The sequence below is a fragment of the Neodiprion pinetum genome, chromosome 4 (genome assembly GCF_021155775.2).
Source record: "Neodiprion pinetum isolate iyNeoPine1 chromosome 4, iyNeoPine1.2, whole genome shotgun sequence".
In the NCBI taxonomy this organism is placed as follows: domain Eukaryota; kingdom Metazoa; phylum Arthropoda; class Insecta; order Hymenoptera; family Diprionidae; genus Neodiprion; species Neodiprion pinetum.
In genome coordinates, this window is record NC_060235.2 from 17,457,989 (window position 1) to 17,579,884 (window position 121,896).

Below are 121,896 nucleotides of genomic sequence, written 5' to 3' on the forward strand. Positions count from 1 at the left end.
GTGCCGGAAAAAGAAAAGGGCGTTACTCGACAAAAAGGGAACACAACTAATAGGGTCTTCCCACCGTAACAATCCTTCCTTCCAACCCACCCCTGTAATAAATCCCAAGACTCGGTAGGTATATAACCGTGATAACGAGATTGTGCGTCCGGCGTTAGCTGTTCAAATGCGCATACCTTACTCCTATCCAAGTTTTCTTCTTCTTTTTTTTTTTGTTTTTTTTTGTTTTTTTTTTTTTTTGCCAAAATTTCGTTGGCCGCAAATCTTCAATTTCGAAAGCAAAAGCGTTATTTTTATATACACAAGCAACCTGTGCACCCTTGATTCGAAAATTGCCGTTGCATTATACCTACTCGTATCCATCTACGTTACGCAATACACGTAGGTACATAGATATATTTTTCGCAGCTTTGACCGGATTACATATTATATACATATGTAGCTATGTATATAAGTATACCTGTATAATACTTGTTGTATATTTATATTAACAATCCTAATTCATACAAAGTATACACGATACGTTATCCACACACACGTGCGTACAGCATATAGGTATACATAGATACACGTGTGATGCGGATTGACACTTTACTCCGTGGCACCACCTCCTCCTCTCGCTCACTCTCTCTCTCTTTCTCCTTCGCATCCCTCGCTCATATTTAATCCAAGTTTACCCTTGTTTGTCGAGTTTTGGGTTACAGGTCGCCTAATGGATTATCCTTATATCTCATGGTGGGCCGTTCGTCCGCGCCGGCGCGTTATTTATACACATTATATATAAATATACCATCTGTATGTATACATGCAGTAATACCGATGCATGTATACAACGCAGTATTGCACAATGTATTAATATATATATATAACTGTAGTTATGTAACGTTATTAATATTGTACATGCACGGAAGACGACCGATTTGAATCAAATCGTGGTGTTCACCACCACCTTACATAATATTATATATCCTGAAGTTACATGACAATATGTAATCGCAGAATGCAGCAATTTCACTTATTGTTAGTTTCCTGCATGCATCCTTTACTGTACGTACGATATACATATGCATATAGTTATTGCATATAGGCATAATATATGTGCCAAAGTGCACGTTTCGCTTCTTCGCATTTCTTATATGTAAGAAGGCGTATATGATACACATGCATACATACATATATACATATATATATATACCGAGTTTAGATGTATTGTAAGAATAGCGGACGCATTGCGTCCGGGGGTTCATATTTACTCAACTTATTAGAAGATTTCCACCCCTGCAGCTAGTATTATGTTATACACATGTGTGCGCGTATATATACCATCATAACGTATACTATCTACACGTATACATAGTTATGTATACCTAAGAGATTTTTATCCACAGACTGACTCACTAACTGCCTATGCACTTTCATGCTCTTGTTACCTCAATGTGTAGTCTTCTTTTGTCCCATATATACGTATACTCCTATGTATTATTATCATTATTTTGCTTCTGAATTTTCTCTTACACCAGCATTCGCAGATCGTTTCATCTACAGCGACGCGAAAAATTGACATTAACCCTTCGAGTCATGGTGGTAAGTATTTTTACCACCTATTTTATATCCATTATTTGCATATTCAGAAGACTTTTCATCATATTTCATTGCAGTTTTTTTCTATTTCTGATGGAATACCAATAGGTTTTCAATACGTGAAGAGTAATTATTGCGACGCAATGGAACCTGTGATTGTTAGAAACAAATCGATTGATTAAAATCGTTAAAATTGAAGGAATAATTCATTTCTCTCTCTTTTTGCATAGACTGTAAGTTTTTGGAGTCGCTGATTACGAATCTGAAATCGGATTTTGAAAATTGAGCATGGCAAATTTAATTAGCGACTTCGAAAACCCTTACGTCGAATTTTTTTAACCGGATTTTATCAAGTTCGAAATTTTCGTCCACCACATTGGATCCTACATGTTGAATCTATAAAATTTGATTTCAGATTCAAAAACCATGACATACTATCTTGTTATAAAACTTGACTCAGCACAATAATGTACGACTCAAAGGGTTAACGTTATTATATTAATTTTGGACACGGAAACGAGAAAAAAAATAAATACACATGTCAGGAATATTAGAGACTGCACTAAGGGAAATTTTTAGTTTCGGTTACCGCTCAGTCTTTAATTATTTTAATTTTTTACCAAAATAGAAAAATATAGTTCTAGGTAGAAAATGAAAATTAGATTTCTAGCTGTTACCAGAAAGTCCAGTATCCGTTACTACTCTTTCTCATTGCGGTCACTGTTACTATATTTTCTTGCAACTGTTGCGAAAATTTAATGCTTGTGCAACAATAAATTGATTTTAAAGCCTTATTTAACTAAAAAAGTAGAGTAAACCGAAAAAACTGATATTGCGTTGAAATAACCAAAAAAAGATCGACAATTGCGCAAAATGGTTAGGCGGAGCTCGTTTTTCGTAGTTCCAACAATATTCAAATAGTTTTTTTAACGATACCTGTTTTACTGAATTTTTCTAGTTACTGTAACAAATGAAATTTTTCTCAGTGTAGGTAAACACGGTATAGGTGGGTATACCTTATCAATACATCGTGTCTGGAAACGGAGCCATAGATTAAGTATATATAATACCATCTACATATAAATATAACATGTTATGAAAATGATGATGGCTTTTACCGTGATAAGCATTACGAGCACAATTTTCCTATCCCATACGTATTTCATTTCATATATATTTAATCACTATTCTTCATTTATCTACACATAAGTACCTGTACGTGCACTGATTTGGCCGTATATAAAATGGTATCGCACACTTATTGTTAGTTGTTAGGCTTATAACTTGATATATTTATAATATTAATGGGATAACGAGGAAGACTCCTACTGTAATCGCTGTATGTAACGAGTTTGCTTGTTTGTCCCTCGTCTATAACTAAATACGAGAAATATCCCGCCTGCATTCATAATACAACCGCCGCCGTGAAAATTGCCGAATAATTTCAAATTAGATCGTGCTCGTCATGCTTGCCCCATAATTTTTGCATGGTAACGAACCTTTCCGTTACGCTTATTTATACGTGTAGAATTATATGTAATCGTATGTATCGAAATATACAATACCGCACAAAGAAGAAAGGACTTGAAAAAAAATTTTTAAAAATTTGTAGGGGACGTTGTAGAAATAAAAATAATAATAATAACAACAACAAGACAACGTCGCTGTGTATTATTCTATACTTCGTTGAACGCGTCGTCGCGAATTATTTTCTTTCCTTCCTTTTTTCATTTTCTTTGAACGCGTTTCTCCAACAACTACTCGTGTGTCATAATTTGTATAAAAACCATATAATCGTATTTTCGTTTTTCAAATTCAACATCACGCGTTAACCCTTTGAGTCACGCGTTATTGTGCTGAGTCAACTTTTGTAAAGAGATAGTATTATATGGGTTTTGGGTTCGCTGATTACGAATCTGAAATCAGATTTTGAAAATTCAACACGGTGAACCCAATCAACGATACAACAATTTACATTATGCTGCAATGATTACTCTCGAGTACCTATTGAAAATCTGTTAGGATATTATGAGAAATAGTAAAAAACCGCTAAGTAATATGTTGAAAAATTCTCTAAATATATATAAAAAAAAAAAATGGATGTACGATAGGTGTTAAAAAAACGATCCTTACCGTAATATTCTCAATAAATACAGAACGACAGAGAAAGTGACAAGGGAAGTGGGAAAAAAAAACCGCACAAAAACGACAAGGACAACGGAAAATAAATAAATCAGGGCAAAAAAGAGGAGAAGCAAAAAAAAGCCTGCAGGACTGATGTCTCCCATAATTGCTAATTTTTACCGTACATAAGTGAATGATTTCTGATTTCGAGCACGAACCGCATAGTGAAAATATTGAAGGTAGTGTGCTTATGATGTTTTGGGTATACGAATTGCCTCAGTCGTCTCATCTCATCTCATCTCATCTCATCTCATTTCATTTAATTTCATCTCGTTTCATCTCGTCTGATTGTCAGGGCGGCTGGACAATTAGCATCGCGCGTGCAGAAACAATTAGGTCTAATGCATCGGACTGCAAAGCCACAACAAGACGACGCCTGCTGCATTTCTCCACCGCCATGGCGGTCATGCTTGATACAAATCGCTCTGAACGCCCTTTCGTTACATTAGAAAGAGTCGAAACTACTCGATTCTGGGTGCTGCTGCTCTGCTGGTGCAATGGGATAATTCGATTGACGCGCAGGAGACTTAATGTTGTACCTTACATGTATACGTACGAATATCCTTTTTTCGTGATTGATTTATAGATTAATGATTACAGCCGCGTATGCATACAACTCATAGTTACAGCGATTAAAATTGTATTTTTTCTCATAATACCTAAATAGTCTTTTAATTATATAACGTGTTGATTTTAATTTCTCTCGCACTATATTTTCGTCTTTCGTATCGATAAAAAATAAAACAACAACTACGGACAATTATGTAACGTGTTAACACACTTATTCAGTAATTGAACGGCGGTAATTTATTTCTGCAGTTATTTTGCTGAATCGACGGTACATTGTGATGCGTATGACATTACACATAACTATAATGTATGTTTTGAATATCTCGTTAATTGTTCCGACATCTCTTCTCTCTCCCTCCTTTTCTTTTCTTGGTTTTCGAATACGTGTGTCTTTTATTTTCTTCTCTCATTGTCAGTTCTTGAACAAGCCACCGCAGCGTCAGCTAGATCTCTGAATTTACATTACGACGAAAAACCTTTTTTACGATACGCACATATATATATATATATATACATACATGCATATACACATTCATATGTTACACCTTGAACTAAATGCCTGCCTAATGACGAATCCATGATGCATGTCCGTGACGAACGAATTGCGTCATAATTATGACCGATCAATTCATTGAATGAAAGTGTAAAAAAATGTTCAACGTGAAGTTACATTCTATAGTATGTATCGGTTATGGATTGAACGATGGTAATCAATTACGTTATTATTATAGAGAAACAAAATATGACCATTTAGCAAATTTGTTTTTATTTTAGAATCGGAATTATAGACTGGAAGTGATAAAAATCATCGAAAAAATGTAATCGGAAATGGCGGTGTATAATTTCTAGAACAAGCGCAGAAAAATTATGTAGTCGTAAATTACAATTCTCCGTGACAAATTATACATATACGTGTAATATGTTATAAAAATAATTTCATCGAGGATTCCCAGACTTATATAAAAATATAAACTTTATTATTATTATTATACGTAACGTGAGGTTTCGTTTCCGCTGCAAGTAAATAATTATAAACCGCTCACGAGATAATTTTTTTTTTTTTTTCAAACAAATTGTCGTTCACAACGAGGGCGGATCAATTTCTTGAATATTTTCGATCCTAATATAATTTACATCCACACAAATTGGCGAGGAATAAAGACGAAGAAGAAGAAGTGGGGGTGGTTAAAGTGTGATTAAAACGCTGAATATAGACCTTCCTTCCTTCCTAATTTTACTACATACGTCTTCTTCCCTGCTCATCAGCAGTTCTTCTTCTTCTTCTTCTTTCTCCCACCTGGACCCGGCAGTTTCTTCAGAATATGATTTTCCCAGCCTATTTCCGAGCCTCAACGACGACGACGACGACGCTTCGCAACCTCTCTATTTATAAAAACTTGTGCCGGAACTTACTAATACTAATTTCTGTCCCCTCCCATGTTGTAATACATATATACATGTGTCAAATGTTGGGAGATTTGACTTCGGTACAACGAGTGAAACATATGACAAGTAACAACGAAAAAAAAAAAAATCCGAGTATATAAAAATCAGCGAAGGAGTAAAAGTTTATTCACAAATCGGTGATTATGTTTTCTCTATACATTCTGCTGTCGAGTTACTTTCCCGCTAGTCCATTGATCCGTAACGTTACAATCGACACGTGGGACAGCCGTAAAGTATGTATACGTAGAAGAATTTGATCAATCAATTAGTCGATTTATAGACGTGTGACCAGAAATAAGGCAGGCAAAGAGAAGCTTGCAAGGCGAAGGCAAAAGGCAGCTGTGTTTATGCGTGAACCTCAAACGCAGCCCACGTCCAGCAACCAAGGCAAGGCAAGAGGATAGAAGAACGCGTTATGTGTGCGCTTGTGGATAGACGTAAAATACACACAAGCAGCTCGAGAATATCGATGATAACATTCTGTACAAGACTAGAACACTGCCTGCTGATCTCTGGGGAACAAAACGTATCGAGTTATTTGAAGCGAAAGAATCAGACGTTCCCAGTTCCCTATCATAGTTAGACTGGTATTGTTGCTATCTTGCAATTAGTATTATCGGCTATGCGTAAAATATTCATGCACACGTTATCGTCGATATGAAAACGAATGAATCGAAATTTGTCAGACGAGAGGAAAGAAATTGATCTTAGACGTGTGTGTAAACAAACGGTCGGCCTAATTGCGTTGATACAAGTAAAAGAGAGACGGGATGGAATAATTGGCGTTATTCCTAACCTGTCAATTGTTTCTCAACCTCCTCTTTGACTCTAATTCTGAATCACGTCTATTTCGAGTGATGAATATATATGTACCTTGTACGCTACTACAGAGAGAAGCGAATGAATGATACACGCGTGAGAGTCGCGGTGTTTATCCGTACGGTCAAAATAGGCGAACGTCAGTCACAATAATATCATCGAGCTTCGCGATTCGCCGGGGGTGTAGAATTTCTCCCCTTTTTAGTGCCACTCGTCAGGGAGCTGAGCGAGAGGGATGAGAATCGCAGCAGCAAAAGTAAAAGTAACGCGATTGTGTAAATACGAAAACCCAAGTTGAGTAGCGAGCAGGGAACGCGGCAACATCGCTTTCCAGGTACTAACACGGTCAGCGGGACCGCAAGACTGAGTGTGTGAGAAAGAGAGAGACAGAGTGAGAGAACGTGAGTAGAGACGGAAAAACGCCCATCGTAGTAGGACATCTCCATAAATCGCATGGTTTAGGGAAATGACAATAATGAGAGAAGTGTGGAATGGATACAAAAGGAGTGAGGTAGAGAGACAGAGAGAGAGAGAGAGAGAGAGAAATGTAGATACTACAATAGGCAAAAATAAAATCAATAAACTTTCGAAGTTTCTTTAGATCGTCGGAAGTATTCATCGCGTTGTAAAAATTGTCTGGCTACGTACCGTGCGTAGATTATCCTGCACATAGGTGGTCAAAACAACAACCCCCGATCCTCGTTGGCAATACTAGTCTCTCCGCCCCGTGTCTTAAATAAATCAATTGTCACACCGCCACTCTTAGCCTCTCTTCGGCGGATCGAGAACCAACCACCCGAACTACACCAGCGCCAAATCAGAGTCAGCGACTCAAGTCCGCATTCCGCGTTCCGGTTGTCGAAACGACGGAATTTCGTCAAGGATTTGATTTCCGAATTCTTGAATAAGTGACGATCGTCGGTTCGTTCCTGTTACTGTAGTTGCTTTCTCACACAATCTTTGGACAGATTTTTTCGTCCTGTCGAACGGTTTGTAATTCAGTCGGATTTTTTCGGAGTCACCGCAACACTGTCAAGTTGTCGATAATTTCCAGCACCTCGTAACTCGCGGTTCAATTCCGACGGACCGCTGTTCGAATCTTAACAAAACAACACACGATCGCACCGACTCGATCGACTTTCGTATGTTTAACGACGAGGTGGATTATTTCAGGTTGTTTTTCACACGGTTAATACGATCGTCGATCTTTTGACCCCGTTCTCTCTCTTGTTCCAGATTCTTCTTCGATCTGTAAACTTGTTGATTCGGTATCGAAAACGGTGTTTGAATCGTCGGAACGATTAGATCGCGCGCTCGTGTACAACAAGAGATGAAACAAAACGAACGAAAGAGAGAGAGAAAGGGAAGGTCGAGAACTCGACGTATGTACGTTTCGTCGAGTTTCGGAATCTTTACCGTATAAGGAAGCGCGCGCGTTAAATGATCGCCAAAAATGCGAACGGCGTTTACCTTGCGTCTCGTGTAAAAAAATCGCTCGCTCTTCAACGGTTTATCCGTTATTTACTTCTGTTTTCAAGATTCGATGGCCAATCGTCACGCGTCGAACTTTGAATTTAAACACACTTGGCTTCACTCTCGCCGCGGTTTTTCATTTGCACGTTCTAGCGGGACGGGGATAAATAGAAGAGAAGACTGAATAATGTACGAAGATTTGATATTGTAAGCGGAAGGCACGCTTTGCGCGTGACTCGTACGTCGTACACAATAATGCACGATACAAATTAACCAACCAACTAAAGAAATTATAAGTATACGAGTTCGGTCAGTCGTCGTTTTGCGGTCGATGGCTGATTCAGCCTCCTGACATTGATATCGCATCGTTTCATGCGATACAATATACCCTTATATGGCGAACGGGAGGAAAAGCCATAGAAAGGAGAAACGAACTGCGCAGAATGTGCATATACATAGAGATGTACACAAACATTTCCAACATACAGCTTCCTCCCTGACTAGATAATGTTCATCCGTATCCTGTTATGACTCTGAATATTCAGTTAGAATATGAGACATAGAGAGAGAGAGAGAGAGAGAGAGAAAGAGAGACGGAGAGAGAGATGTTGACGTGTAAAAACTTGGCAATTAAATATGCGTGTAAATTTTTACGTCATTCTTTTGTTTTGATATTACATCAACGGAGAATTTTTCCCCGTATAAGCCGTTGTGCGAAGAAATGCATATAATAACATCGTAATAACAACGTCGCAAGGAATTTGCAATGGAAATAAATAATTTCAAACTATAAAGAAAAATAATAAGTTATTAAGTAACGGGAAGCCCGTAGCTGCTGAAATCTCTGATCGGCTTGCGAAACAGTTTCACTCACATATTATACCGTAAGGCATGTGATACATGCGTTGGGCTGCAAGCCGAGATACGAAATGCGGAGAGACTGGGTTTGTTTGTTTGCATAACGTACAACCAGATTCTGTGGGCGCAGTTGATCGGTTTACTAAAAAGGGGCATGCGAAGCCCACACTCGATGTTATACCTGCATGGTGTGGAAACCGACGAATTAACACGCTATTAAACGATGCTGCTGCCGCTGCTTTCGCATCGTCGAAATTAGAGGAAAAAAGTCAAGATTCGTGATGGAAAACAGATGAAAATAGATTTTAAAGTTACCTATAGAAAAATCTGAAATTTGAAACCAATTGTGAGTTATTTACCCCCAAGGAGAGTCAAAAACAAACAACAACCTTGACCGTATTTGCTTGTATCTTTTTTTTCTGTGGAGAACTGAATCTAAAATTAATTCTCTGATCCGAAAAAAATGGATTTTCAAACTTTCGATCAGGTCGAAGCGATTGGGGTTAAGTAAAAAAAAAATAGAAAAAAAACAGATCGCAATGAATTGAGGGGATAAAAACTACACATGGGAAGTTGAATTGAAAAACGAAACAAGTTTGAAGATTTCAGATGAATTTTCTCATCCACGCCTGCAGCGTGCAGGTACATACATTACCGACGATTCGTTTCCAACCTAATCCTGAAGGCGGACACACCCATGATATGCGTGCGTATAATAATAACTAACGGGATGTATTAAATATAAATACGAGCAATGTAACGTTAAATTATCATGCAAATGCGGAAAAAAGACGTGACAGCTGCGCAATTTCCTTTAATATTCTTTTATCTTCGATAATCGTTTCAAACCCACCACGGAAGTGGTGAAAATAATACGTGAAATGTGTGATTACATTTATATACACACACATGCATATAACACATATCACGTCACAGACCGCAAGTTCTCAATTTATCACGCGAAGAACTTCGACGCTTATCTATTATATGATATATGTACGATAGAGGAACGTTTTTCCATCGAAGATTGAAGGAAAAAATAATCGAATTTTCTGGATATTCCATACTCTGTTTTAATTTTAATTCTCCAAACTGATGCCGCTTATTTTGTTTCCATCTTCAAAATGAACAACTCTCGCATAGTTTCACATCGAACGATTGCAGGCCGCGACAGTTTTCCCGAGTCCTTTTCACAACCAACATGTGCTGCCACCCATCGACGATACGGCGAATGACGAAAAAGCCCGGGTGGCGAAAGATTCGAACTAATGATATAAATTGAGATATTCAATAATCAAATATATTATACGCGACTTTTCTTACAGGGTAATGGAAGATTTTTTAAACGTGCAAGAAGAAGAGAAAATCGTCGTAGAGATTCAATTTTGCTGTATCGATTAACTTTTCAATGAAAATTTGATCATTTTCTCTCGTCTGTAATAATTGTGCATACCGTTGGAATGGCAAACATTGTCACTTTACACTCAAGCTTATTGGCGCCAAAGAGAAGAAGGTATAACTCCATATTGTATCACCGGTATTATTACTCCCGCCTTCTCTTCTATCCGCTCAATTATCTGTACACGTCAAACAATAAACAGCATTCATAACGAGAATTAATCCATTGATTTCTAATTGTTAATAAGCGATCCACCTGAATCCAACTGCGTAATACCCTTCCATTCCAGCTAACTTATTCTTGGTCCGAAACAAAATGCGAATTCGATTCTATACGAATTATGTGACAGTGACTGGCGATGAAGCCGACGTGAGAGATTGAGAGTCATTGTCATATCATTCTTATAGAATCGAACTCGCATTTTGTTTCGCACCGATAGCCGGAGAGGGAAGGCATTAATGAATATTAGTGTACGATGTGTTTCCATATAAATAGACAAAAAAGCTGAAGGGTTCCTCTGATATATCACTTCCGATTCGTTCGCCTACGAAATCGGTTTGGACTTTCGGGGCATTGACAAGGGGAAGGTTCTAAGAAGAGTGTAAGAGTCTGGAATAGCGGGAGGCTTTTTGAACCACGTCTCCACTCGGAGTGCACCAGAGAATGAGTTGCGCGATTTTCCAGATAACCAAACAATAGATTGTCCGTAAAATTGGGAGACACATGCCCATGATCGCAAGACGGATAAGTCCCATGCATAAACGATTGTTACCGATTATAATTAAACGATTCAATGTAAAAATCATTCTTTGGTAAAGGTTCAAAGTTTCTCTGTTCCTTTTAGGGTTCCGTACCTCAAAAAAAACAAACGGAACCCTAATAAGATCACTTTTTTGCTGTCCATCCATCTGTCAAGACCTTCTTCCTCAGGAACTGGTAGAGGTATCAAGATGAAATTAATATCAAATACTAAGATCTACGGTCCCTTGGAGGTGTAAAAAATTCAAGCTTCTAAGTCAATGCAATCGAAAGATACGGCCATTTGTGTCACATATTTTGATACTCGCAAATTTACTCATCAGAACCTATAGGGTACACTTCCCGTTCACCTGGAATCATGTTTGGAGAAAAGAAAAGGATTCAAAGCACAAGTAAAAGAAGAAGTACAAAAATAGTTAATTTATACTTATATCAAATTAAAAAAATAATGAAGTTTGTACGAAACCCTCAGGGTGCGAGTTCTACTCGCACTTGTCCAGTTTTTTCTTGTGCTTCTTTTGCCTAACGAACAAAGAGGATAGCTGAGAAACATATCGGAATGAAGCGATTCAAATGCATAGGTAACGTATAAAAAAAAGCAGGAGCTGAGTTAATGAAGCGAGAACTATCTACATAAGGCCAATCCATCGCATGCGAATCAAAAGGACGAGGCATCGACGTGCTGGAAATTGGCAAAGTATTGCCGGTTCACGATCAGTGTCTGCAGACTTGTATAACTGGTTGTTTTATGTGTCGCCAGTTAGGTGTTAGCAATTTGGTCACCATTGTTCCGCAACTACAATTTATTCCCATAGAGATATTTATATACAATCTCTATGTTTATTCCCGGCCGCGGCAAGGACACGGCAGTTACTTGGCATCTGGTAAAGATTGCAGTATCTTAATAAAACGCGTTACATTACATATTATGCGAGAGAATAAGCAGAAGAAGAAGAAGAAGATCGAGCAGAAAAGCCAAAGATCCGCTGTTCCTCGAATAAAAGTGGAGCCGAGGAGTCGCGAAAAAGAAACGAGAGATAAAACTATATGACAAGGGAAATCGGGAAGGAGGAGTGAGAGAGATCAGAGAAGTTTGGCCGGGAAACGTAGACGAGCTGGCGCATCGCCACTCATCCTCTCCTCTCCTCTCCTCTTATTACTTCTTTTTGCCGAGCTACTGCCACTGCTGCTAGTTTATATTTATTACCAAACTAGGGAGAAACGGAGATACATACATATATAAACACACACACACTATATATATAATGTACAAAAGCGATGCGACCCAATGCTCTCATCTTGCTCTGCGATTCCATCTTCCGATGGTGTGTCCTTTTGGTATGTATTATATGTGTATGTGTGCACTTGTATGTATATATGGGTATTATACATGTCCGTCGCAATTTACTGAGCGCTCTGGCAATCGATCTCTATCTTTATTGCCGAGATCCGGTACTGCAGATATAGACGAATAGATGGACGGACGAATATGGATGGACTGCACACTGCACGGTATGGTTCTCCCTCCAACCATGAAAGTAGAATTTTAACCACACGTAGCCTGCATAACGCGAATCTAACCAACCTGAGGCTTGCATGACCTGAAAAAACTGATGATTTGCCTTGCGTATATGACAATAAATTGTAAATGTAGACGATTAACCGAGGAATAATATAATAATGTGTAGACAAAACGGGGATTCGCTTCGAAAACAAGGGTGGAGAATTTAACGGGTACGTGAAGTTGTTTTCTCTTTTATATATTTTTTTAGCTCTGTCGCATTGCGAAGAGAAAAAATTCGCGACCAGAAAGCGCAAATGCGGAATGGCTGGCGCATCGCATAAAAACAATAGTAGTGGTAGTAGTAGTAGTAGCAGTAGTGGTAACTCCGCGGAGGATTCGTCGTCGTGTAAGGGTGGTACAAAAGAGGAAACGGGAGGAGGGTTGGGTGGGAATATGTTTTGCCAAAACCCGGTGGCGTCTGGCTGGCGCCAAGAGGGCTGCGCCTTCTCCTCCACCTCCTCGAACTCGGTATACAACCCCCGGTTTACACGCCGCCAACACAGATATAACTTTTCTTTGCAGAACCGCGATCGCAGCTCCCGCGTTCCGCACCCTAGATTCTAGATTCTTGTAGAGTTTCCGTCAAGATTGATTGTATATATAAGGGAAGGAGAGAGAAGGAGGGAAATCACTGCTCGACGTCCCGCGGATATAATGTTTTGCAAACATGAAGAGGAACGGAAAAGAAACAGGCATGTTGTGTGTAATGGTCGTTCTGGAAGAAAAGTTACGCAACTATACGGGTACGAAAACTTTGCAGTTTTCTCAAGATGTGATCAATTTCATATTGATAATCTTTAGTTCTGCACAGATCAGATCCGGTGCATGGAGAAAGATTGGACGTTGAAATCCCCTGTCTTCAATTTTTTATACAGCCATACAAAGAGAAATAAAATACTAGAAGAAGAAGAAGAAGACGAGAAAAAAAGTAGAGTTCCTGACGTAAGAAACGACAAGGAATTAAACTGAATTTTTCACATTATTGCCAGGAGTAAACACGGCGTGTATTAAATTTTCAATAAAGAAACGCGAGTCGTGTATAATAATATTTCGATGCTGTGGTACCTTGCACACAATTGCGAGTCTACGGTTAATAAAAGAGACCCGAATGCTGAATATTACGGCCTGTCGTAAAAATAAGATTTCTTCAATTCGTCGTGCCGAGCGCCAATATAGCGCATGTATAATTAATAACCTGCAGATTAATGTACGCGAGATGTAGTCACGGGTAGTGTGATATACATATATTATAAAAGGATGCGCGCGATGGAGAGAAGAGAAGATCCTCCTGGGGTGTATTTAGGTCCGCATCATCATCGCGGTCTAAAACGATCGTTGCGGAATCTGAATAAGAATTAGCCTGAAATGGGCTGTGAGCTGGGTCGAGTGGTTCGTTGGAAGGCTCACGCCAGCCTCGGATATTAGGCACGGGACTAGAGGGGCATGTCGTGTATATTGCCGCTCTTTCATATGTTAAAAGCATTGTCTGCTCCTGCACAGTGTATGAAATATCGCGCGTTGTTAGAGAACGAGTGTGCAGATCAGAGAGTGAAAAACACCGTGTTGCAAATATGTAGAGGAAAAGCCTGCGAGCTGGTGTCCGTTTCGAATAACACATGTCAAAAAAGAATCATTTTTGTTTGGGTTTCTATTGAGATGAGTAAATTTCGATTCTATACATCGAGTAATAAGCAAGAACTTTATTTATTACTTGTAAAGTTTGTTTTTGTCTTTTTTACCTTGCTAATTATAAGTCTTGATGTTTTTCGTTGATAGCTGTTATAGGTGCCTGTTCCGAAGAGAAAGGAAAACGTTTTCACCAAAATGTGATGGGCTTTAACGTTATCAACGTTATCAGGGGCAGTGTAACGAGAGCATTATGGGTGATTACGTTTGGGGTTTGATACGAGAAAGTTCATACGAAAATAAAAGAAGTGCGAAAAATATTTATTTAAAAATTTTTTTTATCTATTCTTTTACATTTGTAGTCTATTGTTGATTATTAGTTTTTAATAAAAGCGATTTGAATGCAAAACTGAAGTTTGTTTAATTGTTATTTACAACGGTGCTTGAGAAAATAGCTAATTTTTCCATAAAATACGAAAAATATCGTTCTGGTTTCTACAAAAACAAACTTTATCTTGTAAAACTGTTCTTTCATTTATTAGCCACGTAGACGGAATGAAGATTTGACATCTGAAACTCAGACTCACAAGTTGTGTTGACCGGTATAATCGATCCTCAACCGGATGCTCATTCGTGATTACAGACCTATTGTTTAATCACACTTCTGTGTATACACGGCCCAGTCCACCAATTATCAACAAATGAACGGGACGTCAAAAAATCGATTTGACTGAAATTTTTGCGTCTTGTAGTGTGTACTAAGGTATAAAAGTTCACTAAGTTCGAACCTTCCAGTACTCACCGTTCGCGAGAAATGCCACATCAAAGTTTATCGTTTCGACCTAATTGAGGTTTAAACGCGAGTTGTTTTCGTATCGTTATCATAAAAAAAAAAAAATGTATGAAAAAATAGTCATCTTGTGAGAAAAATTCTCATCTTTCCGAATATGCTATTCATTTCTGGACAATTTTTCGTAATCAATCTCAAAAAGACGTTTTTTCGAATTTTTCATATAACATGCCTATTTTTTCATAATTTATTTTATGCCGATAACGATACAAAAACAATTCGCGCTTAAACTTCAATTAGGTCGAAATGATAAACTTTGATGTGGCATTTCTCGTGAACAGCAAGTCCGAGAAGGTTCAAACTAGGTGAACTTTTCAATATTATTAAACACTACAAGAGGTAAAAATTTCAGAAAAATCGATTTTTTGACGTTCCGTTTGTTTGTTGATAATTGGTGGACTGGCCCCTACATAGCGTCTTTTCTACCATCGATGTGCCGAAGCAAAGATAAAATAACAAATTCTTGCATGTCTCCCCGAAAGTAAAACGTATGAAAGAGAAAACTACCGCTTCCCTCAATAACCAAGTTCTGTTCGATGACCGTTGGCTTTTATTGATTTTCTCTATCTTATTCCGTACCGACCGAGTCTTGTTTTCCCAATGAAGAAAGAGAAGCCAGGCGAATTCTAACCCCAAACAAATGACGTTCGGAGATTTTTTTGTCACGTTTGCGGAAGTGACGTTGTTAGCTGCCATGGAGCAGTAGTGGTTCTGGGTTCTATACATGGAAGAGCGTATAGTCGCGGTGATTCCGGAGTGCAGGAATCATCCCCAGTCAAGTCCAAGTTCGCGCTTGACTGGCTTTTCAGATTCTGAAGAATCACCCAACCCGCCATCGCACCCCAACTGCAGAACGTCGTAGAAATCGCTAACGGAAACGGATGCACCGGAAGCCGGGAGCTACCGGGGAATTTCTATTCTCGCTTACGTGGCTTGGTGGTGGCTTTTCGACTCAGTATCATAGATGACGTGTACATGCACCATGGGTACACATACATGTACTAAGTCAGTAGAGTCCCGGTGCCGATCGGGAAGAAGGAGTTTTGCATCGATGACACGAGGATCGCTGCGGCACGTGTCGGTATAAAAGACTATTTGTACCGTTCATCAATCATCCCCATGCGTCTCCTCGATCACGCTTCACGGGACAATAACGCACCCGGGAAAATAAGAATTAATAGATATAACGATATCTCGCCAGTGTTTTTACACATACGTATCTCTTACTGCACGAGAATGAAGGAGTCAACAAGGTTTCTTTGAGTAAATGCAGAATTAGCTGGATGAGTTGACTTGTCTTCGATTAACGGGAATTTTGAAGGGGAACCTATACCCAGATAGCGCACTTATCCAAAGGCTGACTATCGTTCGAATACAAAAAGTTGACGGTTTGTCAAATTAAAAAAATGCCGACGCGTTGTTGACAAAAAATAGACGAAGGGTCGGTTATTCTTGAATGGCTATAGATCGTCAAAAAACTAAACTCAAACTTGACATGCAGTATACTTCGTGTTTGGGAACGTCATTTGAAATGCCAAGTATAAGGCAATACGACTGGACAGCCCGTTGTCAAATATGGAAACTCGAGGCAAAAGTTTTTCACGTTTTTCAGACAAATAATTGTTAAATATTGTCAATATCTGGTGGCGGTTAGACTGACTAATCGATATCTCATACTTGACGTCAGCTGACTATTAGTTCATGTAATTAGCCTACTTGCAAATTATTGCCTTTTTGTCTTAACTGCTCAAAGTCAACTGAGAACCTAATAATAGTTGACGTCGTGTCTTGCCTTTACCGTGACATTTCAGAGGACATTCGAGCACTCCTGGTCGGTGTACGGTCAACAATAGACTCGTAATATGCTTATTCCCAGTTGACTTGGAATAGTTGACTGAGAATTTCAGTCGATGTTCAGTCAACTAACAGCCAACAGTGTGCTACCTGGGATAAACTCTGAAAACTTTGCAAACCGATGACGGATTGCGTAACTAAGAAAAAATTGGATGAATAGATGAACAATCTGTCTAATCGCGAAGTTGAACTTGGTAATCTTAGTGTAACGAAACGCTGGAAGAGAAAAATCACTATTATGCAAGTCTGAAGCAGTTCAGCTTGAAAATAATGAGCATGTTCGGTTGCTGGAAATTCGGAGACAATCCCAAAGTTACGAAATAGCCAGTTCGCCTAAAAATCCACAGTTATAACGTTACGGCCTTCTCCAACTTTACGTCCAATAACCAACTCCGGCAGTCTAGCGCTATAAACTCATTGAGAAGTTTCTGCAATTGCAGAGAAACAAAGAAAACGAGATTCGTACAAAAAATGGGGCGTTATAAGTCTCCCCGACGTGCCGTAGCCCCTACGATACATTTGGTAAAAAATGAAGAGGCCGTCGTACAGAAGGGTTTGAATACAATTATCAGCGGTACATCCTATCAATTATATTATACAATCTACACGCGTACTATACGCAATTATACCGTTATTGTGATAACGGTCTAGTATTCGGCGAGTGTGTCCCCGAGGCAGGAGGACTATTTAACGAGCAAGCAAGCAAGCCCAACCCCCGGCATTGGAGGCAGCAGCCGTGGAGGATCGAAGTGGCGGGAGGGCCGTTGACGCATCCGTTCTAAATCGTCGTGTGTTAATGGGATAACACTTAAATCGAAAGCTGTACGCGAAGGAACATTTGGCGACGACGGGGAAACGGAGATAGATAGAGAGAGAAGGGCATTAGTTTTGTTAGGATGACTGCAGCGAATGAATGCCAACAACTCACTCGTGTACAATTATAAAATACACACGTCAGGAGTTGGATAAGATAATGTCTCACTGCTTCATCCCACTTGCAACGATATACATGTATATATACAGCTATCTATGAGCAATTTTCTAACGACTCGATCAAATCCGCTGAAGTATGTGTACTGTGGGTACACTGTAATAATTATTCTCGCGGAGTGCAACTGCCTGCAGATCAAGGCCTAATGGCCTAATGGCCAAATCGCATCCCCCTCGATAAAGCACAATCAACGGGGCTTCGCCGTCTTCATCTGTCTTCTGACCCCGCATGCTCCATGCACTCCGATAATTAAAAGTTAAAACCCTCCTGATTCCTCTGACTAGTTACAATGTATATTAGGATGGTCCCCATTTAGAATGTTAACAAATTTATTCCGGATTCACCCCACCAAATCAACTATAAATAATTGAAAAACAATTCACAATTTTTTTCACATTTTTATATCAACTGTAACCCGTGCCTGTGAGAGGAAGGATTTCCCAATTTAAAATACACGTGTTTCGGACACGTTCCTAGTATATATTTTACTGTAAGAGTAATAATGTTCGAAAAAATCCATGAATGCGAGGTTCTAGGGAGCATGAGTGCTACTGTCTGAGAAAAAATTCACATCATCATACCAGGTAATACAGACAATTGCATTTCTTATAAATAAAAAGAAAAAGTCAAATTTCTAGGGTGAGCAACTCGTCGAGATTGGTTGGTACGATGATATGAATTTTTTCTCAGATAGTACCACTAATACTCACTTAATCTTCGCAATTGCAGATTGATTCGAACATCGTCACTCTTACAGTAAATTATATGCTGAGAATGTATCTGAAACAGGTGTATTTTAAACGGTGATATCCATCCATTTACAGGCACGGGTTAGAATTGATATAAAAATCTGAAAGAATTAGGAAATTGTTTTTGAATTATTTATAGTTGATTTGGGGGGTGGTCTGAAAAAAAAATCATCAACACCCTAAAGTAAGGATCACCCTAATGTATATGTATACGATTTGCACGGTGTGACTGAATGGTTCGTTTCTTAATTACCGTTCAAAGTTAAAGGCTAGCTAGCTGCACACGTCAATTTTCCAAGTAAAAAGATTTTTACTTGCAATACATGTACACGGGTAACCGGACTTCGTGTTACAGATATGATTCTAAAATTCCATACGTCGAAGCCGCTCGAACTGAATGACGTAACACAGCGAGCATGGTGCGGAACATGCACCCTGGCCAATACCAGAGATTGTAGAAAAAATATAGCAATCCGAAGGAATGGGAGATAAAATCGTTGAGGAGAAAGAAAATCCAATCAACGCTTACGAATCGCACGCGTATTGGCTACCGTGCGGCTGATGCAGCCGGATAAACGAACGGAGAAAACGTGCAGCAGAAGCAGCAGCCTAGCATCGATATCGTACCTATATCGGCGGAATTGAGTGAGAGCCATTTAATCAGAGTGAGTTCGATAAATATAAACGACTGGTGGTGGTGCGATGTTGAGCCCCTCTTATAACCTACTGTAATATAGTACAAAAGGAAAGCGGAGAAGCAAAACCGCCATAAATTTATCTCAATCTCTCCCGTAACACACAAACATACAAACGCACACACGCGCACACATGTGTGTGTATATACGATGATATAAATCTATTACTACCGGGTACGTGCGATGATGCATCTACATTGCACACCGAACGGTGAATCTGAGTGCAGCAGGAGAAGCAACCCTCTTTGCGACCGCCGTTACATACGTATACTATTCGAATGCGATGAAATATAGTTTTTGATTTGTCACAGTAGGCGATATCCCATTCTCGATGATACTTCGGTCATGTAATACACTTTGCCTTGAACCGTAACTACACGCCGCTTTCCAATCTAATCCTATACGCGTCGTTCGTGTATTTTCGATAAAAACTAAACCGTACCGAGTCTAATTTTTTTTTGTTCTATCTTTCTTTCTTTCGACACTACCCTAGTGTGCCTCTATAAGACTCTCAATTTTACGTTAGTATTACATGCATTAGGGACTAGGCCAAGAAACTGCAAACAACATATCTTGTACGTATTTCTAATTGAGATTTTATGGTGTATATAAGCGTATGCAAAAGGCAAAACATTTGTATGGAAGTACACTGATATCGCAGTAACGAAAATACAATATTTTTCAACCGCGCGGCGAAAATTGAACTGTTATAAATTAATTTCGAGGGATTCGAATGTACGTACATAGCTTCTAGTGAAACCGTTTGCAAAATATTAATGGCATATATATTTGTACGGTTTATGATGAATGTAATATATATGGCCCGAAGAGCACTATCGCCGATTGGATATTTTCTTATTGGACGGATTCAATTCAATTTGTGTAATGCATCCTTCGCGCGTACTATATTATAACGTTATACTGCATATGACGTTATATGCATGTATTTATCATATCAGGTCCTGAAAATATCGTCGCCGAATCTGTAATCATACGTACAATTTCTACGGGTTGTACGTTCAGCATACGAGTATATTACTAATTTCCTTGATCACGATTTTTGGAACTCCAGAAACGAAGAAGAAACAGCTGCTCAGAAACGTTGTAGGACATTTTCGTCGATGTTACAGCAAGGATAATTAAATGGCAAAAGAAAAAGAAAACACCCCGTCACTACATTGTATAAGAAATGATAATTTTTACAGATATAATAACAATGCCAATGTTTTTATTAATTCCTTGTCACCATATTCCGAGGAGATCGAGCAGCAGGCTTTTCGGAGCAATCAAATAATTAAGGAGACTCGAGGGGATTGGGGTAACGATTAATAATAAGTCAGGCATGACGACGCAGAGCAGCGGCAGCTAAGGATAATGATGGTACAAGGATTAAGAATCACGAGTTACACCCTGCAGGACTGCAATAACGGCTGGGTTCCTACAACCATTCTTGGGAAATTTATTATAATATTTTCCTGCGCACCCCGTGTGTCAAGTTTTGCCATATTATAAATTATACATCAGGGATGTTTTTGCTTCGCTGGAAGGGGTTCAACATCCCCGGCCCTTGACGATGTTAGATGTCTCGAGATTACGACCGCAACGGTATAATGTAACAATGCACGATAACTAAACCGGCACTTAATTTTATTTTAATTATTATTAATTGCCGCGACTCGCCCGATAATACGAAGATCATCGTGTATTCGTGAAGATCGACGTTCGTATTTATGCATATGTACATTTATACAGCTTCTCGAGGCGAACTGATGTTTCATCATTTATTGTTAAATTGACGCAAGTATTTTTTATCTTGTAATAATAATAATGGCAATGAAAAATATACGGGAATGTTTCGCACAAGAATCAAAATAATTCTGTTAATTTTTGTACTTGAAGGATAATTTTTCGCTTCCTCGAAAAAAAATTCATCATGCGTGAAACGACACGAAAAAAAAAATTCAGCTCGTGGAACTAAATATTAGATAGTTACTTGTAAACAGTTCGTCGAACTAAACGTTCTGTTATTGGAAGAGCACTGCATGGTTCGTATAACTGACTGTTAGTCAGCTGTCATAGCTGTACGTTGTTCAGCTCTCTCAGCTAAACAGCTTCGTTCGAAGAGCTAGACCAGAATTTTTCGGCTCCGCTCACAGCGCTTATTATTAAATAGTACAATTATATTGCTATTAGTATTATTTTTCATCATTATTATCATTATTTATTCAGTGTCATTTACATATTTGAATGGACTATTTAAACAATTATCTATCAACTGTATTTAAATCATACTCATGAAATTTGAAGGTTATGAAATATGTCAACGCACCAGAGCACAGCGCAACTTACAGCTCTTAGAGCAAAACCATTCAGCTGTGAGAGCTGAACAACTTGCAGCTATCAGAGCTGACTAATATATAGTTGCTGTAACTACAAGATAGACCGTAGAGTGCGTATAGTTACTGGAGCTGTAGAATACAGCTCGCCGAACAGAATTTTTTTTTCCGTGGACGTTTCTCGACGATTGAATTGTTGAAGGAAATGAAATATTTTCTTCTCTTCCTTGCTGATTTCTGCATTCAAACATTGTAATGTTCGGAAAAAAAAAGAAAATGAGAATCAGAAGCCTAATGGATGGTTATTGAATTGATATTCCATGTCAACATTTTCGTTAAAATAACAAGGTCCGCATCCCTTCTATGCTTACATAGCTGAGTGCCGGTAATTTTTCTATAAACTGTTATTTCAATTCCTCCCGCGATGTCTATGTATTACTACATGTATAGAAATGTACATTATATACGTAATTATAAATTACGCATATATACTGTACAACTAATAAGTATAAATGAAAATGGCGTTCCGTTGAAAACAATAGTCTGTATTATTATCGGTAGATTTAACATGCCATATAGGTATAATATGAATATCTGCGGTATGTATAGGTATTAGAGTGTTTAAAAAAAAAAATTTTTGGATTTTTCTTAACGCTACCCGATAAAATACCTGTTTGGGACCTAAAAAATAATCTCTTAAAATTTGAGCCACTTAGCTTATGCGTAAGAACTGGCGCAATTGATTTTTCGTTTTTTTTTTTCACTTTTTCCTAAAAATCTCCCCAAATATAACATATACGACAAAAAGTCTGAGAAGATTTTTTTTATGAAATTCAATTTACCGTGAAAAAAGTATCTCGTGATTTTTTCATATATTGCGTATTTATCAAGATATTTACAAAATGCAAAATTACAATTTCAAATATTGACTTTTCTTTTCCAAAACAATTTCTTTTTTTTTTTGTTAATTCAGAGTCGATCAACAAAACTTAGGATTCGATATGAAATTTCTTTTTTTATTGAGAATTGAAAATTAATATATGAGATCTGAAGATTTAAAAAAAAAAATTGTTTTGGAAAAGGAAAGTCAATATTTGAAGTTGTAATTTTGCATTTTGTAAATATCTTGATAAATACGCAATATATGAAAAAATCACAAGAGATTTTTTTCACGGTAAATTGAATTTCATGATAAAGATCTCAGACTTTTCGTCATACATGTTATATTTTTAGGAAAAAGTTTAAAAAAAAACGTAAAATCAATCGCGCCAGTTCTTACGCATAAGCTACGTGGCTCAAATTTTAAGAGATTATTTTTTAGGTCCCAAACAGGCATTTTATCGGGTAGCGTTGAGAAAAATCCCAAATTCTTTTTTTTAAACACTCTAATGTACATGTATAAGATTATCCGTCCATCAAATCAGAAACTGTTATTAATTTATTATAAATAATTTCCAAAGTGTGCGTGAGAAAATAATACGTGTATATGACGACAAGTTTTTACACACCGCAAAGTTTATCTCAAAGCGAGTGTTCCTGGAGAGTGAAAAAAAGCAAGAAGAAGGGAAAAAAGTAAAATTTCGGCAATTTGAATAATTCATCGAAGTTTCTGGTGTAATGGCTATATATATACGGCTGTTGGAATCGTTGCCGGGACGTAGAATCATAATAGTGGCTGCTAGCAGGTCGTAAAACATTTCAGGCACCAAGGTTGTGTGGGACGTGCATTTCGCGTACATACGTATATTGAATGTATACGCCCGTACACACACAAGCATTTACATAGGATATGCCCATCTATAAAATGAACGAAGATAAAAAAAAGTGTATAATAAAAAAGGGGAGGAAAAAGTGACAAAGTTTGAACAATTTTCAAACTCGGTAGGATCAATAATCGTGGCAGGTTGATTGGCCGTTGTTCGGCCAATGGAATTCACCGTGGATTTTCCACCCCCGGCGTAGGCGTGATTTTCAGGGATTCTGCGCACGGAACGTAAACACGATTGGCCAGGAGTGAGCCAATCCTCGTTGGTATCGTGGGTCAAAAGAAGGCAGGGAAGAAAAAAAAAATTAAGTAAATTGCGATAAGTCACGGACTGATATCTATGCTGCAGTATATTTGATGTGAATTCTTACTGCAGTCGGAACAAGTGAAAAAGAGAATGGAAAAAATGATTTGACGGGGGAACGGAACTCAAATAAGAAAAAATCTGAAAAAAAACAACAACAACGACAAGAAAAGAAAAATATATTCGAGGAATAGGAAAAGTAGAAAAAAAGGAAATTTTTAAAGCTCCGAGTGTTGAGAATAAGCGAAACCTACAATTTTTACGAGAAGGATGTAAGTTTTTTCTAAAATCGCGGAATCGAAATGTTGACTATATTCGACGCTTCTCTCCTGCCGCTTTCAAATTATTTCATTGCAACTTTACTCGTGGAGAAAATGATAATGTTACCATGGTTTTTTGATAATTGGATAACGAAAAACTGAAACCCGTTGGAATAATTCACTGTACATTTGCGGCGATATTGATATTGTACCTATTAGAAAACTTAAGGTACCATGCTTAGTGCAATGGATCGAAAAATAACTGATTTTCGCGATTTTTTTTTTTTGTTCGTTGGTTAAAATACGCTAATGAGCCTCATTTTTTTCATGTCAAATCAAAGCACTCACGAAGAACAGAAAATAAATTTTTAAGCGTTCATCTTTATTTTTTAACTTCTCTTTTTTAACGATTTTCCCGAAACGAGGTTTTTCAAAACGGTTTACACTCTCAAAGTGTGAGTTTTCAAGCTATCCGTCTCAAATTTGAACACAACATTCTTCACGCCATTCTTCATCTGGCAATGGAAGCTTTTTTTTTCGATATATTCATATTTTTTTTTAAAGAAATATTGTCAAAAAAATAGACTAAACTCGATACTTTTTGTTCAAACCGCCGCCACTTTGTCGAATTTTTATTTTAAAAAACATCACCGTAGCAAGATAGCGGCTTTCAGACTGATTAATAATCTTTTTTAAAAATTTTATTTTAGATAATGTTTACGGCGACAATCGTGTACACTGTGAGGACTCCTTTTTTCGAAGTTATTTTCAACCTTGTAAAATAAGTGTAAAGAAAATACAAAGCGACGTTTAAAAATTTATTTTCTGTTCTTCACGGGTGCTTTGATTTGACATAAAAAAAAATGAAACTGATCAGCGTATTTTACCCATCGAAAGAAAATCGCGAAAATCTGCCACTTTTCGACCCGTGACACACACATGGTCCCCTTAACGTCTGGGTTTTACATAAATATAATAACTTTGAAAGATTAATTTTCGCGCATATATAACTTACTATGTTATAAACGCTGGGAAATATGTCGCTAAATTCATGCACATACCCTTACCCCAAATCCAGATAACATGTTCAATAATTAAGATCGTGCAAGTCGACACCTGCACCAATTACGAGATGCGATTTAGATACAAGTATAAATTGTGCATGCATATAATAGTGTTTAAATATACGCGTATAGAATAACGCGTCAGAGCCATCAGGCGTCAAAGATACCGTCATTGTAGCCTAAACGAGAATTTACAGATAAGAACAGTAAATTATACGCACTCTCGAGGGCAGGAACAAAATAGACAATAGGAAACGAAGTTTGCAGGATGCATCGCGGTGTGACAGAGGGTGAGAGAAATACGACACCGAAAACTTAAACGCAACGAAGTGAATCAGATATTGTATAGCAAAAATGAAACTATGAATATTTACATCGAAGATAACAATTCGTCGCATGGAGTTTGGATCGTATTTTGAGGATGTACGTACGTACTGCAAAAACCCAAAAGAAATTAAGTCAAATTAGAAAATTTTAAAGCGACTCCGGAGATGATATAATACAAGCATAATTATATTAAAAGAAGCTTTATTACATGGGTAGTTCCAAGATATTGGCTCTTTTAATGTCTTTTGGAAAAAAAATAGTAAAGAATGAAGAATAAATTTTTTTAGAGTGACTGTGTTCTGTGTGGCGCACTAAATTTCTAGCATCAAATATTTTCAGAATTTCCAAAAATTAAGTTCAAACACTAAAACTGTGTCTACCCTGCCGTATCCCGCCAAAAAAATTGTTGATTCCAGTGCAAATATCTGGTAACCTATCCAATAAGTTGCGATAAAAAATGTATTTTCTTATACCTGTATAAACGTACAATGGTATTTCAGTAACGAATTTGATTCCACATTACTATTTTTCAAAATATTCCATATTCCGTTTTGTCCCACTCTTTCGACGCCTCCTACCCGGGTATTTTTATAGCCGTTATTTCTGAACTAATACAATGAACTTGCTCGTTAATACTATGTCAGCGTGTTAAGAGTTCGGCACAAAGTTGGCAAGACGTGACGGATCAACGCCGTTGCACTTTGTTTTCAGTTAGCGCGGTGCAATTGCCGTTTTCTATCTACCCTGGTAAGTCGCATGTCGCAATTAGTTGTCTATTTATTCTAGTTTTAGGCAACGTCTATTGTAATATGTGCGGTAGTCACTCTGTCCAAATTGGAAACCAAAAACATGATTTGCCTCTGTACTATCAACGATTTTCTGCAAAAACATCTCTCCCCTGCCATATCTCGCATGGAATATGGCAAGGGAAATACAAAATAACCAAGAGAGATAAGTATTTAATGAAAAAAATATTTATGTACAATACGAGAAAGGCGATGATTTTATGTTGCGTTATATTGAGGAATCTTTTGAGTTCATAGATTTTTAATCGGTTTTATATATTTCATCTCGGGTAATATGTGAAACGACAAGTCTAATCATTGTATGTAATCATACAAAATATATGAAGACGAATTAAAAATATCGTACAAATTAACTATAGATATTTTTATTTTGCAGTATTTTATTTTATTCATTCATGAGAAAGTCTATATCCTGCACACCATATCGCTCCCCTGGTCAGTGTCTATCTCCTGGCACCTTCGAAAAGGTATTAAAAATAATTAAATTGTCTCACCCTTTAGTAGGTATCATAAGGAGACTGATAATATTCCATTAAATATGAAATTGACCGTAATCATTACTTTTTTACTCTGCCACGAATGTCAGGTTTTGAGACGCAATATCTTGGAACTACCCGTATAGGCATGAAGAAAGAATTGCCAATGTGATAATTATATTCAAATGAAACATGTATAAAAAGCTTGAATTTTATTTTACTGTTTTCGTGTACCGTTTGTTCAAAATAAATTTGTCGTTCAAAAATCACTTGAAACAAATATTCAATGACGTTAATGATATGTGTTTGAATGAAATTAGATTTTTAAAAACTACGGATAGGGTATATTGTCTGAATTACACGAATCCATTCTAATCAACGATTCCAGTCTCTGATGCAGAGTAATTTTGTTCGTCTCGGCTGTAGGCTGGTCAATAAACCAAAAAAGGGTGCGCGAATCGAAGATCGGGATGTACAAGGTAAGATCCGACGATGCATGATAACTCTCCCGCTCCACTGCAGCGGAATAATATAAATGTACAATAACTGTCGCGGCCTGGAAACTTTACAGCTATCTACTCGAACAGTTTTGAACGGCTACGGTAGCAGGGGTGTAGGTCGGGCTTGAGTTCGCCAACAGGAATGACACGCGATGCATCGAAAGGGGCCGACGAGTAAGTTATGTCCTTCGATTTTACTCGGTGGCGGTTAAGCGAGGCGGCAAGGGACGACACTGATAGTTTCGAGGCTGTTGACTCATGTTAAGTGCTCCTCGTGGGCTGCGAGGGAAGGAAAATACATCGGCATCGAGGCTGCGAATCGCATCTCTGACCCTCGCGTAAAGAAAAATCTTGGCCATTCATCCTCGGCGGGGTTTCAATACGAATTTAATAACCACGATTCTCAGTTTACGCGCTCTTTATCGGAATTCTCGTTATATTTGAATCGGATAGATGGTATGAGCTTAGTATGAGCGCATCACTATGTTTCAATGATAAATCAAACTTACTCGATCCTGAATTGTACCGGACGAATTTGACTTGCAACTGTAACCGTCGACTGAACAATTGACGATCGCCGTTTGTTCGAATTTCACTCCAAACATTTGTCAAAGTCCTCGTAGAACGCCGTAGTCGTGGAAATGGGCCCCGTGACGCCATTCTTCATGCGAAATAAGAACCGTTTTTTCGACATTTTTGGCTCTTTTTTTAACCATGCCTATTTTTCGCAACATTTAAATAATCAATTTAGGATAGGAAAACTGAGAGAGTTTTTCTGCGATGCTTGAACAATACCTAGATCATTTTTGCTTAGATTTTGAGAACTCACCGTTGAATCACAATATCACGTTTGTGAGTGTGACAGTTCTGCGATTCTACCGAGGTGCGATCTTTTAGGGTTAAGCAAGGACACGCGTCGTACGAGGAAGTCAAAAACACCTTACAGATCATCGCAAAGCTTCAATTACGCGCATTACACGGTATCGTTTCGTTTGGGGTTGATTGGAACACTTACCGAGCCACAGACGGTACCGACCGCGCTGTGACTCCGAATCACCTCGGCGGCGGGTACATGCACTAACCGTTGTGAAGTTACCGACGCAGATTTATCTTACCGACACAGCTCTGTGGACATATACAAATTTCTTTTTACCGACGAAATGACTGTCATTGAAAAGTTGCAATCGTTGCAGGTACGTTGAATTGTGCTGATTTATTTATAAATAAGCTAGTATCGTAGTCTCTCAATATTTTACGTTAGACGACGTATTTTATAAGTATTTTCAAATATTTGACACAATCAAACTGACGCGTGAAATATTACTCGAAATAACCGCGTTGCAACCTGAATTTGGTTCAGCAAGTTCGTTGACTGACGCTTCAGTCAACGGCAAATTCAAGTTGCGGAGTCGATCGTGTGCCCAGTACGCAGGCAACCAAATTTTCACTAGTGAAATTTGTGCAGCTGATCAGGGTGCTTAATATTCATTTAATTTGTCTCAGAATTGGACAATTTCAGGAATTACATTACTAATACAAATAACTGTCAAATTAAGTGATATCTGCAAAGAACAATTTTGAATGCATAATAATACTATATATTGTTATTATACATATGATTATGCAGAATATAAGATTATTATGATATGGATAATACGCAACAGCACAAATATAATTTACAGTCTCTTGGAGTAATGGGTAGGAATAGTGTAATAATAGTGATAAGATAGCTTCGGTAGCACCAAAATAGTAAAAATAGAATATTACATCGTATGATATACTTTACACACAGTATGTAAGTGCGCGTTTGCATAAAATTGTGACGGTATTCAAGTACATGTATATTCACAGCAATGCTAATGATTTCAATACCAGGTCCCACTGAGTTGATTACAAGTATTAATATAAATTTACGTGTATCTGAAGCGGCAACATTTGATACACGTATAGCTGTCTCCTTCCGTTCTTTCCAAATATTTTATCACATCAATACAATATACCGTAGGTACATAAAGATAATGTGTCGCTCGTAATAGAGATTAGTTCTCCTTTGCAAGTCTGAAGATTTAGGCTTGACGAGATTCGGGTACTTGCGTACACAAGGAAGAGCGACCCTTGATAAGTAAACTCATTTCTTTTCTTCCCAACATAAACATTAGTGATTTTGTGTGCGTATAATGTATATTGTTTAAATAATATCTGTAATAATAGTAAATAAAATATCTGTATATGTACACTTATACATCTGTACACTATCTCAACGTTTATCCAAAGAACCGGAGCCGTTAAATACTACTCACAGTAATCGTCAGTACCTGCAGTAAAAAAAAAAAAAAGAAAAATGAAGAAAATAAAATTTTTATAAGATATTTGGATCAGGAATACATACATCGCGGATACACTTTTCGCACCGATACGTAAGAATTCATATATTTTTGGCAAATATAATCCAGCCCATACCTTTCAGAGCACTTTGATTAATTACTTCGCTCAGCCAATAAAACTTCGTCTTCGGGTCTTGGCAAACGTTTATAACGATTCTGCGATACCATATAAACCGACAAACCACCAAAAATGATAAAAACCAAGCCGATAATATTGATCAGGATCCCTTCGTCGATAAATTCAGAGTATGATGATTGTCTGAAATATTGAATTCAAGGATAACGGTTAAACATTTCCAATATTTTCATTATGTATATACCCAATATTTTTCCAAAAAAAAAGTCAATTTATAGATATATTTTGACTTTTTCCATTTTTTTCCACCTCATTGTTGTTACTTAATACTTACAATACCCAAATAGCCTTCTCATTGAGTCCTATAAGACAGGCTGCAATAACACCAACGAAACCGGCAGTACCGAAGTAAACGTGCAGCGGCATGTAGGCCTCTCGTAAATGCGGTTGTATTGTGGGATAGAGAAACGAGATCATTCCAGCAACCCACTGAAATAGTCAATATTTTCTCAATGTCGATTCAGGAATACAGTGTGAACAAAAAAATGTCCCGATTGAAACGGAATGTGACATCAAAGAGAAAAATTCACCTGACAACAGAATAAAAGAACGCTGGTCAAGCCAACCCAGCTATGCAGTGTGTACATATTCGGCTTAGGCGGGTTGGCCAGATTATGACTATCGAAAGCAGCGATAAGACCAATGATGGTGCATAACAGGCAAAAAATCATGATTCCAGCGTGAACAAGCTTCAATCGACGCTTTCTAACGGTGCGCTGGGTCCTGTAGATGAGCATTCCTATATGTAGATAAGCACAGAGTACATTGAAGTATTAATTAGTGGACTTAGATGTGTTACTATTATACGCCGATACTCTTGAATAACGAGACGTTAAACGCGACTAATGAACATTGTGTTAAAGGTGGCGACAATTCTACTAAAATAAAATTCCCGGACTTTTCCCGTTGAAAAATTCAGAATACCCAGATCTTTTTCCACAAAAGTTAGGTAATGTTGAGTGGCGGCATTTATGACCAAAAAATCCAGAAATTGTGCACCTTCGATACATAAATTTCGATTCACGACACATAGTATTACTTCGTTTCACACAAATAATTAGAAATTGAACAATGCCAGTTCCGAACGTTAGTTTAGCCGAATTTTTGAAGCATAGTGGAAGTTTGAAAACAATTTATAAAAAAGTATATTTTTCTCTGGAGTTCATCACAATTCGCGGAGTTTTACCGATAGACGAAATTCCCTGAATAAACCCGGTTTTTTCAGACTGTCGTCATCTTGAAGTTGTACATATTTACCATTTGAGTACAAAAATACGAGTCCAATGGTCATCAAGAGCGGATGCCAATTAAATTCATGTCCCGGATCAGAGGTCCAAGCAAAACCGCCTCTAAAATGGGTAACCCATACCGTCACGAGAATAATGAGAAAAATGCCGACAAGTTCGGTGATTCCGAACAGTACATTAAATCCCTCCAACAGTTGGGCCTGAGTTGGCTGATTAGGTTGCTGATCCATGTCTAAAAAATTAAATCGCACATAGGTGTAATGAGTTGATAATAAGAATTTTCAAACGATATGAAAAATTAATAAATAAAAATTTAATTAACAATCAAAAGAATCAAACCAACTCGTTTTCTCATGCATACCTGCGTATACCAAGAGAATATCTTGAAAGTTAACACTCGGTCACCGCCGACTCGGCAACACTCACGTTCTTCGTCTGTTTTTCGCAGGCTGGCCATCCGATATTTAATTTCAAACTGCGAAAGGTCGAAAATCGAAAAAAGTCCTTAAAGCTTATCACATTAGGTGTGATCACCCATAAAAATTCGAATCATTATTCATGGACGATTTGACAGGGAATGCCCCATACATTAAATGAAAACATAATCGTCGTCGTCGTCGATGCAATCATTTTTCGGCCTATCGCAGATTAAAATTAAATATGGGATGGCCAGCCTGCGAAAAACAGACGAAGAACGTGAGTGGTGCCGAGTCGGCGGTGACCGAGTGTTAACTTTAAAGATATTCTCTTGGTATATAATATTTTTCAGCAAATTAAAATAACAATGTGAATATGACGAATCGTTGCGTTAAGATGCACGATCGATATCCGACGTCAAGGACGTTAATTATTAAAGTACAATGAAGTATCGCTACGCAAAGCGTAACTTTGTGTACCTACGTACATACCATTCGATCGAAGTGTTTCATACTCGTAAGGATAATCCGACGGCATTTTGTACGGATATAAGGATATACCTGTAGGTAAGAACTCGATTTTGCGTCAAAGAGAATATAACACAGGAACCGACGCAGCTAATGCATCAATGTTATCGAAAATAAAACGTCTTAGCCACAGCTGCTACACGATTAATGCGAAAAACAGCCGACAAATTACAACAACAAACGCGAAAATACATACATATATATGTAGGTAAAGTTAAAAGAAGGTTAGACGCAATATAATGAGAACCGTTCAGCCGTCATTGGTAAATACAAGAGCGAGAGACTCGAACTGGAACATTCCGATGGAAAGTAGGTACAATAAAACCGTCCAACGTGAAATGCTGAAGATAAAACAAATATCACGTAATCAGTGTGAACGATATGTTGTTATATTCAAACGGCACACGTGTTATATATCGTACTGCTTATCGTGCGTGCAGCTTACTCTGAGCAGAGATTGTCAATTCCAAAAAAGAATTGCAGCTCGATGAATCGTTCGGGTAGTAACAGCCGTGAAACTTGGCAATCAACAGTTGTCACCGCTTCAGGTGATTCTATGCAACTGGTGTGGATTACAAAGCTGTTGCGTTTAACCGCGGACATACACCCGGCTTGTGCGCACAGCGACGCGGTGTCTATCGATTATACAGACGCTTGTGGGTGGGTTAATTTTGCGCCGTACTAACCGCTGCTCGACGCAGACAACTGCGGTTTTCGCAAACGCATAATCGCAGCGTTCCCCGTTTCGGCAGACACTCTTCCACGGGACGAAAATCGTCTATTGTTTCTCTAGCCTCGAACGTCTCGTGGGAGAAAGGAAACGCAATGGTATCCCCGTTTTCAACGAGGTTACCGATCCGACCACGCGACGTGTGGCAGCGAATTCCGTTCAGTCACCGTTCGCTGGGTTTGGAAAGTGGAACGTTGACGCAGTTCCTCGGCCACGTCATTCGCCGCTTCGCCTCAACCCGCGACCTCATTGGCTGAATAAGTTTAGTTCACGTTTTTAATCCGCTTCTCTTTAACATGCACCGACCAGCTAATACTTGTTACGAATTCAAGGTTCTCTTTCTTGTTATTTCATTGACGATTGTCATCTTTTTTTCTTTTCTTACAGATCTCGGTACTCACGTTCTAAATTTTCAACGTTGCGTTCTATTTACATTTTGTTTTTATTAACACAGTTCTACCTAGTTCTTTTTCGAGGTACGTAAAATATTTATCTTACAATTTATTCTTCTTGGTTTAAATATCGATAGAAATTAATATGTATGAATAATCACTTATTTGCTAAACAGGATGGTTATAAATGGTATTTTCCAACATTAAAAAACCGATACACAGATTCTTCAGAGATCTTGACAACTGTTGTTGCCTGACAAAATTTTATCCAATTTTGATGGACACCCTGAGCTAAGCAGAAGTTGATTTGGAAGTGCTTCATAAGCGCGATGCTAATTCCATCGCGTTCAGATGGATAGAGAAGATTACTAAGAAGCGAGAAAAAAGAAGAAACAAGGATACCTACAAATCTCGAAATGCTACAGATACTTATATATGCGTATATTCATTTTGCACATTACCGTAATAAGAGATCTTTACCATCTGTGTCATATCTTGTCACTTGTCGACTATTCCATGAAATGAGTGTCACTGGACCCAGATCCTTTCACCTAAGTGCACTCACGTCTAATCGTAAGACGCGGATATTTACACAGAGAGTGCGAAAAAATCATTGGTGAGTTCCGTGCCATGGCGACGCTGCCTTAAAAATTAGGTATAAATATATGTTGTACTCCGATTCGGCGACGCCAATGCGTAGGAACGCGTCTCTTGATCCAATGGCAGACAGTCAGTTAGACATTGGAGTGACAATCAATAAGCCACTGCAACTGGAAAACAATGTTTTTTTTTATCTTTATCATCAAAAAGAAATACATATTATTCTCGACGAAGTAATCTAATCAAGAATAAAAGAATTGCTGATATCTTATTTTTCCTCTCTATTTGCATTCTTCACCTTTGTTAGTAGCTATAGCTTTGCCAAGTCGATAGCGGATTTCCTTTTAACTCCTCCAGCAATGATTATCATTTCAATTTTCCACCATACACGTACAGATTGTAGGGGAAAATGATAATCGATGTCCTAGGTTCTTTTCCATGAATAATACATTTCCAGTGGTCGATTAACTCGCCAAAATTTGTCATTGACTTGTCGCAACGTTTGAGAACCACTGAGAACAACCAGCTGGCCGGGAGATGGAGCTATGTATATGCAAAAATTCAAGTGTCTGTGGGATTCTGACAGTTCCGTGTCCAAATCAAGCGTCAATCGAGTGGCAAGGTATTTACTCAGATGGTCAACTGGGAAAACACGAAAGAAAATATCAGTCAATCAGGAACTTTTTTTCATACCGAAAATAGGTAATTTCTCACCTGTTGCATTGGCTGTCGTTTTGATATATCGAATGCTGTTCTCCTTCAATGCTTTGATCAATGAATTATCCTCAGCCATTTCCGTTGGATGCGGTTTAAAAACAAGTTCAATTTCGTTCAGCATAAGTGGTTCCCCGGGTCCTTCCCCCTCCGTATCAACCATAGATTCTCCCCCGCCAGTCTCAACTTCAACACTGGACCCTGCAGAGTCATTTTCAGAATTTTGCTGACTTTTCTGTCGCTTTGCAGGCTTCGGAGAAGGCGTGGTTGAATTTCGGGATGTTGTGCCTGTAAACATACGAGAAAACCTCTGCAATACAGATCTGTGATTTGGTAACGAGCATTCAGGTTCAAGGCAACAAAGAAGGTAATAAAAACTTAGCTACCCGACACTGCAGGGCTGCTCGCAGGCTGGGAGACGCTGTTAGTAGAATTCTGGTGATTCTGACTGTTGCTAATTACATTAACCATCAGCGCACTGTTGTTTGGGATTCCTGTTGGTCCTTGCGAGGAGTCGCTTTGATTAGCCATGTTGGCAGTTGGATTGGGAGTCGTCCGTCCACTGGTGTTGCCAGCAGTGTAAGAAGCCGTACCATTGGCATTTTCAGGTTCGTTGGCATTCTTCCGAGACCTTTGCGGCCTATTCTGACTTTGAAGCTTAATTCCCTCTGTTATGGAATTGACCAGAGCTGCCTGAGAATGAGATTTGTTCAGTTTAGCTAAAACACGCTCCTGGTGAGCCTCATACTCATCACGACTCGGGTATATCTTTGATATGAGGAGGTCGAAGTTGGGATCTGGCCTCAGCGACCTTTTGGAAACCAGCTTTTTGCGGCAGGTCGGACATTCCTGAAAATCGAGAGCATCGATAGCAGGATTGCATACGTGAAAATCGATGGGTGTTGAATACCATAAAAAAAGTACTCGCCTTATTTCCGCTCCTGAGCGCGGTGATGATGCAGTCAGAGCAAAAACGGTGAAGACACTCCTTGGTAGTCATCGTCTTCTTCAGCATGTCCAGGCATATCGGACACATAAGCTCACTGTGCAAGCTCCTCGGGCTGACGGCGATCTCGGTATTGTCCGTAATCGCGTCCTGCGGCGTTCTATGCAACTCGTAAAGGGACAATTCCCACGTTTTGTTTAGACCCACTTGCTCAGCGGCCGCCATTTCTGCGTGGTGTTTACAGATTCAGAAGTCAGGTAAGCAAACTAGATTTTCTTTGCAGTAAACGTTTTCTTCTTCAACTATGATGCTTCTTTCTGGGGAAAATCGAACACGTAGAATTAAACGCAAACCTTTGTTGCGCTGGAATACTGATGTTTATTCCCTAACGTCACTTGATTGTGGCTATGTCAGACCAATTATATCTCAGTGGTTCGATGCAGATCTATGTCTATGGTGGAGATAAACAGAAAGCAAACCACAACAAATGAACAAAGAGACAAGGAAGAGACGCGGACTCTTGGCTTACCGGGCTTACCCTTTCGCTCTGCCGATAGGGAAGAACGCCTAGCGGGGTTTCAAACCAAAAGTAATGACACTCTAGCTCAGCTGTCAAAACATGTAAACAAACAATCAGATCTGTCAGATTAAAATCGAGGATAAGAATTTCGAACAATAATCAATATTTTCATCATAGATATAACAATGTCCGACGAACTGTTGACCAGGGAGAATAAATTTTACGAATTAAACGGCGAGTTGGAAAGAAAAACTAGGGAGCTTATGAGGGAAGTCAATTCCGTCGTTAGCACGACGCGGTTATTCGACGGCGAGGCGGCTTACGAACGTCTAGTTAATAATTCAAAGTCGAAAAATGGGGAGCGGGATAAATCCTTAAAACAGGTCGTTGATTCTGTGTCACGAGACTCAGAGTCTGACGCAGGTTTGCCGCGCTTCTTGAGCAGATCGAAAAAGATTAAGTAAGTCGTATTGTTGTACGCACGATAGAACCATTAAAGTGGTCGAATCAATTCTATTACTAAATTTCACAGAGATACCCCTGACAATGGAAGTTACGAGGAAAGTTTTGAGAAGCGCAACGACGCTGTGGTTAGATTTTTCAAATCAAAGGCAAAAATCCTAGAGAGCGAACTCGAGGCCATCAAGCTAGAATATAAGAAAAAGGTGGGCTTTGCTGTTTGTCTTTGCCTGTAATGATTCTCTGTTTCATTCGAAACTGGTCAATGTTATCTAAAAATTATTTTATTCAAGTGTGATTACAGCAGCGAGCTTCAAGCGGAGAATAAAAAACTAGACGAGGAAAGGGTCAAGTTTTGTGGTCAAGTTACATCGCTGCGAGAAAATCTTGGGAAAATTGAAGCCACCAACAGCACACAACTTGCAAATCTGCAAAAAAGTGAGAATGAGAATGTTTCGTTAAAAAAGGTGGGTTTGTCTCTTATGTAAATTGCTCGGAACATCAGTTTCTCTCAATTTTTTAGGAGCTCGATGCATTGAAAAAAGAATTGAAAGCAACCAGTCAAAGTTTGAGTAGCTACACCATAAGACTGAATCGATCTACAGAGGAGAATGAAAGACTTTCCAAAGCATTGAAGAGCAGTAGACTGAAGGAAAAGGTTCTTAAAATATTGATCAATCTGTGCCTGTAATTCCGCATGATCAGTCTCTTGGCTGATTTTTATATGACAGAATTTAGTATCTGTACCTAAATTTGATGTAAATTCAGAAACCCAATGAACGTGACAGTAAACAAATTTGCTTTACAGGAATTGAGAGAAGATAATCGAAAATTGGAGGAGGAAAAGAAAGCAGCAATAGTAAATCTAGAAAAACAACGATCAGAGCTGCTGCATGCTTTCAAAAAGCAAATGTTGTTAGTGGATAATCTCAAGAAGCAAAAGGTAGATTATATCACTTTTCAATCATATTGCTTGAGAAGAGAAAGGGAAAAAAAACTTAATCATTTTTTGCATTACAAATATCCAAAGGCACACCTGGAAGCAAACATACTGATTAAATACACAGAGGAAGAATTACTGAAGTTATTAGATTGGAAATTGGACGACGTTTGAAATAAACTTAAAATCTATGTAACAATAAACAAAAATCGCATTACATATATCCTCAATTCAAAGGCTGAGTGTTTCATTCCATGAATTTTCCATCAAGTGAGAGAAATGACAAGACTTTGTAAAATGTACAATTAAGTTCAAAGGCAAAAATGATTGCAAATAATTGCAAATTACCGACTAGGTGGAAGTACTTTTCATTGGAAAACAGTATATATGTATTCTTGTTCACGTTATACAGCCCATAAAATGGATTACACATAATTAATAGTATTACTGAATAGAAAAAATTATCATTATAAATGACATATCCAAATATAATTAGTCGCAATATACATTTTTTTCAACTTTTTCAATTTTTACTCATATGTCTGGCTGATCGTTCATTTTTACGATTTACCCCATTCTCATTTTGTTTATTTCTCTGAGTTTTGTATTATTGATTCATTTTTTTTTTAACCCTTTAACATCATTATTGTTATTATATAGTATATCACTTAAGAATTGTCTGGTGAACGTGTCGATATGATTACTTTTTATCATTTTAATTTTTTTTAATATGTCTATATGTATATGTATAATATCATTAATATTTACACTGCGTGGTCGACACGTTCCAATTATTCACCAAAAGATTTTTTTTTACTGTTAATACACCAATCTTCTCAACCAAATTTTCTCTCAATAATTTTACGTGACAAGAAGTGCAAATTGAGAATAATAAAAGATACCCTCCTAATGCAATAATACCTAGCACAGAGAAAATTCAATGGATTTAGGGGAAAAAATTGAGCGTAAAAAATTATTCCAATATACTTTTCACTTGTAATTGTTTCTCTTCATTATCCTTTTGACTGGTTATAAAAATGTAGAATAGAAACAAAAAATATATAATCACAATGATAAAAGCAGAGAAAAGTAAAGACAGTGAATGAGAGGTGAAAACAATTCAACAGTTTCTTATTGTGGTAATAATCTGATTGTTTTGTGAGATAATCTGAGCAGCCTGAGAAATGGATGAACAAATGAATGAAGGAATCAATGAATGACGAATATTATTATCTTAATAAAAAATTCCGAGGATCTATTAATAGCGGCTTAATTAATATTATGGTAGTTTCATAGTAGGCTAATAAATACCGAAAGCATAAAATACACATTGTTGTGAGCTTATAGTATATTTATGAATAGATTTTGCGGTGATGTTGATGTATCATTCGATTATTATTGCAAAAAAAAAAAACGAAAAGGAAAAACCCATTTTAACATCTACTTCATGTTTTCATCGCAAATGAAATCACGCATACTTCTATAATTTTACCTTCTAAATTGCTGTCATCGATTATTAAAATATTCAATGCTTTTTTTATACTTCTTACCCTCGTTTTTCATCTTACATCTTATGCCTCCCGACTTTTAGCGACATATTCCAAATATAATTTTTCAGCTTTTCAATAAAATAAAATATATTTTGTACGTAGAATTCTATTCTTTTCTTTACCCCTGTGTTTTGTCAGTTTAAATAATACGGCGCATCGCAGTATTAACAAATCCCATGGACTTAGTGCTGTGTACACACCATTCATTTTTACATTCCTCAATTTTCAGTTATCTCACGTTCAAGTATGGTTAAACAATTGAGAATATCCTTACTAATTCAACTAGATCAAATCAAATATTATTTCATTGACGACCCAAATTGTACCTGCTATGTTACCTACTTACATATCATCCTAAAAATTGAATCTAACTACCGCGTATCGTTTAATTATGGTTGCAAATTACGATAAAACATCAGTGCTTACTTATTTATTTATTTGCTAAGGACATTTCTTTCTTTCTTCTCTCTTTCTGTTTCATCGCCGTCTTGTTTAGAATCTGATAAAACGTCTCTAAATCGTATCTCGCATGACTTCCATTTGGATTTTGCAATACTTTCCATTTCCCCAGAACAGGCGAAATTCGATTACAATCCAACAACTTCCTCACAAAAATCTTATCACGGTCCTTAAGCATTACACGATGATCATAATGAAACGAAAGAAAAACCATCGCAAAATAAAGATAAATTTCTTTGCGCAACCCTAGAAGATTAGAAAAAAAAAAATCACAATAACAACAGGAGGATTTGTGGCTATTAAAATTCGAATACACTACAATAAAATATTTTATTAACATTACGTAATTATCGATCAATCAAGAACAAACTAGAATAAAAATCAGAAAAAAAAATAATTACAATTATGCCAAGAAAATATCTCTAATCCTTCATCTTGAATATGATCCATGAAGTTTTCTCAAACCAAAGAAGTTCACATGTTTACCTTTTGGTGGGAAAAAAAAAAAAAAAAAAAAAAAAAGAAAACCGGTAACGCACAGCGAGCTTACAATCAATTTACAACAACAGTGATAAAAAACGTTGTTCGTAAATTACCAAGGATTGTTTGATAACAAAACGAGAAAAAAAACAGGTGCCCGATATGATGCAAGTATTTATCAAAATTATCTATAGATAGAAGATGCGTTTCGAGTCTGTTCAGCTAGTTAATTTAACAGGTGTACGCATCTAATAAAATATAAAAAAATACTGAATACATAGGAAAAAAAATCACGCGTGTCTCGAAGATTACGACACGAGCAAACAATCATAAAATTTAACGTAGAAGCAAAATTGCATTTGCTCCTTCTTCCATAAACAATACAAATCGATAATTGGTATTTAAATTGTTCATTTAATTTTAAACCACAAGGTTTGTTCTCCGGCTGTCATTAGTTGCAAATTACGTTTATAACCGAATAAATTTGAACTATGAAAGAAATTTATTAATAATATTTTATAAAATCCATGTTTCTTTCTTTTTTTTCGCTCTTCCTTCTTTTTCTTCATTTTTGCTAAATGCGATCGGTCGGACAATTATTTCATACAGGGCCGAAAGGAGGGGAGGGGGCTTATGTTGTATACAAGAACTTTGTGTGCGACGTAAATAATAAATATTGTAACGTAGATACAACAGCAGCAGCAACAATGACAGATGCGTACGGCAGAAGTTGTTTCTCCTGTTTTAAACAGCTGCTACTTTGTTGTCTCACTTAGGCAGATCATGCCAGGTAACTGTACGTATCCTTTTGTCCTTCCGTACGTTCTAGATATTCCTTTTCTATTAAAATGTCTATACATTTCTGCGAATAAGAGAAATCAAAGAAATGAGCGAGAAGATGATAAGCTGTGTACATCCGTCAAAGAAGATTGTATATTGAAAATTTACAAATCCTTGAAATCAACTTAACCCTCACCTTAATAACGTGCACCCTCGGTTTGAATCTCGCACTGAGCTGGTTTAGTACTTCGGCGACGAGTTGCTGGTGCTTTAGGATCTTACGCATTTTCATAATTCTTACAATCGCGGCTTGAATTAACAGCTTGCGATCTTCTTCTATGTGCTTGTGGGTCGTTTCCTGTTCAACCTTCAATTCCGTCTTCATTGGTATGTTGATATTTACCCTTAATTTTTTGCTGCAATTAAAATTATTCGATAGTTGGTCAATAATGAGTTCTAAGCCTTCAAGTTTTACATGTGAAAAAGTACGAGATTTACGAATTCTGGACAATAAGGTGAAGGAGAAATGTATTCACTCACTTTTTATATGCTGCAAATAGTTCGATGGTTGACGATGGAGTTAAATTAGTTTCATCTTCGTGTGCAGGGACAGTTAAAAGCTTCGCTTTCAACAAAATCTGTATAACCTGTGTTACAAATAAGAAATAAAGCAATTAAAAAGATGGAGCAAAGCACGATAAGTCAGGAAATTTATTTAAAAAAATCTATGACGTTAAGGACCTGCACAAGAAAATCCATTTTGATTTGCGTTGCGTCATGAAGTTGTTGCATGGTCCAAAGTGTAGCCACATTATACTGCAATAGAACCGCCATTTGGAAGGTCGAAGCTTGCAGAGTATACCTGTAAATAAAAAACGAAATTAGCAGAGATTGAGAATTATTATAAAAAAGAAAAAGAAAAAACAAAGCCAGCGATGCAAGAGATTAACAATAAATTTTCACCTGTTCTTAAAACAGTTTGTGTGCAATTCCCCTTTGGACATGTTGTACAACCAATTCAATTTTCTCCCACTGTGCTGAGAACTATAGAAAGTGGTAAACCTGTGCACAGATCTTTCCAGCTGCGAAACAAAACCAAATGCGTTGCATAGATTGTTCGGGACACGTACATTATTACCTAAGTATGCAAAAAGAACTAGTACCTCTGTGGGTAGAGAAAATGTAAAAGATTGCTGGAACGGCCAGGAACCGGACGACAGCACCTGTATACTAAAATCGATGTCCAGAAGTTCCGTAGAATTTATCAAATGCCTTCGAAATTGTTCGTTCAAGTCTTTCGACACTCCGATATCCTACAGGACGATAAATTTTCAATAAAACAAGGTAAAATAGTAAAAAGTGGAATATAATCTGTCAACGTGATTACGTATAGATACCTGGAACATGCGCTGTAGTTTAGAAGTGTATTCGAATCCGCAAGCTTGTTTCAGCTTTGAAATCATTGACGCTTCAGCGTCGTCGCTGGCAGACATGTGCTGCACGAGCCGTTTGGCAAGCATTTTACTGTAGAATTTTTGGAATACATCTTTGTCTTCGATATATTTGAAAACTACCATCTACACGAAGAAAGAACATTATTTTAACCTCGCTGTTTCATTTGATGATAAGATCGCGAGATAGATGATGTTACACTTTGCTATTAGTTAGATAAAACTTACAACTTGATTAAGTGTATCTTCGAGCTCTGCCTCTTCCGGATTCTTACTGCTCTTCTTGAGTAAAAGGTCGCAGTACTTGGCCAAGAGTTCTGGCGATTTGCTACTGCTATTAGCAGCTCGTGTAATAGAGTTGCTGTTAATGAACCGTCCGCAAGCTTTGTCCAGAGCAGCGACAAATCCACTATCATTATTAAACGCAACCAATACCAGCGCATTATACTTCTTGTGAACTTCCAAGATAGTGCTCACATATATTTTAGGATCCTGCACTAACAACATGGTAAGTATAAAGTTCTGAAAAATAATTTCCATAACCGTACATAGTAATGATTAATAAGCTCAGTTTCATGATTCTCTCAATATTTTTTTTCTTTTTCTTTCTTGCAATATAAATCCAGGTAATCGTAAGTCGCTTCTAAGAAAGAGACGAATAGCAACACTCGTTCATCAAACATTTTCCTATCGAAAGACCCGAAACTTGATGGCTAATTGCGTGCAGTTATTAAAGTTTGATCGGTAAATTTACATACGTTAACCGCAAAGTCGCCGCACTTGTCGATAGCAGCTAATCCCTGACTAGCTATGTGACTTTCGAGAAGATTGCGAAGCTCCCCAAGACCATTCGGTATCCTAGCGACAAGCATGTACATTCGACCCAAATCGACATTTTTATCAGCGTCCAAAAGATTTTGGAATTCTGCATGAAATATGTCCAAATGTTTCTCGATGAGGACCTTTTCGCAGGTTTTTGCTAGACGCTCATGTGTCGTCTGGTGCAAATACACCCTGACTCTTTTCTCTTCCTCCAGGAGCCTCTGCTCAGCCTGTGAAAAACGAAAATATTTGTATGAACATCCCACTCCTTCTTCTTGGCGTTAGTTTCGCTATATGTTCGTCAAACACCTTCTTCATATACTCTGTGACAGGATTATGTCGTAGGAATTCAGTGCTTTCGCGTGTATAAAAGCGTTCAGTGTCATCAAGAAAAACATTCTCAAACGAGTCCTTGTAGACGGACAAATTCTGCCCTTTGGCGCCCGGATCCTCCTCATTTAGACCCAGCTCAACATAGCAATTAATCACTCCGCTGACAAGACTTGTGTTTATAGTCTCACCGTTTCTCTCTCGTTCTATAAGTTTGAGCACCGCGTTGGTCACCTGATAAGTAGTGGAGAAAAGTGGGTAATTTGACATCAAAAATACGCTGATTCACCTCATTTGTTTTACCTGCTTGTTCAAATGTTTGAATAAATTATCCCTCCATGTGACCAACGCCAGCTGATAGATCTCACAAATTCCTTTTCGACCTTCCTCGCACTCTCGCCTCACCCAGTGACGGTTTAAATACGCACAGACCCCGTTCAGGACTTTGCTGCTGAATTGATACTCGTCCCATTGTCGAGTGTAAAACTTCAGCACATCCTCATCCATCAGGTCGACTCCATGCTAAACGAGGATTGAAATCAGGCATTGAATATCGCAAGAATAGAGCAAGAGAAAACTGGATAAGGATAACTAATCGGCGTCTCGCACCTTCAGTAAACTGATGAGATAATTCCGCAGAAAGTCTCGCAAACGTTTGTACAATTCCAGCCCAACTAACTGAGCGCCGCCCGATATTTGACCCTTCTTACTTTTCATCGACGTCCTGTTGTTCAACTGCTGATGTACACTCGTGCAATAGTTATACACGTGTCTGTGTTTTTTCACATCAGTTTTACAGTTAAGCATAAAATACATTATGTAAAATTTTTGATAGATTCTTTTTTTAGGTATCACAAGCTGAGTGTCAAAAACATTTTGAAATATGTCTTTCAAGTCAATTGTTGATATCTAAGGATACGTATAGAGCTCCATGTATCTTGGCTTGGGCATGCATTGCCGGTTGTAAACCTGCTCGATGCCTTCTCTCAGGTCGCCCCAAATCTGGTCGAGATCTATTTGCTTGAGACCCTGAGGACCAGTAGGATGGCTTCCGGTGCCACCGGTACTTCTGTGTCCAGACATTTTATTCCCAAATTAATGTCTGACCAGCCTCACTCTAATTACCTGCTACTTGAATAACTCTGGAAATGAAATAAGAAATGCCACACGTTCTTTTGTAATACTCAACTGTGACTGGCGATACTAATAATTTGATGGAGATAAAAATCGCACGGCAATACAAAGAAAGATGTTATGTTGGTGCTATTATTTGTGGTAAAATTATGTATTCCAGCCGCAGAGGGCTTATCTAGATTTCTGAACACGCTGTTTCAAATAAATACAATAGATTCCAGATGAACGAGGGACTGGTTATCCGCAGATAAGATGCGCATACATAGATACGATTGACGTGTGAAATGTGGGAGAAGAGTTTTGTTGTGCCAATCTTAATATCTCAAACAATCTTCTTTGTTTGAGGGTTCTTTCTTGTCGTGTAATTCATTCGTTAATATTTTTGTTGAAATATACGTCTTAGAGGTTTGAGAATCGTTTTTAAAAATGTTACAGCTCCAAATCGGCTGTGTGTAGCAAATAAAAGCCTAGTTATATGTTTAGATTGGAATCCAAAATTCGAAGACTATCAGACCAATCAACGGTTCTGCTAATATTTACCAGAAGATACTGTAGTGTGACCGAAACGCGGATTAACTCGTTAACGGAAATGTGAATCCGAACATAAAATGCAGCGCAATGGTGACAGAAGGGGGTTAATTCCGTTAGCGAGCAAATGGTAACTGGGGTAACCCGATTATGCGATAGAAAGAAACGGTGAAGGAATAATGCGAGAAGTGAAGAAGAAAACAAAAAGAACTAAGAAATTGATACTACGCTTGGTAAAATTTTTGCGAAAAATACAAAGCAAGAAGTGGATTCGGTCGATAGAACGAAACGTAAGAACCTACGCGAAAGGTCCCATTGTCTCTCCTCAATGCCATTTGAAACGAAGGAAACAACATTTTTTTTTCTTCCTCTCTTTCTCAAACTAGAAATCTTATCTCGGAGACAAGGAAGGTTTACTCACCTGGCGCTAAGTCACCACCGCATAACAATATGTGAGCCTTGCGTTGAAAAGCGAAATATCGTGGATTTGGTGCGTCTGGTTGGAAAGCACGGACGAGAATTTGAACCACTATATATGTATACACGAAAGAGGATTGAATATCTGTCTGAACGAATACGCAGTACGTGTGGGTTAACAAGTCGGTTATGATACTGAGTGTGCTCCGTGCTTTTCTCCGTTTTCTGACAGGTTAAGTCACACTGCAGCCAACTTCAAGACTCTCGGCTCGCTACAGAGAATCTGAGATCACTAGATTATCCTTGGGACAGAGAGCTTGGGATACCCTCGGCTGGCGTTGAGCTGGCCGTTCGTTGTTTTCGATCGAGGGTGACTGCGGTCATCGGACTATTCGACGCGCGTTCGACTTCCAGTTATTCACTTTTACCCACTAATTATGATGTGTTCTGTATTCAGTATTTATCGTTCAAGACGCCGAACTTGCGCGACTCTGGTGGCTACCCAATTATAATGACGATAATGATGGCGCAAAATTTTCAATCGATCTTATATAATTACTCAATTTTCTTTGTATCGGCTGCGAACTGCATACCGTCATTATAAATAAACGCAAAACCTCAGGATAAAAACGCAAACGGACAATTTGTAGCACAGCGGTTTCGACCTGTTCTCAACTACGTTAACTCGGAAGAATATTCGCCTAAATGTTCATTTGCATTCACCTACGTCATCGCGTGATCCGTTCCACCATGTTGTCTAACAAGGTCGAACGCAGCGCATGCGGAAAGTTCTCGAATTATGAGTCACTCTTCTTGGCCGACTGAGCTGAGCTCTCTCGATAACTTCAGCCTGGTCGTAGATAATCAAAAGTCGTAACTCGGTGTTCGATACTTGTGCATGCGCTGAACCTCTGCTTGTGTGTTATGCATGCATAGGCTAACACACTTCTCTAAACTTAAACGCACCATATGCACCATATATGCACTCACAGACCCTGTATCAGTAATTGCCGTCGGCAATTTCTCCCCTCATTGCATTCATGCTGAATAATCCGCTTCTCAATGTCCAGTGACCAAGTAACGAATCATTTATTATGCACATACAAGGGCAAATAAACATCCACACAAACTGATCATTCACGGTCGCGTTGGTGCGGGGCGGGAGGCAGGAGAAAGAAAAATAAACTACTGGTAAAAAAACTGAGCAAACTTAATCTCTCGCCGAGAATTGGGGAGGAAAAAATCGAATAAGTATTTTGGATAGCTTCGAGCTTGTCAGTGAGGCTAATGAAGTCAAAGCGAAGAGGAGAGAGCAATCATAGCATCGAATGACAACATGCTGTAATGACAGAACCTGACATTCCGCTAAGCAAAGCTGCAGCCTGCCGTCGTCGACACGCGTTACGTACTTCACCAGTCGTGTCTGAACAAAAACGGGATAAATAATGTGAAGATTAATCGTTATTAGGATAATTATTACTGGCTTATATTGTGACAGTATTAAATGCCGATTAATGTCAGCTGAATACAGAAATACGGTAAATATATCTTGACTTAATTCCAGTCTATGTATTGGTTAGTTTACCTAGCACTTGTACAAATAATAATCATTTGTCGAGAAGATAAACGTGGCACTAAGCCGTCAAAGAGCTGTTCTCGGATAACGTATCTGTAGACGTGGTTTCGCTATTACGAATTTTCCTCAAAGTTTTGGAAAGTCACTCGTCCCTTAATTTCTGCTACTCCGATAGAAAAATTTGAAAAGAAAAAACATCTGAAACGTAAACACCAAAGGTAATAAGCAATAACAATTGTCCGGACACAGTTAAAAAATTCTTTTTGACAGAGAGCATTTTTTACCTGATATTGTGTGCAAATTTGCTAAACGTGAAATCGATCGTAACAAAATTTTAATCGAGCCTAACAATTTCCGGAGGAATGATATTTTATGTCATAATTTCACAAGCTTGAGATGAGTATCTGCATTGGATAAGTTCTTATCACTGAATGGGAATAAACATCACAAACCGAATGTAGTCTGATAATGAATGATAATGCTCTATGAACACGGAAATATTTAACATTCACATTATCCTCCATTCGATTTTTTGTCACAGTTAATCACAGAATTGATAACCTTTTGATATCTCGACAGTGATACATCCATCATCACAAATTATACATATACATATATAATGTGTTAATGAAATACATTCGCAGATGAGGTGACGTTCGGTGGTGCCATGCGGAAAAAATCAATCAGCTTCATATTCGCATCTCTCTGCGTATGGGGTGTCATAACTTACTTTCTATTTCTTGATCGTCCAATCGGCAAAGAACAAGATAAGGTGAATATCAAGTGTTGATTCCGTGCACGAATTGATAATGAAACTCTGGAAATACACCCCTGATATTGATGACTAAAAATTATTCCCAACTCCAAAATTACAGGGCAACATCGCAGCGAAAATTCGTGATATCGAAGAAAGAGTGAAAGAGCAATTTGCGGAGAATAAAAAACTCATTCAACATCTTCGTGGTAAATTACAGGATCAGAGTAAGCCTCATTTTGAATTGGAATTATTACGGTCAATTGAAGCTCCATCGATTTATTGACGTTCGTGATTTTCAGACGAAGCAGAAAACGCGGAGTCTACTGTCGTGAAGAATGCAGAAGAGGCGCAAAACGCCGAACGAGACAAACTAGAAGCCGCCGAAGAGGATTTGAAAATAGTGAGTTTTTTGTCGTAAGACATTTGAAGGGTCCAGGGGAAAAACCGCTATAGTCCACTCATTCTGATATCAAGAAAAATGGAAATGAATGTTTCCTTTTCCGTAAGAGTACATTCGGTATCGATTCTACTGGCAGGTTTTTCGAGGTGTAATACTGAATTTCTCATCCAACAGTGGTATTTTCGGAAAGTACTCTTTAATGCAATAATAATGGTATCGCTATATCATTTTCAACGAGAGATGAAATATAGCTGTTTCCCCTCTTCACCCTTCATTTCCTAGTTTTCAAACGACTTTATATTCACTATTCAGCAGGTAGACGAAGCTCAGCATGTTGCACCAGAAAAATCACTGAGAAATGAGGAACCCGTGATTGCAGTTCTAGTATTTTCATGCAACAGAGTTACTGTGAAGAGATGTCTCGATCAGCTGATCAGACTGAGGCCAAGCGCCGAACAATTTCCGATCATTGTCAGCCAGGACTGCGAACACGAACCGACTACGAATGTGATTCAAAGCTATGGAGAACAACTGACGCACATAAGAGTAAGCTGGTTTATTACCCATCTCAAACTTCAGCCATCCCGAATTTTCGATAATGTACTTGAATCAAACTCCTTCGTCTTTTAAGCAACCAGACCAATCGGACATAGACATTCCTCCAAAAGAGAAAAAATTCAAAGGCTATTTCAAGATAGCTCGACACTACGGCTGGGCATTAAATCAAGTCTTCTTAGAGTTCGGATTTGAGACCGCGATCATCGTTGAAGGTAAGGAGAAGAATCTGGATGCAGCGAAATTTCGTTTCTATGAAAACAAGTTTACTCTGAATCTCATGGATGCGGGTTTTCCACTTTTATTTCAGACGATCTAGATGTAGCTCCAGACTTTTTCGAGTACTTTCTGGGCACTTACCCTCTGCTCGTCAAAGACAATTCTCTTTGGTGCATTTCTGCCTGGAACGACAATGGAAAATCTGAACTGGTTGACGATAGTGGTCATCACTTATTGTATCGGACAGATTTCTTTCCCGGCCTTGGTTGGATGCTCACTAAAGACATTTGGATGGAGTTAGGACCAAAATGGCCAAAATCGTGAGTTTAATTACAGTCTTATATACGATGAATTTGGAATAACGAAACTGCCTCATTCTTTTTCCAACACATAAAATCTTAATACTCTTCCATCCACTGTTATTTTCAATAAATTAATTCCAGATACTGGGATGACTGGATTCGAAAACCAGAGCAAAGAAAAGACAGGGCTTGTATTCGACCCGAACTATCCAGGACGCGAACGTTCGGAAAAATCGGAGTTAGCAAGTGGGTAGAGTTAATATTTTCCAGCAAATAGATCTGGAGGAAATTTATAACTCCAGCAACGAGTTTTGAATCTTGCGATTTATTTTTCAGCGGGCTGTTCTACGAAAAGCATCTGAAATTCATTAAGTTAAACGACGTATTTGTGCCTTTCACCAAGATGAATTTAACCTATTTATTAAAAGTGAGTAATCCCTTTCCCTCATATCAACTCATTGCTAAACCTCTTTAACCAAACAACAATTTTCGTCTCCGAAGGATAATTATGACATGGCCTTTGTGAACGAAGTGTATCAGTCGAGAGTGGTAAACTATTCGGAACTGAAAAGTGACACGTTACCAAAATCTAGCCCGGTGAGGATCCCGTACCACACTCGTCAGGCGTATAAAAATACAGCAAAAATGCTCGGCCTGATGGACGATTTTCGGGTGAGTGTCTTCTCTCGAATTCGCAAAAACTACTGGTCCACTCTTGTTTCTGTTCCTCAAAATTTCATCCTAATATTCTTTCAGAGCGGTGTACCTCGCACGAGCTATCGCGGTGTTGTCACGTTCTTCTACCGTGGCAGAAGAGTGCATTTGGCACCGAACGCCAACTGGGCTGGCTACGACATAACGTGGAGCTAACACAGAGCTCTCTACAGAAACGAAAACGATCTTTAGAGCGTTCAACGAGTGAGCCAGCTGGGGTATCTACTCTCTTTTCTTTCCCTTTTTCATTCGCACTTGTCGTCTTGCCTATAATTCATTATTGCGAAAGTTTCCAGCCTCCGAAGGATCTTATATCAAATTGAATGTCAATTTTTAAATACGCAAATACCTATGTACCTACAAGGTGCGCGTGATTTTATATTGCCTCAACTTCCTACAACGTTTACGCATCGCTGAACTCATCGATCAATATCATATATATATACCGATTAAGCATTATTGACAAACGCGCTATTTGCAGATCGCTCAAACGCGTGGATATTGTGCGCAAAACTTATTAGGTATTCATATTTATGTCTGTTTTCATTCTTTCATTCTCTGTCTCTCTCTCTCTCTTTCTCTATGTCTGTTTAACGTTATCTGCTTTCTACCGATTTAAATACCCTTTGTGAATTATAATTTCAATTCAACTAATTGAATTATAATGTACATTTATTTATTTTATTAGTATATTCAGAGTCAATGATAAAGAATATTATTTGCACTTTGCGTGACTTGGTTACAGTGAAAAAATAAGTTGTTTCAAGTTCCTTATAAGTTACGTATAGGTATATATATATATATATATATATATAAATTATAAATATAAACAATTACAATAAGCTATATACCTCTATATATATGAAACAAAACTATTAGAAATAAAGAAATTAAAATTGTAATTATTATTATTATTTTATCCTCAAATAATAATGTAATTATTCTGTACAAGAAACAATAGCATAACATCGATAAGTGATATACTATACATATAGGTCTATATATTATACATAACTATATTATATTGTAATTAGAATATCTTTTACAAAAGACAAAAAATAGATTGATACCAATTATAAGATTATCTATAAATCATAATCAGAATGTGTTTTTATTAATTTTCATCTCGATTCGTAAAAAAAGAATGTAATTAAACGGAAAACACGCAACAATAAAAAAAATAATAATAACGAGTCAGAAAGCAAAAATCGCTGTTCTCGTTTGACGCAGTGAAAACAAACGTGTCAGTTTTTACACCCTTTTCTTTTATTCGATCATTGTACTCTGCTCACCATATTGAAGTTAGTAACGTTATCGTAACGATTCATGCTGATGAAAAACCGTTACTTTGCGATTTTTGAATTGCTTGAAATTCTGTAAAACCGTAATAAAACAAAACATAGGCATATTTTGAAATCTTCGTTCCTTAAACGTCATTGTAAAAAATTAAAAAATAATTATTATTTTCCCAATGTTTCGTTACGATAACGTTACTAACTTCAATCTCGTCTCCGCACGGGGTCTGTAATTATTTACGAATGTCTTCCAGCAGACAGGCTTCTTTTGCAAACTCCCTATTTCACGCGAAGTCTAGTCAGCGAAGCGATGCTCGTGCAGGTTTACCAGGCGCCAGACCATACGCATGGTATCGATCCCGAGGTGTCAGCTTGCAGTTATGAGTTTGAAACAGTACGGCAGAGGCTGCAGGCTCGAATAATTAAACGGACTTTTCCATTCCTGGAACTAGTCTTGGTTCGCTGGTTCGTTGATTTAGAACTCCGCAATCAACGGACAATATTCAAATCCGCGAAACCGAAATTTCAGTTTGGCGTCCGCAGTAGGTGTATAATGAAAGGGATAATTTTGGAAATGGGGAGAAAATCTCGGACTTATCTGAAATCGTAAATCGCCGCGAACACGTGCGCTGCGATTGAGTTTATCCCCGTCTAATAACTCCCGCCGAAATTAGGTGGATAATATGGAAGGATGAAACGAACAATGAGGGGATTCCCCGAGTGGAAGGGGCGCAATTAGCTTCGCTCTAATCCCCCTGCAGCCAACACTTGGTTACGGAAATTCGCAAACACCCTTCGTGTCATAATGCAAGCGGTTATTTCACGCCCTCATCTCTGATCCCATTCTTCTCGCAAACGCGATCATCATTTTTATGGAAAACGTTCGAGTCACGAAATTTAAATATAAGTACGAAAAATTGTATCACGCAAAAATCACGAACAGAGTGTGGAAATGTGCAGATAACGTATATTTAGAGATAGAAATAATAAATTGGTTCAACCCACCTACATGCATGATGCAACCAAAATACAAATTCTTTTATCTTCCTTTACTTAAAATCATTTCCACGAATTTCTAGAAACTCTGCGAATCTGCAAGAAACAAATTTTCGACACACTTGTTCTGGGCATCCCTAAAAAATGTCAAATTTCTTTTACCTCTCGAGTATTATTCTCCTGATAATTAGTATGCCCAATTTTTTCTTTTCTCTTCATAGAAGTTGAAAAAAAGGGGAAAATGTTTTTCTCAGTTGACGACGTTGTTAATTTGACGTGACACGTAAAATAATTTTCCCGTATAAATGACAGATGACTTTTTGGACAGGAAACATATATTTTGACGGCACAGGGTTCTACTGCAGTTAGGTACAAACATATTAGAAGATATTACGAAATATATGCACCCTAAACTGCAGAGTCTGATCCGATTTTACACGGACATATACATATATAGATACGTCATGTACGTATAAGATACAGCAATATTTACGGACTCAACTCCGCGACTCCCCTTCTATTCAGGCTTCGCCGCCAAGTGGAGTGAATAAGCCAAAACTAATATCTATTTAATTAATTCTAGATTTATTAAAATCTGTCACACGTCTCCAACCCCTGTTATGTAATAACTGATCGCTTACACTGCTTGCATTCAGGCATTGATAACAATATACTTTGCAGAAGAATATCTATGCACAAATCATCGCCGTAAGGGGATGACGTAAAAATATTTTATAAAATTATCTTCGTTATCAGTATCGTTTTGTTTTAAGTTCAAAACACATTAGAAAAATTTGTTTTCTAATGCGAAAGGCTTACAGTGTTGTCAAAAAATTTTAAACGTTCTTCGGGCGATTTTTAACGACTTCTTCAATGAAATGAGCTGTTGTCAAAAAAATCTTTAATATAATAACGAGGAGAAAAACATTCAAGCTTCAGGGGTTTCTTTGAAACTGATTAAAAATAAAATAATTCCGTCCATTATTCCTCGTTTGAAAATTGTTTTTAACGTCTGAGTTATCTCTTCAATATACATTCTCTGTGTCACCGTTGAAAAGAAATACACACACACACACACACAAATACAAAGTAAAAAGTATTCCATTGACTTGTCTATTACTGCCATTGTATATAAATATCCTGCATGAACACCCCTGAAAACTTGGTCTGTATAGTCGCAGGCATCGCGAAAATTATATTAATTCAACGAATTCGCGAGGACGCGAATAGTCCTAAAATTAAAAGATAATAAGTATAAAACAATACAATTCACGAAGGACAAGTCGGATCGTCCAGTGCGCATGAATTGCGAAATTTTCCATGGCGGTGAAAATTTGCTTCACGCAGATTCTGGGCAAGAATTGCGGCATGTGGCGAAGGGGAGGAGTCGGCACAGCCCAAGGGGCGATCATCACCCGAGTCCGCGAATAGTGGCTCCAATTTTCCCGACCCTCGACGAATCGCAGGTCCGGGAATTCCGGGGAAAATAAAGGGGTGGAAATCATCCCTCCTCGAAGAGCCCGGACAGACCGATGGTATCCAGTCAGAAAGGGCGGTTCAATCTGTGCTATAAGAGGCGATTTCTGATCTTGGGTCCAAAAATCATCGGTCATTTTCGAACTCGCCAAAATTGCGGATCAAAAATTAAACAACGACGCGACGGGTTTTTTGCAAATTTTACTCGGTGTGTATTTACCCAGTTCCATTGAAATTCAGTGAGAAGCGGTGACATTTTATTTACAATTTTTTTAAACAACGCAGTGAAATTCACGAATATTGACGGGTAAACGCTTTATACAGCTGGCTGAACTTCGGGTTTTCGTCTCGCGAATCGTTTTGTGCAAAAAACTTGGCAGCTCATCCAAATATGAGCTATCCCGATTCTTTGTGGGAAATTAACGGGAATCAACCACCAGTGAGTATATTTTATTATCGATATAGGATGATAGTTGGTACACTGAGCGAGTATTTCCGTTATTTTTTGCCATTTTTTCGCCAAAGCTGCGGGAACCGATATATACAACGATTTTCTTGTAATATCTTGTCAATTTAACACGGAGAAACCACGGAAATCGAATTAGAGGTAATTTAATACTATGGAAAGCTGAAATCGATCAATTTATGAAATTGAAACCAAATACCTATTCAGTGAGTGAAATAAGGTGGGAAATTATATGACAACCAGTTTTCGAGTTTCAATTTTTTCCGACGAACGTGCGAATTCTGTCATTGATCGGCGCCGCGACGCAAGGCGTCGACTTGCCACGGCTTGATCCATGTGTAAATCGAATTAAGCGGACTGCAGGCACCTGATCGCCTTAAATTTCATCGCAGGTTATTACACCTGAAATGCCTCAGTACCCGGGAACCGATTTGGGAAGCTACCCTGTCTGGGAAAGCACGATGCTTTATCCGCCGCCGCCTCCGCAACACCCTCACATAAATGAGCACAGTCTCTACAGGCAGCCATGTGCCCTACTTCACCAGAGGTATTATAAATTAGGGGAGACGAGTCCTAGTTGTCATAATGTTACTCTCTGATTTATAGAATTATTTAGAATAAAATTTTATTTAATTCAGGTATGAGGCAATGTAGATGCATCCTTTGCGCACCTAGAGAAAATTCGTGAATGTTCCGAAGCAAGTTCGAATTAGGTTGTTCGAATGATCAAAAAAAAAAATCGTCCCAAGTATTTTAAAAGACGAAAATTGGTAAAAAATTATGAACAATTGTTTTTTTTGCACCTTTGTTGTTCGGATTTTATTTAGATGCAAGAAACTCGGGGTATCGATATATATTTTTCAGCAAAAATTCTTTTCTTTATTGCATTTTTTCCTGGAAACCACGAAACGGTCGACCTACTCTCCGAAAACGCGGAAAATCCCGAAAAACTTGACCCGGACTCAGAAAACCACGGAAAAGACAAAATGGGGCAAGTTGTGTGAAATTATTGTCAACATGTGACAACTTACCGCAATGAGCGATTTTGTTTAAAAATGTGCATATTTTGCTGACCCGTTATTCGAATAACAAAAACATATACCAAATCAAATGAAAGCGACAAGAAGCACTTTTCCGATTATCTTATTGCGAAATATCCGACTGCAGCCAAGAAGATAAGAAAAGACATAGTTTGAAGATATGTATTTCTTATTATATTAATTACTTACCAGGACCAATTAAAATTTTTTAATCACTGCAAAGCAGTATATAATGCGATATTTTACTTAACAACATTTATTTATTTCAAACATTGAATCTACAGTGCCGCTCGTTCCGATATCTAGCGGCGGAGATATGGACGTTGTGACAACTAGGACCCGTCTATAGTCTCCCCTACCCTGATACTTGTGAATATTTGCCACTACTATATAAAAATAAATTTTTAACGAACTAGTCATTTTTATAACTCCTCCTCAACCCTTTCAGTCACAGTGGGATGCGCAGCGACCCACCTAAAAAAATTCCATATCCTAGCCTCATCCCAGTTTATTTACAACTTCGAACGATCTTTATTACTTCGTATGACACGTAAACCCCTGAGTAACAAGTTTCTGCTAGAATCGGCGACTTTTGATAGTTTTTTCGATTTCACATCCGCCATCTTGGATTTAGAAATGATCAAATTCTGACTTCAGATTGGTGATCAGCGACCTCAAAAACCCTCGAGTAACAAAATTCAGGCGAAAATATTGAGTGGAAAACTATGTGACTGAAAGGGTTAAATGATCGAAATCTAATCACTATCGAAAAATTGTTACAACGAATTTTAGCCGATACACTCCAAACGGCCGCTCCCCAAATCTTCCATCCTCAACGACGAAGAAGCCGCGGCGCAGAGTGGCGACGGTTTCTCAGAGAAGGGCTGCGAACATCCGCGAAAGGCGTAGAATGTTCAATTTGAACGAGGCATTCGACAAGCTGCGGAGGAAGGTGCGTACGGGAGTATTTTATTCTTCGTTTTGCGAAGCAGCAAAGCGGCAAACAAATAACAAGAAGTGGTAAAGATACGGTAAAATTTTTTACAATTTTTGGTCTGAATTTTTACACCTATTTCAGGTGCCAACATTCGCCTACGAAAAACGACTGTCCAGAATTGAAACGCTGAGATTGGCGATAACTTACATCGCCTTCATGGGCGAGCTGCTCGGGCTAGATTCGAACAGTTCGAAACAAGATTATATCCCGAGGGAATATTACCTTCCGAATTGAGCCGCATTTTCGGATACGCAAGTGCGTTATTCGATTCGTTTCATTCACGTATAGTGCGCGTTATTAATAAGTACGTGAGTAATACACGCAATCATGATTCTGATACAAATCGCAACCCATGTCTTCCATTTTAAACTTTAGACAAATGATATACAAGTATTATACACTAATTATATCGTTTTAATATACACAATATGAATAATTTGCATTTAAAACGCGTAATATAAATACACGCAGACTAATTCGCATATCTAGACATAATCATAAAATTAAGTTATTGATATTATTATTGCTTATACGCGCGTATAAAACACACAAAAATCAGTTCTTTGTTATACCATTATGGATATTTATATTTATTTATTTATTTACGTTGAATGTATTATAAATGATTTTCGTAAAGAAACAATTGAAATATATGATAATAAACCCGATTTCGACGAAAACGAACTGAATTTTATCGTATGACAAATTAAGTTTGACACAAAATTGATTTTCGTAATGTGGCGTGCGTTGCGCCTGAACGAAGCCCGAAAGGCAACTCGATTTACAGGGAAAATCTGCTCTTACCTGCCGTTCAATTCTCTCGAAAAATGAAAGCGACCATTACACCTGTTTTTATATTTTTTTTTACCTCATTATTTATTTTTAATAAATTCATATAAACATTTTTCATCCGGACATACAAAATCAATATTACAATTACAATGAAAGACAATTGATTGTTCGTGAAGAAAAGGAAAATATTTTCAAACAGAAACACGCCAAGCTTCATCCTTTAAACACTTTTTAAATTACTTTCTCTTCACGTATATTGCAAGAGAGAAAAATCAGCACCTAGATTAAAAAGAAAAAAATACAACCATTATAAATCACCTTCCCTCATCTATGTATATATAAGTTAACAGACATAATCATTTTATCAATATTACTATGATTATTAGGATTAGTATTTCTCCGTAACGAAGAATTATTGATATCTTTGTACGCTATCGCCGTTATATTTGCAACACGTTAAATGATTATAATTTATGAACCGTCATATCTTTGCCACAAAATCGTTGCTTCTCGGTGACATACAAATTTATTTCAATCTAATTTTCACTTGTTTCTAGTTTTCTTGTTAGTCTCATTCGAGAATAATTATTGTACAGCTCATTTATAAATTTTTCGAGCATTTTTCTCGGACACTTAGATTCTGTATGTCTTTGGAATGTCTTTCAACGTTTTTACGACGGTGACCCGAATTATCTCGCTTAGAGAAATGCGTAAGCGATAAGTAAAGGGAAAAAAGAAAAGTACTAACGAATATCTGTAATTCAAATGCATGTAACCACACCGCCGCCTCTTTTAAAAGTTTCAAGTAAGAAGAAGATATGGTGCAGCGGTAATTTTTTTCGTTTCCTTCATTCTTTTTTATTCAACAGTTACAATTCTTTTTTCCCTGTAAGTAACATATAGTATATGTATATTTATGTATAAATAATAACATTTTCATAGTTCAATAATATGTATGTTTATGTTTTCGAATGATCCGATTTTTTTCTGAGTGTGATAGAGAGATGGAAATCGAGAGAATGAAAAGTACCAAAAAAGTTTTACGTGCGTTTATTTCACGTGACGCGATCAGGAAGTTGTCGCTGAAGAATCGACGTCGTAACTCTCGCAGCCTCTTTCATTCGAAACATTGTTCACACATAATTTGTAAATATATTATGTACTATACATGTAATATTAATTAGTTATACGTTTGCGACGTGTAAATTATTATGTACCTATATTTGTTCAATAATAGCTGATTCGAAATACAAACACAAACACGGAAGGAAAAAAAATAATTAAAAAAAATTAACTGCTTGCCTAGAGAGATGACATCTTATTATTACTGGATGATGATATTTAATTTATAGACATGAGTTTTATGTAATTATAATTACAAATTAATCGAGCAGAGAATATTTCAAGTTGTCCGATTTGCTCCGAGTTAATAAAACTTCTTTGCTTGTGCTTCTTTACTGTCCCTGCAAGATAAAGAACCAAAAAATACAGAAGTAGAAAAAATTAACGAGAGGAGGTGATGAACAGGAACGTAAATTTACCACAACCAGTCCACGTTACACATTAAAGTAAAGAATTAATCATTATAATTATAACTTTCGACCAAACAATTCGAACTCGCTTACCTGTATATATTGTATCCTAATAAAATGACCATCTGTACCGCGAGGAAGACCAAGAACATGGAAGTGGTGAGACAATTTCCTGTTCGACAATCCTTATTACCGGCATCCAACTTAACATTAGCGTGTTCTATGTCTCTTTTGACCCTGTTCAATCCATCTTTCATTTCGGATATAAGCGCCTGGTAATCGTAGCCGATCGGCTGAACCTGGAGAACGTTATACCGAAGTCAAACTAAAGCTAGACAAATCATAGAATTTGCGAGACCTGAAAACCGAGAAATTGCGGCGTACCTGAGCCGTAGGACCGCGAGCTTGATTGTTCAAGATAGTGTCAGCTTTGGAATGAACTTCGCCGACGAAAGATTTTATCTCTCTGGCTGTGTTAAGGATGGCGTTCTGATTGTTTAGCACTGCGTCGACTTCGGGCCGTCTTATAGTGTCGATTAATTGAATCGGTTGACCAGGTTGCCCGCCGGCAGCACCTTGGACGCCTGAAAGGCAAGACTCAGTGTAGAATAAAAATTCTACGTGCGATTGATCCCTACTGAAATGCTTCATTACTTAACAAAGTTATCATACCATACACGCAGTTTGCATTCAAAAAATAAAAATTTTATACAAACTCTAGTTTGCAATTCGCACTCGGCGACAAATGTCCAAGTAAACAGGAATTTCCTTCTATCAAATCTCGACGAAAAAAATTTGTTTCTTAACTTTTCAGCTGCCAGAAATAGTGGCGCTTGATTTAAAGCGATATGTTGTCAAATTTAATACTCACCGCCCACTTGGACTTGTGCTATCAGGCTAAGGGTTCGTTCTTGCCTGCCGACTACTTCGTCTAGTTTTCTGTTTAGTTCTCTCAACGCGTCGAACATCTGGCTCTGTCCGGAAAATATTTGACGCAGCTCTCGCTGATTATCAGTTTCGAACCATTCATCGAACTCTTCCTTCGCAGGCTGTTCGTCGGGGTGTTGTCTGCGCAAATAATTTAGTGTGTCAAACAATCGACAGTACATAGTCAAGTGATGATATTGGTTTAGAAAAGCGGGCAGATTTTTTACCTACGATAGTCTTCTTTTTGCTGTTCTAGTTTTTTCTGATAGTCCTGATACTCCTGGCCAAGCTTGATCTCCTCTTCAGTCGATATTTTGCGCCCACCGTCGCTCACCGTTTGGCTTGTAGTATGTAGAGATGTGGTCAAGAAGTGCAAGACGTCGTGATCGTCGGCCAGCCCACCTAAAATAGAGAATCAGACGTTCTTCAGGGATTCCGAAAACTTTTCAAATACTACGCTCTCCGATTGTGAGCAAAAATATTCACCAGTGGCTGCAGATACTCCAAAGTAACCATTTTTCGGTAGTTGCACATTCTCCGCACGCAGACACATCTCGAAATCTTGATCATTGTTTGTCATTCCATTGTGGAAGAGCACCTTTGAACACATTATCGAGAAGATATATTTGTAGCGTTAAGCTATTGGTGGAAATATTTTCATTCAAATATAAGGTAACACGATCGAGCGCCTGAATGAAGAAACTCACCGTTAACGTGTTCTGGTAGTACTCAATTTTCGCTCGGGTTGGAAACGGCTTGTTACGAAAATCCCGCAGACAACCAGCCAAAAGCTGAGTTGTTCCATCGCTGCAATTAGAAGGTGCAGAATAAATTAATCACAAAACTCTGATAACTAGCAAAAGGGGAATTAGAGAAAGAATTGGCTCCCTTACTTTGCATGGTCGAATTGTTTCGTTCCATCATTGAGAACAGCCATGATGTAAGGGTTGTTATGCTTATTATCATTGTCGAAGGAATCGAAGAATATTCCGAGTCCATTCCACTGATCCGAACTACCAAAAACTGTCCCGTCGTAAGAGCCTTTCGACGTCGTGTACCAAAATGCTAAACCATCTGCACCAATTCTCCCACGGCCAGTGACGCGGAAGACAATGTTAACTTCCCACCAGTCGAAGTTTGTCGGCTGTTTTGTCCATATGGCTCCTGTTATTCAAGATCAAACTATTAGAAATTAAGGTTAGATACAGTACGCTGATAGATTTGAACTGAGATGTTTGTAAATCATTCAAGAAAGAAGAGAGAATACTAAGCGACTAAGTTTGCACATTATCATAAGAACAGATTTAAATTTCTAATGGAAACTTAGTTTATCTTATGAAAGGACACGATTGTGACAATACGTAAAGAAATTTTTTCCTATTAATTTCATTAACTCCGGAGAAAGTCAATACAACCTTTGATAATGATATTTTGCGATACTCGTGAAGTTTAATCTATTCCACGTAATTCTTACCTTTTTGGCTCCGTAAGGACGGAGCAATTCTGACGTTTTCGGCACTCGCGATCGCATCTGGAAAGCAATAAATTCCGATTAGAATGCGATGGTCGAAGATGAGGGAAAGATCAGTGTATAAGAGGCTGGCTGAGAAGTTGGAGGACCGATTAAGGTGATTTTCGACAGGGCGCAAATAGTATTGCAATAAATATTCGGCAACAAACGAAATCCATACGGTAGGAGATTGGGAGCGCGGGTTGAACGGGAGACAAGATTGGTTGATGGGTTAGGAGACGAATGAAAAGATCGAAGACAACTTACTTCCGCCGTATTCCCAGAAAGGCACGCTCCCGTCCTTTTGGGCGAGATAAGGAGGCTTGAACGAGTACTTGTACTCGAATTTCTTGTGTGGATTCTGAGCGAGAACAGCTGATAGTCCGATTGCAATGATGCAGACAACAATCGCGGGCCACCTCACCTCCGGCGCCATTTTCATTTTGAAATGCCACTTGCCAGCCGAACTGCACTCTGCAGCACCGTCGTAGAAAACATGATGCTTAAAAAAATAAGGTCTGCTCTTGCGCAGCCATCTCTTAGAGTCAATCGCGTAACCATCCATATGAAGGCCATCTTGAATTTTCAACCAATTGGATTTGAGATCGTTTGGCGCGCATGTTAACGTGTAGAATTTCCAAGCAGTTTAATGTCGTATATTTTTAAGATGGCTTCCATATGGGCGGCGCAGAACAGGATGAAAATACATCCCCCCGAGGAACATACGCTATCTTCTTAGATCATGGTGGAAACCCGCTCGTCAGTTTGATTCGGCGGTTAAAGATGCTCGCGGAGAAAACTCGAGTTGGATTAATCCGATTGGCCGATACCTCTTTTTGTGACGTGTCAAAATCTGAGAGCCTTCGATGCCGCAGACGGCATCACAACATAACTCGCCTTGTCACTCGACTCCAGGCTCCGTTTTTTGCCGCTTTATTGTTGACAATTCTCTACGGCTGGGTGAAAGCCAGGCATCGTTACAGATTGGCGAAAACAACCGTTTGATCAAAAATGATGACCGACATAGGCGAACAGGCTGCCGTCGAAGTGCAGCCGAAGATCGAGCAATGCGAGAGGTAATATAACCTAGCACGAACGGACCTAACCTCTTAGTCAGCTGTTTTTCTATTAGGCAAAATTTATAATACTTAATTTCACGTTTGAAAAACTAATAAGCATCAGTATCGAACTAATAGCGCAAGAAGCCAACTTTCAAGTTCCAGCTTTTCATGGAATGATTTTCTCCTTAGTCCTAATGGAATTCGCGTTGATTTTACCCAAGCGACTGTGAACCTGGCACAAGGACTGCTCGAGGTGTATCGACCACCGCTGGAGCAAGTCAAGAAGGAATTGATTGAATTGACGTAAGGGATCTGGAAGCAGATTCGCTTGGTTCTCCGAGGTGGATGCTAAGACTAGATTTGATGTTTCAGTAATAAGCAAGAGACCCTCATCGGTCACATGCATGGAGAGAATGCAAAGTTGTGCCAGGTACAGCAGAACTTGGATATAAATGAAATGGTGAGTCCTTGTTCCTCCCAAAATTCTGCGATTTGAGATTGTTATTGCGGGATTGAAATTTTGATGTATATTTTGCAGTTTACGACGATCAAAATATATCAGGCAAAACTGGCAAATATTAAAAAAGACATGACCTCTGTCCATGAACGTACAAATAAGCTAAAGGTAATGAAAAACTCATAGTTTGAGACTATCTTGCAATATTTTCGATTCATTACATTTTTCATACTTTTTCATACTTAGAAACGAGCGACACGTTTTCAACAAATTAAGGAAAAGGAGGTGCTGCTCAAGGAACAGCGAGAACAAGAGATTAGTAGGGAGCACGAACTAATAGGGAAATCATCAGGGTCATAATTTATTGAAGAGATATTTGTGAACTTGATAAATCATTTGTTTGTGCCTTTTGCATCATGTTTACATCATTATTACCTTTATTGTTATCATCATTCATAGAGATAAATTTAAATATTTAGGATGGATGTTCAAACTTGTATACATGCATGGACATTTGACTACTTGTGTAACTTTGTAAGTCTCTGCCCTGGACAGAAATGTGATAAATACTGTAAATAAGATTAAAGTGATAGGATTTATAAAAATGTATTGTACTTTACACCCCCCTTACCAATTGAGCAGATGGAAGCTGTGCAAAATGTATCTAGAATTCCATCAGTAGAGGAGCTTCCATAAATGACGTGACGCTAAATTCTATAGTATAGTATAGGCATGGAAGAAAGACGAATAGCTCCCTTGCAAAGTTAAATAAACGGTTTTCAAAAAGATTTGATGGGGAAGGGAAGAAAGATCCACGAAACAATTACCTATTTAAAAAAACAAATTTATGGTATAATATCCAGCGACCACAAGATAAATTGAATAATCATAATATACATACAAATATCAATATGTAACAAGACACTAACTAATATCGTATTATCGATAGAATGCAAAAGTGTTAATTATCATGCCTTTGTGTCTAGCGGCAATATTATTATGCTTACACTTACACAGTAGTAAATTGGTATCGATTATTTATAGTGATACGTGATTCCGTATACTTATAGTTCTAAAATTTCAGGTAATCGTTCTCAAGCATAATTGAACCGAATGTTTAAAATAAGAAAAATTTTGAATAAGCCTAGATTGCCTGTACATCTAACTTTTTTATCTTCATTTTTTACTCTGTGTTTGAAAAAGTCATTCCAAATATTATGCAACTAAATTACACGTAGTATGAAATTTTTATTCTGTTCACATTCTCAGTGAGATATAGTTTCATATTCGAAAAAGAAATTTCTAGATATTGTTAATCATTATTCAAATCATCAACGATATGTTAGTCACGATAATTAGTGGTAAAAAAAATTGTGTACTGTCAAGATCATGAGAACTTGATGAATGCACGTTTCGGTGATTCTTGTGAATGTACTTTCGTTTCGTACATATTGCGAAATTTTTTTTTTTGTACTTTGAAGGGAGAGAAGTAGCGAGAGAAGGGGCGAAGATATATTTTACATTCAAATGTTCAGAGTAATGAATCAATATATCAAATGGATTTAGTTGTAGTCTTATACACACTCCTGAATAATTTAGAAGATTAGAATTGTTCTTCATGCGTCGTATAAGAGCAGTAAATATTTTGCACAACTCTGCTCTGCGTTCAAAGTTTCCTTTACTACAATCTTATAATGATATTGAATGTTGGTCATTATGGTTTGCTTTCATTTTTTTTTTTCTCAGTAATAATGATTGTTAAGTTCAATACTAACACATTAATACACCTAGAAGCGCTTAAAATGTGAAAATTAATTGAGAAAGTTGTTACAAATCTTCATAGCAAATATTCTGTGCTAAATTTCAATGGATAAGTAGTTGCTATTGCGTACCAAAACAAAAAATACAAAAATATCATGATTTGCTGTCAAGATCCTCAAAATCTATTGTTCAAACTCTTGCAGGGTGTACCAAAGAGGCGGTTTCTTATATCAGCCAATCTACAGTCGTCGATTCAATACTTTCCAATATTGAATAGAGTTCGTGAAGATAAGATATTTCTTTTTATTCATAAAATGAGAGTGGAGGGGGGGGGGGGGGGATGTAACAATGATGCTAATAAATATAAAAATCATCTTGAAACAATATTTTCAATTCTGTTTCAACATGTGACAACTATCCTCTTCAGAAGCTTCTTAATATATTAATTGTTTGCTTTTTGAACATCATCGAACATCCAAAGGTATCCCAATTTGGATTATGCAAGAAAAAAATATCTGTTATTATTCAGAATGGAAAAACAAGGAATACGTAGAATTAAATAACAAATGATATTATTAGGGAACGCGAGACATGTTTTGTATTAGCCCTATAACAAATGTGATCGCTCGTTTCAATATAGCTGGTGTACCAGGCTTGTTTGAAATGACCGACAGAGAATTACTAATCTCACGGAATAGATTGCGAGTGAACGGATTGCGTCTTGAAGACAAACGCAAGGCCAGAAATTGATAGTAGATGAAGGGCGTCAGTAATCCGGCTCGTCCACTGTTAAACAAAGTAGAACGCATACATTGAGCTATTGATAAACGAGAACAATGGAAGAAAAATGGAACAAAAGAAATCGATCAGCGAACAAAAAAATATAAGGAAATTCATAGCATACTTGAGGATCAGTAATATCGTGTAGGGTAGCAGGAGGGCTTCACAGATTGCACACAGTCTGAGTATGTTCCTAGATTGAAATTCCACTAGGGAGATCAGTAACCGCGCTCCCCACCAACTATTTTGTCCTAGACACTGAAAAAATACAATATCAATCAACTGTCTGTAATGTCAGAGTAAAAAATACATACATACATGTATATTAGACTGTTTCAAGATAAATCGATAATTTTTTTTTTTGCTTTACACAATCTTAAACTATACTTGGACATCAAAAAATAATCCTCGCGAAAGGAGGGGCCGGTCCTTCAAGATTTAGAGGTGTCTCATCGGACCTTTGTCTTTTTTATTTCGTTAATACGTAAATAATTAATTTGCATGGATGGAACAAACGTTTTTCTAGTCCTAAAATGATGAATATATTCCAAACTTATGTATAAGTACTGAATATACTAGAAAAAACGATCTTGATGATCGCAGCAACCATTATCGGTCGATATATACGTCGATAAATGCAAAAAACAAAAAAAAAATACAAGAATCTCCGTAAAAATGAATTTTTTATTATCGTCAATAATCTTCAATGAATACGATCATTGATACGCTGTTCCGATAATCATTTTCGGCTACAAAAAACTGGCCTGAAATTGACATAAGTCATTTCATCAATCAAAAATCGAGGCGCTTATTTCAACAATGTGAATTGCCCCATGATTTCCTGGATGAGCCTCTCATACAATGGGAATCTACCGAAAGCTTTCAAACGTGCTTAATGGTTTTCTCACAAATGAAAGTAGTAAATGATTCAGCTGAACGTGGAGTAGCCCTTGTCAAGGAATATAATAATTTGTTAACTAAAAATGAGGAACAAAAACAATATTTGTTCGAAATAGTTCAAGACCATAGAAAAAAATACCCCAATTGCAATAAGTCAAGTTTTTTGCAGCCGAAAATGATTATCGTAACAGCGTATCAATGAATGTATTCATTGAAGATTATTGACGATAATAAAAAATACATTTTTACGGAGATTCTTGTATTTTTTTTTTGTTTTTTGCATTTATCGACGTATATATCGACCGATAATGGTTGCTGCGATCATCAAGATGGTTTTTTCTAGTATATTCAGTATTACATAAGTTTGGAATATATTCATCATTTTAGGACAAAAAAAATGTTTGTTCCATCCGTGCAAATTAATTATTTACGTATTAACGAAATAAAAAAAGACAAAAGAGACACCTCTAAATTTTGAAGGACCGGCCTCTCCTTTCGCGAGGATTATTTTTTGATGTCCAAGTATAGTTTAAGATTGTGTAAAGCAAAAAAAAAAAAAAAAAATTATCGATTTATTTTGAAACAGCATAATATATATATATAGTGTGTATGTGTGTGTGTGTGTATTAGGGTGCTTTTTTTTTGGACTATATTTTTTTTTTTTCGGTCCCATCGTGAAATTTTGTTGGAAATACAACAAAAAAAATTCCCTGAAAGAATGAGCCCTTAATATTAATATTAAGTGCTCGCCCAAGGCATGTAAAGATTTCCCGCTTAAAATACACGTAAACTTCAATTTTTTTCTTTAAAACATCTACAGTTCAGAGGCATTCTATGGTGTAGTCTAGGACGTCAGTAGGTTTTCTTCGGAATGAAATGCTCTACAAAAGTGCTCATTGCGGTGAAGTCGTAACTCACACCGGCGAAGTCGTATGGGCCACCCAAACCCAATTTTTTCATGAAATTCTTGTCTTTTTGCCCGTATCTCGTAAATAACAAGAGCCACAAAAAAAATATTCAACAAATTTGTAGGAAATTTAATTTCCTACAAAAAAGTTCCAGAAAACCAAATTGCTAACATCGATATTTATTGAGATATTGGGCTTTTAAGGTGAGGAAGTATGGAATTTTCATGAATTATTGAGTCAAATTGTCGAATTATTGATTGTCGAATATTTTTTTGTTTTGTAGCTCTTGTAATTGTAATGACAAGAATTGTAATTGTAATGACAAGAGCTACAAAACAAAAAAATATTCGACAATCAATAATTCGACAATTTGACTCAATAATTCATGAAAATTCCATACTTCCTCACCTTAAAAGCCCAATATCTCAATAAATATCGATGTTAGCAATTTGGTTTTCTGGAACTTTTTTGTAGGAAATTAAATTTCCTACAAATTTGTTGAATATTTTTTTTGTAGCTCTTGTTATTTACGAGATACGGGCAAAAAGACAAGAATTTCATGAAAAAATTGGGTTTGGGTGGCCCATACGACTTCGCCGGTGTGAGTTACGACTTCACCGCAATGAGCACTTTTGTAGAGCATTTCATTCCGAAGAAAACCTACTGACGTCCTAGGCTACACCATAGAATGCCTCTGAACTGTAGATGTTTTAAAGAAAAAAATTGAAGTTTACGTGTATTTTAAGCGGGAAATCTTTACATGCCTTGGGCGAGCACTTAATATTAATATTAAGGGCTCAATCTTTCAGGGAATTTTTTTTGTTGTATTTCCAACAAAATTTCACGATGGGACCGAAAAAAAAAAGCACCCTAGTGTGTATATATATATATATAAAAAAATTGTGTACGTACGTCCAGCAAAGTGAGAGAATAACTAGCCGAATGCAGGATAGCGAAGAGCAAAACAGGAGCAATGACGACTATGATTTGTGTTAAAGAAATTCACTCTACTATGTGGCTTTTCATCATTTTAGACTAAAACGGCTGAAACCAAATTACCGGCGACTGAAATTCGCATGATAAAAGGATACGTGAAGCTGGAGCGACGTACAGGAATATTAACGAGTAGAATAAATTGTGGCATGAATCCTCCAGGACCAAAAGTGTCCAGAATTCTCTGCTGAATTGTACTCGTGGAAGTCTTTGATGAAGTCTAAGAGCACTGGTCGCTGCGTTGCACATCAAGATTTTGTAATAAGCGTTGTAAGGATTTCTGAGAGAGAATCAGGTGATTAGTATTCACAATATTCCGATTAAATTATCATTACATAACACTAGCTACCTGCGTTTAAGAATATCTTAGATCCTTGCCTTCTTTTTATGTGCACACCATCATATGCAATTAACTAGATTAACAAAAGAGGTTCGGATGCCATAAAGAATACATTATGCTGATGAGTTGACATACTTTCTTTATGAAACAAGTAAAGTTCAACGTCAAGGTAAATGTGTTCACTCTCTTCTATGTTTCGTTTTTTTCTCCTTTTTGTTTCTTCACTTTAATCATCCATCTTTTGTACAGTATGTGCAGGGTGTCTACCACAATTGACCATTCAGATTCCAGGACAATTAATTGGAAAATTCCAGGACCTTAACTTTGTTTTCTTATCAATTTATAAGAATAGGATAAGTCAGTAATCAATGAATTTATGTAGCAACTTATACACAGAGTGAATTACTAACGACTACATAGTCCGTCTGCTAAAATTTAATGCATTCATAATACTCCAGGACTTTTCTAGGATTTAAAGAGCAATTTTTGTTTTCCAGGATAATCCGAGGATTTCGGGATATTTAAGGAGCAGTAGACACCCTGTATGTTTACGAAATTTAAATAGAAATGTTAAGAGCCTTTACTTCAAACATATCGCTACAAAAACAAAATGCCAATTATAAAAGGCAAGGATAAAAAGGAGGAAATCAAACACTGTGTCAGCGATCGTGTATCTATTTTGCATATCTACTAATGGAATACTCGGACGCCGTGCTGAGTAATAATGCTGATAAAGTGATTCTTGCATTGATTATGTAACAATTGAAGTACATAATGAAATCTTCAAGTCATGCCAAGATAATGAGTGGGACAAGGACGTTCGTTAATAACTGAGTCTGATCGAGATGACAAAAAGCAGAAGAAATAAATGCAAGATTAAAAAGCATGTGTTGTTAACAGCGCGATTCAGGTATGTAACGACACGGAAGCATGTACTTAGGCTGGAATTACTTAATACTTCCAACATTTAATTAGGCATAGTAATAATATATTAAAAAAAATGAGCCAATTCAGATGATATTGTTTAAACGTATGTGAAAAAAATTTACTCCATCGTTGGTCGGCCTACCCAAAAATTGGAATAATGTAGCCCACTGTGAAAAGTATGGTCAATACTCTTGTTGCCCATAGTCCGACCGATATTTTGTTATCGATAACGTGCTGTTTTAAATTCTCCCATCCTTTTTCTGGCGTTGCAGTCCTGTCGCCTGATCCATTGCTCGCGGTATCAGCCATTCTGCAAAAAAAGTTTCACAATAAGGGAAAAAATAGTTCCAAAAGGATATAAAATTATCGAATATGAGATGTTTCGCAACAATGATTGTATCCCGTTATTAGCCGTTCTATCGAATGATATTGGAAAAAAGTATGAGTAAACGTATTTGGCTTGATTGCCTTGATTTCAATTTACTAAATACAAGCAGTTATGCAGAAAAGTGGATTTGTTTTCACCATGTTTTTACCATTCAAACTCAACGTCGACATTCTTAACAAGTAAATTTTAAAATGATGAGAGATAAAAAGATAAACAATACATAAAGAACTAATCGAAAAACAAGTATGAGAGAGAGAGATAGAGAGAGACATCTCAAGGACGCATAAATTAAGGGAATATTTTACTAGGCAATTAAATTGGAAACAAGATAGCAACGATGGCGTTGATATTTTTGCTAGATAATATTGCAGTAAAACAGGTTTCTAAGACTAATTAAAATGAGAGGAAGAGAAAGACAAAATTTGAGCCAGTTTTTACTCAGGTGAAGATCATTTCTATGTGCCTGAGGCAAATTACCGAGAGATAAGCGATTTATCATGGGCCGCGTGATCGGTGACATTTGGACAGAATGAATCGTGAAATAATAATTATGTAGGTGCGGATGCGAATATACATATAATTTTAATATCTTTTGTGAAAATCTAGGGTAAAAGTGTCGGAAGTGAGTAATCGGCAGTTGCTCTGAGCTGTGTTTGAATAATTGATTCCTCCACGGAGGAATCAATTTATCGGGAAGAGCCCTTAATTTACAGTTATTGTAATTATGCGTGACATATACATCTAAAGAACCTAGCCCTACTTTTGCACGTTCACACATTGCACGAATGATTTGCGGGTGATTGCTGTACGGGAACTTGAAGGGCGTTGAAGGGACATTGATAATCGTGGAAAGACACTCACCTTATATGTACTAAATGATGTTTAACCTTATATTTAATTGATTCAATTTCTCGTAGTAAATAACTACAAGTTCATTTGAGCTGTTTTCACGGCTACGTATATTTCTCGAGCTTTCGCGAGCAGGTGCGAGTTGACTTGACTCGAAACGACTTTGCTGCTGCGCCGTGCGACACGGACCGGTATTTTCATACGTCTAGAGCCGTAGAGATGGCGGCACAAGCTAGGGCCTTACTCACAGCGCTCACAGCAATAATTTCAACTTAACTCATTTTCACCATATTAAAATCGAGTAGTGTAAAAATGAATCGATGATAGAAAAGTACTGAAAATCTTTGTCGAAAAGTAACTACTGCCCCTCGATTTTTAGCAACGGATTTTTAACGTGAATTTATTATTTCATACGCAAACACGAATGCAATCATAAATTCAAATTTGATTATCCCGTTCATGTTTCTTCAAAAATTTCAGTATTGCTGCACATTATGAAATGTGAATACAAACTCACGAACCGATTAAGCATTTCGAAATTTCGAAAATATAGATTTCATAACACGGTAGGCTGACACGGTGATCTGTATGCGGTTAATCGATGTGTCGATATATCGACTCTCGAAATCAGAAATCCGAAAGTATTAGACAGTGGCGCATCACAAGGTCATTCGCTTCTTGCCCAAGCATTCACGGCCATCCACGCTATATTCACGCTTTCCGCCGTGGGAAAAGGAAAAAGAATGGAAGAGAAATCATGTACTTCCATACAGCATTTAATAGTACATGCGTATGTTTATTAATTCCCGTTATTTTTCTAGTTTTTCTGTCTTACAGTATGTTCGTTTGAAACTTTCTAAAATATTAGCACATTCGCAACATGCGAGAAATTCGTCAATTTTAACTTGACGCTTCGAACGATAATCATCAAATCAAATCGCTGCGGCTGCAGATTTAGCCTGGCCAGCAAGAGACATAATGTAATTTGTCCTAATTATTTATCGATGACATATGTGTAATGCGATATTTAGCGGTCACCATTTATTACTCAACTATAAACATAATTATTTGCTTACTCGACGTTGTACTTGCAAACAACATTTCATCTGCAAAACCAACCAGCGCATGCAGTGCGTAATTTTAGTCCCATTTTAGTCAATTACGAATTTCAAATTACTCTAAACCCTCATCGTGTCCTATTTATTATCTTGCGTTTGCTATCTACAGAAGTGTAAATAGATACCGTACCTAGTGGAATCTTATGAAAAAGTAACTGTAGTACAAACGTTTACACGGATACGTGCACACGGAACAGGCAAGGTCGGAGAAAGCGGCCGAAGTGAGAAAGTTCTAACTTCGGAAAGTGTTTCGAGTAGTAAACGCGTCAGGGGGCAGAGGAACAATTATCCAAAAGAATTTGATAATCATAATTTGACGATTCAGTGAATCGGCGTCCGGCTACGAATGAAAACAGCTGCGGTATCGCAGCCGAGTAAAGGCCCAAACATGTTTCTCTTATTCGGTTCAATTTTTATCTTCGCCGCCGGTGTTGCAGCTTATTTCAAACCGAAGAAAAGCCTGTCTCACATCACCACTGAGATACTATACGAATTCAAGTACAACGCGCTTGGGATGAAGGCCCTTGTGGCAGATTTTCTTGAGTCCAAACGCAACAGACTCGGTAATAACACTATGCACAAATTTATAAATTTTTGTTATTCTCACGCATGAAATATTCCCACGCCTCGTTTTGAATTTGTGAATAAAACATCCACTTATTTTTCAGACCTACCCAAAAAGGCGGGAAAAGTTGCTATCGTTACAGGTGGATCTCGAGGAATCGGTGTTGCAGTTGTTAAAATGCTGCTCCAGTGTGACATGGAAGTAATAATTGGTAATCAATGGTGCATTTTCATAGCGTTTCACCTGCAATCTTTGCTGTGATGCAGCGTGTCGTTACGCTTTCCCTTCAACTGGTAACCACATGTACTTATTTCTCGTATGAATTATTTACAGCGTGCAGAACGCCTGCAGCTGCCGACAGAGTTGTCAGATCACTAAGAGAATCAGGGGTGACCGGAGGATCGACAAAAGTGTATCAATTGGATAACAACAGCCTTGAATCTGTGAGGAGATTTGCCGAATCCGTTAAGGTGGAGTACCGAAAAATTGACGTTCTCGTGAACAATGGTACAGTGGCTTAATTTATCTGTGGAAGGAATAAATGAAAACAAAATGATATATGCTTCAAAACTACGCAGAAGCTTGGGAAGTTATTTAGAATCAATTTTCTCATTTTCAGCTGGCGTCATGTTTACTCCTTATTCTGAAACTAAGGAAGGTTTCGAACAGCAATGGGGCGTTAATTACCTCTCTCATTTTTTGTTGACGTCGCTGCTTCTGCCGTTGCTAAAAGCTGCTGGATCGCAGAACGAGTCGGCTAGAATCGTTAACGTCTCTTCATGCGCTCATCTCGTTGGCACAATAAATTTTGACGATATTAATTTCAAGTAAGTACATGATTTGATCATGAACACAAAACTCTATACTTGCGATTACAGGGCACTGCTCACTTGAAACTTTTATATGAATTATTAACCAAAGTTCTGTTTTTTCCCAGAAAATCTTTTATCACGTCAGCTGCGTACGCTCAGAGCAAATTGGCTCAAGTAATGTTCACGAGATCCATCCAAGACCTGCTGGTCAAGGAGCGTATTTGCGTTGAAGCTTACTCTGTTCATCCTGGAATAGTGAATACGGATCTCTTTAATAATACAGCGCTGAAAAAGCATGCCCAATGGATAATCAACTTGTTCTTCAAGGTGAGTATATTACTTTAATAAACTCGTATGAAATTAGTAGTTGTATGCATAACGTTTTCAAATAAATTTGTGTCTACAGAATCCGACACAAGGGGCTACTCCAATTGTTTATGCTGCTGTGAGTAATGAGATCGCAGGAAAAGGTGGAATGTACATCAGTAACTGTGGCGAAAGTCCAGTTAATGACAAAGTTGAGGATCCAGAGATTCGTCAACGACTGTTCAATTTGTCACTTGAACAAACTGGATTACAAAGTTTTATCTAAAATTATGTTGCTTCTGATATTACATTCTATAACAGCGGCCTTAACATGCTACAAAACGACATTGTGAGTCAGTTTGACAAATTAAAGAACTAGATAATTACATTCTGTAGCCAGAATATAAGTATTAACTTGAAAACATACTCATGTACATAGCTGTCTGACTAAAACGTAAGTATTACAATATTCATGTACTTAAAACGAGTTGGAAGGTCTGGCGTTGAAAAGGGTAAAAATCTTTATTTGTTGAATTATTTTACGAACCTCGAACAAAGAAGAAAACTCGGATGTGTTCAGTTGAGAGATTTTATTTGGTTACAAAGAATATCAAGTGTATGAAGACTGGACAAAAATATACATCATGTATTCATAGTTTTACAGAGAAAAATGTGAAATGTTCTTAGAATAAATAATTATTTCTCGACTTCCAAATATCTTTTGAGATTATATTTGTAAGTTGTTACCTATTTGTTTTTATGATACAGTGTTATACCTATCACTTGAAATAGAGTAAACTTCATTATTGCGTCAAGAAATCAAATTATATGTAATTTTTTTTTTTTTAATTGTAAGTGTACGTATTTTTTCAATTGATTTTAATTAATTTGTTGATAGATTTACACAATCTTAGATAATGTAGTCTGAGTACCCAAATAATATAGAAATAATGAATCAACGGATAACCGAATGACGAGTTTTAATCAATCCAATAATCCTAAGTGAAATTTCGAATGTAATGAGAATAGCCCGCAAACCCAGCCAACACAAAATGGGGGTGCTTAATACGGAGATATAGATATTTATTTGAATATAAATTGTAACACTATCACGGTAGGTTGATTTTAATTTTTATTAAATAAATTACAAGATATTGGTCAATTTGATTTGGTTATTAGCATTTTAAAGCAGTGCAGAGATATCTTTATAAATATTTGTAGTTTGCAAATAATCATCTAGCAGTCGTTTTGTTTTCATATATTTTCTTTTCATTGCTTCGTGCCGAATAAGAATTTTCTAATAATACTCGTTTGCAGTAAGATTTATTACAATATCTGTATATGCAGGTAAATGCTAATTGAGTAGAAAGTCAGTTAACATTTTACAGTAAGTGGTTTGCGGTACTACAATGAGTACTGATTTTTACTTACAATTGCAGGACACAGATGTGTAGGTATAGGTATACGTTTGCATGTACTTAACAATAATAATATTTATTGCACGAGCTGTTTTTTCTTGCGTCGAATTATCGTTTAACAAAACGATAATTATTATCAGCTATGCAAGTAAATTCTAAGCCATTTAATTAATGTCTAATGTGAAGCATATTTACAAAAGAGAAAAAAAAACTGTGGACCAATATTACACGCAATGTCATCTATTGGTTATTATCTTATTATTAAGTTCGCAATCAATTTCCATACGTCAATACAACAATAACAACAACAACAACCAATTGCTGTGAATAAATTATCAAAGGCATAAATAAATAGTAAGAATATTGACAATTTGAAAAACTTCAATATTCTTCGATTCATGTATGATTATTAGTAACGGGAGAAGCTCATGCTGATGCTACGCACACGCGGACGCAACTATGAAAGCTGTTTTTGATTATTTACATTAACTAAACATGGAGTATACATCAAATATTAAAACAATTTGATCGTACTTTATAACTAGACTTCTAAGTCGATGCGTGTTTCAAGTTTCTTTCTTTTTTCATTAATTAATGGCAATTTTTAATTTTCTCGTCAATAAATCCATCATTTTTATGTTTCAAGCGAATTAAGTACAGAGCCTTAGTACATAAATTCTATCACTGTTCAGTCGGTGATATATGATAATTAACTACAGTATATAGTGTGTTTGTATTACGAAAAAATTTTAAATTTCTTGCTGAGAATTTCCTCGTGATACATCGTTATACGACATAGCGAATATTTTATGTTACAGCTATTAAAGAAATTTCTGGCAACCTGTAAACCCATTTTATTCATGAATACTATTTAGAAGTCTTCTTTCATTTACTGCCATTTATCACACTATGATTTTCATAGGAATTACACCATATATACGTAGAGATAAATGACAAGTGAATTGATATGTTTTCATTAGCATGGCCCAAACCCATACCTTTCTTTGTCAGTTTATTTGTTTTCTCGTTTCACTACGGTTACAATAAATTATATTCAACGCGCGAATTTGGTGTGATAAAAATGTTTCGGTAATTGATATACATGTTAAAGTAAGGACCAAATTGTCACGAAACGCAACATTTTTTTATTAACTTCTGTTTCCTGTGAAGCTGTTTACAATTATCATATTATAGTATGAAACGTGCGATGATTCTTAGCTTGGCCGCACCTTCTTTCCTTTATTATGATAGTCTTTCGGAAGCTTGCAATAGTTGTTCAGATGATCTAGAACTACTACAGTGTCATCGAAAGTCGATATCTTATTGTATTATGATAAAAAATTACTTGATATTAATTGACTGCTTGTATTTACTTGGAATTTCCAGTTAGCTTCTTTAATCAGCTTTGACAAACTGTAAGTCATTTGTAACTAATCACCGTTCGCAGAGTCGATCAAACCAAATAAAACCATGTTATGATTAGGCAAATTATCAGAAATATTGGACGAGAGAGATGATAGTTATTCCGAATTAGCTACCTTAAATGTAGAAGAAAAAAAATAGGTACGTAAACGAAACACTGAGCTATATTCAATACTGTTCAAATTATACAAAGTAAACATGCAGACTAGACTGTGATGCACGAAAATTGAGTAACCTGAGAGCTTACAACGAAGGTAATATTTGCAACAGGTAATTATGATATAATTGTACAATGAGTAATTAGCCTTAATGGTAAAAATTAACGATAAATCAATAACTAGATATTAAAATCTCAATGGAAACTTAAATAATTAATCAACTATTCATCAAATTTAACAGCGTTTGGCAATCGTCAGAATTATGCAACAAAAGGATAAAATGTACTCTGAAGACATTATCTACACGAGCTTCAATGGGTTTGATCATTTGTTTGTTTTGCTTTAGTTTCTTCAAAGGAGGTGAAAATTTTTTAAAATGGGTACATATTATATGTATGTATAGATTTAATATGTGTATAAAATCAACAGGCTTGAAATGCTATCAAGTGGAGTGTAAATGGTTATTAACGTTGCAACTTTTTTCATCAAGCTACTTCTAGTACGTCAAGGGATTTCGGTTGCCATTGATTGGATGATGCAGTAATAGGGGAACAAGTTGTCGAAAACAATTCGATCCCACAAGATTAAGTAAGTCGGCTACAACTGCAATTACTGCTGTCGCCTATTGAAGTAGTTTTACCATTAATTGAAGTGGCGTTTGTTTCGTACCTCGGTAATTCCTTGCTCCGTGCTTGCTGAAATTTTTGAATAGTGGAAGAAAACATTTTTATAAAGTATTCACAATGAATGAATGTCAAAGTTCTACATGATTTGGAAATGAAAATCTTCTCGTTTCTTACTTCCATGAGCTCAGCAGCAATTTCCATGAAGAGTCTTTCCACATTTTCAGCCTCTTTCGCAGATGTTTCCAAAAAGTACATGCTGTGTCTCTGCGCAAAGTCTTCTCCGACGTGCGTTGGTATTTCTCTGTCTTCACGATCAATTTTGTTACCTGACGAATTTGCCATGAAACATTTTTAATCAGAAATTGTCAAATGGAACCTCACTGAAAATTTTATGCTTATCAACAAACAATTATTTTGTTCTCACCAACTAGTATCCTCAGTACTTTGTTGCTCGCGTATTCTTCGATTTCTCGTAGCCAGTCGGGAAGACAATCGAAAGTTGGCTGACAAGAAATATCATAAACTAGAATTAAAGCGTGCGCTGATCTGTAGTAGCTTTGGGTGATCGATCGGAATCTTTCTTGTCCAGCCGTGTCCCAAATTTGTAGCTAAAAAAATGTAATAGCTTGTTAATCAAACGTTTCCTGGTTAATTCAATTACATTTAAGTAATAGTAAGGTTATAAGCGGTAAGAATATGCACAAGAATGAAAACAAGGGAGGTTATTACACATTTGTAACACTTTTGAAATTTCGTTGTTATCTATGTTAGATGATTGAGGATTTTTATGTACAATTTTGAGAGTTGAGCGAGCCTGGAAAGTTGTACATGATTGTAAAAATGCGTATACACATTCAGTTAGCAATATACATGTAAAACAACTTGTGATACCAACCTTAACTTTCTCGTTTTCTACCTCGACGGTTTTGATCATAAAATCAACCCCAATCGTTGCACCTTGACCAGGGGGAAAGAGCCCCTGATGAAAACAAAGAAAAAAAAATGAATAAGCACAAGATATAAAAGGGAAATTTTGGACGACACATTCGAATCAGCTTATTTGTTAAATGAAAATGATTACCTGAGTAAATCGTCTTACTAAGCATGTTTTTCCCACCCCCGCATTACCAACTAAAACAACTTTGAAGAGGAATTTGTAGTCTTCCATCGCATTTGCGGTTCCGCGGTGTCCCGATCCCGTGTAAAAAAGATATCCTGTTTGCAAGGGGTAATTGTTGAGAACATTTCCTCTGCAGGGCGAAAATTGAAAATGATGATGCGATACACTTTTGTGTATCGAGAGACTCACCTTGACAGCAGCAGCACCAGTGATCTCGAAAAATAACGAAATTTACGATCACATCAACAATAATTGTACAGATTGCACGGTCCGTACAGGTTCATCGCGGGGCTGTTGAACTAAATTGCAAAGTGTCTTACACAAGTCAATGCTGTTTGATTTTGAATTGCGAAACGCTTTGCGCGATCACATTTCAATCAACAATAATATTCATTACCACTGCTGGAGATACACAATTACTACTGAAACACTGTACTATGACTGTCCTGTACGACTGTACGAGGTACTTTCAGAAATTACGTTTTTCAATCTCAACTCGCGTAGACGATTGGAGCTATCCAAATTGTGAAATTACGATTGGTTATTTCCGCTGGAAATTACGTAACGAATTGCGGAAGCCAAAAATTTCACGTAGAGTCGGCCATCTTTATCATCACCCTTAGCCAATGACGTAGGGCAAGTGCCTACACCAGCGCTGCGGTAGCGAAAATTGCAACCTAATTCACACCTAGAGTGTAAACAGGTTTTTGATTGGTCAGCGGGTGACGCGTAAGGAGGCTGACTGCAGTCTCGGCCAATCAGAAGTCTCCTTTTATTCGTGCATGATTAACGAACTATGCGGGGGTAGAGTAGCCATTTTACGTGAATACTTCATTCGTGCGAGGAGACTTGTTGTACGAGTGATCTGTTATAAATAAAATAAACGGTATTAGTAGTGCTTAGGATGTGTAACTGTGCATAGAAATGTATCTATAAGGTAATTATAATCGCTTTTACATAGAAGTATCGTCCTCTAGACGTTTTTTCGATCTGATTTATCGGTGATTGAACTTTCGATCAAATTAGAAAGTATGTTGTGCGTGTTATCTATCCCTGACTGTAGAACGGCGAACGGCGGTGTATGTTGAGAGAAAGACCAGCAGCGTGAGAACCATAAATCGGAGATATCTGTGAACCAATTCACCTACATCATAACTGTTACTTGCCTCGCCGAATTTTCAATTGCTTATTGTTTTCATACGCGTAATTTCAGAAACGTTTTACATCATTTTCAATTTTCAAGAGTCGGAAAAATAATACCAATGAAAAATTTATCGGTCGATGAAAATACCGCAACGCCGCGCTGTTTCGTCACTAGCTAAACACAATACCGTTTTCTCAATAACACATACGCGTCAATCCCACGTATTATTTGCCTGCAAAACATATACCTTGCTATCAGAAAATTTTATTTACACAAGCTTGTCCTTTCTGCGTCTAACGCATACCTGTGTCGTTAATAATTCTTCTTCATGAGGCATCGTCATCGTTTGCGGGAAAAATTCTCCGTACCAACCGCAACTCTGCTCCCGTTTAAACGTAAATTTGTTAATCAATTCTCTTCTTTGTTACATTTTCTCTGTCATTAATGCTTTCTATTACTGGTAACTTATTCGAGCAAATTAAGCGCATATTTCGCTTTTGTGCAAAGTAAAACGCCAGTGGAAAAAAAATTAACGAAGTACCTTTTTTGCAAAGACTGTAACTAAAATAAAAGTGATAATAATATCACTATCTTGTTTGTGAAACAGTGTGAAATGAACGTGTTACATCGGTAAGAACTGAAGACATCGAGTTGGTCGATTCCAGCATTTTTAAACTGTCTGAAGAGGTGGACAGAGGGATTGGTTTGCGATGTCGACTCCCAGGTCTCAGGTGATAGCCGACGAGTATATCTCGTCGCTATCCGACCTAACATTCAACAGTAAACCGTTGATCAACATGCTGACAATGCTGGCAGAAGATAACGTCGAACATGCACCAGCTATCGTCAAAGTCGTCGAGAACCACCTGCAAAAGGTTACTTATTATTGTAGTTAAAATGTCCAAAGCACAAAAAACTTGTCTCAAAGCTCAGGTCAAATTTTTTTTTTCAACTTTTTTTTACATTCCCTAAGCTGAAACAAAATTTTTGTATTGATCAGAAATGTGTGTGCAGGCATTGAGGCATTTTTTTTTTCCTTATATTTAGATGGTATATGTGAGGATGAGGAACCTTGTACAGTCTTTGCCTTTTTTCTTTTGTTTGTTTGTATGATTTTTCCTCTTGGTTTTTTTTCTACTGATCTCTCCAAATAACTTGTATTTTATTTGTGATCGCAGAATGGTTTCCTCTTCAATCAATGTGATGCATTATCATTTCATTAAAGGAATTTTATATCCCACTTGCCTCTTTGCCTCGTACAAACACCCTGTATAATTATGTGGCTGATTACTTACGTAATAATAAAAAAAAAATTAACTCAAACTAGTATACACTGTTTGGCGCATTTTTTGGCACTGCATGCTATACCAGCATACTGACAAATATTTCCATAGATAGAGCAACTCTTTTTTATCGGTAAAATGAAATTGAAAGGAACAGTAATTGGATGTGCATAGATTGTAATTGAGTCTAATTTACTTAATTCCTTGTTCCAAGTTATTGAATTTAATGGCACTAACTAAAACATACTTTAGATACCTATATGTTGTAATAGGGAAAAAAAACTGTAGAATATACACGAAAGGTTGCTTGCTGCTAATGAGAAAATTTAATCATCAAAAGAATAGAAGTAATCACAATACTCCTTTTTTCATCCAGCGTAGATGAATTAGAAAGTGGCTTTTTATAGCAGGAAGTAGCATTGTAAGAGTGATATTATTGTACATTGCGATCATACCGCCATCCGATTGTTTCTTAGTTTAAAGGAACACTAAAATCTCACGATTTTGCTCAGAGTTAAGTACTTTTACGCACCTTCTTTCGATCTCTTTTCAAGGATAAGAATTTCATCTATTACGCATTAATTTTACCATTATTTTTTCTCTTCTAGTTCTGTCTGTAATAACTCATTATTATAATATCATCATATATAATGACATAAATAATGCTGCCAAGTGTGTAGAAATAATGTACAAATTTTTATTCCATTTATTACTGTGCATTCGTTTTCTTTCATTTTTGTACATATATATATTTTTTATCTTGCCACCCCCCCTTCCTAACCGACTTAAATTTACTTTTCAACGTACAACCGAATACATTTTATCCATACACAAACATACATATATATATAAATATTTCGAAACACAAATATATCTCAAAGTATTGATCGATTATTTAAAAAAAAAAATTTCCCAAAGCTAGTAAAACGACCGTTCCTTTGTACATACACTATATTCTGATATATGATAAAGAGCAAATAAATTTGTAACCATATTTACGATACGATTATTATTATTAGTATTATAATATTATTATTAATATCATGTGATGAAAAAGAAAAAGAAGATAAAGAAAAAAGAAAAGCAGAATAATAGCAACATTTTTCAAGTAGCAACAAAAAATTGTGTGGTTAATTTCTGGTGACCTTTGCTTGGAACTGTAACGATGCGTGTACATGCATTCGTTCGCTGGGGTAACAGATTTTTAAGTTTCTATTTTCTATATTTTGTGCGTTTGGTTTTTACTTGATTTTTTTTTTTTTTTTTTTTTTAAGTTTTACTTTATGCATTCTTCTTTTGATTTCATATGAAAAATCACTAGAGTATTATAAGAGTCTCCTTTTTCCCTCAACTTCTCAACATGTATCTTATAGAACTTGATCAATAAATTTCATATTATAGAAATGAGGACACACAGAAATACAACGAGTTGTAAGTCTACAACACAATAATTGTAGAGCTTCAAATAACACATTTGCAATATTTTATCAGAGTATGTATAAAAATCGATTGAATTTTTGTATGCAAGCTGCAGTATAATAAATGTATCCCATTCACTTTTTTTTTCTTTTTTTTTTTTTCTTTCAAATGGACCTTAATATTTTTGTTAGAAGAAATAGCAATATTTAGGTTTAGCAAATGAAGAGAACAAGGACAGTGTATATTCTTACGCTACCATCTCCGAAACTCAATTTTTTCATTCATTTTGAGCACTGGGTTTTCTTTTTATTCGTTTTTTCCTCTAAAAATTTTACCCTAACGATGAACGTTTATAAATAATTTGTCAATTGGTCGTTCTGCATTCTAATATTCAATTTCAATTTGCTTCGTTCTCGAAAGTTATCTCTTTTTTTCTCCCCCACTATCTTAAAATATATGTACTGTATTACTTCGATTGAATAAAATTGATGATGATGATTGAACGACACAATGCAATATTAAAAATGAAAAGTATAAAACAGAAAAAACACAAATACCACTGCTTACTCATTATTTTTATTTTCTTTGGCCTGGTCCTATTAACATTTCAACGAAGTGCGCAAAACTACTAGTGATGTTATGCAAATACTTTATTTGACAACAGATGATCCAATATGTGCTATTTGATCAAATCTTATTTACCAACTAATGATGTTTTTACACTTATCTCTCGACCTTGAATATTATATAATTTAATTGATCGATTTCTTCAAACATGTATTAAAGGCAAGAGAAATGTTACAAGATTTTTCCAATACATTTCAAAGATTTAGCTCTTTACTTATAGCAGTTTTCAAAAATCACTTACATCTTCAACATGATTCTCATCGGTTTCAATAGTCTACTCATCTACTTTCTTCATGAATCAAATTTTACAGACAGATTCTCTAAGTATTCATTTTACATGTAGTTTGACTGGATAACCGCTGCCTCAGCATGTTAAATTTATCTCCAAGGTATCGTTTTCTGGTTGCATAAGTTGTTATTAGCAACTAATTAATCCTAGGTATAGTATGCAGCAATAATTATAAGTTGACAGTAGTGGTTTGGGATGCGTATCAAAAGAAGATCCATTAAAGAAGGTCCATATGTTTGGTGGTCGGCTGGTGATGGCATGTGGTGGCCAAAATTTGAAACCGAGTGGATTGAGTACCATACAAGTGGGATAGTCTGTTATTGTGTTTTACCAGGTCAGAAGCGACATCAAACTTCCCGTTCTATACCTCATCGATTCGATCGTCAAGAACGTTAACGGAGATTACACAAGCCTCTTCACCCAAAATATTGTCAACCTATTTTGTGGTGTTTTCGAGAAGGTAATTCATTTGTTGAATCGCTTCAAAAAATTACTAATGTAATTACACATTGTTAATTATCATTTAGATGTACACGGAAGAATTATTTCTTTCTAACAACTTTCAAGCTATTTACTTATCTCAACCAGACAATCAGACTGTTACAAACGAGCTGATAGCTCAACACATTAAATGCGTCGATACCTTACAAGAAAATGACTTTATACTTGTATTATATTTCAATGTATGCTATTCAAAGAGACTCGAAATCAAGGAACAAATAACTGAATTCTTAACATGAAATGGATAAAAGAAACAATTTTTCCAAATTAGTCAATTCAAATTGAATTTCACAATTGCATCAAATTCATGTACGTATGTAATGTATCTGAATGTTGAGTAAAATACTGATGTGTAACATGTGTCTAGATTTGCAACAGTTTCATTTCACCAGAGACTTGTTCAACTTATTTTTACTGCATCCCTATTAGGTGGACGAAAGTACACGGGCTAGTATGTGGAAGCTACGACAGACTTGGAACGAGGTTTTCCCAGCGAAGAAGCTGTTCTCCCTGGACGTCCGAGTGCACAACATCGATCCAGCATGGCCTATAATCTCATCGTCTTCCCTTTCGTCCGTATCGTCAGGATCTATATACCTAAATCCCAGATTCCTGTCACTGGTAAGAAGATGGAATGTCTTGCCAGAAATAAGAACAAACATTTTCATGGTAAAATCAAACTCACTCGCTACTAACGTTTCTATTCTTCTATTTTACCAGCCTCAACCTCCGCCGGCAATCGAGCCTCCAGCCACGCCAGTCGAAGATAATCCTGGCGCTCCGATAACGATAGGCGAGGCAACAATGCGGGAACAATTATTGAAGAAGCAAAGGGAACTCTTGGAGTTGCAGAAGCAAAAACTTGAGCTGGAAGTACTGCAGGCTACGGTTAGCCTGGAACAGCAACAGCGACAGCTCAACAGACAAGCTGAAAGTATTCGAAACGAAACGGTGAGTTTTCCTGCAACATATGCGATCTCCATATTGTTTATCAATTTGACGCAACGGTGCTCATTGTTTTGTCGATTTCTTAGGCTGTGATAACAGTGCCGCCTGCTACAGCAAAAGATAACGCGATGCCTGGCGCATCTGCGCCACTGACTTTACCTGTTCAGACGACAAAACACGTGACTAAACAGGTAAATATTCAAAAGTTTGCACATATTGCTTTTATCTCTACTGTGTTAGTTAGGTACTTAATTTATTATTGTGGATTTTTGGTACTTAATTAATTTATGTGATCATTAGACCAGAGGATTTCACTGATGAATGGTACCGATGATTAAAGTCTTTCTTTTCGTGTTGCGTTTCAGTTTCCAGCAGCGGCTGCGTCTCTTTTGAAAAACTCTGGCTCTAACAACGGAACACGAATTGCGCCGGCGAGCAGCGTGGCCGTAGCATCGGCTAGGCTAGCTTCTAGAGATCCACGACTGAAGCCATTGACGTCTCCCTACACTCCAGAATCAGTAGCGTCAAACATTGACCCGCGTCTACGATTAACGGCTGGCCAGAAGGATTCTCGTCTAGATAATCAATCGCTAGCACCACCACCACTACCACCTCCTCCAGCACATAACGTCACAAACACTGTACTTTCAGAGCAATTAAAACAGCAGATAACATCTAAACAGGCTGTGACTAGCACTATAAACAAGCCTCCGTCAAATGTTGCCAGTTCCAATACCTCGATGATAAATGCTAATAATAACAGTAGTGGTAATAATACGATCCTGAATAACAACAATAATAATAAAAATTTCAGTGGTAACGCAAACAAAGATGCTGTATCGCATCGCACAAGTCAGAAGAAAGACCCCAGATCGTCGTCTAGTAATAGTAGTAGCAGCTCAAACAGCATAAATGGTAATTCCAAGGTCGTTCAAAATCAGTCCGTAGCAAATACCAGCAACATAAATAATAATAACAACACCAATAATGCCAGCAATGCATCGTCGACATCATCTGGAAGTAACAGAGGAAGTGGAGGTACCGATTCGAAATCAAAAGATAAAAACTCGAGTGGTGGACGTCAGTTAGCGTCTGCCTCGTCTTCAAGCGAAAAGACCTCCGCTTCCTCGAAGTCGTCGCATAGAAAGATAGGGAATAAATCGCGGTCAAAACAACCTCAGGGCTCGCCGAATAAGCTGCCTAAAGTTGAGAGGGAAAATAGTCCCGCTAGGTCTAAGTCGAACGAGAAAGACAGCGAGGATAGCTCGCTGTCAATCCGCACATCCCCTACCCAGTCCTCATCCCAAAATCCGAAGAGCAGAAAGAAGACTTCTTTGAAATCTAGGAAACGGAGTTCAAGTCCCTCTTATAGAATACCAAGACGTAACGATACAAAGTCTAGCTCCAACTTGAGTAGCTCGGGAGGTCTTACCGAGGAGGAACAGTCAGGTTCATTGATAGTGTCTCCTCCTCATCCGCCAACTTTCAAAGAAATCGGGCTTAATGCCAGACAGCGAAATTACGTCAGGCGAAACAGAGACGGCAGTTTGAGTCCGAAGATGGACGTTACATCTGCTACTCCGCTTCCCGTTCAGCCTTGCTTGGAGTCTGTCGTCAACCCCACAACCAAGGACGAGGATCTCAGAACAGCTCTACCGATTCCTACGCCTCCTGCCAGTGTTGGTGTTATCGAAAAGAGTGAGTTTATTATTCTACGACATCTTGCAACTTGTTATTTACTTGTGCTTGATACATTTTATACTCTGATTCTAAATAAGACATAGTTTTGTTTACGGCGAGTCAGGATTGGTGTAGGAACTATCCCTTTTTTCGTTCAGGGATATTTTAAATGATGCTAAATCAGTAGTTAGTTGATTTTCATTTTACCAGTCCTGATTTCACCTTCGAAAGCTACATGAAAACTGCTAGTGTAGAATTATTTAAAATCTGGTAGTTTACTTCTGCAAGACTATCTGTTGATATTCAAACAGTAAACAGATGTCAATCTACGTGAGATAACAAAATTCTGAAGACCAGCTTCAAATTCAATCAATGATTTATCTTACGCTATTTTCGTAACATTCATTTTCATTGCTTTCTGAGATAAAAATTCTGCTTTAAGTTCTGTACAATAAACAACTTGGCAATGTATTGAGAATTATTATTTTTAAAGCGGTCATGCTTAGTGTTGCATAAACAAATGTAGACCCATAGGCTTAAGATTGGGAGGGTCCCAAGGGCTAAATACCTGAAGGAGCTTGAAGGTAAGCTCCAGCCGTCATTATAAGTGATAAAAAAATAAACAAAATGTGGTATGTTACGCTTAGTTTTCAAAAGAATTGACACTATTAAATATAGTACAATACCCAATACACGCTCGTTGATTGCCAAACGCCTTAGCACCATACTCTCGTCGTTCGTTATTGGGTACTTTACTATTTAGCTGCATAGGATATCCCATAAAAGAAATTTTTACAGAAGAGGACTTGGATCTACGAGTATTGACTGTTGGCACCAACAAAAGACAAAGTTCCGAACACTTGGAATCTTCGACGCTGAAAAAGTCAAAAGCTGAGAAGTTCGACGCGTAAGTATACTTGCTTATTTTCACTGTTTCTTCTTCGATTCGATTTACTATCGATTTTATGCCGGTTTTGTAAGCAATGTAAGAAATTAAGGGAGTTTTTTAATCGAAAGGTTGTTCGGAAATGAGGATGTCGATCTTCGCACACTGACTCACCCAAGTGCAGGACGTCCCCCTACACCTCCACCGCCAATAATATCTGGAGAGGATGGCAAAGACGGTTGGGCTAAGTTGAAAGCACCGACTCCCAAAGGACCCAGGGAGAAGACGAGCAGCCTGGACGAAAAGCGGGACAGAGACCGCGACAGAGACAGACTTGGAAGGCCGAGGCTGTACAGCAAGTTACCGGATGATCCCAAGGAGAGGCGCAGGACACTTTCTAGTGACGAGACTGACACGAGATCGTCAAGGCGAAACAGAGACCCAGAGAAGCCGGAGAGATCCGATGATAGCAACATCGAAATAATCATGAAGCAAGCCGCCGAACAGCTGAACCAAGGATTAATAACGAAAATCCAGTACAACAACCTGATACAAGATATACTGCAGATGAGCGAAGATCAGAAACTTAGAGCGGCTCTTCGAAAGGAGAAAGAGGGCACTTCTATTGTCTGGGAAAAAGGAGGACTCGATATGGACAGGACACCGACGTTTAGTCCATCCAGCGACAATGAAGGCGGCAGGTCAAACAAAGACTCGCAAATGTCTCGTGGTCAGAACAGTAGCGCCAGATGGCAGGGACAGCAGGCCTGGCAATCTCCGAATTCTTGGGCCCACTCTGCGGTTCCATTTTCTGGGCCTCCAGGTCACTTCAATCCTGATTACAGACCTATTGGCCCTTGGCAAGGCCCGAGACACTACGGACCGATCAGACCGGAGTTTAACCAGTTCCATGGTGGCTTCAATCAGAACATGGCTCCCAGCCAGCGCATGCTTCCAGGAATGATGGGACCGTTGGGCCCCAATGGTCCAATGATGCCAAACTTGATTCCCAACGGGCCGATCGGTCCGATGGGTATTCCGAGCTCGCAGCTGCCACCTGGAATACCAATCTCCAACATGAACGGGCCGAGCTCCATAATGATGAGCAACGGTGTGATGCCTCCTCCGAACATGCTTTCGAATCCCAATGCAGTCCCGGGGCCAAATGTCAGTCCCAACATGCCACCCAGGAGTTTGTCACCAGTCAGCACGAAGTACGATCCCAATGAAAATGACCCCGACTTTGGAGGTGTGCTGCTCAAGAATCAGGGACCTCACAGCAGAGAATTGCCACCTCCAGATCCCAAGATACTTGCTGAAGTAGCCAAGGATACCATGAAGTCGATAAAGATTGACGGAGTACCGAAAGAGATAAGGTACTACGGAGATACTGGCGTTGTATTCATGAACTGGGATGACCCTAGGGAGATTGGCTTCCAAGCTGGAATTAGGAGAATTTTGATCGACGAAAAAGATACCGTTACTTGTGCTTTCAACGAAGGCTACAAAGAGTTCATATACGAAGGAGAAGTTCACAGGTAAAATGAGTGCTTGGGTGCTTTGTTTTCAGTGGGAAAAATTGTAGTTAGAACCGGATTAAAATCACTTTAAAAAGACTGGATTTACATTTTTTTTTATGTGATTAATTTTTCTGTTGCAGAGTGAAATTAGGCGCTCCGACAAGGGAATTGTGGTTTGACGATTGTTGGTACGAGTGTTATTTTGGTGGACCACCTATCACCGTCTTTCTTAGCGGTAAGAAGGTCAGCGTCAAGCTGGAAGGACCTGTACCTCAGGTGAAAATTGGATACATTAAGAGGACAGATCTAGTTATTGCCAAAATCAATCTGATCATCAACGCCAGAAACATGGTGCCAGTGTTCTTGGACGCCAAGCCACAAATGTACGTTTCCTTCTTTATTTCTTCCACTTTCTTACTTCTATTTGTTGACAAACAAGACACTAACTATCCCCACTGAAATCGTTGCAGATTTGAAATCGAAGGAAAACCCAACACCCTTGAATTCATCGACTCTCTACAAACTGTTCTGCTCAATGGGCGACCATTCAAAGTTGAGTTTGGTGGACTTCCCAAACCTATTGTTATTAGGGACAAGAAACACTTCATTAGGTTCTCGGTTCTGCCAAAAGGCGTTCGAGCTGGATATGTCAGGTTATTTGGAATGCGAGGCGAGAGCCCCATCGAATCTCCACCAACGCCACCTATTTTGGACAATAAAGCGAACTTGGATTCCCTTCCGATGCATCAAACGTATCCTTCGGTTGAACATGAGTCTGCTTCACAAGATAGATCAGACCATAATTCCACACCGAAGCCCGGTATTTAAAATTTGATCATTCATAACGAGCATTTTTGGTCAAGTTGTTAGTTAGGATATTGATGGGAGGAAACGTTTAGATATCCAAGTTAACAATCGCGTTTACTTTTCTTTCAGATTTGCAACTTGACATACTCTCCTCAGTATTACCCTCTGCAATGGCTCCATCTTCTGGTTTATCGTACCAAGCAGAGCAGGCTGAAAATACATCGGCAGCCCCGCCACTTCCACCTACTCTCAACATGGACGAGTTGTTCCAAAGATTAGTGGCCACTGGTATAGTTCCGAATCTTCTCTCTGAGCAAAAAAAACCAGACGAAGAGGAGAAAAAGGAGCCTGAAATCATTCCTGTATCATTTGACAAACCAGAAACGCTCAAAGTGTAAGTATCTATAAAATTTCATTTGTTAATCATGTTTTAAATTCAATCCATCATTTTTTCAATCTTTGACTGTTGAAGCTATTTCTATTTATTGTTTCGCATAATCTCTTGTAGCAAGCAGCCGGCCATTGCTGCAGCGCTTTACAGTGGAATGCAGTGCAGCTCATGTGGGGCGCGGTTTGCTCCTGAGCTGGCGACGAGGTATAGTCATCACTTGGACTGGCATTTCCGGCAAAATCGACGTGAAAGGGACTCCGCAAGAAAAGCGCATTCCCGACCATGGTATTATGACGTCAGTGACTGGATCCAGTATGAAGAAATTGAGGATTTGGAGGACCGAGGTTAGTGAGACGAAATATTTTGATACTTGCTTTCGCGGCTTGAATTGTTAATCTTTAATCACCTTTTGTTTCCGATAGCGCAAAGCTGGTTTGAGACTGAAAAACAAACTGCAGAAACCGAAGGCAGCACCACGGACGATGCGCCTCAGGAAACTGTCCAGCCAAGTGTGCCTACAGTCGGAAATGAGGATACACAGTGTCAGGTGTGCCATGATGCTTTCGAGCAATTTTATAACGAGGAAAAGGAGGAATGGCACTTGAGGCCAGCGATTAATTTCGAAGGGAAAAATTACCATCCGCTATGCCTTGAGGATCATAAGGTAACGCTCCGCGATTCAATTGCAATTGCTGTTCAGTGAAAAATATACAGTTATGTGTATCATCGCTTAAAGTATTCTCTGGTTATGATAATTTGGTGTAGAAGGAATTTTCGGAACGCCAAAAATAAAACCTGGAAAATGTTGCAAGATTGGGAGAATCGTTGAATTTTTTTTAATCATCTTTCTATTGTAGATGTTTAACAACTCAGTAGACTTTTTGTTTGTTAATTAAATATATATTTTCGTTTTTCATCTCGCAATATAGGAAAAGCATCTTGCGGTATGTGAATTCGAAAATGTTATTAAATAAGTCTTGTGATGATCTTTCTCGCTCAATCAAAGTTTACTGTGATTATTATCATCATCAGTATTATCATTTTTACTTAATCACTGTCAATCTGTCAACTAAGTCATTCCGTTGCATTTTTTAGCGATCCTTAGAAGATTCCATCACTCCGATGGACGAATCAGTTACTGAACCTGAGGAAGAAAAGAAAGAAGAACCAGAGAACGCAGATACAGAGATGAAAGCAGAGGTTGAGGAATCTGCTGAGCAACCTGCTGCAGAAGCATCAAGCGAAAATCCTGAAATAGAGGAGAAAGAGGAGAAAGAGGAGAAGGAGGAGAAGGAGGAGAAGGAGGAAAAGGAGGAAAAGTTGAATGAGGAGAAACCTGCCCATGTCCCTGACGAAACGGGAAGTGCAAATGATAATCTGATGGTTAACAAAAATGAGGACAAAGAAGTTGAAGAACTCAGAGAGAAGGAAATACCCGACAAAATTGAATCTGCAGACTTCGCAGATGTTAAAATCAAAGAAGAACCCATTGACGAGGAAGAAATTATTGACGACGGAATGGAGGAGCAATTTATATTCACCAATGTCGAGGTGAAGACTGAACCTATTGATCCCGAGCCTGGTGAGTCCGCTTAAGTTTCTTCAACAATTGAATATGACCATCATTTTTATTCACATGCATGGGATTAATGAATGAGGTTTTACTTTTTTCTATCACCAGATGTGGAGGAGTCTGTGGTAAATGAGCCAGCACCGGTCGACACAACACATACAGCGGTGAAAAGTTCGATAGATGGTAATGTTGAGCTGGAATCAGCCCCAGCAGCTCTGCCAGCAGCCCCGTCGCGTATAAAAATAAACATAACAAAGCCGCTCACCGCCACAAAGGAAACAGACGAACTAAAAGACAAACCGAATAATCCCAAAACCCCAGACACAGTTGCACCTGAAATATTGAGGCCTGCGTCGATAAAGCCAAGTTTACAAGGTAAAAAATTATCTGTTCTACCCCCAGTAGAAAAGGGTCATGAATTGTCTGGTCTCTGTTCCATCATGTAAATAATAATGTAAATATAAGCAAGGATACGACTTAACATAATCCAATGCGTGTCAAGGATGATCTGTCCAAGCTTTGGTTTATGATATAAGAAATTCATAATAATACAACATTAAGTAGGGGCATAATACAGGTTTAATCGACTTTTTGTACAACTTGTATGATGTGATCCAGAGATATACGCTTATCGATTCCCCCTTCCTTTTTTTTTTGTTTTTGTTTTCGCCCCCGTTTATCTCCATAATGTTTTCCTCCACAGACAGGTAAGTAAACCATGCGCTAATTGAAAAACTTCTGCCACAAACGGAACGTCGAGAAATGAACCTTGAATAAATTATCGACCACCGATATATTCTAATTTCTTACATGCTTGAATAATTGACATGTTTTTACTACATTGTCAAATTTAGAAGTAATTAATTTTCGTTTAATCGTTTTGACTTAATGGTTTGAAATTTATATGGTTGGTGTGGAAATTATTTTCGAAATTTTGAATATCGATCTTGGTTAATTTAAATGAACAAATGTTTCTCGTCTAGTTTCGCACGGTGCAAGACAAGCTGCAAGACTGTGAAAAATATTTAAAATATAAAAAGCAGTGTGTTACATAAAACATACGATATACATCACATAATTTATCTGATTTTTAAAAAACAGATAATCTCTAACGATCACTTCATACTAGTTAGATGTACTATGCTCCAAACAATTGTTTAGCGGAAAGAGTGCAAGCGTGTGGACTATTATTATTACTATTATAATAACGAGAGAAGTTTGTGATGTGTATATATTTATAAATGTATTACTATGTTAACGAGTTTAGGAGTAAGCTTAAGATGTATTTAGCATTCCTTGTAGTATGTCGTGTGCATTTGTTTTCCATGAAAAGTGGTCAACAGGTCATCGAATAGGCAAACAAGAAAAAAAAAAAAAGAAGAACAAGAGGAAAACAACGATGAGCACAAAAACTTGAATACCATTTCCTATTGTTTGTACTTTGTTGTATAAAGACACACAAATTTTTTGAAAAAGGGTGGTCGAAAGGGACAAAGCAGAAAACAAATGGGCTGAAAACAATTTTGGGGGCTAGATTCTTAACCATTCAACATAATGGTTTTTTTTTCCTCCCTTTACTTTCCTGTATACCCAATGAGGAAAAAATTATGAAAAATGTGAGTGACACATATATTATGTGGTGAAGAAAATATGAAACAAGTGTTGTTGTGAATCACAAATGTTTAAAACTGTACATAATGTGTGATATAATAATTATCTATTTTATTGTATATATAGGATATCATAATGCGATTCATAAATAAGAAACTTCTATCGAAGAGAAGAGAAAATCGTTATTTTGTTGTACAAAAAAGAAGAAAAGAAAAGAAAAAAACAGAAGAAACTACTTGTTGGTTATACGGGGTCTTGACTCTTTTTTTTCTCTTACTCGTTATTCATCACCCTAATAAATATATATTCTACCCTTTGACGCTGCCCGAGGAAGCTCACTTACTTCGTTGGATCATGATTATTACCGAATGAATTATTTGAGCGAATAAAAAATGAATTATTGCAAAATTTGATAGTGTTTTGTTAAATTTCATCACGGTATTTAATCGAATAATAATAAAGTAATGAAAATCCATCTATTGTAGAGTATTGATTTTAAACCCATTTCCTAATTTGCTGCAGTGTAAGTAACAATCACTGCAAACTTTGTGCAATGATTGAAAGAAGAGAAAGCATAGAATCTTTCCAACCATCTTTGGTCTTGATCTGATTAATACTAACTGCAGTGGTACGTTTGAATAAAAACAAGTAATCGTACTCAGTGTAGAGCACATCTTTATTCAAAATTTGCAGTTGTGAGGCCACCTAGGAAACGGAATAGTATCTTTGATGTTTGGTATGCCCATTATGGTCTGTAAATAACGTTCGAAACCCATTCCGAAACCACTGGAGGGTACATTTCCATATTTACGAAGTTCTAAGTACCAATCTAGGTTTGGGGTAAGCGAAGATAGCTTTGACTGTAACACGTCGTAGTTATCTTCGCGCATACTGCCTCCTATCAATTCCCCGACGATGGGCGCCAAAAGATCCATTGCCGCCACCTTCGAAAGATCATTGAATAAAGGAAACAAGAGAACCAGATTTTTAAGATCTTTTTTTTTTCCCAAGTTGAAAACGGGCAATATGAAAGCATAAATATAAGAAGGGGATAATTTCTCCTTACCTTTGTCGGGTCGTGGGAAGCTTCTTTCATATAAAAAGGCTTGCTATCTTTTGGAAAATCAACAATAAATATCGGTACTCCGCTGGTATGATGCATTAGAAATAGTTCGTGCTCTTTTGAAAGGCTCTCTCCATATTTAAGAGGCAAACTTAATCGATCTGTATTCTTCTCCAATATTTTTATAGCTTCATCGTAGCTGATTATATCAAAAGTCTTATGTAGCCAATCTGGCTCTGGTGCTCCATGAATACGAAGATCTGAAGCACCCTTATCGAAGACATAATTAGTCACGCTTTTCAACAATAATTCAGCCTCTTTAGCTAGCTCCTCAATATTTTTAGTAAAAGCTATCTCAGTCTCGATCATGTAAAACTCGGACAGGTGTAATCGAGACTTTGAATTCTCTGCTCTAAAAGTCGGACCAAAAGAGAAAACCTTGGACAATCCTCTGAAATTGTTTTTCAATTTTGTTTAACGATTTGAACAGCGGAATGTGACTAAGATAAACCTCAGACTGGGGTGATATTGTTTAAAAAAAAAAAATAGGTAAACTGTATGCAGCAGCTATATTGAATCTTTGCCCATTCACCTTACTACGGATTCCAACTGTAGCTGACCAGAAACCGTGAGAAATACTTTAGTGTTGAAGTAAGCCTCTTCGTCTGATACACCTTCCTTTTTCATGGATTTCAAAAGCCCCTCATTTGCTGGTCTGACTGAAAACACTTCCCCTGCACCTTCGCAGTCATTGGAAGTTAAAACTGGTGTGTGGATTCCGACAAAGCCTCGACTTCTAAGGTGATCTCCTATAGCCGCAGTGGCCAAATCTCGTATTCTCAGCAGGCTCCCAAAGCTATTTGTTCTCGGTCTCATATGCAAATACTGCCTAATGTATTCTTGCGAATATTTTTTCCTAGGCACAAACGGATAACCATCTGAAACAACGCATTCCCCAACAACTGAAATGGTTTCCGCTCTTAGTTCTACTCTCCCATTCGGTCCCATTGCTATATCACCCTCTACTGAGATGCTGCTTCCATAGGTCAAGTTACTCGGCTTAACTGATTTCGGTATTACGACTTGCAAGTGCTCACTGCACGAGCCGTCTGAAACATCGATAAACACGTTCTCCTTCATGTTTCGCAGCGCTTTGACCCAGCCCTGAATGAAAAACCAAGTAAATGGCGCGATGTTAGTAAGTCGATTGTTGTGGATGTCTTTTTTTTCGGCATTTAATAGACGGATGACGAGGCTCATTTGTCAAACGCACTCCCGTGTAAAGAATAATGAATACCACAGATTGTTCGAGATCGAGTATGCGGCAATGATTCGTCTGTTGAATCCGTTCGGATTACAAGCGTTGAAATTTAATTGCGAAAGATTGGCAGGTATAACTGCCATCATAATTTATCATGGTGAGAGAGAGAGAGAGAAAGCTAACGTCAGTGAAGGCCAACCTTAATTATTCTCCGTTTTCCTACTGCATCGGATACGTTTGTTTCGGATATCCTGGCACAGCTGTATACATTGCGTCTTACAGCGATGCTATTCGCGAGAAACAAGCTCCGCGGTACTTGGAGTATCAATTTAACAAACGCCATTCTTCTGCTTTTTCTGTCAAGCAAAAAATTTCAACAGACAAACCAAACCATTCGCAGAGTACGACGACGTCTCCATTGGCACGACTTCCCGTCTGCAAGTATATAGATACGCGCATGAAAATTATCGTATACGTAACTATAGTTTACAAAGTATAAAATAAATATATTCTGTGTATACATGAACATACGACGATCACCGAATATTTTATTTTTGTTAAATAATTTTTATACGCGATGGGATAAATACCTTTTACCCACTTCGACCGTGATCGCAATTGTGCTATAATTTCGGTCTAGTTTACCTCCCCCAACATCCACACGCCGTTGACTGAAGAATACGGAGGTACTCATCCTTATGTCCCATAGTGTGTTGGCCATAGAGGTATAAGAATAGAGTACGGAAGGTAGAAGCTCTGTACAGAGAGAAACCTCTCCGCCTTGTAGAAGGTCTCGTGCATACTAACTTCGATTACCAGGTAATCGATTGTATTTGACATTTGTAGGTAGCTTATACAAATCACATATCTCTTTTTGAACGACCTTTTCAACATTTACAACTCCAGCCTTCGGAAACTTGACAATATAGTCAATTCTCACTTCTTGAAATTAAATAAATATGCAACCGTGCAATGTCTAACTATCCTTGTTTCAACTTTCTTTGATGCGGAGTTGTAGATTATAACTGTAAGTATCTTTTGTCAACGGTAGTACGTACAGCCGACTGGATAAAAATTTAAATCAGTTTTATCAGTTATTGAAAAGCAACCTTTGATTTTGCAACAATGTTATTTATGTAATTCTGAATATTTCAAAATTTGCCTTGTGAGAAAGAGATTTTTTTCCCACGTTTTCTAGCGCTTTGAAAAACTACGAATTGACAATAAATAATAATCAATATTTAGCATTTTAACAATTAAGGGTGTTGCCTATGCCTCAAAGAGCGCGTGCGAACAGAGACTCACGATCTTCCTTCTCATTTCCTCATTTTTGAAGATAATTAGGTTCTTAGGGGGTCATTTTGAAGATAAAGAATAGATCTGTGTCGCCTATTTTGCCGAATTTTCGATTTTGCTTTCAGATTTGCGAAAAACGTACTTGAAAGTATGTTATCTTTGAAGTGAGACACAACGGACAGTGAATTTTTTTTCGAAATTCGGCGAAACAGGCGACACAGATCTATTCTTTATCTTCAATGGGAGCTTTCCAGCAAGGAGACACAGTATGACACTGTGTTACACGGTCGATCACTGTGCCTTGGTGCTTGTTGGAACGCTTTGAGGTTCTTAATTCAGTCACTAGAGTCCGCTCATGCATTGTACGAAAAATCTAGGAACACTGAGCGCTCCAGGAAAAAAAAAACATTTGTGAAACGCGTGTAGATTATCATTGCATTTAATAAATAAATATAAACAATACCATGCGTCGAAAATAAAATCTCTAACTAAAAAACTGGCAGCAATGAATCCGAAACAGTGTCCAGCCATGCTCCGCAGCTGTGTCCGACTGTGTCGTTCTGCGTCGTTGCTGGAAAGCTCCCAAAATGACTCCCTAAGAACCTAATTATCTTCAAAAATGAGGAAATGAGAACGAAAATCACGAAGCATAAAACAACAAATTTTTCGTGCCCCCGACAACTCTCAATCCGCGAACCCCCCCTCAAATCATCGAAGCCCAGAAGGCCGCGCATAAGAAACAGTAAATTCACGACCGATAGACGACAAAAAACTGTAATATAAATATACGTACATATGTACAGAAATACAATAGCTTTGTATACCTATAGCTTACGTGTAATACTTCTCTGATTTATGTTCAGTTAGTTATATGTATTACTATGCCAAAAATTTGCTAGTCATATCGTTATAATTATATATCTGATTATTCATTCCAGGAATACTTTCTGCAGTCTGACCGAACTGCGTGTATAGGGTGATTCAGAAAAAAAAATGAATTTTTTTTTTCCTTTCGAAACAGGTTCAAAAGTTTCATTCAGGTATACAAAGACACTAGTTAAAATTTAAGATTTTAATATTAATATTAAGGGGTGGCGCATAGCACTTTTCGATTTTCCATAAGAATAACATAGGATAAATGTTGTTTGCTTCTTCTAGGTTTTATAACTAGCTAACGAAGCGTCGTAAAAAAAATCTAAAGACGGATTTTTGTAGGAAATTGAATGCTCTACAAAAAAGGAAGCGTACATTTTACTTTAAATAAATGATAACTAATAATTAATTTTTGCAACAATGACGTACTACTTTCCATAGTTTGCGCTTTCTATAGAATTTATTTAGCCATATAATGTATACAATGCTCGATGCCTTGTTATGATATCAATTTTCTCGATCAAGATTACTGTCATGTTTCACTTATACTGTTTCAATTTAATTTCTATGAGATCTTTTTCATACAGATTTCGTGATTATGTTTATTAAGTTTAAACGAAGTTGATTTCACTTTTATCATTTTATATTATTTTTTATCATTTTGTATTTGTTTGGTGCAAACCCGATCATGGTTGGGAGGTAGGGACAGGTTAGGTGGGTCTCTGTTTGATAGCAATCTATACGTGGTGCGACCTAGGAGATTGATGATATTTTCGTTGTTATATCATGAATTTGCTAACAGCCATTCGTTGCAATTTTCAATTTGAAACGACCTGTGACGACGTCTGGCCGGTATTCATAAATAGTTGCGTATTATTTTCGAAACTGTATTAGGAACAGCTCTCAGCCGATCAAGCTATGCTTTGAGCTGACTCAAGACAGTCCTGCAAATCGAACCTGACTATGAATACCGGCTATTAGACTATTACCAATCACGTGATCGCATTGCGTAGAAATACGGACGCCGGTGAATATAATTTTCGTTGAAATATTAAGAATGTATATCTATATCAACATACGTATGGGGAATTCTACGTCACGTCAATCAAAAAATGACCTCGTATTTTTTCAATCTATTCATACTCTTTTTCACATGAAATAAAGGTAAAAAGAATCGATACGCATTTTGGTGTTCGTCCGAATTATGTTTGTTTTGGAAAGTTATAAGACAATCATTCAATTTTGATGCAAAAGGAGCGCGCATATATCTGGTTCTATTCAACGTGGAGACATCATTTACAGTGCATTCGGAAGGTGAACGAATAAGCTTTCATAAAAAAAATGTAATGTTGAACATTATTGAATATCCCAATTTTCATAAACAATTCAAATGTTTGACCATTTTTACCTCATTAATGAAAAGTTTTTGAATTATAAGAAAAATAGTTTCGGGTTCCTTATTAAATTCTGTATTACTAGTAAATTTTTCAAGTGGAATCTGAAAGGAGTTTATTTTTTTTTCTATTATTCATCAGGTGCTGCGTCGTGCCGAGCGCGGCACACTGGGCTGTTTAAAAGTATTTGAAACCGAATGCCCGTGAGGGGTGGTGGAGGCTAGCCGCGTCACCCGCCCCACTCCAGCGACAGCTCGGGTGCTCCGTCTCACTTGTTTCTTTACTCTCTCTCTCTCGCACGGTTAACGCGGGAAGCGGAGTAGCCCGTGCTTTCTAGCTAGGCAACGCCCTTAAGAAGAAAAGTATGGTTTGATAAGTACGTCAATATTATACAGAAGATAAAATACATTTTTTAGCTGCTTTTCGTCACATTTTTAAAAAGTCGTATTACTGAAAGACAATTTTAACAATTTATCAAAATTTAAAATAAATGCAAAAGTCTTCTATTCTTCGTTCCAGTTAAATTGCAACGAACCTCGTGATAGATTCATTTTCATTATTCATGCTTATTGTATTTATTCCCAAGAACTTGCGTAATTTTTCTTAATTAAAACCCAATGACTGATTCCAAATTTTGGGAAAAATTTATAAAATAGGTTCATCCTTCTACATATCATCAACGTGCTTCTCGCAAAAAGAAAAGTGTTTCAGAATTTTTCGGATATTTTCAAAACTTGAGATATCGAATTTTTTCAACTCATAATTTTAAAAGTGCTCAACAAAGCAAACAAAAAGTCTGCATAAGCACTTTCTTGAAATGGTTGGAACTAAAAATAAAGTATTTCAACATTTTTTCAAAATATTTGCAGCTCAAAGTTGACTACGTAAAAAACTGTGAAAAAATAAATTGAGCGTCTTAGAAATGCTAATGTCGCCTGTAAAAGATTTGATATATTCATGTAAATATAAACAATACACGAACATGTATTTGATTGATATTTATTTTTCCGTTATGTAATTTCGGCGTATATATTTCTTGTACGGGATTTTCTCAACTTTTCAATCTCACGATGACGACTGTATGTTATCAACGTTTTGCACGCGATAGTTGTTTGTTTTCAAGAACTTCTCTTACGTGCGTTGTTAGTTGCTTGGTTGATAATACGTGAAACTACTATACCCCCAAACCCGGTCAAACTCAGCAAACTGTTACGAAAAATAACTCGTTATCAGTCTTTACATATCCTCAGTCAACGTTCCCTATGAAACATCTAAAAATGATCAATAAACATCAGTACATACATATAAATGAGAAGCAGCTTTTGGTTATATGCGCTAGGGCTAGATTAACGTCTGGGACTACTGCCTAACTACAATTGTTTCAATTTTCACGAATCAACGATCCACTATCAGATGTCGAAACTTCACTATCCAACACCACCAAACGATCAACAAACGATTGCCAGCATGGATAATTGCATTTCAATGCAATTTACAGTTAACGAGGAGTTGTCGTAAGTTAGACGTTCTGGGATTGAACAAACTCCCGGAATTGGTGCCTAACTAGAGTCGTCTTATTTATTTTATTTTTTTTGACTGGCTTAGGGGAGGGCTATGTTTTTCAATTTTTTCAGGTAATTGGAGGACTATTGAATGTTGGAGAAACGCTAATAAACACCAACATACGACGAACAAACGATTCTGCACAAGCAAAATTCAAATAAATCCCAAAATACAACTGTGAGGGGTTAATGTCACTGAACTCCCTAGCCGGTGTTGTTCTAATAATAACAACGTAACTATTAACTATGGGTATGTTTCGATATACACTGCGAGCACTGTAAGGTGTGTCGTCAATTTAGTATACTGCGAAGCCGTTCCTGTATAGTTAGCTATACTGGTTACCGCTTAAAACGGAACGCAGTACAGTATACTGTGATCGACATTTTTTGGCGTTACTTTCATTTCATACATAATACTTGTTTCACATTGCAATAAACACAATTTATTCAAATTTTCCATTTTTGTTTTTAACGGCCGATATTTTTAAATGACAATATTCAATAATAATAATTATCAATAGTGGAAGCTGTTAAATTTCTGAACGCTGTTGATCACGTGATCAAAGCACTGAGAGCAGAGATGAGTAGGGAGATCTCACTGATATATATATACACTGGATTGGATTAAGCGTGGTGCCGTCACGCCAATTGAACGGTAGCCATTTTGTACAGATTCTTGTCACTTCAGATATATATATATATATATATATATATGTGTGATATATGTATGTGTATATAATCGATTGCGATGGAAAATTACAGTAACAATTATTGAGGTAACAATGAGTACCTGCGTTTTTTGCAAAACAAAGCAATCAAAATATAGTGGGCGATCATTTCACAAGTGAGTATACAACGCTGAAGCGTTCTGCAAATGATAACTTGCAGAGGTTATGTCAGCATACGAAGTATTTACTAATTATATTTAACGAGTATTATAACGTACGAATCGGGTTAGTAAAAATTCACAATATTTGAATTATGAACCGATCTTATTATAATTGAAATTGAAAACTCGGGTATTATTGACTCAGGGATTAAATTATAATTCGATATGTAGATTTCCCGTGAAAGATGTGTTGCGCCTTCAGCAGTGGTTAAAAGAAATGAAGAGGAAGGACTGGAAGCCAAACCGAAATAGCACATTGTGTTCAGCTCATTTTGCAAATGACTGCTTTGATAGGACAGGATTCCTAATTACATTGAAAAAGAACAGTGTACCAACTATATTTGACAACCCAAAATCAGAGTGTTCATCTTGTCACCGATTAAGGGAATATGGACATGGCTATTCATTCTTCAAGTAAGTACCGTTACTCAATGCAACATAACGTGTGAATTAATAAATTACATTCTGCTTGTCATGTAGGTTCCCATTGGATGAACCTGATATTATGAAGCAGTGGATCGCAAATATAAACATTGGACCGTGGTCTCCATCAAGTGATAGCTTTCTGTGTTACGACCACTTTGAACCCTCTTGCTTTCAGAAGAAAAGTAAAAATTATATAACTTTACGAAAAGGCAGTATCCCAACGTTATTTGGTAAGATCTGAAACTATTAATCCCTTTTAGGTCAGAGAAAACTCAGTGTGCATGAAGACACGTTGATGTGATGCACTATTGCGTCAATGCCGTCGAAGCGGTTAATTACCTACAGATTATAAAGTGCTCTGTTACAGAAAAATCGTGTGTGACACATTTCTGTGTATTTCCATTGTCGTTATTTATTAGTAACTTATCTGTAGGTGAAAACTTGCAGCAGACCGAATTTCAGGATGAATCCGATCGGCCCACCACAGTGAATTTAACCAAATCACATGATCACCTACACATTTGTACCTGATTTGCATGCTCAGGTATGTACATCTTTTTTATTTTCTTTTGATTGTGCTTGTAACTTTTTCTTCATGTGAATGGAATGTGGATTGATACTACTAATTATATTACGGTTGTGGTTTATCGCACGCAACTCTATAAAAATGCCTTAACGTTTGCAAGGAATGTTTTATTCTCCATATTTTTGAATAAAGTTTTTACTCACCCAATTCGATATAATTTAATTCAAAACTTTTTTTTACATGTCTTAAGCTCCACTTTGATGATCAATGGATGGTAAATGGATTCCCTAACGGTTGAATTAGTGTTATACAAATTTTTGAATAATCCGTATGGAATTCAGCCCACCATAGGATGAAGGATAATGGACGGAAACTTCTTAGAATTGAGGACTTCTTTTGAACATAAAGAAAAATCACGCTTAAATACAAGTTTTTCGTCATATTATTTAATGATCTTTTTCACCATATAATTGTAAATAATAATATACTTTCGAAAAAATGATTTGTTCTTCATTTAATGTATCAAACATTATTTTACTCGTCAAAAACTTTTTTGTGTGACGAATATATCGTTAGATCTAAATAGCATATATTACGCAGTTCAAATCTAGCGCGCATTTTGTGACAACTTTCTGTACAAGATGGCGGAAATTCAATTGTTCAATTGGACGCACGAGCTTACACGTAGAGTATACGGTAATATCCAATCCAGTGTATATATATATCAGTGGGAGATCTCCAACGCTCGGCTTTTCGTGATACCAGCTAGGTTGGAGCGTCGACGTGACACCTAGGCGGCCACGCACCGAAGGTGGCCCATTTCCGACCTGACACCTAGGCGGCCATGCACCGAAGGTGGCCCACAATCGTGCATATATAGATATACTCGGTCGCTCGAGCAAGCGGTTGCCAATCGCATCCTTGTCCCCGCTCGCACAAATGTTTCCAGGAATGCAAGAATTGGGATTTTTTTGTTTCAATTATGAATGTCAGCGAATAAAAGTATCTCCAGATTTGATAAATTTTGGATTCAATTAGCGGACGTTGAACCAAAATAATTAACCATTCCCAGCCCGAATACTTTTTTTTTTTTTTTTTTTAATAAATATTATTTTCTTATTGATATGAAAATATGTGACGCCTGGTGTTCACGAATATTTGTATACGCAGTCTATGGAAAAATATACGAAGCCAGCTCGATAACATTTATGCAAAATGTGCAATGGGCAAGTGGTTGGAGGAAATTTTTTTTTTCTCAAACTGAATCTTCCAGAGAACCATCAGCGAATTCCAAGCAAGCTCCATAAACATACCGAGCAAACGCGCGATCACGGACGTAGCTGTGGTGTGGCTGAGTGGATACCACATGAGGATGAATTTTCAATCACAGGTTTTTGCGCGAAGTTTTCCTGTATTTAAGTTAATTACTGCTGCCTTTGCTATAATACTGCATTCAAGTCTTAAACAAAACACTAAAAAATTGGTTAACCAATTAATGTAAAACAAAATGTTAGATTGAGCTTAAAATTTAAGCCGGCGTTACATAAACTAAGATAATTACAAGTGCAATATTGTAAATATTGAGCATTTATTGTTCATCTAAATAAATATGGTTTCCTCCTCAAAAAAAAAAAAAAAACATGAGGATGGAGTGATGCGGGACACGGGTTCGATCGCAGTTCACTCTTTTTTTTTTTTTATTTTTAAATTCAATCCCGGCTTTTTTTTTGTATTTTCGGAGAGAAAAAACAAATCAAAGAAAGAAAATTTCGAGAGCCGGTCGATTTTTTCCTTCTTTCCTTTTGCTTTTTTTTTACTGAACCCACCTTTTTTGTAGTGGGGGTAACCCAGAAGAGAACAAATAATTGAAACAATAAAATTCCGAGAGCGAATCGATTTGTTCCCCGTTTTTGGCGCCTCTTTTTTGATAAGGAAAAGTCTTGACAGTAATGTAAAATAGAGATTACTAAACACAAATGTATTGTTTTTTAATAACACCGGCCCACAAACAAAAAAGTGGTCTGTACTTTTGACCGGACCTACCTATCTTTATGTATTTTGACGCGCTCAATCCGAATCTGAAGTCAGTTTTGCCCGTACACCCTCAAAATTTTGAGTAAATTGCAAAAAACCATAAAAATCGCCAAAAATTAGCATTTTTGGTAAGAAAAAAATTTATGGAAGTATAGACCAAGTATGATTTTTATGCATTTTGGTCCGCTAAACCCAAATCTGAAGTTTATTCAACCATAAGCCTTTTAAAATTTAATTCGGCCGGTGTTATTAAAAAACAATACATTTGTTTTTAGTAATCTCTATTTTCCAATACTGTCAAAACTTTTCCTTATTAAAAAAAAAAAACGCCCATTTTATATCAGTCTTGACGAGCATTTCTTAAGAAGTTTGAGAGATGCGAGATCGGAACGACAAAATTATTTCAGTAGCAACAATGTATGGACCCCTCTCCTTTTCTGATATTGGCAGCCAGTTAAGAGGCTTCACAGTGTTCAGTTTAGTGCCAGCAGCTCTCGAGGTAGCAAGATGGTAAGTGAATTACATAATTATTTTACATGTATGGAAAAACCGGCAGGTTTGACGATCGTCTATTTACTTTATAGATTAAGAAGAGAAAAAAAGGGAAGGACCTGTAGTCGTATTTTATACTTTATTTAATTTTCCTTGAATTGTCAGACGTTTTTATTTTTGATTGTATATGAAGAAGATGTGTGGGGAATTCCATTCTAGTGCCCAAGAATATAGTACACATTTTCGATCATTTTTCTTTTTTTTTTTGGAAAACATTTTCCTCAATTTCCAAATTTCCTTAATTTTTTGGTATTCAAATCGATTCTTAACAATTTTGCGCACAGGTGGGATTTCTTTAATTATTTTTTCCCTAATCCTGAGGATATTTCCTATCTGAGACCACTGTCAATAGGCGAGATTCCGAATATCATAAAATTACCTTTTTTTCTAATTAAAAAGAAAATCACATAAGGCCACTAAGAACTCGAAATGAAAATCTGAAAAAATTAGAGATGTTTTTTTATATTCTAAGCCATTAACGTAAATAATCCGTTTAACGACCATCCTAATAGATATACATTGTATATAGGGCATTCCGCGTCAAATTTGCAACCCATGTACCTCACCCTCTTCGATTTCGATAATTCTTTAGTATGATGTTAAAACCACGGTTTCAATCGACTTGAAACAGTGTCGGAATTTTTCGCAGATTTCTTTAGCCACCACTGAAATAGAAAAAAATTGTAAAACCAATTCCGAAAAAGCTTCTTTTAAAATTCTGAAGAAATTCACACTAATTTTATAATTAAGAATATTATTTGTAAGTACGACACGATAACGTGATCTCAACATCTACTACTTTTCTAGCAAGTTTTTTTTTCTCATGCCGGAATTGGAGTTTCTATTTATTTGTTCGGTCATAAATTTCTCTATTATTAATGGATTTCAATTTTTCTGAAATTTAGAGGAATGCCAGAAGGCCTGAATACAGTTCATACCATTTCATTCTTTTTTTTTAAGTTATCCAAAGATCCAAGAAAACTAAAAACTTGCTAGAAAAGTAGTAGATGTTGAGATCCCGTTATCGTGTCGTGCTTACAAATAATATTCTTAATTATAAAATTAGGCTGAATTTCTTCAGAATTTTAAAAGAAGCTTTTTCGGAATTGGTTTTACAATTTTTTTCTATTTCAGTGGTGGCTAAAGAAATCTGCGAAAAATTCCGACACTGTTTCAAGTCGATTGAAACCGTGGTTTTAACATCATACTAAAGAATTATCGAAATCGAAGAGGGTGAGGTACATGGGTTGCAAATTTGACGCGGAATGCCCTATATACAATGTATATCTATTAGGATGGTCGTTAAACGGATTATTTACGTTAATGGCTTAGAATATAAAAAAACATCTCTAATTTTTTCAGATTTTCATTTCGAGTTCTTAGTGGCCTTATGTGATTTTCTTTTTAATTAGAAAAAAAGGTAATTTTATGATATTCGGAATCTCGCCTATTGACAGTGGTCTCAGATAGGAAATATCCTCAGGATTAGGGAAAAAATAATTAAAGAAATCCCACCTGTGCGCAAAATTGTTAAGAATCGATTTGAATACCAAAAAATTAAGGAAATTTGGAAATTGAGGAAAATGTTTTCCAAAAAAAAAAAGAAAAATGATCGAAAATGTGTACTATATTCTTGGGCACTAGAATGGAATTCCCCACACGTCTTCTTCATATACAATCAAAAATAAAAACGTCTGACAATTCAAGGAAAATTAAATAAAGTATAAAATACGACTACAGGTCCTTCCCTTTTTTTCTCTTCTTAATCTATAAAGTAAATAGACGATCGTCAAACCTGCCGGTTTTTCCATACATGTAAAATAATTATGTAATTCACTTACCATCTTGCTACCTCGAGAGCTGCTGGCACTAAACTGAACACTGTGAAGCCTCTTAACTGGCTGCCAATATCAGAAAAGGAGAGGGGTCCATACATTGTTGCTACTGAAATAATTTTGTCGTTCCGATCTCGCATCTCTCAAACTTCTTAAGAAATGCTCGTCAAGACTGATATAAAATGGGCGTTTTTTTTTTTTAATAAGGAAAAGTTTTGACAGTATTGGAAAATAGAGATTACTAAAAACAAATGTATTGTTTTTTAATAACACCGGCCGAATTAAATTTTAAAAGGCTTATGGTTGAATAAACTTCAGATTTGGGTTTAGCGGACCAAAATGCATAAAAATCATACTTGGTCTATACTTCCATAAATTTTTTTCTTACCAAAAATGCTAATTTTTGGCGATTTTTATGGTTTTTTGCAATTTACTCAAAATTTTGAGGGTGTACGGGCAAAACTGACTTCAGATTCGGATTGAGCGCGTCAAAATACATAAAGATAGGTAGGTCCGGTCAAAAGTACAGACCACTTTTTTGTTTGTGGGCCGGTGTTATTAAAAAACAATACATTTGTGTTTAGTAATCTCTATTTTACATTACTGTCAAGACTTTTCCTTATCAAAAAAGAGGCGCCAAAAACGGGGAACAAATCGATTCGCTCTCGGAATTTTATTGTTTCAATTATTTGTTCTCTTCTGGGTTACCCCCACTACAAAAAAGGTGGGTTCAGTAAAAAAAAAGCAAAAGGAAAGAAGGAAAAAATCGACCGGCTCTCGAAATTTTCTTTCTTTGATTTGTTTTTTCTCTCCGAAAATACAAAAAAAAAGCCGGGATTGAATTTAAAAATAAAAAAAAAAAAAGAGTGAACTGCGATCGAACCCGTGTCCCGCATCACTCCATCCTCATGTTTTTTTTTTTTTTTTGAGGAGGAAACCATATTTATTTAGATGAACAATAAATGCTCAATATTTACAATATTGCACTTGTAATTATCTTAGTTTATGTAACGCCGGCTTAAATTTTAAGCTCAATCTAACATTTTGTTTTACATTAATTGGTTAACCAATTTTTTAGTGTTTTGTTTAAGACTTGAATGCAGTATTATAGCAAAGGCAGCAGTAATTAACTTAAATACAGGAAAACTTCGCGCAAAAACCTGTGATTGAAAATTCATCCTCATGTGGTATCCACTCAGCCACACCACAGCTACGTCCGTGATCGCGCGTTTGCTCGGTATGTTTATGGAGCTTGCTTGGAATTCGCTGATGGTTCTCTGGAAGATTCAGTTTGAGAAAAAAAAAATTTCCTCCAACCACTTGCCCATTGCACATTTTGCATAAATGTTATCGAGCTGGCTTCGTATATTTTTCCATAGACTGCGTATACAAATATTCGAGAACACCAGGCGTCACATATTTTCATATCAATAAGAAAATAATATTTATTAAAAAAAAAAAAAAAAAAAGTATTCGGGCTGGGAATGGTTAATTATTTTGGTTCAACGTCCGCTAATTGAATCCAAAATTTATCAAATCTGGAGATACTTTTATTCGCTGACATTCATAATTGAAACAAAAAAATCCCAATTCTTGCATTCCTGGAAACATTTGTGCGAGCGGGGACAAGGATGCGATTGGCAACCGCTTGCTCGAGCGACCGAGTATATCTATATATGCACGATTGTGGGCCACCTTCGGTGCATGGCCGCCTAGGTGTCAGGTCGGAAATGGGCCACCTTCGGTGCGTGGCCGCCTAGGTGTCACGTCGACGCTCCAACCTAGCTGGTATCACGAAAAGCCGAGCGTTGGAGATCTCCCTACTCATCTCTGCTCACTACAGAGAGAAACCTATCAAACACAAACGATCACAGATTACTTTTCGAGGTACTGGTCTAGACTATTTTGTATTACCAGGTTTTAGTGGGGGCGAAACTGGTCATCGGTACGACGTCGGCAATCTGAACGATTATAAAAACATTGAAGTCACTGACAAATGCGTAATTGGTTACGTGTTGTTGCACAACAATGATAGAATATTTGTTCATATAATTATACGAAGTCATAAAAAATATACTTGACACAGTTTAGACTTATTATTCACATAAAGTGGTTGAAACAACAGTCACTATGGGATGTTGCCCAAGCCTTTGCAAAGAAGACAATGGGCCGCAGGTATGTCAGATGTAAAGTACTTGGACTAATCCTTGCCTTTTATTTTGAGTTTATTTCTTCTCCTTTGCTCATCATTCTCACGTCTACTACTTTAGAATTGATACGTGAGTTTCAGTAAAGACACTTATCAAACTAGTCTCGATCATCATCAATCGTAAAGGTACAAATTTTGTGTAGGCATTTCGTCGCCACGATTGTATTTTTATTTATACGCTGTATTTTTCCATTGACATAAACGACTTTGACAGCTCTGAAATGTTAATTTGATGCCACTTCTCGTTCGGCGAAAAAATAACCATTTAACATTCCATTTTTGCATATCTACAATGACGCACATCATCTAGGAGATGAAAAATATAAAAATTATAGTAACAAGTAAAGCCACGGACACACGAACGGTTTCCAAGTGCGATGTCATCATTATTATTAACTACAATATCTGGCGAGTTTACCATTATTTCTGCCCCCCTGTGGTATTTTTATTTACCTTATTTCGCGATAACCTACCCAGATAACTTTGATCTACTGATACTGCTGTAATAATTATCGTTTATTGAAACTCATTAATTGACTTGAAATGCTTTCACCAACATTTCTCTCACAACAGTAGATTAAGACTGAGTAGACTAATTACTTCTAAGTTCCTAACCTGTATCTTAATTCGACTGACTTGTATTTTCAGGGTGACGCAGCTAACGAGAGAACACGTTTGCTGGTAAATCCGGTCAGCAATACACCAAATATCCCAACAGCTCACAGGTGATTGATCAGACTTTAAAGCATGCGTAAAAAGTATTTGTGTTCCATTCTTTTTATTATAGTGACTGTCACTTATATAATATCAAATGCTTTTTTGCTTCTTATTTTATTATTTTCCAGTGACGATTATGTTAATCCATATGCGAACCCTGTCCCAAAGAAGACTGATGAACAAAGCGCACTGAACCGAATCTTGCAGGAAACTGCCGCGTGAGTATTTTTTATTTATTTTTTTTTTGAATTTGTATCCTATTTATTTTGCTGTTTACTAAACTTGAGCTATACCTTCTTAGTTCTCTGCATCGAATGCATGCTGCTGCTGCACGTTGGCTTAGTACCAAGTTTATATTTAAATTGTCTCTAGGACAAGCTTACTATACCTTTGAGTAATGCTTTAGAATTTCACGATTTCTGTTTTTCTTTGTGCATTTCAAGTTCTGTTTTATACTAACATAGCATGGTAGCCTAGCTTCTACAGATTGAGCCTCGGAATTGGCTTCTCCATCAACTTTTCAACTCGAGGTTTAATAATTTTCTAAATTATACCTATTTTGTAAATACTTTGCTGACCGTTAATTTAATTCTCTGTGACTTGTTTGAAGCAGTAAAAATAACAGACAAATGTTATAAGAATCATTTGACAAAGTTACATTCAATAAAAAATTCGGCTCGATTTTGCCACCTCTAATTTTCATCTCCTTTATCAGCAATGTGATCGATGTCGGTGCTCTCGACTCGCACAATTTGGAACAGCACGAATACATGGATAGGTCAAAAGCATATGCGAAAAGAATAGAAGTTATCGGTGTTCAAATACCTGACCATCCGCCATGTCTATTAAAAGATATACCAGCGCCCGAAAGAGTATTGGCTGGGGAAGGGCTGCCCCAGCAGGATCGAGAAATGGTAAATAATAACTTCCACTAATATGAAATAGAAATGATGAAGTAGTGAAATTTCTATGATTTCATTGCTTATCTAAATATTTTCACAGGTTACAGATATGATGAACAGTGCGGTAACCGCGTTGAGCGAGATACAGGTGGAACATAAAGAAGATTTAGTCGTACCCTTCCTGTCGTGACTGCATTTCAATCAGATGGAAGCTTGAGCCTAAAATTTTAATATGTCTAATGACATTTATAACAGCTGTAAGAAGAAAATCAAATTTTCTACTCGTTAATACATTTAATTCTTGTTACAGATCAAAGGTATAGATACTCTACTTGTTCGCCACAAAATCTTTATTGCAATTCAATTTTGAGCTTTACACTTAGCAGCAATGGAAACATATATTAATTTAGGTCATGCTAATTCTATGCTTGTCAGAAACTCTCGATACTAGATATATCCCCCAATTTTTATTATTAACTGGTTCTAACTTTTTTTTTTCATTTTTTTTTAGTGTATCACCGTTGCATTGCTAAATATTGTTTATCGTGTAATCACTCGCGAATCGATTCTATGAAAACCGTAGTTTTAAATGATTGTAAATAACGGTTTTCTCTCGTAACGTTTTAAAGTATTACTCGGACGTGTTAATAAACCAGCGTTATGAAATTCTTTCGAACTATGTTTAAAAATCCCACTTTTTGTGGATGACAAGGTTGCATATTATGCTTATCATATTGTACAAATTGGCTGACGGGAACAGTGAGACGCTAGCGCAGGCTTGATTGGACAATGTATTTTGTTGAATGACAAATACAAAATGTTGAATACCCATGGCGTTAAAAAAAGGCTTTTCATGTGAATATGATGTAATAAAAAATTTGTTTCATTTGTAATACAAATGGTATCTTTGTTCATTAACAATAGTTCGAGGTTTTAGGGTAGAGTCAAACTACCTATAGATATAAAGAATTCGCTTGCAGTTGCGTTAACATAAATAAATAAATAAATAAATAAATAAATAAATAAATAAATATGAGAAGTTATCAGAAGAGGATAACAAGACGACTACTCACTAGGGTGGTTGAAAAAAATAAAATTTTATTCGCTTTTACCCCCTTCTAATGTTGGTGTTTGATAGAAAAAAAGATCTCGAAAGATTAGCTCTTGAGCTCAGTCTAACAGGTCACTACTTTAATTTTAATTTCCCTTTCATTCAACATGAGAAAATTTCACTTTTCGTTAAAAATTAAAATATTCGTAAACTATTCAATATTTTTGAAATCCATGCATAGATAGAATCTTGAAGGTGATTCTCTTTGCGGTAAAAATTGGTAGTTTTCAGATGACTGTAATGTGAATTCTAATGATGATGACTATGATATGTTATAGCGGTTTGAAAAGCTCGTAAAATCAGCTGCAACGATCTATACATGAATTTAAAAAATATCGAATAGTTTACGAGTATTATAACTTTTAACGAAGAGTGTAATTTTCCCATGTTAAGTGAATGGGAAATAAAAATTAATATAGCGACCTGTTGAGATTTGACTTCGGTATCTCATCTTTTGGGAGGATTTTTTTATATCATAAACTAACATTTAAGCAGGTACGAGCGGGAAAAAATAACTTTCTTTTAACCACCCAACTACTGACATTCGATTTTTTGTCCAAACACGTTTATATATTACTATCATATATATACAACTAATCAGGAATATACATATACAATATTAGTAGCTGATTTATTTATCAATACCACTTATTTAAATTGAACAGCGAATAATTACTTGACATGGTATTAATATGTAATATAAGGGCAATCAATTTTTTTTTTTTTTTTTGAAATTAGCTTCGTCGATGTACTCAATGAGACGTTTATCATACAATCTTGTGTGTAATTGACAATTGAATTAAGTATAGTTTAAAGCTAGTCTAAGTTGGTGACGAACTGTTATTCACTGCTTTAACAACTGACGCAACTGTTGTTACAACTTCGATAATTTGGCTGGCACTAGGAGTAGATCGTGGATTGTGGAAAAAGTACATCTTGAAACCAGCAGCAAGTAAGAAATGCATTCCTAGGATTGCTATGGCATAAATAGCTTTGTGCTTACCTGAAAACGAACAAAATAAACTTTAAAATTCCACATCTACGATTGACTACAGCACAGAACAGTAATTCATTTCTCAAATATTGTTCTTAATGTAATCCGTAGCTTATCTTTTACCAGCTATAACTGGTGACAAAGAGCGCAACAACACTCCACCAGACATGAATGCAGCGATTGCGACAAGTGTCCATTGTAGCCAACCAATCTGTATAGTCCATAGAAAGGCGACGGGTATGTAAATGCTCAGGGAGTATCCATAGAGGCACAGGAGTTCCAGGATCCCAGGAGCAGTATTCGACTACAGCAAAGGAAAATGTTAGTTTTCAAGAAGTGAGTTGATGTTCAATTGTTTTGCGAATGATTTCACTTTTCTGAAATTCACCTCGATTAATTCGTTGTCATCTTCTCGCTTGCTGGTAGACCATTTCAGAGCGCCCCAAAGTGCAAGGGGTAACAGCCAGGCGTACATAAAAATGGCGGTAGCGGCATAAGAAACTATATGGAAATCGTACCGCCAGTGAAATCCCTGCGAATTTGCTGTCTGAAGGTAATTAGCCATATTCCCACTAATCGCTATGGCAAATATCAATGTGACACAGACCCAGAACGGGCCGTAAAGATCAGGCTTTGGCCGGATGTGGGATTCGAGATAATTCTCGCCCCCTCGCGGTATTATGGACCTGATTATCCTTTGCACAACGTCGTCAGTGTCGACATTGAAGAATTTCTGGTAGTATTCGATGCTCCAGAAATTGTGCTGCAGTTCTTCTGCGGAATTGGAAATTGTGTTTATTCTCTCGAGACAAGAAAAATTTTAAAGTAGGTTAACCTAGTTTTGCAGCAAAGAAAATAAAAGAAAAACTGTGAATACAGACGGTCATTTTTGTTCGGCATTCCTTGTAGGTCCTCGATCATTCCGATTCCCGTACTGTCATTCTGGATTCCGACGAAGCCCTGATTGTCGGGTGTATCAATATCCAGCTGAGCCTGTCCACCACCAGCGGAACGATTTATTGGTGAGTAATCTTGAAAAGATATAAATTGGGAATCCGACGATTTGTCGCCATCCCCGTTCATCATCTTTGAATCGTTTACTGCACTTTCGTTCTACTTTCAAGTTCGATTTTGACAACCCGTACACGTTGCACCTTATTTTACTACTATTTCTCCAATCCCCGTGAACAAATCTCTGTTTACCTTAGAGCATATACTACTGGAGGTAGCCACCCGTGCCGTCAGCCTCGCGAAAACTGCAGCCAAAGTGATAAGAGAGAGAAGATATACTCGTTACAGCCTGTCCCTCTCTCTCTGCATATGATTGGCTGAGAAGAAGCGTGTCGGCCAACCAGATGTAGGGCAAGAGAGACAGGTTGTAATGAGTATATCTACTCCTCTCTCACTCCGCCACACTTTCTGTGCACGCGTGGTAGAATTCTCTTTGGCTACCACCAGTGTTATGTGCTCCAAGATGTTTACTGACATGCCGAAAAATTGCCAAATATCGCCAACCACAGGTATTATTTTGAACAAGGTCTGAGGGTTCGGGATTAAAGGTAATGCCCTATACTTACTGTCTTGCTTATGAGATTGCAGCATTGATCTACAGTGCTGAATGCGTCGGTAACGGTAGAAATTTCCTTCACCGTTTACTGTTAGTGCAACTCATAAGGTTAGATATCTTCAATAATTTTTAGTCAATGCCCGCTGCTAAGAATACTTTGCGAATGTTCCCACAGAGTGCAGCAATATATAGTATTTTCAAATTCTTTCCGCTATTTTTCGAATCAACCTGTATTGATTACCCTTACTCAACCACGCCAACATTTTGTAGGTGGACGAAAATTTGAAATTATACATTCTTTCGAAAACATGGCGAAACAAAAAAACAGCCCTAAACTCCGATCTGGTTAAACCATAGTACTGGGTGACTGGTCTATTTTTTTTTATAAACCATCAATTAATGGTCAAGCGTGACTGGTCTATGATGCAAAAAAAAATTTGGAACACTGATATCGTCGTTGCTCAGCAAACGATGTAATACAACTGCTGCACATGACGTTGGCAACAAGCTGAAATCCGTCAGTTCAACAAGTCAGAATGCTACGCGCGGTAACGCGGTTCTATCCATTTAAATATAGATCTATCGTGATTTCAATTCGATTGAATTGTCACAGAAAACGGGCGAAAATTGAATCCTTGATGTCGTAGTGCTATTGCCTGGATGATAAATTTTGCTGTGAAACTAATGAATAACAGGTTGACAACAGTAAAAAATGAACGTTCGAATCCCCCTAAATTTTAATGTTCTGAATCACCGCAAGATGGCAACCGTCAACACTTTCAAATCCCGTCTGCAGTCGGAAAAGCTGGATTTTTTGTTCGTATGCCGCGACCAAAAGAGAGGTACGGAATCTGTAAGTTTCCATGTATTCAGATCTGTTATTAATGTTCAACGTTTAATTAATGTACTCATTTACATTCCTGTCCGCTGCACTCATTATCAGCAATGACAATATGTTTCACGCTTCTTGTTTTCTTGACGTCGGATACATAAATAATTACAATGACATGAAATCTATCCCGAGTCACTTATAGTTTGTCTATTCGGTACGGATAAGTTTCTACATCGTTGCCACTGATTTATTTCTCATATCACTGGTTGTAAATCGAGTTACAAGCTTATTCCCCGTATAATTACACCGCTCCATCACATTAACTATTTTCTTCTGCTATACCTGTAATCTATGCAAATAAATTTTTGTCGCCGTTATTAGTTTTTATCATCACCATCATTATTTGGTAATTATTTTCCTCGACGCAGGCGCGATAGAAACGGTGACACAAATAGGCGCATGTATGCAACAAACGTCTGCATAACGAATAGATCGAGTCTCCCACATGTTACCACTGTGTTTACGGCACATTGTGTGTACACATTATACATAGATTCCTGTTCAATGTAAGCTATAATCAATATTGTAAATATCATCAACATAGCCTGAAAACAAACGGCTATAATTGAAATACCCTATCATCAACATAGCCTGAAGACAAACGGCTATAATTGAAATACCCTTTTTTCCGTCAGCGTACTTCGTCATGTAGACCACGTCTAATCAACGTTGTTGAAGGAATTTATAGGGCAAGTCTTTCAATGCATATTATACTCTTGGTATCGAAGCAATAATAAGTGTTGTATTCAAATTACTATTATAAAATCTTGTAATACATATAATTGCGCTCATCGTAATTCCTACATTTTTTTATATGTTGTCGTTTTTTTTCTTCCGTGGATCTTCTCATTCTACCGTATACAGAGATAATTGCGCCGCAACAAATGGCAATTTCCATTAAATTCCGTACAACGTGTTATATTGTAAATTGTTGCTTAACTCGGTGATAATTATTTGGCTACCTTCAACGATTCCGATACAGGGATATGGCGATCATCGAGTATATTATATACCTATTATATCATATATTTGTAATCGAAGGACGTTGAAAGTGGAACGCGCACGGGGATAAATGTTCCGAAATTTGTTTACCGGTCAATGTAATTCTCGATACATCAACCGAACGATTGTATATATTTAAGTACGAAATTCCATTCCTTGTTAAAAATAACCGAAATTATAATGGTACAATACTTTGATTATACTTGAGTTTTAATTGTACTGTGTTATAAAACGGAATTACCCAAGGTTTTCTTCGTCATTCATGAAATTAAATTAGCTTCTTAACGCATATGATAAACATTTTGGAAACGTTCTTTTCAACATAATATATTGATCGTCATACGTAATGGTCGAAGGCCGCGATCGAATTTAACGGCCTATTAATTTGGTACCAATTCATTTCCTAATTGAGTTTCGGCTCATAATATGATTATAATTGCTAACGATCAGTATCGATCGGAGTTTTATTCCCCGCAGATTTTACGTGAGTTGATGCATAATTGAAAACTTGTAGATTATAATAACAAGGTTAATTTGTAATAACAACAAGGACGACTCATGCGAGGATGCCTTTGTACGTCGAGCTTTCCACGCCAGCTCAGTAAACTGTTGACCATATTTTTCAATTTCACCAAGGGTTTTCCCTAAGTTAGTATAACCCCTAAAAAACTTCCAAGTTTTTTTTCAAATTTTTTTAATCACTTGTCTTTTCCCTTTGATTCGGAGACCAAATATTTTTTTCTTGTTTCATAAAAATCAATCTATGTGTTTTTGAGATGAATTTAAAAAATCGTAGGGACGAGTGATTGAAAAAATTTGAAAATGTCTTAGAATCCTTTTAGCGCTCGTACTAAAGTAGAAAAATCCTCGGTGAAATTAAAAAATTTCATGATCAACCGTTTAACGAGTTGGCGTGGAAAGCCTCACGCACATTCACGTGTGATATAACAGAATTATAGTCGCAACGTTCAAATAATCCGGGGAAAAAAGACGGACTTTAAATATTTCCTTTGTACATTTTTAAATAACATGCATAGTAAAGAGGCGAAAACGCCTTTCACGTTTTGTGCAGGCTGTCTACGTGAGAATTTGGAATTCTCGATTCCGGACATGCATAAGAATAGTTGATTTGTTAACGATTTGTATAAAATTTCATTTTATTCCAAAGTGTGAGAATACATGTGTGCAATGTTGCAACTGGTTAATAAGAGTAGGAAAATTGTTGGAAATTGCATCTGATGAGAGAAAAATGAATAACTCAGATGACCGATTAAATGTTACAATCATTTTTTTAAGTTGTTTTGATACTATTCAAACGCGGCCGTCTGTTCCAGATTTTCATACAATTATAGTATAAAAGAGTAATCATCGTTATATTGTAAACAATTTTTATTTCACACTTGAATTTTAATAGATATAAAGTACCTGCCATAATCAGTTCCGGGATCTTGAATAAATATACACATTTTGACAACAATAACATTACAATGACAGCAGTAGGATGAGTCACTAAAGAGTGAAACAAAAATTCTACAAATAAATTATTCACTATTATTGACATCATGATTATTCTAAAATTAATAGATCGCTTTTTGTTTGGAAATTTCTCAAGATCGTCTTACTACAAAGTGGAATCATGAATATTAAACCATATTCGGTATAAGATTAAAAACATATTTTTCTACACTTTTTTCAACTTGATAATAATTTAATTAACACGACAGAAGTAAAAGCTCAGAAATAATTACATCAACTCATTTAAAAAAAAATAAAGATAGTACATTCTTCGTATTTCATTAATATATTTCGGCAAGAGTGGGAAACGACAGTAATATTTTCCATACCATTAACGAATGTAAATTTTGACTTATACCGATCTTTATCATCTAGCGAAATGCGTCGCGTTTAAAATACAAACATTCATTATCACATGGTCGTTCCATTATACATCCTGTTAAAATTTGTTCTATGCTACCCTGTTTATCCTAGCCCAGCTGATAGCGTTATTTCGGTCATTTTAGAATGGAATGTAAAGGAAATCAAGTCACATCTCAAACCGACTATGAAGTATTCAACTGCTCAGTCATCTTCAATTAATCAACAGGCATGTGTGGATTTGATAATTAAATTTCGTGACATGAATACGCGTTGAATCACCTCACATTTAGAGAAACAGAGAATTTATGACAAATTAAGTCAAGGAGAGACTTATGCGTTAAACAGCGCAGAGGCAAGTTTATAATAGATCAAATAAAAACCGCGTGTACTGAATAAAACATGACGATATGAATAATAATAATTGGACGCTAAACATACTGTCGTTCTTAGAGATGTGACTGGATGATGAACAGTAACAAATTTTTTAATCTTTTCTTTTGCTTAAGAAACAGTCAATTTTCTTCTCAATGTACAATATCCGATTATTCTTAAAACGACAAAATGCGCCGAGAGGAAAACAATATCTACCCAATATTTGCCGTCTGTCATTGCTAACTCATTGAGTATGGTTTTGGGTACGCGATAATGACAATAAACTGCCTCTTCCGGACAGTTCAAATCTCTTCTGTTAAAACCGTAGACTGCCTGAACGAGTCCTTCAAGCGAGTAGCGAAGATAGCTCAAGTAGCTCAGGTAATAGAGGAAAGTTGGCATGTGATTGAACAATACAAAAAATCCAGCGAATGTCAGCATAACCGCGGTAGAAATGGCGCCTAGGAATGTACCGTTGATCGGGTTCACAGTTGTTCCCAAGACAAGACCGATGCTCTCCGCTGTCAGAGTGGTGAGTACAGCGATGGCGAGGAACATCAGAAATCTATTCCAGTCGAGCGGTTGACTACTGAGGAAGTAGGAAATGGAGCAGTAGACGATGGCAAAGAGAGTCTGGATGGGCAGATTGGCGACCAGAAATGCTGCATAGTAGGTTTTGAGGTGATACCAGTTGTTGAACTGCTCCTTCTTGAGCACGGGGAGCTGAGACGGGAAGTGAAGAACTGCGGGCATCATGCTGGTGTAGCACAGGTAAACGGCAGATACGAGCAGGAACCCGACGTTGCTGATGGTTTTGGAGCCGTCGTCCCCGGCGTTGAGGTACAGCAGGCCGAGGAGCACGCCGACGCAAAAGTGGAGAATCAGCTTGAGGTGGGTGACAGTCCAGTCGCGGTACAGCTGGACCAAGTTGCGGTTCAGCAATGTCCAAAACCTGCTCAGCTCTGACGGAGGGTTGATCAGGACCTTAGCTTTTCCTTCCTCGCTGAGTCGCCTGTCCATCTCTTGAAGGTTGATGTTCTTTATCACCGGTGGTGCCCTCCAGTTTTCCTCACAGGATGCGATGGCGAGCTGCTCGTTGAAGTTGCCATACTCCTTGTTGATCACCTCTATTATATAGTCAGCGGGATTGTGGTACTTGGGACAGTTCAGTCCCAAGTTGTTCAAGTATTTGACAGTGTTGTTGGCTGCACCCTGGTACACACAGTTACCCTCAGCGACAAGGTAAATGTGGTCGAACATTTCGTATATTGTCGCACTGGGCTGGTGGATGGTACACACTATCGTTCTTCCAGCCTTGGCGAGGGATTTCAGCGTTGAGACGACTTGGAGAGAGGATGAGGAGTCCAGACCAGTCGTTGGTTCGTCCAAAAACATGACAGGCGGGTTGTCCAGGAGCTCGAGAGCGATGCTTAGTCTCTTTTTTTGGCCCCCGCTCAGGCGGTTGCAACGAGTTTTCTTGGTTTTGGAGAGGTCCAGGGAGTCAAGAACGTCGTCTATCAGCATTTGTTTTGCCTTCTTGTTCAGAGATGCACCCAGCTTGAGGTCGGCAGCTATTTGCATCGCCTCGTTCACCGTAAACAATGGGAGAAGTTGATCGTCCTGTTGAATGTAGCACGATTCTTTCTTGTAAGCGTTCCATTCCTGCTTGCCGTTCGAGCCGATGTAGCTTATCCTGCCGGAGACATTTTTCTTTCTGAATCCGGTCAGGATATTTAACAACGTCGATTTACCTGCCCCGGACGGACCCATTATAGCCGTCAATTCCCCAGATTTAAACCGACCCGATAGTCCCTTGAGTATTTCCTTTTTCGGGGTGCAACATCCATGCTGAGCATAGAATGTCACGGAGTTAAATTCTATGTCTATCGACTGTGCCTTTGGTAGGGTTATCAGCACCGATCGTTGGTACATTTTATTACCAAACCAAGTACCGATCGTGTAGAGATAGAGTAAATGAACTAACGAATCTAGAACACTGAAAGTCAAAGTCGTTTGGAGACCTTTACTTGAGGCCGACAACTTGGGAACTTTGTATCACCTCACTTACTCGTGAGATACAGCCAAGTGATGCGAGTAACTGAGTTTCGTAGCGTCGGTGAATCGTTTACATGGTTCCTGTCAGGTTTTTCTCTTTTTATTAGTTCATTTGCCAAGGAAACCGGATCTTTACTGAACTCAGAGAATACTCAAGAAATACCTTGACAATACCGGTTTATCCACACTTGTAAACTTCAAATTGCTCTTTCCTTTTTCTGTCGAAGGACTCCTAGTTTGGACATAGGTCTACTTCCCGCCGGAGTTGTTTTCAAACTGAGGAATCCTCTATTCACTCTGTCCGTAGACGCCGGATGGATGGATAGATTCAGTTGTCAACTCCCTACCACCTTTGTTCTAGCTGTAATACACACTATACAGATAAAGTGTGCCGAGTCTCCTTTCTCTGCCGCAAGTTTCGACGTGCATGTATGCATGTACCTGCAACCGCGGCTTCAAACTGTGTGCGTTAAACCATGCGTCCGTCTATTGGTCAAATCGGCGTCGCGAACCCCACACAACGATAGACTTGCAACTCACACAACCGTAAACTCACGACTCACACAACCATAGACTTACAACTCACACTTGAATATTGCGACAGGTTGACCCGACCGCTTCGACACGCAATTCGAAATTGCGAATTGCAATAATCGTTTGAAATATTTCCAGGCAGAGAAGACGCTCGTAAAACTGTATCGTTACGCTGATGAACACTGGACATGATTATGTTTTAGCACATTTTTCATTTCATTATTTTCTTCTTTTTTGACAAACGTCGACATTATGTTACGCATGTATTATATTGGACGTAGCATCAAACTCACGGCTTGTTCGTGCTGTATTGCCGACAACGACCTACATACTCGGATTCACAGACATCACTCTTAAATTTTGTACGATAAGGGAAACATTCCTCAGCATATCGTCCACTACAATCTGGGTTAAGTTTGAGGTTATCTTGAACTGCTATCAGCAACTACACCGTGACTACATCCACTATGCATGCTGAGAGAGTCGGATGACCGATGACTGCACATACACGCATGCATAACGTACCGTATGTATGGACTTGGTACGATGTTATAACATTACACGTGTCACTGTGTCTAAGTTTTTCTCGTTTTTGAAGGAAAAAACTATGTGGCTGAAGTTAGTAACGTTACCATATCGAAACGTTGGGACAAAAATTTCTATTTTGTACCTTTAGAATAACACAATAAGATAAATTGATAAAATCTGAGGTTGTTCATGCTATATTAACGGTTTCCTAAATTTCACATAATCCTTTAAAGTTGCAGAATAACGAGTATTTCTAAAGATACAGCATTACAATAATGTTACAAACTTCAGCCTGATAAAAGACTATCGTACAGATTGACCAGCAGTGGACCAGCAGCTTTCCGTCGTAGAAGATTTCAAACTTTGACTGCATTTAACACGTATGATATGCGGTATTCTAGTATGGAAACTACACGCGATGAATCGTCTATTATTCTTCAACGTTAGACACATACGACTGTCAGTTGTTCGGAACGATAATAATGATAATATGCGTTTGTGACATAAATTTAGTATACATTATGCAGGCGGTAGCATTAACGTGAAACGCGGACATTCAATTCGTATGTTATACCTATGTAAGTAAAGCAGTCGTTAGTTCCTGTCTTGCGTAATCGGTATTATACGGATATGCGTGGTTTTCTGTGATGGTCGAATTAATATCGGTATATGTTTTAGCACGGACTTAGTTTTCAGAATGAAAATTCGTCGCTGTGATCCGATCGGGTCAAATATTCATAGTTGAATTTGAATTCATTATTCTAAATTATGCAACTTGCGTGATTGTATTAAACCTGTTTGACGTATTTAAGATACATACATTATACGTTGCGTGCCTTGTACATATCGGCAAAATCGTGCTAGAAATGTATAATTTATTCATTACATTATACGAAGTAATAATATATTTCGCGCGTTAACCGATGAACTGTATATAATAATAACTATACAGCACATATCAGATTTTTGTACAGTTAATTATGTCTGTAGCAGCAGCCGACGCGTGAGGTCAAATTTTTATTTCAAGTATGCGATACTTGGATTGCGAAAATTTTTACGCTTC

The 121,896-nt window shown here is 37.3% G+C and overlaps 16 protein-coding genes, 4 long non-coding RNA genes and 1 pseudogene across 44 annotated transcripts; 10 read left to right on the forward strand and 11 right to left on the reverse strand.

The window, feature by feature from the left end:
* The first annotated feature begins 6,721 nt into the window (after positions 1-6,721).
* LOC124218285 (uncharacterized) lies at positions 6,722-10,547 on the forward strand. Its single transcript, XR_006883008.2, has 2 exons — positions 6,722-6,934; positions 10,257-10,547. It is a non-coding gene; the product is annotated as an uncharacterized lncRNA (long non-coding RNA).
* An 18,440-nt stretch (positions 10,548-28,987) lies between these two features.
* On the reverse strand, positions 28,988-32,842 carry LOC124218207 (plasma membrane ascorbate-dependent reductase CYBRD1). Of its 6 annotated transcripts, none has more exons than XR_006883001.2 (6): positions 31,932-32,071; positions 31,034-31,255; positions 30,307-30,515; positions 30,051-30,205; positions 29,646-29,899; positions 28,988-29,571 (listed from the first exon to the last, which is right to left on the reverse strand). XR_006883001.2 is itself a non-coding variant. In XM_046624705.2 (6 exons), the coding sequence occupies exons 1-5, from the start codon at positions 32,691-32,693 to the stop codon at positions 29,734-29,736; spliced, it is 792 nt and encodes a 263-aa protein (XP_046480661.1). In that variant the 5' UTR covers positions 32,694-32,842; the 3' UTR covers positions 28,988-29,571; positions 29,717-29,733. The 6 variants fall into 6 exon arrangements, 5 of the variants coding, with proteins under 5 accessions (XP_046480661.1, XP_046480662.1, XP_046480663.1 ...); XM_046624705.2 differs by lacking the exon at positions 31,932-32,071 and adding an exon at positions 32,654-32,842 and having other exon boundaries at positions 29,717-29,899; XM_046624706.1 differs by lacking the exon at positions 31,932-32,071 and adding an exon at positions 32,413-32,566 and having other exon boundaries at positions 29,717-29,899.
* LOC124218208 (uncharacterized) lies at positions 31,722-34,235 on the forward strand. 2 transcript variants are annotated; one of them, XR_011177053.1, is made up of 4 exons: positions 31,722-32,006; positions 32,761-32,958; positions 33,085-33,173; positions 33,266-34,235. It is a non-coding gene; the product is annotated as an uncharacterized lncRNA (long non-coding RNA). The 2 variants fall into 2 exon arrangements; XR_011177052.1 differs by lacking the exon at positions 31,722-32,006 and having other exon boundaries at positions 32,636-32,958.
* LOC124218204 (E3 ubiquitin-protein ligase RING1-like) lies at positions 33,271-35,877 on the reverse strand. Of its 4 annotated transcripts, none has more exons than XM_046624700.2 (6): positions 35,332-35,877; positions 34,790-35,252; positions 34,404-34,691; positions 33,988-34,331; positions 33,570-33,859; positions 33,271-33,457 (listed from the first exon to the last, which is right to left on the reverse strand). In XM_046624700.2, exons 1-4 carry the CDS (start codon positions 35,572-35,574, stop codon positions 34,114-34,116), a joined length of 1,212 nt encoding a protein of 403 aa, XP_046480656.1. In that variant the 5' UTR covers positions 35,575-35,877; the 3' UTR covers positions 33,271-33,457; positions 33,570-33,859; positions 33,988-34,113. The 4 variants fall into 4 exon arrangements, with proteins under 4 accessions (XP_046480656.1, XP_046480655.1, XP_046480654.1 ...); XM_046624699.2 differs by having other exon boundaries at positions 33,271-33,491; XM_046624698.2 differs by having other exon boundaries at positions 33,271-33,853.
* Positions 35,465-39,804, forward strand: LOC124218206 (testis-expressed protein 9). Of its 3 annotated transcripts, none has more exons than XM_046624703.2 (8): positions 35,465-35,606; positions 35,793-35,970; positions 36,047-36,329; positions 36,402-36,534; positions 36,622-36,795; positions 36,852-36,986; positions 37,137-37,271; positions 37,359-39,804. In XM_046624703.2, the coding sequence occupies exons 3-8, from the start codon at positions 36,055-36,057 to the stop codon at positions 37,440-37,442; spliced, it is 936 nt and encodes a 311-aa protein (XP_046480659.1). In that variant the 5' UTR covers positions 35,465-35,606; positions 35,793-35,970; positions 36,047-36,054; the 3' UTR covers positions 37,443-39,804. The 3 variants fall into 3 exon arrangements, with proteins under 3 accessions (XP_046480659.1, XP_046480657.1, XP_068991905.1); XM_046624701.2 differs by having other exon boundaries at positions 35,793-35,938; XM_069135804.1 differs by lacking the exon at positions 35,465-35,606 and having other exon boundaries at positions 35,743-35,938.
* Positions 39,805-40,236: 432 nt separating this feature from the next.
* Cul1 (cullin 1) lies at positions 40,237-45,912 on the reverse strand. 3 transcript variants are annotated; one of them, XM_046624693.2, is made up of 14 exons: positions 45,224-45,912; positions 44,060-44,282; positions 43,750-43,912; positions 43,444-43,662; positions 43,120-43,374; positions 42,747-43,040; positions 42,217-42,480; positions 41,935-42,114; positions 41,701-41,850; positions 41,501-41,619; positions 41,279-41,399; positions 41,078-41,184; positions 40,734-40,953; positions 40,237-40,619 (listed from the first exon to the last, which is right to left on the reverse strand). In XM_046624693.2, exons 2-14 carry the CDS (start codon positions 44,221-44,223, stop codon positions 40,539-40,541), a joined length of 2,337 nt encoding a protein of 778 aa, XP_046480649.1. In that variant the 5' UTR covers positions 44,224-44,282; positions 45,224-45,912; the 3' UTR covers positions 40,237-40,538. The 3 variants fall into 3 exon arrangements, with proteins under 3 accessions (XP_046480649.1, XP_046480647.1, XP_046480648.1); XM_046624691.2 differs by having other exon boundaries at positions 42,217-42,510; XM_046624692.2 differs by lacking the exon at positions 45,224-45,912 and adding an exon at positions 44,815-45,055 and having other exon boundaries at positions 42,217-42,510.
* Positions 45,913-46,089: 177 nt separating this feature from the next.
* On the forward strand, positions 46,090-50,954 carry Mgat1 (alpha-1,3-mannosyl-glycoprotein 2-beta-N-acetylglucosaminyltransferase). Of its 3 annotated transcripts, none has more exons than XM_046624696.2 (11): positions 46,090-46,757; positions 47,440-47,567; positions 47,671-47,776; positions 47,852-47,952; positions 48,268-48,498; positions 48,584-48,722; positions 48,818-49,046; positions 49,170-49,274; positions 49,365-49,455; positions 49,530-49,700; positions 49,785-50,954. In XM_046624696.2, exons 2-11 carry the CDS (start codon positions 47,463-47,465, stop codon positions 49,896-49,898), a joined length of 1,392 nt encoding a protein of 463 aa, XP_046480652.1. In that variant the 5' UTR covers positions 46,090-46,757; positions 47,440-47,462; the 3' UTR covers positions 49,899-50,954. The 3 variants fall into 3 exon arrangements, with proteins under 3 accessions (XP_046480652.1, XP_046480650.1, XP_046480651.1); XM_046624694.2 differs by having other exon boundaries at positions 46,097-46,757; positions 48,265-48,498; XM_046624695.2 differs by lacking the exon at positions 46,090-46,757 and adding an exon at positions 46,846-47,013 and having other exon boundaries at positions 48,265-48,498.
* Positions 50,955-53,591: 2,637 nt separating this feature from the next.
* Positions 53,592-58,064, forward strand: LOC124216433 (48 related 3). The gene is made up of 4 exons (XM_046620939.2): positions 53,592-53,948; positions 54,368-54,522; positions 55,808-55,967; positions 56,094-58,064. The coding sequence occupies exons 1-4, from the start codon at positions 53,901-53,903 to the stop codon at positions 56,244-56,246; spliced, it is 516 nt and encodes a 171-aa protein (XP_046476895.1). The 5' UTR covers positions 53,592-53,900; the 3' UTR covers positions 56,247-58,064.
* ergic53 (protein ERGIC-53) lies at positions 57,839-61,365 on the reverse strand. The gene is made up of 10 exons (XM_046620938.2): positions 61,041-61,365; positions 60,738-60,794; positions 60,157-60,427; positions 59,971-60,070; positions 59,750-59,861; positions 59,491-59,665; positions 59,208-59,404; positions 58,721-58,920; positions 58,430-58,635; positions 57,839-58,267 (listed from the first exon to the last, which is right to left on the reverse strand). The coding sequence occupies exons 1-10, from the start codon at positions 61,336-61,338 to the stop codon at positions 58,231-58,233; spliced, it is 1,653 nt and encodes a 550-aa protein (XP_046476894.1). The 5' UTR covers positions 61,339-61,365; the 3' UTR covers positions 57,839-58,230.
* Positions 61,366-61,550: 185 nt separating this feature from the next.
* Positions 61,551-63,478, forward strand: Pldn (biogenesis of lysosomal organelles complex 1 subunit pallidin). Its single transcript, XM_046619869.2, has 5 exons — positions 61,551-61,849; positions 62,024-62,137; positions 62,207-62,294; positions 62,373-62,459; positions 62,538-63,478. The coding sequence occupies exons 1-5, from the start codon at positions 61,785-61,787 to the stop codon at positions 62,649-62,651; spliced, it is 468 nt and encodes a 155-aa protein (XP_046475825.1). The 5' UTR covers positions 61,551-61,784; the 3' UTR covers positions 62,652-63,478.
* Kr-h2 (Krueppel homolog 2) lies at positions 63,115-70,316 on the reverse strand. Of its 2 annotated transcripts, none has more exons than XM_046619866.2 (6): positions 70,150-70,316; positions 69,043-69,210; positions 67,732-67,913; positions 67,553-67,620; positions 64,957-65,090; positions 63,115-64,838 (listed from the first exon to the last, which is right to left on the reverse strand). In XM_046619866.2, exons 2-6 carry the CDS (start codon positions 69,207-69,209, stop codon positions 64,628-64,630), a joined length of 762 nt encoding a protein of 253 aa, XP_046475822.1. In that variant the 5' UTR covers position 69,210; positions 70,150-70,316; the 3' UTR covers positions 63,115-64,627. The 2 variants fall into 2 exon arrangements, with proteins under 2 accessions (XP_046475822.1, XP_046475823.1); XM_046619867.2 differs by lacking the exon at positions 70,150-70,316 and adding an exon at positions 69,437-69,456.
* Positions 68,745-74,100, forward strand: LOC124215930 (polyprenol dehydrogenase). Of its 3 annotated transcripts, none has more exons than XM_046619864.2 (7): positions 68,745-68,883; positions 71,693-71,818; positions 71,924-72,031; positions 72,154-72,327; positions 72,440-72,647; positions 72,758-72,959; positions 73,039-74,100. In XM_046619864.2, the coding sequence occupies exons 2-7, from the start codon at positions 71,770-71,772 to the stop codon at positions 73,222-73,224; spliced, it is 927 nt and encodes a 308-aa protein (XP_046475820.1). In that variant the 5' UTR covers positions 68,745-68,883; positions 71,693-71,769; the 3' UTR covers positions 73,225-74,100. The 3 variants fall into 3 exon arrangements, with proteins under 3 accessions (XP_046475820.1, XP_046475819.1, XP_046475818.1); XM_046619863.1 differs by lacking the exon at positions 68,745-68,883 and adding an exon at positions 70,787-70,927; XM_046619862.2 differs by lacking the exon at positions 68,745-68,883 and having other exon boundaries at positions 71,139-71,818.
* LOC124215932 (ras-related protein Rab-30) lies at positions 73,514-78,205 on the reverse strand. Its single transcript, XM_046619868.2, has 6 exons — positions 77,872-78,205; positions 77,644-77,777; positions 77,458-77,541; positions 76,987-77,170; positions 76,737-76,888; positions 73,514-76,631 (listed from the first exon to the last, which is right to left on the reverse strand). Exons 2-6 carry the CDS (start codon positions 77,728-77,730, stop codon positions 76,521-76,523), a joined length of 618 nt encoding a protein of 205 aa, XP_046475824.1. The 5' UTR covers positions 77,731-77,777; positions 77,872-78,205; the 3' UTR covers positions 73,514-76,520.
* A 274-nt stretch (positions 78,206-78,479) lies between these two features.
* Pcf11 (Pcf11 cleavage and polyadenylation factor subunit) lies at positions 78,480-92,147 on the forward strand. Of its 2 annotated transcripts, XM_046619717.2 has the most exons (17): positions 78,480-78,619; positions 79,434-79,701; positions 82,779-82,904; positions 83,375-83,566; positions 83,666-83,896; positions 83,980-84,084; positions 84,259-85,591; positions 86,372-86,480; positions 86,591-87,997; positions 88,120-88,362; positions 88,450-88,799; positions 88,916-89,180; positions 89,295-89,521; positions 89,600-89,841; positions 90,107-90,121; positions 90,273-90,759; positions 90,859-92,147. In XM_046619717.2, the coding sequence occupies exons 2-17, from the start codon at positions 79,537-79,539 to the stop codon at positions 91,194-91,196; spliced, it is 5,835 nt and encodes a 1,944-aa protein (XP_046475673.1). In that variant the 5' UTR covers positions 78,480-78,619; positions 79,434-79,536; the 3' UTR covers positions 91,197-92,147. The 2 variants fall into 2 exon arrangements, with proteins under 2 accessions (XP_046475673.1, XP_046475674.1); XM_046619718.2 differs by lacking the exon at positions 90,107-90,121.
* Positions 80,488-83,766, reverse strand: LOC124215869 (uncharacterized). The gene is made up of 2 exons (XR_006882460.2): positions 83,631-83,766; positions 80,488-83,542 (listed from the first exon to the last, which is right to left on the reverse strand). It is a non-coding gene; the product is annotated as an uncharacterized lncRNA (long non-coding RNA).
* An 81-nt stretch (positions 92,148-92,228) lies between the features above and the next one.
* Positions 92,229-95,420, reverse strand: AsnRS-m (asparagine--tRNA ligase, mitochondrial). The gene is made up of 5 exons (XM_046619719.2): positions 95,276-95,420; positions 94,885-95,120; positions 94,017-94,588; positions 93,428-93,875; positions 92,229-93,305 (listed from the first exon to the last, which is right to left on the reverse strand). The coding sequence occupies exons 2-5, from the start codon at positions 95,026-95,028 to the stop codon at positions 93,042-93,044; spliced, it is 1,428 nt and encodes a 475-aa protein (XP_046475675.1). The 5' UTR covers positions 95,029-95,120; positions 95,276-95,420; the 3' UTR covers positions 92,229-93,041.
* A 4,980-nt stretch (positions 95,421-100,400) lies between these two features.
* LOC124218274 (uncharacterized) lies at positions 100,401-102,095 on the forward strand. 5 transcript variants are annotated; one of them, XM_046624850.2, is made up of 5 exons: positions 100,506-100,654; positions 100,871-101,113; positions 101,180-101,355; positions 101,559-101,669; positions 101,902-102,095. In XM_046624850.2, the coding sequence occupies exons 1-4, from the start codon at positions 100,593-100,595 to the stop codon at positions 101,654-101,656; spliced, it is 579 nt and encodes a 192-aa protein (XP_046480806.1). In that variant the 5' UTR covers positions 100,506-100,592; the 3' UTR covers positions 101,657-101,669; positions 101,902-102,095. The 5 variants fall into 5 exon arrangements, 2 of the variants coding, with proteins under 2 accessions (XP_046480806.1, XP_046480807.1); XR_011176884.1 differs by lacking the exon at positions 100,506-100,654 and adding an exon at positions 100,401-100,465 and having other exon boundaries at positions 101,180-101,669; XM_046624851.2 differs by lacking the exon at positions 101,559-101,669.
* A 5,493-nt stretch (positions 102,096-107,588) lies between these two features.
* LOC138190918 (uncharacterized) lies at positions 107,589-109,458 on the reverse strand. Its single transcript, XR_011177019.1, has 3 exons — positions 108,897-109,458; positions 107,987-108,587; positions 107,589-107,923 (listed from the first exon to the last, which is right to left on the reverse strand). It is a non-coding gene; the product is annotated as an uncharacterized lncRNA (long non-coding RNA).
* Lamtor1 (Late endosomal/lysosomal adaptor, MAPK and MTOR activator 1) lies at positions 108,107-111,925 on the forward strand. 2 transcript variants are annotated; one of them, XM_046624861.2, is made up of 5 exons: positions 108,107-108,247; positions 108,930-109,006; positions 109,127-109,216; positions 109,714-109,912; positions 110,001-111,925. In XM_046624861.2, the coding sequence occupies exons 1-5, from the start codon at positions 108,203-108,205 to the stop codon at positions 110,088-110,090; spliced, it is 501 nt and encodes a 166-aa protein (XP_046480817.1). In that variant the 5' UTR covers positions 108,107-108,202; the 3' UTR covers positions 110,091-111,925. The 2 variants fall into 2 exon arrangements, with proteins under 2 accessions (XP_046480817.1, XP_046480816.1); XM_046624860.2 differs by having other exon boundaries at positions 108,122-108,258.
* LOC124218273 (protein YIPF1) lies at positions 111,693-113,226 on the reverse strand. The gene is made up of 4 exons (XM_046624848.2): positions 112,887-113,226; positions 112,394-112,779; positions 112,129-112,309; positions 111,693-112,014 (listed from the first exon to the last, which is right to left on the reverse strand). Exons 1-4 carry the CDS (start codon positions 113,089-113,091, stop codon positions 111,833-111,835), a joined length of 954 nt encoding a protein of 317 aa, XP_046480804.1. The 5' UTR covers positions 113,092-113,226; the 3' UTR covers positions 111,693-111,832.
* Positions 113,227-116,837: 3,611 nt separating this feature from the next.
* LOC124218267 (ATP-binding cassette sub-family G member 4 pseudogene) lies at positions 116,838-121,014 on the reverse strand (annotated as a pseudogene).
* Positions 121,015-121,896: the final 882 nt, after the last annotated feature.

Excerpts from the sequence above, each read along its gene's own strand:
- LOC124218204 (XM_046624698.2), bottom strand. The coding sequence starts at position 35,574 with ATGGCGGCCGCTGAGCAAGTGGGTCTAAACAAAACGTGGGAATTGTCC. Across the intron at positions 35,253-35,331 it reads CGCTCAGGAGCGGAAATAAG|GAATGTCCGACCTGCCGCAA; the intron begins GCGAGTACTTTT and ends CTCGATTTTCAG. Across the intron at positions 34,332-34,403 it reads AACGACAGCCAATGCAACAG|TTGACCATCTGAGTAAATAC; the intron begins GTGAGAAATTAC and ends GTGTTTTCCCAG.
- LOC124216433 (XM_046620939.2), top strand. The coding sequence starts at position 53,901 with ATGAGCTATCCCGATTCTTTGTGGGAAATTAACGGGAATCAACCACCA. Across the intron at positions 54,523-55,807 it reads TGTGCCCTACTTCACCAGAG|CCGATACACTCCAAACGGCC; the intron begins GTATTATAAATT and ends AACGAATTTTAG. Across the intron at positions 55,968-56,093 it reads TCGACAAGCTGCGGAGGAAG|GTGCCAACATTCGCCTACGA; the intron begins GTGCGTACGGGA and ends CACCTATTTCAG.
- LOC124218207 (XM_046624704.2), bottom strand. The coding sequence starts at position 31,977 with ATGCCGTCGGATTATCCTTACGAGTATGAAACACTTCGATCGAATG. Across the intron at positions 31,256-31,931 it reads TGAAACACTTCGATCGAATG|ACATGGATCAGCAACCTAAT; the intron begins GTATGTACGTAG and ends TTAATTTTTTAG. Across the intron at positions 29,900-30,050 it reads GAGAAGGCTATTTGGGTATT|ACAATCATCATACTCTGAAT; the intron begins GTAAGTATTAAG and ends TCAATATTTCAG.
- Pldn (XM_046619869.2), top strand. The coding sequence starts at position 61,785 with ATGATGACCGACATAGGCGAACAGGCTGCCGTCGAAGTGCAGCCGAAG. Across the intron at positions 61,850-62,023 it reads AAGATCGAGCAATGCGAGAG|TCCTAATGGAATTCGCGTTG; the intron begins GTAATATAACCT and ends TTTTCTCCTTAG. Across the intron at positions 62,460-62,537 it reads AACGTACAAATAAGCTAAAG|AAACGAGCGACACGTTTTCA; the intron begins GTAATGAAAAAC and ends TTTCATACTTAG.
- Lamtor1 (XM_046624860.2), top strand. The coding sequence starts at position 108,208 with ATGTTGCCCAAGCCTTTGCAAAGAAGACAATGGGCCGCAGGTATGTCA. Across the intron at positions 108,259-108,929 it reads GGGCCGCAGGTATGTCAGAT|GGTGACGCAGCTAACGAGAG; the intron begins GTAAAGTACTTG and ends TTGTATTTTCAG. Across the intron at positions 109,217-109,713 it reads ATCTTGCAGGAAACTGCCGC|CAATGTGATCGATGTCGGTG; the intron begins GTGAGTATTTTT and ends CTCCTTTATCAG.
- LOC124215932 (XM_046619868.2), bottom strand. The coding sequence starts at position 77,730 with ATGGAAGACTACAAATTCCTCTTCAAAGTTGTTTTAGTTGGTAATGCG. Across the intron at positions 76,889-76,986 it reads AGTACTGAGGATACTAGTTG|GTAACAAAATTGATCGTGAA; the intron begins GTGAGAACAAAA and ends CAAATTCGTCAG. Across the intron at positions 76,632-76,736 it reads TTGCTGCTGAGCTCATGGAA|CAAGCACGGAGCAAGGAATT; the intron begins GTAAGAAACGAG and ends CAAAAATTTCAG.
- Cul1 (XM_046624691.2), bottom strand. The coding sequence starts at position 44,223 with ATGTCTGGACACAGAAGTACCGGTGGCACCGGAAGCCATCCTACTGGT. Across the intron at positions 41,400-41,500 it reads ACAAACTGTTTTAAGAACAG|GTATACTCTGCAAGCTTCGA; the intron begins GTGAAAATTTAT and ends TTTTATTTACAG. Across the intron at positions 40,620-40,733 it reads CGAGGGTGCACGTTATTAAG|AAATGTATAGACATTTTAAT; the intron begins GTGAGGGTTAAG and ends TCTTATTCGCAG.
- ergic53 (XM_046620938.2), bottom strand. The coding sequence starts at position 61,338 with ATGGATGGTTACGCGATTGACTCTAAGAGATGGCTGCGCAAGAGCAGA. Across the intron at positions 60,071-60,156 it reads AAACAATTCGACCATGCAAA|CGATGGAACAACTCAGCTTT; the intron begins GTAAGGGAGCCA and ends TTCTAATTGCAG. Across the intron at positions 58,636-58,720 it reads CTCGCGGTCCTACGGCTCAG|GTTCAGCCGATCGGCTACGA; the intron begins GTACGCCGCAAT and ends AACGTTCTCCAG.
- AsnRS-m (XM_046619719.2), bottom strand. The coding sequence starts at position 95,028 with ATGGCGTTTGTTAAATTGATACTCCAAGTACCGCGGAGCTTGTTTCTC. Across the intron at positions 94,589-94,884 it reads GAAAACGGAGAATAATTAAG|GGCTGGGTCAAAGCGCTGCG; the intron begins GTTGGCCTTCAC and ends TTTTTCATTCAG. Across the intron at positions 93,876-94,016 it reads CAGTTGGAATCCGTAGTAAG|AGGATTGTCCAAGGTTTTCT; the intron begins GTGAATGGGCAA and ends AAACAATTTCAG.
- Pcf11 (XM_046619717.2), top strand. The coding sequence starts at position 79,537 with ATGTCGACTCCCAGGTCTCAGGTGATAGCCGACGAGTATATCTCGTCG. Across the intron at positions 85,592-86,371 it reads TGTTGGTGTTATCGAAAAGA|AAGAGGACTTGGATCTACGA; the intron begins GTGAGTTTATTA and ends AAATTTTTACAG. Across the intron at positions 89,522-89,599 it reads TGAGGATTTGGAGGACCGAG|CGCAAAGCTGGTTTGAGACT; the intron begins GTTAGTGAGACG and ends TGTTTCCGATAG.
- Mgat1 (XM_046624694.2), top strand. The coding sequence starts at position 47,463 with ATGCGGAAAAAATCAATCAGCTTCATATTCGCATCTCTCTGCGTATGG. Across the intron at positions 48,499-48,583 it reads AACAACTGACGCACATAAGA|CAACCAGACCAATCGGACAT; the intron begins GTAAGCTGGTTT and ends TCGTCTTTTAAG. Across the intron at positions 48,723-48,817 it reads GACCGCGATCATCGTTGAAG|ACGATCTAGATGTAGCTCCA; the intron begins GTAAGGAGAAGA and ends CTTTTATTTCAG.
- LOC124218206 (XM_046624701.2), top strand. The coding sequence starts at position 35,797 with ATGTCTATGGTGGAGATAAACAGAAAGCAAACCACAACAAATGAACAA. Across the intron at positions 35,939-36,046 it reads AGCGGGGTTTCAAACCAAAA|ATATAACAATGTCCGACGAA; the intron begins GTAATGACACTC and ends TTTTCATCATAG. Across the intron at positions 36,987-37,136 it reads GCAGTAGACTGAAGGAAAAG|GAATTGAGAGAAGATAATCG; the intron begins GTTCTTAAAATA and ends TTTGCTTTACAG.
- LOC124215930 (XM_046619862.2), top strand. The coding sequence starts at position 71,602 with ATGAAAACAGCTGCGGTATCGCAGCCGAGTAAAGGCCCAAACATGTTT. Across the intron at positions 72,032-72,153 it reads TGACATGGAAGTAATAATTG|CGTGCAGAACGCCTGCAGCT; the intron begins GTAATCAATGGT and ends AATTATTTACAG. Across the intron at positions 72,960-73,038 it reads TAATCAACTTGTTCTTCAAG|AATCCGACACAAGGGGCTAC; the intron begins GTGAGTATATTA and ends TTGTGTCTACAG.
- LOC124218273 (XM_046624848.2), bottom strand. The coding sequence starts at position 113,091 with ATGATGAACGGGGATGGCGACAAATCGTCGGATTCCCAATTTATATCT. Across the intron at positions 112,310-112,393 it reads ATGACAACGAATTAATCGAG|TCGAATACTGCTCCTGGGAT; the intron begins GTGAATTTCAGA and ends CCTTTGCTGTAG. Across the intron at positions 112,015-112,128 it reads TTTGTCACCAGTTATAGCTG|GTAAGCACAAAGCTATTTAT; the intron begins GTAAAAGATAAG and ends GTTCGTTTTCAG.
- LOC124218274 (XM_046624850.2), top strand. The coding sequence starts at position 100,593 with ATGAGTACCTGCGTTTTTTGCAAAACAAAGCAATCAAAATATAGTGGG. Across the intron at positions 101,114-101,179 it reads CATGGCTATTCATTCTTCAA|GTTCCCATTGGATGAACCTG; the intron begins GTAAGTACCGTT and ends CTTGTCATGTAG. Across the intron at positions 101,356-101,558 it reads CAGTATCCCAACGTTATTTG|GTGAAAACTTGCAGCAGACC; the intron begins GTAAGATCTGAA and ends ACTTATCTGTAG.
- Kr-h2 (XM_046619866.2), bottom strand. The coding sequence starts at position 69,209 with ATGGCTGATACCGCGAGCAATGGATCAGGCGACAGGACTGCAACGCCA. Across the intron at positions 65,091-67,552 it reads ATTCTCTCACTTTGCTGGAC|TGTCTAGGACAAAATAGTTG; the intron begins GTACGTACACAA and ends GTATTTTTTCAG. Across the intron at positions 64,839-64,956 it reads ACGATATTACTGATCCTCAA|TGGACGAGCCGGATTACTGA; the intron begins GTATGCTATGAA and ends TTTGTTTAACAG.